The sequence below is a fragment of the Mobula birostris genome, chromosome 2 (genome assembly GCF_030028105.1).
Source record: "Mobula birostris isolate sMobBir1 chromosome 2, sMobBir1.hap1, whole genome shotgun sequence".
Lineage (NCBI taxonomy): Eukaryota > Metazoa > Chordata > Chondrichthyes > Myliobatiformes > Myliobatidae > Mobula > Mobula birostris.
Genome location: NC_092371.1, coordinates 106,763,024 through 106,907,202, shown reverse-complemented (window position 1 = coordinate 106,907,202; position 144,179 = coordinate 106,763,024). Strand labels below are relative to the sequence as shown.

Here is a 144,179-nt window from a genome sequence, read left to right as displayed (position 1 = left end):
AACAGAAAATATCAGATATTACTGGAGAAAATTATAAAGATTAGGTACAAGCTATTCAGATTGGTTGAAATGCATCCCAGGTAACTCTGGATGTGGTTAAATTTCTGAATCCCCTTCAAGATACAGCAAATATGATTATTGACCGCATAGACCTAATGTCTAAGAAAATGCATAAAGCTGAGATCTGTGCTACATATACTAGTTGGTTGCTACCATGATTGGCACTAATTTATTATAACTTGATGCACATGAAGTACCAAACTGGGTATCGGATGAGCAGCTAGAAGAATGGGTCTACATGGATATCCTTCTGTTCCCCACCAACATATGCTATTGTTATGAATGGTACTGGGAAAGGGATAGATTTATCAAGAGACCACTGGTCCTGTCGGGAAGAAATGACAAAGCAGAAACTTACAAATTGTGGTTTCAGTACTTAAGAAAACTGTTCATTGTCTACTTTGCCTGTGAATAATCCGTCTTTCTTACAATATGCATTGGTGAGACAGACATTATACAGCAACAGTGGACACAAGTGATACAAAGCTATATGCCCTTTGGAAAGTCACTATGTTGCCATCGGGAATGCGACATTAGATCTGGCCATTGGAAGATAAACTTTGCCTCAGCCAGCAGGAGACAGTAATGAAGGAGAACATCAAGATCCAATGCTCTAATGCAGATCAATATCTGTGGGACTAGGTTGTTACTGAGTTGCCACTAGTTCCTCACTTGACTGCAAACTAGACAAGTGTTGTGGAGGGGGCAAGGGAGATGATCCATCAATGGACTAATCACACTAAAATAATTAAAACATATGCTGGTAAGGCAAATGAAATATTGTGTGAGCTAGCCTTTTGGAGTAAGTTTTGGAATTGGGGAACAAATATTGAAATACATCCATGGGTGAGAATAGTATTGCATGCTGCTGTAATACAAATTGTATGTACACTGATATCAACTGAGAAGGTGAAGGCTGAAATAATGCAAAACCTAGGATAATATTTTCATGAAACAGTAGAGACTATGAAGTGTGTAAATTTAGGAAATAAGTGTTAGTATAATTTATAGAATGTAAATGTTGCACACCAACTGGGGTTCCTTGGAAGCCAACTGAATGAGAGGAGGAAAGGATCCTAAGGTAAATATCTTTTGATCAAGAGTAGGGAGATCTTGGCCAGAAGGAACAGCAGTTTACAAATCCGTGGATTCAGATGAATCAAGGACAGGGGACGCAGATGAACCAATTGTCTTTATTTCCCTCATTTTGTGAACTCCGAACTGATTCTTGCTGTGGGGTAATCTGATCACAGCAATTGGATGTGGAGACGAGGAGCTTCAGATAATGACCTACTAAACCTGAGACCATTCTCAGATGAGTAGTTATTTATTATGTAAAGTGCCAGACCTACCAAAAAAGCAATCTATAATCTCATTAGACTGAGTGTCTGAGCCGCCTAGTTTAACTGGTTTAGACCAGTCAGTGTTGAAAGACACATATACAGAAGGTGGGGCTGGGAGGAGGGAGAAAGCATGGAACAACATTGGTTGTAGCCCTGGACTAGAACCAGTAAGAAGTCGACCCAGGTAGGTTTCACGTCCTGATCGGCGATTCCCTTTAAATTTCCTGTGTCAGGATCAGGACTGTTGACTCCTTGTTCTCCTTTATTCATTGTTTCCCCGTGTTTCTCGGGTTCTGTAATTAAAGGTACTTGATTCTCAGCTGAACCAGCACTATATAGTGTTGGGCTCCCAGCTGCTTGGGGGCTGGTTACCGAAGCAAGTGCGGGTAAGCTATCTTGTCGGAACGAGCCAAGTTATATTGCCGGCGTGAGTTCCATTCGCCTCTCCTCACCTACGCAGGCCTCCTACCTTGCTGGAGCGGGTTCATCAAGTTAACTCGTCGGAGTGAGGCACGAGCCGTTGTTTTAATCCCGGTGCTGAGTTGTGAGCTCGTCGCTTCTTGGAGCCATTTCGTGTGAAGTTAATTAACTGTCTATTGTCGTGTGGTTTTTGTCTCCGTGTCCTTACCTCCCCTGAGTACGTCCAGCCGTTTATACTACTCTGAATTGGGGAATCCTGTCTCTTAGTGTTCTGCGTCTTGTGTCTAAAGGCTGATTTATGCTTCTGTGTAGTAACCTACGTTAAGCATTTATCCTTATGCGTTGGTGTATCTGCGTCGGTCTGTAATTCAGCGCCAAAACGTTAGTTAGTGGTGGGGTTTCTGTGCAACTGTGTTGTGTTTCTAAGTGTTGAAACTCCAACTATTTATTTTGTATCAGTGTACCCATAGTATACTGGCAATCACCATGTGAGTTTTGGCTTCAGGTGGAAGTCAACAGGCTGTAGCAACTAGCTACAAACTGGCGTCAAGCACAGGGTCCTCCATAATTTTTGGCGGTCTGTAAAGCATTGCAGCTAGAGTTCCTTCCCTGCCCTTCAGTCGCCCAATGGGAAGCTATTGCGGCGTAGGAGGAAATGTGATTCTACCAAGAGGTCCAATCACAGTTGTTGCGGTCTGCATTGCCGCAACGCGTAGATGTATTTTCGGGAAGGTGTGCGTCGGGCTACGGTGTAGAATACGCAGCTACGCCGTACCTTAGGTGTCGATTTAACGCCCAAGTATATATATAAATTGTCCTTAAGAGAAGAGTCCCAGCCCTATGTCCTGTACCCTAAGAGGGCTCTGTGTTCCGTGTGCAAGGCTCCGAGGGTCCAGTCTGCGTCCAACTTTAAGGTGAGTCATGTTTCATTGCTTGTGAATAAACAGTTGCTGTTGTGAATAATCAGCGTTTGCTCTTTCTCTTGCCCATAAAATTGTTTCTGTGCAACATTTGGTGCTGTAAACAGGGTTTAGTAAGTTTAATAGGAGTTCGCAATATTCAGGGTTAAGTGTAAGCATAAGAGTTCCACCTGCAGGGTGTCCTGAGTCCTGGGATAGAGTGATGATAGTGCTGGGTTCGGTAGTCTCTCCTATCTCCTGGCAGATCATGACAAGCCAGTGGATTGGTCATACAGCTTGGACTCTCACGGGGAGAAGATGGGACATCACATTGCTGACCATGTTTGCCTTCCCAGATGGTTTGGGGGGGGGGTTGCAAAGGGATGCTTTTCGGCTGCTGGTGGCCGCCTTACGGCACCAACACAAGATGATTGTACAGAGAGAGCAGGAGATAAGATTAAAGAATGAAGTGGAAGTGCTGCAACAGCAATGCGCAGACCCAGACTGGGGATCTAGAAACTAGGGGCACAGATAGCTTCCCAACTAATGAAGGTGCAGACATTAGAAGCAGCTGCCAACCAGATCCTGGTAAGTTCCAAGCCTTGACAATGCACAGAACCGACTCCAACACGTGGCTGTGGAATGGAGATATTTGTCCTGTTAGTGAGGATGTAGAAATGGAAGAAGAGCAGTGTTTCAATTAAGCACCCCCTCCCCATTACCACAAACCAGCATAGGCCACTCCAGTATCCCCATACCTGGCATGGGATCTGTCTCCTTCCCTTGAAGAGGAACAAGGACAACTGAGGAGATGTACTTGTCTCTCTAAGATGGCAGAGCCTGGAGAGTTTTTTACCAAGGAACTAAAAGGATTGGGGTATAGGTACTGGCAGAAGTTGTGTGAACCTCTGGCCACATGGTTGGTGAGGATATGGGATGAGGTGGGTATTGGAGTGAGCCTGTCTAACAGAGTTGGGAATCCTGGAAGGATGGTCATCCCCAAACACAGTTAATACCACCCAGAGGATGCCAGATGATTCCCTTGGAGGCAATGCCTCAATAGGGGTTCAGGTGGTAGTGGTGGTTAAGATATGGTATGGTTCTCTCCTTGAGTGGAATTTACAGTCCTGGGTTGAGTGGTGTACAGTAGAGAATGGGACTATGTCCTGACATGAGTGAACTTTAGTTATGGGCTTGTAAGATGGTACAGATAGTAATAACCTGCCAGAGGGTTCTAAACTAACCCCTACCACGGTAGGGCATTTGGTTGCGACAGTACATCCTAATGTGAAAGGAATAGTGTTTCTCTTAATTGGATTAGCAGTTGGCAAAACCATAGAGGATGCCATTCATGCTGGAAGGGTTGGTGTATGTGGGGAAGGGTACACAGCTGGCTCCAGAAACTGGATGAGAAGGTGAGGGTTGGGTGATTCCACACACCAGCAGCAGATTAAGATGCACCATATGCTAACACATCTTGGGAAACCGCAGTGGCTTTATATAATACTGCAGTAGATAAAGCAGCACCAGCCTGTATGGTCATGGTGCATTCAAAGGAAGGGGATTGTGGTTGCCTGGTGATCTGGGAGCACTACAACAGTAGGCATCCAGGAGTGGATGGAAGCTCAAAGGGTGGTGTTATGATGAGGCCAAAGCAGCAACTGTTAACTGCCCAACCTACCAGGGGTTGGCTAGCAGGTCCCTTGGGATACATTCGCAGGGCTATGGGAGCTGGTCAGATCTGTTCCATTGGGCCTCTGCCATGACAAAATAAAAAGCTGTATTCCCTGTCCTGGTGGCAGTGCTGTGTGACCATGCTGACTAGGAAAACACAAATGGTTATAGCATGTCATTCATGCATGGGGTTGCCTGGGAGATTCAGTTGGCCAAGCGTTCACGTTTTATGGGAGCTAGGGTCCACTGAATTGGGTGATTGTGACATGTGGACTAGGGAATGCATGGTGGCAACACCCATCAAAGTTGCTGGTGAATGCAGCAGGCCAGGCAGCATCTCTAGGAAGAGGTACAGTTGATGTGCATGGTGGGTAGATTTACCAGGGGAGGTAGGAATGCCATGGCTGAATACCCAATGACTAGCCATGATAGTGAGTTTGTGTCTCCCTACATTGACGGTGACCTGAGATGGGAGGTAAGTTAACATGTTCTTGTGGATGGCCGAAGAATATGCAAACAGAACAAACGTGTCAGATTGCTGAACCCTCCACCACCTCCACACCCCCCCCCCCCCCCACTGCATGCAATACTATTCTCACCTATGGATGTATTTCAACATTTGTTCCCCAATTCCAAAACTTACTTCAAAAGGCTAGGTCACACAATATTTCATTTGCCTTACCAGCATGTTTTAATTATTTTAGTGTGTCTAGACCATTGATGGATCATCTCCCTTGCCCCCTCAACAACACTTGTCCAGTCTGCAGTCAAGTGAGGAACTAGTGGCAACTCAGTTACAACCTAGTCCCACAGATATTGATCTGCATCAGAGCATTGGATCTTGACATTCTCCTTCATTACTGTCTCCTGGCTGAGGCAAAGTTTATCCTCCAATGGCCAGATCTAATGTTGCATTCCCAATAGCAACATAGTGACTTTCCAAAGGGCATATAGTTTCATATAACTTGTGTCCACTGTTGCTGTATGTCTGTCCCACCAATGCATATTGTAAGAAAGATTATTCACAGGCAAAGTAGACAATGAACAATTTAAGTACTGAAACCACAATTTGTAAGTTTCTGCTTTGTCATTTCTTCCTGACAGGACCAGTGGTCTCTTGATAAATCTATCCCTTTCCTAGTACCATTCCTAACAATAGCATGTGTTGGTGGGGAACTGAAGGATATCCATGTAGACCCATTCTTCTAGCTGCTCATCTGATACCCAGTTTGGTGGTACTCGTGCATCAAGTTGTAATAAATTAGTGCCAATCATGGCAGCAACCAACTAGTATATGTAGCACAGATCTCAGTTTTATGCATTTTCTTAGACATTAGGTCTATGTGGTCAATAATCATATGTTGTATCTTGAAGGAGTTTCAGAAATTTAGCCACGTCCAGAGTTACCTGGGATGCATTTCAACCAATCTGAATAGTTTGTACCTAATCTTTATAATTTTCTCCAGTAATATCTTGTATTTTCTGCTGGAGACAGTATCTGGCTTTCTAATTCTGCTACATCTAGGGTGATGACTCTTGCTACCCCTTCTACTTTTGACAGACTTAAATTCACTACTGCTTAGTTATCTTCCAAAAAGGTGAGTAAATAATTGCTTTGTTGTCAGTGAGCACCATTATTTCAGTGATATTAAAAATTACCTGCACATGCTGGTACCCTGGTGCTGAAGTGACAAATTCCACATACCTTCTAACACTAATCCTATCCCCTTTGTATTCTACTGGTTATCAGTACATTTAGGCTCTGGTGTAGTTTCCATCACTTGAGGGTGTGGGGTAAAGATTTTTCTAAGTTTTAAAAACCTGGAAAGGGCCTGGGCCCTGACAAACTCTTCCCTGTCTCCTTTAGGCCCTTGTTCATTCTTCCCAGTGTATTATATTCTCCTGTGGACAGTTTATAATGATAGAAGCAACCTTTGAGAAACACTTGGGAGTGGCTAGCCCAGTCAACATACCTCTTGTATAGATCACTACGCCACTCAAAATTCACGAGTGTGATCCCATGGAACTGTAATCTTACCATGGCCATCATTACCTGAAGGCTGCTCAGTAATCGGACCTAAAGACGGACTTATGATGATCCCCTCTAGGACACTGAATAATGCCACCACTAGAATTTTACTACGTAGAAATTGTAGCTTTGTACCTTCTGGAATACCTAAGGTTTTGTCAAGCCATCTACCCCAGTAAAATACAAATCTGAGTCATCAGTCTCTCCTTTGTTAGTCCACATTACCCTTATCTATTGAGATTTGTTTTTGTTCACTGAGCATTCTCCAAGCAATGACCTCCCCATTAATATGTTTGTGGAATAGCTCTGGAGCAAGACTGGTCATGGCCCCAGTCATGGTTGGTTAATTTGCAACAAAATACATCATTCTGTTCATGTTGAATTAATCCTCCTGGTAGGGGGAGAAGATGGTGGCGTGACAGCAGTGCACATGGCCACTTTGGTGATGGTGTCTGGTATCTGTCAAGTAGGGGACTGCAAAATTCTGATTTGATGGAGACAGACGTGAGAGCACAGGAACATCTGGAAAACTTCTGACATGCCCACTTCACTGCTGCTGCTACTGTGTGGTAACTGGAATCTACAGAGCTGAAGGCCCTGAAATCCTCAGATTTGTGTGTTTCAGCAGCCAGGGAGGGGTTGAAGGCAGAGGATGGTACGCAGGAGGCTGTATCGGAGAGGCTGGCGGAAGCTTGAAGTTTTTGGACGGATGGACTCGGTGTCGGCTGTGGTTGGCTGCTTCCAAGGTATCAGCAAGTTGATGGTGCCTGGAGGTTTCTGGCAGGGAGTTTCTCCCTTCTGCCTGCTATTGGGGACTCAGGAGTCGATTGACTTGGGACTTTGAGACTTTCTTACTGTGCCCATAGTCTGTTTTTCATCAAATTAAGGTATTGCTTTGCACTGCTGTAACTATGTTATAGTTAAATGGTTCTGTCAGTGTTAGTCTTTGGTTTCTCCTGTTTTCTGTGATATCACTCCAGAGAAACATTGTATCATTTCTTAATGCATGTATGCACTTCTAAATGACAATAAGAGGACTAAGTGTTTTCATAATCTAAACTCAAACCTGTAATACACATTGGTAATTTCTCTTATTTCAAGTTTAAATTTTGTTATTTTATGTCTATATTTTCAATTTGTTTTTCTGGACCATCCAATCTGGACTCTGAATTGTCTTTGGACTCAGTGTCCATTTTTCATCACCCAACTTAATTTCAGGATAAGAGAAGTTTTTTTTTTTGGACAAAACTCCCCCAGCCCTCAGGATGAGGGAACTGAAAATCACCCCTTGCTGGGACCTGCCCCCATCTTCTTGGAAAAGTTGTTCCATCCTCAAGTCTCTCAAATCAGGGCTGCAAAATCCAACTCCAATTCAGCAACCTTCCATTTTTGTCTTTTAGCTTACTCAAAAACACCAATGGATTATGATCTATATAAACCACAAGTGGTTTCTGAGCTGTACCAACATATACATCAAAATATTACAAAGCCAAAGTAAGTGATAATTCCTCCTGTGGTAGAATAATTTCTTTGATTATTGAATTTCTTTGAAAAGTAAGCTCCAGGATGGTCAATATTATCATCATCCATTTGTAGTAACACTGCTCCTGCAGTTTCATCAATATCTACAGCTATGGAAAATGGCATTACAAAGTCAGGTGACCTGAGCACAGATTGGTGACATAAGATGGCTTTCAATTTATCAAATGACTCCTGACAAGGCTCTGTCCAAACAAATTTTCACCCTCCAGGAGGTTAGGCAATGGGAGGGAAATATCAGCAAAGTTCTTGCAGAACTTGCGATAATAGCTGACCATTCCCAGAAATCTTCTAAGAGCCCTTTTGCCGGTTAGAATGGGAACCTCAGAAATTGCCTGAACAGGAGCCAACCTGCCTTGACCTACAACATAACCAAGACAGGTCACAGGAGCATGGCCAAATTCACTCTTAGCTGAGTTAACTGAAGGTTGGCTTTTGAGAGCCTTTCAAACAGCTTTTCTACTACAGAGATATGGGCTTCCCAGGTGTCATTCCCTGTAACCAAGTCATCAATATAGGTATCTGTATGTTCCAACCCTTGAATTACAGAATTAATAATTCTCTGGAATGTTCCTGGAGCATTTTTCATTCCAAATGGCAGAACATTATATTCATACAAATCAGAAGGCATTACAAATGCAGAACTTTTTCTGCCTCTATCTGTTAATGGAACACACCAATATTATTTTAACAGATCTTTTTTTTAAAAAAAGAAACTTAGCTTTACCAACCTTGTCTACACAATCATGCGCTCCAGGGATTGGATAAGCATATGTTTTTGTTATAGCATTCACCTTTCTGTAATCAGTGCAAAACTTGATACTACCATCTGGTTTAGGTACCATGACACAAGATGAACTCCAATCTGAAGAAGAATGTTTTACAATATCATTTTCTAACATATACTCAATTTCTTGTTCAAGTCTATATTTTTCAATATTCATGCAATACAGATGCTATTTTATAGGTCTGGCATCAACTTCTACATTAGGTGAGGCTACTGTTTTTCTTTTTGGAACATCAGGGAACAAATCCCTAAATTTCATGATCTACTGCATCATTTGCTGCGGCTGGGGTTGTAAATGAGCCAGTTTCTCATCAATATTTTCCAAAATAGTCACATTTGTCAATCTGGCTGAAATAATGTTTGGTTTAAAATAGGCCTCTGATGGATCAGCTAGTAAATTCCCAGAGAGGTCAGATGCATTGTTATTAACAACACTCACAGCTGCTGTCTGTTTCTCATGATACAGCTTAAGCATGTTTACATGACAAAGCTGCATTGGCTTTTGTCTATCTGGTATTTTGACTACATTGTCCACATTAACTTCAAACACAATTTCACAGGGACCATGAAACTCAGCTTGTGGAGGGTTTGTCTGCACCAGGAACAAAACAAGCACTTTATTTCACTGCTTTAATGACCTCATTCGGGCTTCCTTATCATATCAAGTTTTCATTTTTTCCTGGGCTGATTTAAAATTTTCCCTTGCTAAATTAGAAGCCCTTTGCAACCTGTCCTTAAATTTTAAAACCTAATGCAGCAAATTAATATGCAGGTCATTGTTAATCCACTGCTCTTTTAATAATGCCAAAGGTCCTCAGACCTGGTGCCCAAACACTAGTTCAAAGGGGCTAAAGCCTATAGACTCTTGCGCTGATTCCCTTACTGCAAATAGAAGCAAATGAACTCCCTCATCTCAATCCTTATCATTTTTGATACAGAATATCCTAATCATGGTCTGGGGGGTAGAATGGAATGCCCCTTGGGATTCTGGATGGTACACAGATGATGTAATTTGTTTTGCTCCCAGTTTGTAAACTACCTGCTGGAGTAATCCTGACATAAAATTACTTCCTTGAGCAGACTGGATTTCTTTCGGCAAACCAGATAGGGTGGAAAAATTTTGAGAGCCTTTGACACTGTTTGAGCTTTTATTTTCCTGAGGCATTGCTTTGGAAATCTAGATGCTGTACACATGATGGTTAGCAAATACTGATAGCCAGCTCTAGTCTTAAGCAATGGGCCAACACAATCCACAATAACTTTAGAAAAGGGTTCACCAAATGCAGGAATAGGCTGCAGTGGGGCCACTGGGGTGACCTGATTAGGTTTACCCACAACCTGACAAATGTGACAAGTTCAGCAAAATGTCACAACATCCTTCCTCAAACCAGGCCAGAAGAATTGTTTAAATACCTTACCCACAGTTTTATTCACACCAAGATGGCTCCCCAAGGGCATACTATGGGCCAAAGTTAAAATTTCATTCCTATAGACTTTAGCAACTACAACCTAGTGAACAACTGCCCATTCCTCACTTGCAGGAATATCAGGTGGTCTCCACTTCCTCATTAACACTCCATTCTTAATATAATATCCTACTACCACTTTCTCAATCTCCTCACCTGAGAGAGCTTTTACACTCAAGGCTGCAATCTCAGGGTCTCTGCTCTGTTCTGCTATAAACTCCTTCCTCAACAGAGATAAATCTTTATAATCAGACCTAATACAAGGATCTTGATCAAACAATGAAGGCAGGAAAGTCACTGACAAGTCATCAAAACCTGCGTCCCAATTTGGACTATCATGGGTAGAAGGACCATGCTGCACAGAACAATGCATTGGCAAGCTTGGCCATAGTGCAGAAGGGAGAAATGCTACAATCCATCTTTGGATCCTCAGTGATTGGCTTAGTCATCAGCTGCACTGCAGGGACAACTTTATCATCTGCTAGGTCATTCCCTAACAAAGAAACACCCTTCACTGGTAAACTAGGTTGTAATCCTATCTTAACAGGTCCTGAAACTAACTGTGACTTCAAAATTACCTTGTGCAGAGGTACAGAAACAATGTCATCCCCAATGCCTTGAATTAGATTTACCTCACCAGTGGCAGTCTCATCACGAAACCCTAGAACATTGTCTAAAAAGAGTGACTGTGAAGCCCCAGTATCTCGAAGAATTCTCACTGGTACTGGGGTTGACCCTTCATTTATTGAAACAAATCCCTCTGACACAAAAGGAATTAATTTTTTTCTAACTAGGCCATACATCTCAGCCCCTGACAGAGCTTCATCAGAATGTCCAGAACCCTGTGGGTTTATATGTGCTTCAAAGCATTGAACACAGGCATCTGGATCTGCCGCCTTTTTCTCCTCCTCTAGGAGGAAACAGTTAGCCATAACATAACCAGGTTTCCTACAATAGTGACAAGTAGGACCAGAATGTTTCTCTCATTTGCTTCCCTTCATCCTTACCTTTGTCACTAGACCCAGATTTGATTTTTTTTTTTTTTTTAAATACCCTGACTATCCATGCTATTCTTTTGGAAGGTCTTACTCGGGGTAAAAAAGACTTGTGGGTTACAGCAAACTCATCTGCTAACTTAGCAGATTCTTGCAAAGTGGCAGCATCCTTCTCATCTAAATACATCTTTATGTCATTATGGATGCACCTCTTAACTCTTCAATTAAAACCAAGTCTTTTAATTTGTTGAAATCACCATCCACATTTTTAGATGTGCACCATTGTTCAAAACACACAGACTTCTCATAAGCAAGTTCCACATGAGTCTGGTTCACAGATTTCCTCATTTCTAAACCTTTGTCTATAAGCTTCCGGAACCAGTTCATAGGCTTTAAGCACAGCCTGTTTTACTGTCTCATAATCAGCTGCATCTTCAACTGATAGGGCAGAATAAGCCTGCTGAGCCTTACCTTTAATTACACTCTGCAACAGGAGAGGCCAACCATCTTTTAGCCACCAAAGTCTCTGAGCAACTTTCTCAAAATGCTGAAAGCATTTATCAACCTCAGCCTCATCAAATGGAGGGACCAATTTAACTTCCTGTTGGGTAACAAACCTATCACCAGAGTCAAATGTTGGACCCACGAGATGTAGCCTCTCTTGCTCAAAACTCCTATTTTTTTTTTTTCTGCTTCTGCAGCTTTAAACTACCTTTGTCTCTGTCCTCAGCCTCCAATCTAAGTTTCTCCAGCTTGAACTTTAATTGTTCCAGCTGTAAATGGAGCTCAGGGTTATCTTATTTACTTTCAGGAAACAATTCTAACACCCTCTCCAAACACATTCATAGATACATAGTGCTCAGCTATTCTCCTCTGAATCTCTGCCTTTCACATAGCCAGTTTTACCGCAGCAAGTTCCAGCTTTTTAGCAATGACCAACACGTCTTTCTTTCTGGCTTCCTCTGATGCCTCAGAGGTTGGTGATGCCAGAAATCCATCAATATCCATTGCTGCTGGTTTCCACACACAAGTCAATCAAAAGGGAAATAACCAATCAGATTAATAATCAATCAATCAGCTCCAATTTTGTTCAAATTGTGGTCAAGCCCCCAATCTTATGTTACATACCAGCAGCAATAGATCATAAATTGAGTCTGGTTTTGATGTTAAACCACTGTGTATTAACATCAACTCAAACATAGAAAATTAAACAAACTACTATCTTAAACAGAAGTTAACAGTGTTATGTGCCTATACCTCCCAGAGGTATAGCTTATGAACACTTCTTAACAAATCATACTCAGTCTGATTCAAGCACAGTCTGAGAATGGCAATTTAGAAAGTTCCAGTAATCCACAAGGTAGGTGACAGGAGAAATTTGTAAATTCACAATGCAACGAAGAGGTGATCACAAAGTCTTCAAAAGGGTCCACACTGGGTAAACGAAGTAAGTCGCCAAAGATCTTATCCATCGAGTCATTCCGAAACCCACGTAGAGATATCACGGTGACAGTCACAGACTATCTCTTAGCATGAGTTGTTACCACATAACATACCTGAAACCATATAAGGGTTAACAAAAGTGGTTGCCACAAAATATTCCAACAAATCCACATATGGATCATATGAAGTGACAGTCTCCTCTCCAAAATGCAGAGTGTGCTGCTGATTAACCCAATCTTTTGGTCATGGGTAAGTATCAGACTTCACCCTTTTTGGTAGTGAGCTCTTCCCTGATTGTTTGCATTCCGCAGTCTTGACTCTCGCACTTTCCTTTGAAATGAAAGACTGCAGCAATCTGTCCACATCTCTTTTTCTACTGACATCATACATCATAAAGCAATGCTCACAGAAAATGACACTATGGACATGTCACACTGGAGAGTTATCACCAGTATGCATTTGGAGCTCCAGACTCTTACAATTTCCCTCATCAGTTGAAAGAATGGATTTCCATTCAATTAGGTCAAGGTCACCTTATTACTGGCTCTAGTCCAGGGCTACAACCAATGTTGTTCCATGGTTTCTGCACCCCATCTTTGTGCATTTGTGCCTTTCAACTCTGACTGGTCCAATGTAGTTCAACAAGGTGACCCAGACACATTATTACAGATCACTTCTTTGGTAGGTCTGGCACTTTATGTAATAAATAGCCACTTGTTTGAGAATGATCTCAGGTTCAGCAGGTCATCATTTGAAACTCCTTATGTCCACATTCAATTGCTGTGATTAGATTATCCCTGAGCAAGTTATCAGTTCAGAGTTCACAAAATGGGGGCGAAACAAAGACATGGATTGTCTGCTACTTCTGTTCTGATTCATCTGAATCCACTGATCTGTAGATTGTTGTTCATTTTTGTCTACTTCCACTGTCCTTGATTCATTCAAATCCAATAATTTGTAGACTGTTGTCCCTTCTGGCCAACAAGGATATTCTTCTCCAGACAAGAGATCTGAGAGAGAAACATAACTGCAGTCAGCTTTTCTTCCTCTTCAGTCTGTAGAAAGTCATGCAGGAAATTCAAGGGAAACCTCTTTACCCACAGTGGATACTGTCCGGAACCCATCACCAAAGAGAACTTCAGAGGTGAACAGCAGGATGGATTTAAAAGGATTCTCATGGAACAGAAATACTGGAAGGGTTGAGCTCAGTGGTCCCCAACCTCCGGGCCATGGACCAATATCGGGCTGCAAAGCATACAGGGGTACAGTGGTAGCCGGAACGCACCCAGCACACTAAGAAAAAAATGGAAATATACAAGCTAATTAATTAGGGGCTGCCTGGCATGTAAATGATGGCCCAGGTCAGAAGTGATTGCCGATTTCACTTGCTCTATGCAATTGCACCTAATTAATTAGCTTGTTTATTTTGGCTTTTTTCTTAAAGATGTGTTGGGTGCATTCTGGCTACCGCTGCACCCCTGCATGCTTCGTGACCCGGTATCGTTCCGTGGCCCAGAGGTTGGGGACCACTGGTCTAGCTAGACTGAGTTGACTCCCTACTGCACATGGGGTGAGTTGTAAATTCAGCAACTACCTGAGGCAAAGTTTAAAATAGAACTGATTTATTAATCACAGATCCAGAATATTAATTTGCAGTCCCATTGAAGGTGAACATCAGAAGAAACTCCTCTCATGTCCAGTGGCCAGGGTGTAGAACTGTGATGAGCATCAGCAATAATTACTGAGTTCAACACCAACAGTGTCTTTTGAATTTGCCTCTGGATTCAACAACTTTGATGGTTAAATTCCCAGCATGGGGCATATTTAAACTCTGTACTCACTGTGAACTTGGTAGTGTCTCTGAAGTTCGGATACCCAACTGAATTGCTTCCTACATTCAGAGCAGGAGAATGGCCTCTCGCCAGTGTGAACTCGCAAGTGTGTCTGCAGGCTGGATGACTGAGTGAATTGTTTACCACATTCTGAGCAGGTGAACAGCTTCTCCCCAGTGTGAACTCGCTGATGTACTTTCAGTTGAGATGATGAGATGAATCCTTTCCCACAATCTGAGCAGTTGAACAATCACTCCCCCTGTATGAACCGACTGGTGTCAGTAGGTCTGATGACTGACAAAATCCCTTTCCACAGTCTGAGCATGTGAATGGTTTGTTCAGAGTTAACTGGTGTCTCTGTAGGTGGGATGACTGAGCAAACCCTTTCCCTCACACGAACATGAATGGCCTCTCCCCAGAGTGAATTTGCTGGTGTCTGTACAGGTGAGATGACCAAGTGAATTGCTTCCCACAGTCTGAGCAGGTGAATGGCCTCTCCCCAGTGTGAACTCGCTGATGTAGTTTCAGATCATAGAACCGAATGAATCCTTTCCCACAATTTGAGCAGGTGCATGACTGCTCCCCAGTGTGAACTCACTGATGTGCTTGCAGGTGAGATGCACGACTGAATCGCTTCCCACAGTCTGAGCAGGTGAATGGTTTCTCCCCGGTGTGAACTCGCTGATGTCTATGTAAGTTGTCTATGTAAGTTGGATGAGAAAGTGAATCCCTTTCCACAGTCTGAGCAGGTAAACGGCCTCTCCCCAGTGTGAACTCGCTCATGTACCTTCAGCTGATAAGATGATTTGAATCCTTTCCCAGTCTGAGCAGGTGAATGGTTTCTTATTAGTGTGAACTTGTTGATGTAGCTTCAGTTGAGATGACTGTGGAAATCCCTTCCCACAGTCTGAGCAAGTAAATGGCATCTCCCCAGATGACTGAATGGATTCCTTCCCACCTTCTAAGGTGAAGAGCCTTTCCCCAAGGTTAACTGATCAGTGAGCCAGTTGGTCAGATAACTGAGTGAATCCCTTCCACATTACAATGAGAATGATATCTCCCTACTGTCAATTCATTAAGTCAGATGCCTGACATAGTGGCTCCCTTGTACAATTGATGTAGTTGAAGACCTAGTGTTCTCAGCATGTCCGTTCTTGTGGATTTCACTGAGTCACAACAGAAAACTTCATCTCAGTCAGAATGGAATGAGATAATTCTTCATCTCCAAGGATCAACAATAAATATATTGATGTTACAGAGGAAATATCTGGGCACTCCTTAACATCTCTGAAGCATTGGAGGCTGAGGGGAGAATTGATGCATGTTTATAAGATTACGAGAGGCATAGATCGACTGGACAGAGGGTATGTTTCCCAGGGTTGAAATGTCAAATACCTGAGAGCATGCATTGACGGTGAGAGTGGGTTGGCTAGGGGGGAGTGGGGTGGGAGGGGTAAGTTTTTTACTCAGAGTAATTCATGCCTGGAATGCACTGCCTAGAATGGTGGTAGACACAAATACATTAGAGACTTTTAGGAGAAGTTTGGATGCACATAGATACAAGGAGGATGGAGGGATATGTTGGAGGAATTTTGGGTGACTCTGATCTGCTTTCTAGCTGGTTCGGCACGATAATGTGGGCAGAATGGCCTGTTCCTGTGTAGTACACTTCTATGTGCTAAAGCTGATGGAAGGATTATGATCTATTTCTCCATACAGCACTAATTGGTAATTTCCGTGACTGGACGATAAGATTCCTCCTCGGAGATTAAACAAGAACGATATTTTTGTTGTTTTGTTTTGGAATTCGGTCGCTAGAGCTCGGCAGTGTTTGGGAGACCCATCCACTCATATTCCCTCCGCCTGCGCCTCCAAACACACCCTACGGACTGGTGCGGAAAGTGGTAAAATGTCACCCATGACAGCCTCTTTAACCAGAAATCCCCACGAATAAGATTCCCATCTATCCGTCCCGCTTACAGTAATGCGCATGCGCAGCCGTAATGGCGCCGACCCCATTGCAGCTCGGAAGAAATCTCAGTGGAGCCCGATTAGGGCGGTGGGGCTGACAGAGAGGGAAAGGACCGAGACTGTCCCGAATTTGCGAAGCCACCAAATTTCCGGAACTCAAAGGAGCTTTCCCTCAGCCGCAGTGCCGACACCAATACTGATGGATTCCGCCCCGCAGCCCTGCTTCTACCTACTGCCGATCGGGCAGAGCCGTTTGTCCGCTGAGCGCATGCGCACTTTTGAGAACTTGCTTCACCCTTCACGCCTGCGCATTTGATCGCTGGGTCGTTGACGGCGTCTTGTGTTGAGCGCTACGCTGTTTGGAGCAACAAACACGAAATGTTGGAGAAAGTCAGGCCTCGGCCCGAAATATCAACAGGCATCCCCTACCTTGAGAGAAAAAAACTGACCATCTGCCTTATTTACACACTTAATAATAATATATACTTCTGCATGATCACCCTGAGCGCCTTACGTTCTCAGGAAAACAATCTGTGACGGAGACGGAGAACACTTGTTCAACGCACTTTGTACACACACACACAGTTGTAGTTCTGCTGTCATTCTTATAAGGTATTGGCTTTATGGTACTTCCCTGCCATATACGGGGAAATGTTCTTTTTCTTTAGTGATGGGATGTGCAAATGTGTATATATTGTTTGTGTACTGTATGTAACATATATTTTGTATTATGATTGTAACTACATTGTGGTGTGCATCTAGTCTAAATCGTGTGTAGTCCTAATTTAACTTTGTGCATAATTGACAGGGTTTTTCGCTCTCAGAGATCGAGCTGTGATAAGTTCATACTGGACAAATATATGGAGCTACGTATTGTGTCATGATATCTTTTTGTAAATATTGGCAGTTTTTGCTCATTTTTGTAAGCTTGATTTTTGACACTCCAGCCGTTTTTTCCCTTTGGTCAGAACCCACTCCTTTAACACAGTCGCAGTATATCCAGCTTTCCTTTATAACTCAAGCTCTCCAGTCCTGGTATGAATCTTTTCTGCACCCTCTCCAACTTAATGACATCCTTTCTGTAGCTGGGAGAGCAGAACTGTGTGCAGTATTCCAAGTATGGAATTACCAAGCGTATTTATGAGAATGGTTCTGGGATTGAAAGGTTCATCATATGAAAAATGTTTGGTGGCTCTGCGCCTGTGCTCACTGGAATTCAGAAGGATGACGGCGAATCTCCTTGAAATCTATTGAATGGTGAAAAGCCCAGAAAAATTTGATGTGGAGAGTACGTTTCCTTCAGTGGGGGAGTCTCAGACCAGAGGGCACAGCTCCAGATTAAAGGGTCATCCCTTTCGAAAGGGGAGGAGGAGGAGGAAGAATTTCCTTATTCAGAGAGTAATGAATCTGTGGAATTAGTTGCCACAGGCGGCTGTCGAGACCAGGTCATTGACTATATTAGGCCGGCTGGTGACACAGTGGCATCAGTGACAGACTTCAGAGCAAAGGCTCCTGAGTTCAAATTGAAGTCGTGCCACCCTCCCGAGCACACTTTCCAACCATGGAGTGTTGAGCGTCAAGCTAGCCACTCGGCCTCGTTTAAAAAAAAAAAGGGTCGAGTCAGGAACGTTCATATTGTGACCCGTTTAATCCGAAAGGAGACCAATCCTGACACTACGTGCCAGACAAGAATGGCTGACTGTCTGGTGTGACAAGCTAGGAAGGTAGGAAATTTGGTATATTTAAAGTGGAAGTTGATAGATTCTTTATAAGTGAGGCCATGAAAGGTTATGGGGAGAAGGCAGGAGAATGGAGTTGAGAGAGCAATGAATCAGCCATAATGAAATGGCAGAGCAGACTCAATGGGCTGAGTGGTCTAATTCTGCTCCAGGTCTTATGGTCTTACAGCCTTAAGGCACACCATTATCCACCCTCCATTCATCTGGCCATAAGATTATATAAATTTCTCTTTTAGGATGCATACAAACAATTTCCTTGCTTCTCCACAGCATCCAAGGATAAATTTGATCAAACATTGGTGATTTATTCTCCTTAATGTGGCTTAAAGTTTCCAGTACTCCCTGTTTTGTAATGTCAATATGTGCAAAGACATGATGATTCATTCCCTTAAAGCATTAGCTTTCGTTATATTCACTGGAGTAAATACAAACAAGAAGTATTCATTTAAAATCTCTTCCATCCCCTGAGCCTCCACATGTGGATGACCACACTGATTTTTAAGGGACATGTCTCTCACTTATTAAAGATTAGCTTTCATTATTTGTCAGGTATACATCAAAACATTAAACCATACAGTTAAATGTGTTACTTGCATCAGAAATATGTTGGGTTAGCCCACAAATGTCGCACCACTTCCAGCACTAACATAGCATGCTCACAACTTCGAACCCTAACTCATGCATCTTCGGAAGTGTGAAGAAAGTTCAAAATGCCTTTATTAAAGTTTAGAGTATTTATTATCGGGATACATACACATCACCACATACGATCTTGAGATTCTTTTTTCCTGCAGGGATACTTAGGAAATCTATAGAACAGTCACTAATAACAAGCTAAAGGGTCCTTAAAGTGGTTGTGGGAACACCTGAAATTGAATGAGCGTAGATATCCCCTTTTGTTCAAGAGCCTAATGGTTGAAGGGCAGTAACTGTTCTTGAACCTGATTGTATGAGTCCTGGGGCACTTGTACCTCCTGCCTGATGGCAGCAGCGAGAAAGCTGCATGGCCTGGGTGGTGAGGGTCTTTTGATGATGAACACTGCTTTTCTATGGCAACATTTCATGTAGATGTGCTGAATGGTTGGGAGGATTTTGCCCGTGATATACTGGCTGAATCTGCTGAGATAGGGCAGGTGACAGAGGTATGTGTTGGGTAGCACTAAGGGTCCAGTGATCACAATACCATTAGTTTCAATATAATTATGGAGAAGGATAGGACTGGACTCAGGGTTGAGATTTTTGGTTGGAGAAAGGCTAACTTTTTGGAGATGCGAAAGGATTTAGAAGGAGTGGATTGAGACTATTTGTTTTATGGGAAGGATGTAATAGAGAAATGGAGGTCATTTAAAGGTGAAATTTTGAGTGTACAGGATCTTTATGTTCTTGTTAGGTTGAAAGGAAAGGTTGAAAGTTTGAGAGAGCCATGGTTTTCAAGGGATATCGGAAACGTGGTTCAGAAAAAGAGAGGGATCTACAATAAATATAGGCAGCTTGGAGTTAATGAGGTGCTCGAGGAATATAAATAATGTAAAAAGAATCTTAAGAAAGAAATTAGAAAAGCTAAAAGAAGATACGAGGCTGCTTTGGCAAGTAAGGTGAAAATAAATCCAAAGGGTTTCTACAGTTATATTAATAGCAAAAGGATAGTGAGGGATAAAATCGGTCCCTTAGAGAATCAGAGTGGACGGCTATGTGCGGAGCCAAAAGAGATGGGGGAGATTTTGAACAATTTCTTTTCTTCAGTATTCACTAAGGAGAAGGATATTGAATTGTGTAAGGTAAAGGAAACAAGAAGGGTAGTTATGGAAAGTATGACGATTAAAGAAGAGGAAGTACTGGCGCTTTTAAGGAATATAAAAGTGGATAAGTCTCCAGGTCCGGACAAGATATTCCCTAAGACCTTGAGGGAAGTTAGTGTGGAAATAACAGGGGCTCTGACAGAAATATTTCAAATGTCATTAGAAATGGGGTTGGTGCCGGAGGATTGGCGTATTGCTCATGTGGTTCCATTGTTTAAAAAGAGTTCTAAGAGTAAACCTAGCAATTATCGGCCTGTGAGTTTGACATCAGTGGTGGGTAAATTGATGGAAAGTATTCTTAGAGATGTTATATATAATTACCTGGATAGATAGGGTCTGATTAGGAACAGTAAACATGGATTTGTGCGTGGAAGGTCATGTTTGATAAATCTTATTGAATTTTTTGATGAGGTTACTAGGAAAGTTGATGAGGATAAAGCGGTGGATGTTGTCTATATGGACTTCAGTAAGGCCTTTGACAAGGTTCCACATGGAAGGTTAGTTAGGAAGGTGCAACCGTTAGTCATTAATATTGAAGTAGTAAAATGAATTCAGCAGTGTCTGGATGGGAGACGCCAGAGAGTAGCAGTGGATAACTGTGTGTCAGATTGGAGGACGGTGTGTAGCGGTGTGCCTCAGGGATCTGTACTGGGTCCAGTGTTGTTTGTCATATATATTAATGATCTGGATGATGGGGTGGTAAATTGGATTAGTAAGTATGCAGGTGATACTAAGATAGGTGGCGTTGTGGATAATGAAGTAGGTTTTCAAAGCTTGCAGAGAGATTTAGGCCATTTAGAAGAGTGGGCTGAAAGATGACAGATGGAGTTTAATGCTGAAAAATGTGAGGTGCTACATTTTGGTAGGACTAATCAAAATAGGACATACATTGTAAATGGTAGGGCATTGAAGAATGCAGTAGAAGAGAGGGATCTAGGAATAATGGTGCATAGTTCCCTGAAGGTGGAATCTCATGTGGATAGGGTGGTGAAGAAAGCTTTTGGTATACTGGCCTTTATTAATCAGAGCGTTGAGTATAGGAGTTGGGATGTAATGTTGAAATTGTATAAGGCAATTGGTAAGGCCAAATTTGGAGTATTGTGTACAGTTCTGGTCACCGAATTATAGGAAAGATGTCAATGAAATTGAGAGAGTACAGAGGAGATTTACTAAAACGTTGCCTGGGTTCATCTCCTAAGTTACAGACAAAGGTTGAACAAGTTGGGTCTTTATTCTTTGGAGTGTAGAAGGTTGAGGGGGGACTTGATGGAGGTGTTTAATATTATGAGGGGGATTGATAGAGTTGGCATGGATAAGCTTTTTCCATTGAGAATGGGGGAGATTCAAACAAGAGGACATCAGTTGAGAGTTAAAGGGCAAAAGTTTAAGGGTAACATGAGGGGGAACTTCTTTACTCAGAGAGTGGTAGCTGTGCGGAACGAGCTTCCAGCAGAAGTGGTTAAGGCAGATTCGATGTTGTTGTTTAAAGTTAAATTGGATAGATATATGGACAGGAAAGGAATGGAGGGTTATGGGCTGAGTGCAGGTTGGTGGGACTAGGTGAGAGTAGGAGTTCGGCACGGACTAGAAGGGCTGAGTTGGCCTGTTTCCGTGCTGTAATTGTTATATGGTTATATATTAAGTGAATACCCTGATGTGTTGGAAGCTGGCAGTAGCAATGCAAATAATGTAGAGTATTCTTTGTATGAATTTAATAAAACGATTAATGATACAAGCCAGACAGCTCTATTGGGATAACAAAATTTTTGAATCGTATTTTGAGTTTAGGCCATCTTCCCTCCTCATGGAAAATGGCAGTAGTGGTGCCTATTCTAAAACCAGGGAAACCCCTGCTGGATCCTTCTAGTTATAGACCAATATCATTAACATGCCATTTGTGTAGACTTGTGGAACGTATGGTAATAGAGCAATTGAATTATATTTTGGAAAAGAAGTGATAAAGCGTTTTATCAAAGCAAATTTCGGGAGGGTAGTATGGCATTTGTTACGTAACCCGTAACTGGGTTGCCAAACCAACAGAAATGGGACGCTTGTTGGAGTCTGGATTACTAGGAATTAATAAAGTTTTATTAAAGAAATATGTAATACAGTACACTAATCGTAAGGATATAAATGTAACAGGTTAGCAGTGATAATGCACACATATACACAGAACTAGGGTAATAGGAATCAACCAAGCTCTATCGCAGTCTAGGGGTAAAATGATCAGTGAAGCAAAGTTCAATTCAGTTTAGTGCAGTTCGCAGTAATCGCTGTTGTCGTACCGTTGGGGGGGGAGAGAGAGAGAGATGCAATTTGGTTTCAGGCAGACCTTTTGGATGTCTTCGCAGTTGGTTTCGGGCAGACCCTTTGATGTCTTCTATCCCGCTGTGGTCACCGACTGTGACCCCTCCGTTCTGGATACGATCGTTCTTCCGCGGTGAACCCGGCACCCAGGGAAGGGTGGACACACCCCCCAGGTTCCTACCGATCGTACCTTTACACCCTGTGAGCCTCTGGTCGGTTCCCACGAACAGGACCTCCAAACTCCCACCACTTGTGGGGTCACACTGCTCTTTCCAGGGTCTCGTGGTCCACGTGCCTTAGCAAACCTGCTCCTTTTATCCCCCTGCTGGGGTATCACCTGTCCATCAAACTTCAAACAGTTCAGGTTCAAAGCAACCGGTCTGTCAATAGCTGAATTGTGTTTCTTTCCCATTAATCCCTCTCTTCTCTCTTATTAGCATTTTGAATGTTTCTCCATTGTCTTTCTTATCTCTCTCATTAGCATCATCCGTCCGGTACCTCTGCTGGGCGTCACACATGATATCCCCACCCTTAAAAGGATTTTTACCGGGGTAAAAATTATGGGCATGAATGCACATTATTAGATACGCACTAATATACAGGTAGTCATCAGCTAGTCGGCTTATACAGAGAACTTTAAGTTTTAACACCTTTACAGACAGTCAGCAATCACATTGTCCATTCCTTTTATATGTTTTATTCTAATATCAAATTCCTGTAAGACCAGGCTCCAACTTAGTTTGTTTTTATCCTTCATAGTGGCTAAAAACACTAATGGATGGTGATCAGTGTATCAGTAGTTTCTGTGCTGGACAAATATAAACCTCAAAATGTTGTAATGCTAGTATAATTGCCAGTAATTCCTTCTCCACAGTGGAATAATTTCTCTGATGGACATTAAACTTCTTAGAAAAATAAGCCACTGAGTGGCCAATCTCCCCTTTGTCTGTCTGCAACAGCACCACCCGGCCGCTTCGTCGCTAGCATCTGTTGCTAGGGAGGAGGGTTTTTGAAAAGTCAGGGGTATTCAATACAGGGTGGTACACAGAATCACCTTCAGACTCTTGAAGGCTTGTTGACAAAGGTCGTTCTACACAAACTTCGCATTCTTCGGCAAGAGCTTAGTAAGAGGAAGGGTAATATCCGCAAAGTTTTTGCAAAACTTCTGATAGTACCCCACTATCCCCAAGAACCTTCTCAGGGCTCTCTTGTCCGTCGGGATGGGAACTTCAGAGATAGCCTGCACCTTAGCCTGCATTGGTGCCAGCTGCCCCTGTCCTATCACATATCCCAGATAAGTGACCTTGGCGTGGCCGAACTCACTTTTTGTGAGGTTCACTGTCAGGTTGGCTTCAGCAGCCGTTTAAACAGTTCCTCTACTGCCACAATGTGCTCCTCCCACGTGTCACTCCAGACCACTAAATCGTCAATATACGCTTCTGCGTTCTTTAACCCTTTTATCACTGAATTAATCATCCTCTGGAAGGTCCCTGGGGCGTTTTTCATGCCAAAAGGTAAAACATTATTCTTGTATAACCCGGATGGAGTGACAAATGCTGAGATTTCTCTAGCCTGGTCGGTTAAAGGAACGCACCAGTACCCTTTTAGCAAATTGATCTTTGTGATGTACTTAGCTCTCCCCACTTTATCAATGCAATCGGCTGCCCTTGGGATGGGGTAAGCATCAGTTTTTGTGATGGCGTTCACTTTTCTGTAATCTGTACAGAATCGTATGCTCCCATCGACTTTCGGGACAACCACACGGGGACGCCCGTTCTGATTTGGATGGCTTAATAATACCTGTGGCTAGCATTTGTTCGATTTCTTTCTCCACTAGCTTGCCCTTCTCCAAGTTCATCCTATAGGGGTGTTGCTTAATAGGCTGATCTGAGGTGACAACAACATCATGTACCATCCCCTTGCATTGCCTCGAGACGTCCGGACACACATCGGCATGCCAGTTAATTAGCTTTATCAGTGGCTCGCTCTGTTTCGGGGCTAAGTGAGAGACCTTATCAGCAAAGTTGGCCAAAAAAATAGATTTCTCCAATCTGGTCGGCACCATATTTATCTTTTCAAGATGGGTTTTCCCCTTATCATTTGGCACCCCAGCCTCATTAATTTTCATGATAACACCAACTAGATCTGCTTTGTGATCGTGGTAAGCTTTTAACTTGTTAATGTATACTAATTGGGTTGGCTTACGCTTGTCCGGCATTTCGATAACATAATTCAAAGAGTCTATCTTTTTAATCACTTTGTACGGACCGTGGAATCTCGCCTGGAGGGGGTTGGTTACCACTGGAAACAGAACTAAGACCTGATCGCCCATTTGAAACACTTGTTCGTGGGCACATCTTTCATACCACAGTTTCATTTTAGTTTGGGAGTGTTGTAGATTTTCTTTGGCAAGGTCACAGATCCTTTTAAGCCTCTCACGAAATTTTAAAACATAGTCAATCACATTGACTTGTACTGCCGGACTGGACCATTGCTCTTTCAGTAAGGTCAGGGGTCCTCTGGGCCGATGACCGAAGACAAGCTTGAATGGGCTGAACCCCAATGACTCCTGAACCGTGTCCCTTACGGCAAATACCAGAAGAGGCAAGGCATCATCCCAGTCCCTAGCGTTCTCTTGACAATAAATTTTAATCATGGTCTTTAATGCTGCGTGGAATCTTTCCAATGCCCCTTGGGACTCTGGGTGGTATGCAGAGGCCAAAATCTGCTTTTCTCCCATCTCATCCAACATCCGTTGGAATGTGTGAGATGTGAAGACACTCCCCTGATCTGACTGGATTTCCCTGGGCAGCCCCACTGTAGTGAAAAATTTCACAAGCGCCTTTACCACTGCGGGAGCCTTGACGCTTGCCGGGGCACAGCCTCCGGAAACCTGGTGGCGGCGCACATCATAGTCATCACATACTCTCGCCCACTCGCAGTTCTGGGCAGGGGACTGACAAAATCCACAATTATTCAGGAAAAAGGTTCCCTGAAAGCGGGTATCGTTCGAAGGGGTGCTTTAGGCAGGACCTGGTTCGGCTTTCCTACCACCTGACATAAATGACAGCGTCTACAAAATTAAATAATATCCTTCCGCATGTTCGGCCAGTAAAACTCTTTGATAATTCTATCGACTGTCTTCCTCACCCCAAAATGTCCACCGAGGGGTATCTTGCGGGCCAGGTTAAAAATCTCGCCCCTATAAATTTTCCGCACTACCACCTGGTGTACCACCCCCCCACTCCTCATCTGTGGGCACGGTACTTGGTCTCCACTTCCTTGTCAGTACTCTCTCCTTCACATAATAGCCCACTGGTTCCTTTTTTATTTCTGCTTCAGAGAGAGCTGTCTCCGTCAAAACCATCAGCTCCTCGTCTCGTTCCTGTGCCTGTATAAATTCCTTTCTCACTAATGATAAATCTGCCTCAACTCCCTCACTTCCGTCCGTTCCACTATGCTCCCTCTTCTCACTTTCTAACCCCTCCTGGTACAAGGCTCGCAAAACCATCTCAGCTAAATCTACATTCGCTTCGGCAGCCTTTCTGGACATGCGCCGAGTCACTGAGCAAACGGGATAAACCTGTGAGTCCATGGGCGGGTCCTCAGTCCTGGCAGGTTTGCTTGTCAGTTTTACTGCTGGGTACACATCTCCGCCTGCAAGGTCATTACCGAGTAAGACCTCCACGTCTTCCATTGGTAATTTGGGCCTCACCCCTATCGTGACCGGTCCGGAGAACAAGTCGCTTTTTAGGTGTATCTGTTGCAAAGGTACTGCTTCAGTCCCTTTCCCAATGCCTTTTATCACACTGACCTCCCCAGTCTCGGTCTCTGAACTGAAGTCTAACATCCTCCTTAAGATCAGTGACTGACAAGACCCAGTGTCTCTCCAGATCCGTACTGGAACTGGGTTTGACCCCTCCTTCACCAAGACCAATCCGGCTGAAATAAACTTCTCGTGCCCTTCCTGAACTCTAGCAGACCTCTTCTCCCCTAGCGGTTTGTTTGCCAGCTCAATACAGCCAGTCGGAGTCGTCGTTTTTCCTTTCTCCATCTCCTTCTTTGGGGCAAAACACCTGGACGCAATGTGACCGGCTTTCCCACAATTATAGTACACGAAACCAGGAGACTTCCTACTAAACTGCTTCCTGTCTTCCTTATCTTTCTCACTAGTCCCTGGCTTACTTTCTGGGTTTTCCGGCAGACTTTCTCTGCCCTCTCGACTACCCTTCTGGTAGCTTTTACTCGGGGTAAACTTTGCTTTGTGTGTTAACGCGTACTCCTCCGCTAACTTAGCAGTTGCGGCTAGGGTTTCTGCCTCTTTCTCATCTGGATAGGGCCTCATACCTTCAGGGACACAATCTTTAAATTGCTCAATCAGTATTAACTGTAGCAGTCTGTCATAATCCCCATTGACCCCTTTCGAGGTGCACCAACGCTCACAATACATCTGCATCTCATAGACAAACTCTAAATACGTGCAGCCCCACTGCTTCCTCACATTCCGGAAACTTTGCCAGTATGCCTCCGGGATCAACTCATAAATCCTGAGTATAGCCTCTTTCACCACATCATACCTCTGGGCATCTTCTGCGGACAATGCCGAGTAAGCTTGCTGAGCCTTCCCCTTAAGTATGCTCTGAAGCAAAACAGCCCACTTATCCCTCAGCCAGTCCTGACTTGCAGCCACTTTTTCAAAATGTAGAAAGTACCGATCAACATCGGCCTCATCAAATGGGGGAACCAACCTAACCTCCTGGGTCGCGATGAGCCCTCCACCTTGGTTCGGCATTTGGCCCCTCTCTAGCGTCATCCTTAACTTCTCCAGCTCAAACTCCCTTTCCTTCTGCTTCCCTCTCTCTTCCTGTTCTAACTGCTGTACTCTCTCTTCCCGTTCTAACTGCTTTATTCGGAACCCGTGCTCGAGTCTCAATCTTTCCATCTGCAGCTGCACTGCTTCTCCACCAGGTCTGCTCATAGACACCACCTCCAGCTCCCCGTGGGGAAACACACCTTGAGATACATAATGCTCAGTGATAGCTCTGTGCATCTCCACTCTCCTCATTGTCGGCTTCCCCTTAAAAAGATTCAACCATTTTGCAACAGTCGCCAATTCTGATTTCCTGGCATCCTCTAATGCCTCCAAGGTTGGCACTTTTAGAAATTCCTCAATCTCCATTTCTGCTGTTTGCCCTTTCTTTCTTTCAGGAATTTTAACCCAATCAATTTACCCAGTCCCAAATTTGGCGTTCAAAATCCCGGATGAGATCCCCACTTATGTTACGACTGGGTTGCCAAACCAACAGAAATGGAATGCTCATTGGAGTCTGGATTACTAGGAACTAATAAAGTTTTATTAAGGAAATAGGTAATACAGTACACTAATCATAAGGATATAAATGTACCAGGTTAGCAATGATAATGCACACATATACACAGAACTAGGGTAATAGGAATCAACCAAGCTCTATCGCAGTCTAGGGGTAAAATAATCAGTCTTAAGTGAAGCAGAGTTCAGTTCAGTTTAGTGCAGTTCCCAGTAATCGCTGTTGTCGTACCGTTGGGGGGAGAGAGAGAGAGAGATGCAATTTGGTTTCAGGCAGACCTTTTGGATGCCTTCTATCCCGCTGTGGTCATCGACTGTGACCCCTGCGTTCCAGATACGATCGTTCTTCCGCGGTGAACCCGGCACCCAGACAGACACACACACACCCCAGGTTCCCACCGATTGTACCTTTACACCCTGTGAGCCTCTGGTCAGTTCTTGCGAATGGGACCTCCAAACTCCCACCACTTGTGGGGTCACACTGCTCTTTCCAGGGTCTTGTGGTCCGCGTGCCTTAGCAAACCTGCTCCTTTTATCCCCCTGCTGGGGTATCACCTGTCCATCAAACTTCAAACAGTTCAGGTTCAAAGCAACCGGTCTGTCAATAGCTGAATTGTGTTTCTTTCCAGTTAATCCCTCTCTTCTCTCTTATTAGCATTTTGAATGTTTCTCCATTGTCTTTCTTATCTCTCTCATTAACATCATCCGTCCGGTACCTCTGCTGGGCGTCACACATGACACATTCGATTCAGTTTTGTGTTGGGAAGATGATATTTGGAAAGCACACGTAAATAAGTTGTAGTAGCAGTATTATTTAATATTGAAAAGCATATGATACCTTTATGGATTAATGATCTTTTGATTAAATTATGGAAATGGGGAGTGAGACGAAGGATGTACAATTGAGGTTTTTTAAAATTTGGACAGTCAGTGCAGGTAAGGGTAGGAAAGGTGTATTCGGGCTTCTATGAATAGAGAATAGGACCTCACAAGGCAGTAGTTGTAGCCCTCTGAAATGGGTACTCGGGTGGGTAGTCACTTTTTGCAGATGATGGAGCTTTAAATTTTTAATTAAAGAGGTAAAATTTTTAATTTGCAATCAAGGTCAAACAGTAGGCAACTATACGTGTGTTTAAGCATTCAGTAGCTAAAATACAAGTTGCGTGTTTTACAAAGAGGATCAATAGACCTGCACTTGATTTGAAATTGTATGGACAAACTCTTGAAGTGCCAGTGGGGTGCTATATGAAAATCTCTGATTATTTATTTGTTTAATTAGATCTCTGCTTGATTAAGACCGTGTGGCTTATGGATCAGCTTCATCTTCAAATTTAAAATGCTTGGACGTGATACAAGCACTGCTTTAAGACTGTTATGGTGCAGTAAGATCGTCTCCTGTTTTGGCTTTACAGGTTGAAATGGGACAATTACCCGTACAGTTGTGGAGGTTGAATTTGTTGTGAACATACTGGATTAATTTGAGGGGACAGAGAAATGATCACTGTTAAGTGTTTTGAAAACTGTTAGCAACGTCACATGAAGAGTTTTTAGTGCTGGGTGGCTGGATTCTTATCACGCTAGGAAAGTGCGTTTGCTGGATTATGCAATATGTCCCACTAGCTTTCCCGGTAACCCCACCTTGGTTTCTTTCCAAAGACTTTAGTTGATTTTTAGGTTGCATGATTTAATGAAGTCTAACATCCCGATATGTCTGACAGTCTAGGTTCATCAATATGAGAAAGAAAATTATATACTAATCATTTCTACTAATGGATCAAAGGATAATTTAACAGGGAATGTTGTTATGGCTGTTTCTGTGCCTGAATTACAGGTAACAATAAAGAAGCATCTTGACCATCTATCAGTGTACACAGCAGAAATGGTTGCCATAATTTTGGGCTTACAGTGGGTTGAGGAAATTTGTCCTTGCAAAGTTGTAATTTGTTCACATTCTTTTTTGGTTTTTCTAGTCATTCTATCAGTAGGTTAGATTTACTGCTGGAAGCTCTTCAAATTTTATTTCATATTCTAAATATTGGTTTACATGTCGCCTTGTGAGTCCCTGCATGTAGAGGGTGTTGAGGGGAACAAGCCGGTTGATTGTTCCAGGATCACCATTTTTTTTCCGTTCCTGGCGGAACCTTTCCCTTCTTTAACTTCTCGTGCTCTGGTATTCATTTTCAATAAGTAAAAGTCATAGTTCAATAATATAGATCGTTTAGTGTCGGTGTAGGTAAGGTAAGTAAGAGTGGTAACATGTAAAAAAGTAAAGGGTACGGAGCAACTCCCAAATGCAGCTCACTCCATGAGTCCCCTGCCGGAAAGAAGTAGCAGGGATATTTATTTCCCAACTCCCTGCACCACATTCCAGTCCACTTGGTGGCAGTAATGCACTTTAAGTTCGACTGCCGACCGCCATTAAAAGTCGTCGGAAGGTTCCATGAGGTCATTTGTATGTGTTCTCATGCGCAAAGAGAAGCAGCAGGGAGGAGCTTATAAAGGAAGCACTTGCCATGGACTTCACTTGGTGGTCCTCCTCACCTGCTCGTGCAGGTTTCTTCTTCATACAAAAGAAAGTCAGGAGCCTTTGGCTGTGCATTGATTACAGCGGATTAAACTGTATAGTGACCAAGAATCGCTACCCCTTCTTCTTATGGATACAGCTTTCAAGATGCTCCAAAGGGCGAGCGTATTCACAAAATTAGACCTCTGAGAGCCTGCCATCTGGTCCATATCAGGGAGGCCAATGAGTGGAAGTCAACATTCAATACACCAGCGAGGCACTACGAGTACCAGGTTATACCCTTCAACCTTGTGAACACCCCAGCCTTTTCCCAAGCCTTTATAAACCTTGTGCTCCAGGATACTCTCCAAAAGAATCCCTTCATCGACTTGGATGATATCCTAATCTTCTCCAAGTCCTCCATGGAGGAGCATGTTGCTCATGTCAGAGGCATTTTAAAGAGGCTACTGGATCACGGACTTTGTCAAGTTGGAGAATTCAGAGTTTCAGGTAATGATCATTTCATTTCTGGGTTTTATCTCTAATGGTAATCTTGAGATGCACCTTAACAAGACCCAGGCTGTCAGAGACTGGCCACCACCATCCAATAGTGAACAGGTGCAGTGATTCCTGAGGTTTGCTAACTTCCACCGGAAGTTCATCAAGAACTTCCGCACAAACTAAGAAATCCATGGGCCCTTTTGTCTGGACAACTGGCAACTGAATTGGAGGCTGCATTTGAAGAACTTAAGCAGTGATTTACTGCAGCTCCCATCTTAGTTTCTCCTAACCTAGACCTTCCCTACATTGTGGAGGTGGACACCTCAGATATTGGTGTAGGTTCCCTCTTGTCTCAACAATCACCTTCAAACAGTGAACTGCACTTAGGTTATCCCTGGCAGAGAGGAACTATGACATCAGAGATCAATAGATTCTTGTGGTTAAGTTGGCTTTGGAGGAATGGTGTCACTAGCAGAAAGTGGCCAAGAACCTTGCTATCATTTGGATTGGCCACAAGAACCTGGTCTCTATTCTGGAGGCCAAGAAGCTGAATTCCAGGCAGGCCACGGGTCTTCGTTTGTTTGTTTTTTTTTAACTGGTTTAATTTCATCCTGACCTATCGACCAGGCTCTAGGAATCGGAAGCCTGATGTCTTGTCCTGTTAGTTTGACGAAACAGAATGGGGGAGCAGCCTACACCATTTTGCCCCAAGCATCAATTCATTGAGGATTCTATGCTCTTGTTCACAAGGCCCAAGGATGTGTCTTCTTGGTCGGCTGTTTGTTACAAGTTCTCTCCAGTCCCAGGTACTGCAATGGGGACATTAATCAAGAATGACTACACACCCAGGGATTGCCAAGACCTTGGAGTTTGTCAAGGAGAGGTACTGGTGGCCCAGAGTGACAAGAGAAGTTTGGCAGTACATGCAGGCATGTGAGGTGTGCGAGGTGAACCCTGTACCTGACCTCAAGTGCTCTTCCACCCCCTACCCATTCCAAAAAGACCTTGGGAACACATCTCCATAGACTTTGTCATACTTCTCTTGCCATCCGAGGGGAAATCAGTCATGATGATTGTTGTCAATCGATTATCGAAAGCCTGCAAGTTCATTGCCTTGGAGAAGCTACCTTCTGTGACGGAGACAGCTGAGATTGTCCCAGATCTGCTGTTTGGGGTCCACAGTTTCCCACTTGGCATTGTCTCAGATTGTGGTCCACAATTTTCATCCCATTTCTAGAAGGTTTTCTGTAAACTGATAGGGGTAGCAACAAGCCTTCCCTCTGGGTTTCACCTGCAGTCCAACACCCACATGGAGCAGACCAGATGGAACGTACCCTGAGATGCTTGGCCTCGGACACACCTGATGAGTGGTGTGACCATTTGATGTGGGCAGAGATCTCCCATAACACCTTGCAGCACTCAGCAAATGGGATGTCACTGTTCAATTGCAAGTTTGGTTATCCTTCGCTTCTTTCTGGAAAAAGAAGCTAACATTGGGATACCTGTGGCAGAAAATCTTGGCCAATGCTGCATGGAGAAATGGTTGAAGGCAAGATAGATTTTGCTGGCTTCTACCTGGAGAGTGGAGACCAAGGCAAACTGAAGGAGAAGTCAGGGACCTGTGTTACAGCCTAGGAAACAGGTCTGGCTGTCCACTTGTGATTTGCCTCTGTGAGTGGAATCTAGAAAGTTGGTGCTCAAGTTCATTGGTCCATTTAAGATCCTGAGGAAAGTAAACCTGGTGGCTTACACCTTACAGATCCCCAAAATCCTAAAGATCAATCCCACCTTTCACATCTCTAAATTAAAACCTGTCAGTACCAGTCCCTTAGCCCCATCGCCATCAGCCCTGCCACCACCCAGGTTTATCAAGATGGAATAGGTCTTTGCAGTGAAGACTTTTGGATTTGCATACTGTGCGAAGTGCTCAGCAATACCTAGTACACTGGGAGAGACTCGGACTGGAGGGAAGGTGCTGGAAAGGGACATCCTGGATCTGACTCTCATTCAGTATTACCATCACTTCCTCTCCGAGCAACCAGGGCCGTCAGGAGCCAGCCGAAGGAGACTGTGTCCTTTTACAAGACGCTTCCAACCGTGCCAGCTTCTGAGAATTAAATACTAAATCAGAGTATGAATAGCTGTTGCAGCCTCTTTAAGGGCTTAGAACCTTCCTGTTAATTGATAATCGTGTTTTGGACACCCAGAATTGAGTACTTAAGGAACACCTAAACATGGGTTCAGTGCTCACTCATAAGCCTACCTGTGACTTTATTGAGCGTTTGTTTTGTGCTCAGTTTCTTGATCCTGTTTGAGACAATGTCTCGATCGCAGCCTCCGATACTTCAGCATTTGGTTCTAACCCGTCATTGTCAAGGACTCTCATGACAGCATTCCCATGTAGCTCATCTGGCCTCTTTATTTAAAATGTATTTTAGTCAACCTGGCCTTCTCTGTTCCCTCTCCTGTTTCTACCTCCACTACCTTCTACATTTGCTTCAACTTTCTCACCTGCTACACTACTGTGTTATGTCCCACTCCCCTGCCAGACTAGTTTAAACTTGCAGAGTAGATCTCACGAAGCTGTCTGCCGGTATTTAGGAGCTGTACAGTTCAGGTACAACGTGTCCCACTGGTATAGGTCACCTCTCTGCCCTAGAGAAGGTCTCAGTGGTCCAAGACTCTGAATCCCTCCCTCCTGCATCATTATCCTGAGTTGTGTGTTCACCTGCTCATCCTCCCATTCATAGTCTGTGGTATGGTGTCTCATCCAGAGATTACAGCCCATGAGATTGTGATTGTTTTACTTCTAACTCCTCGTGCTGACTGTGTAGGACCACATCCCTTTTCCTACTCGCGTTGTTGGTAGGAAACCTCCCTTCATTTTGAATGTTCTGGATCTGCTTAGAAACACCATTAGCCCTAGCACCTAAGAGGTAACACAGCATCCTGGAGTCTCATTTTCTTTTGACTGAGGGTTATTACACATACTGCCACCACACACTGGCCTTGTTCTGGGACTGATGGGGGCATATTGGGGGTTGAGAAGAGTGAAAGAAAGAAGAATAGATTGTGGGTGAGCAAGCAAGAGAGGGGCAGAGTGAGAGCAAGAGGTAGTGGAAGAGGGGAAGAGAGATTGTTGGGTGAGAATGAGGGAACAGGGAGATAGAGCTGTTTCTTTTTTAAAAAAAAATACATACTGTTTACCAGTAGTCTGACTCAGGGATCTGTTCTGGGACCCCTACTACTCTTAGTGATTTGTATAAATGACCTGGGTGAGGAAGTGGAGGGATGAGTTAGTAAATTTGCTGATGACACAAAGGTTGGGGGTGTTGTGGGTAGTGTGGAGGGCTTTCAGAGGTTACAAAGGGACACTGATAGGATGCAAAACTGGGCTGAGAAGTGGCAGATGGAGTTCAACCCAAATAAGTGTGAGGTGGTTCATTTTGGTGGGTCAAATATGATGCCAGAATATAGTATTAATGGTAAGACTCTTGGCAGTGTGGAGGATCAGAGGGATCTTGGGGTCAGAGTCCATCGGACACTCAAAGCTGCTACACAGGTTGCCTCTGTAGTTAAGAAGGCATACAGTTCATTGGCCTTCATCAATCGTGGGATTGAGTTTAAGAATCGAGAGGTAATGCTGCAGCTATATAGGACCCTGGTCAGACCCCACTTGTAGTGCTGTGTTCATTTCTGGTTGCCTCACTACAGGAAGGATGCATAGAAAGGGCGCAGAGGAGACTTAGAAGGATGTTGCTTGGATTAGGAAGCATGCCTTATGTGAATAGGTTGAGTGAACTCGGCCTTTTCTCCTTGGAGTGACGGAGGATGAGAGGTGACCTGACAGAATGTATAAGATGATGAGAGGCATTGATCATTTGGATAGTTGGAGGCTTTTTCCCAGGGCTGAAAAGCCTAGCACAAGAGGGTACATTTTTAGGGTGCTGGGAAGTAGTTACAGAGGAGATGTCGGGGTAAGTTTTTTTTTCAGACGGAAAGTGATGAGTGCATTGAATGGGCTGCCGGCGACGGTGGTGGAGGCGGATACGATAGGGTCTTTTAAGAGACTCCTGGATAGGTACATGGAGCTTAGAAAAATAGAGGCTGTGGAGAACTCTAGGTAATTTCTAAGGTAAGCACATGTTCGGCACAGCTTTATGGGCCAAAGGGCCTGTATTGTGCTGTAGGGTTTCTATGTTTCTACCAGGAGGCATGTATTGAAGGTGAGAGAGGGGTAGATTCAAGGGGAGATGCGAGGAGGAAGTTTTTTTACTCAGATTCGTGGATGTCTGATATGATGGTAGAGGAAAATACATTGGAGGCTTTTAAGAGTCATTTACAGGGATGTAAGGAAGACAGAAGGATATAGACATTGCATAGGTTGGAGGGATGAGTTTTTTGGGGAATTTTTATTTCCTTTTTAAGCTGGTTCAGCACTACATTGTGGGCATAAGAGCCTGTTCTTGTGCTGCGCTGTTCTGTGTTTCCCTAAATCCAAGCCATTGTGGACTATCCCATTCTGTTCCAGTGTTCCTTCGTGACACTCACCTTGCTCCTTCACTCAGCTGCCCGTGGGTGTTATAATTAACAGTCATCACCTTCACCGAATCTTTAAGTGCCAGTGCCCCACTCTGCAGATACTCCAGTGTCCGGCGTACCGGGAATCGTCCTTTCATCAGCATGGCTGCCTCTGTCATCCATCAGTCATCCTCGCTTCCACGCATGCGCTGATAGGCATCTTGCCTGCGCATATGCTTGTTGCTGTCTTGTTTGCACCTGTATACAATGCTAAAGCCGGCTTTGCTATTTCTGCGTTCTCAGATTTCGCAATTCCTCTCAACACACACAAGATGCTGGACAAACTCAGCAAGGCATTTGATGAGGTACCCCATGCAAGGCTTATTCAGAAAGTAAGGAGGCATAGGATCCAAGGGGACCTTGCTTTCTGGGACCAAAACTGGTTTGTACATAGAAGGCAAAGCGTGGTTGTAGATGGGTCATATTCTACATGGAGATCGGTGACCAGTGGTGTGCCTCAGGGATCTGTTCTGGGACCCTGACTCTTCGTGATTTTCATAAATGACCTGGATGAGGAAGTGGAGGGATGGGTTAGTAAATTTGCTCATGACACAAAGGTTCGGGGTGTTGTGGATACTGTGGAGGGCTGTCAGAGGTTACAGGGGACATTGATAGGATACAAAATTAGGCTGAGAAGTGGCAGATGGAATTCAACCCAGATAAGTGTGAGGTGGGTCATTTTGGTAGGTCAAATATGATGGAAGAATATAGCATTAATGGTAAGACTCCTGGCAGTGTGGAGGATCAGAGGGATCTTGATGTCTGAGTCCATAGGACACTCAAAGCTGCTATACAGGTTGATGAAGGCATTGGCCTTCATCAACTGTGGGATTGAGTTTAAGAGCCGAGAGGTAATGTTGCAGCTGTATGGGACCCTGGTCAGACCCCACTGGTGTCTGTTCTGGTCACTTCACTACAGGAAGGATGTGGAAACTATAGAAAGGGTGTAGATGAGATTTTTACAAGGATGTTTCCTGGATTGGGGAGCATGCCTCATGAGAATAGGTTGAGTGAACTCAGCCTTTTCTCCTTGGAGCAACGGGGAATGAGAGGTGACCTGATAGAGGTGTATAAGATGATGAGTGGAATTGATCTCGGAGATAGTCAGAGGCTTTTTCCTGAGGCTGAAATGGCTAATATGAGAGGGCAGTTTTAAGGTGCTTGAAAGTAGTTACAGAGGAGATGTCGGGGTAAGTTTTTTTAAGCAGGGAGTGGTGAGTGTGTGGAATGGGCTTTCAGCGATAGTGGTGAAGGCGGATATGATAGGGTCTTTTAAGAGACTCCTGAATAGGTACATGGAGCTTAAAAAAAAATCGGGGGCTATAGGTAGCCCTAGGTAATTTTTAAAGTAAGTACGTGTTTGGCACAGCATTGTGGGCCGAAGGGCCTGTATTGTGCTGTAGGTTTTCTATGTTTCTAAGTCGGGCAGCATCTATGGAAATGAGTAAACAGCAGAAATTTCGGGCCGAGGCTCTTCACCAAGACTGGAAAGGCAGAGAAGTCAGTCAAAGAAGATGAGGGAAGTGGAGGAAGAAGTACAAGATAGTAGGGGATATGTAAAATGGGGAGGTGGGGAGGGGTGAAGTAAAGAGTTGGAAAGTCCATTGGTGAAAGAGAAAAGGGCTGGCGGAGGGAAAATCTGATAGGAAAGGACAGAAGACCATGGAAGAAAGGGAAGGGGTGGAGCATCAGAAGGAGGTGATGGGCAGGTGAAGAGATAAGGTGAGAGAGGGACAAGAGATTGGGGAATGGTGAAGGGGGAGGGCATTACTGGAAGTTCAAGAAATCAATGTTCATATCATCAGATTGGAGGCTATCAAGATGGAATATAAGGTGATGTTTCTCCAACCTGAGGATGGCTTCATCGTGACAGTAGAGAATGCCATGGACAGAATGTCAGAATGGAAATGGGAAGTAGAATTGAAATGGGTGGCAACTGGGAGATGTGGCTTTCCGAGGCAGATGAAGTGAAGCTGCTCGCCGATGTGGCCTCACCGATATACAGGAGGCCACACCTGGAGCACAGGATATAGTAGATGATCCCAACAGACTCGCAGGTGAAGTGCCACCTGATTTGAAAGGACTGATTGGATCTCCATTCCTCTCATTGTCCTGCACCCACAATCTTGATTATATAATTGTGATTGACTTGTTAAGTACTTTAGTTACTGGTAATTCATTTCATGTTCTAGTTTGGAGTATAAATTCGGCAAAGTATAATGCAATTGAATCTGCTCTGATGCAGGGTTTCTTTCAATATTTTTATTAATATTATATAAATTGCATGAATACAAATACAAAATTCATAAGGATATAAGTAATATGAATTACATTACATTTAAATCGCAGTATCCCATATTCCAAATCAATCATGTAGAAAAAAAATTGAATTATGAAATGAAATGAAATAAGATAATTTTATTTTAAAAATTCTACTCCCACTACCGAAAAGAGCTGGTTGGTAAAAAAAAAGAGAAGAAAAAAACATACCTTACCATATAATATTATTATAATAATGGCTCAGATCCATACTTTAATAACAGTTCAAAGATTATGAAAATAACTCAGAAAGGGTTCCCATAACATTAGAAAATCATGTTTAGAATCAGAAATCGAACAACAAATCTTCTCTAGATCTAGGCATAACATATCAGACAGCCATTGAGCACGAGTGGGCAGGGCGGCCTCCTTCAACTTGAGCAAGATCGCTCTCCTGGCCAGAAGAGACATAAAGGCCAATACCCGCAAGTTGGATGGCTTCAGTATTGTAGCACTATCCTCAACAACACCAAACATGGCAGTCAAGAGATTGGGCTTAAAACTAACATTGAAAAGTACAGAAAAAGTTTGAAATACATCTTTCCAAAATTTCTCAAGGCTCAGACATGTCCAAAACATATGAATTAGTGTGGCCACTCCATTAGTACATCTATCACAGTAAGGGGAAAATACCTGTGTAGAAACGAGAGAGCTTGTCTTTATACATATAGGCTCTATGTACCACTTTAAATTGTAATAAAGAATGATGAGCACATAATGATGAAGAATTAGTCAATTTTAAAATAATCTTCCAGCTCTCCTCAGATATGAAAATCTGTAAGTCCTTTTCCCAGTCTCCTTTAATTTTATCTAGAGAAGCCTCTTTCAGTCCAAATAGCAGGCCGTAAATGTAAGATATTGAACTGTTGTCAAAGGGTTTCAGATTAAAAATTGTATCTTTTATATTCTTATCTGGACTTGCAGGAAATGTATGTAATTGAGAACTTAAAAAATCTCTAATCTGTAAGTAACAAAAAAAGTGGGCATTGGAAAGGTTAAATTTTGATGAAAGTTGCACAAGAGAAGAGAGATTCCCTCCATCAAACAAATCCTGAAATTGTTTAATACCCAATCTATCCCATTCTTTAAAAGATAAGTCAATTATAAATGGTTTAAAAAAAAATTAGAAAAGATGGGACTTGAGAGGGAGAATCTCAATGAACCAAAATGTTTTCTAAACTGTAACCAAATCCTCAAAGTATGTTTGACCACCACATTGTCAGTTAGTTTATTTAAAGATAAGGAAGCGAGGATCCAAGTAAGGAAATAATGGAACATTTCATAACAGAATTGACTTCCAAAGAGTCAAAAAAAGATTTAGGAATGAAAACAGGCACAGCTTGAAAAAGGTATAGAAATTTAGGTAAGATATTCATTTTAATAGAATTAATTTGGCCAATGAATGATAAAGAGAGAGGCAACCAATTAGAAAGTGTTTTTTAACATAATTCATTAAAGTTAAAAAATTTTCCTTAACTAAATCTTTATAATGCTTAGTAATTGTTTCTCCTAAATATGTAAATTGTTTTCTTAAAATTTTAAAAGGAAGATTAATATCAGTTGGTATTAAACTGTTTAAAGGAAACAGTTAACTCTTATGTAAGTTTAATTTATATCCTGAGAACTGACTAAAATTAGTCAGTAAACAGGATACAAATGGTAAAGAGGTTGTAACATTAGATATAAAAAGCAATTAGTCATCAGCATAAAGCGACACTTTATGACTAGTACCTCTCCTTAAAACACCAGTAATCTCTTTAGGCTCTTGAAAAGCAATTGCTAAGAGTTCTAATACCAAATATAAAGCAGAGGGCTCAAAGGACAACCTTGTCTAGTCCCATGTTGGAGTTTAAAGGGTTCAGAATTCTGAAGATTAGTAAAAACCTGAGTGAAGGGAAATAAATAAAGTAATTTAATCCAATGAATAAAATTCGGTCCAAAATTAATTTTTTCAAAGGATGTAAAAAGATAATTCCATTCAACTCTGTCAAAGGCCTTCCCTGCATCCAAAGACGTCACACGTTCCGATATTTCCTTAGATGGAGAATGCATAACATTAACAGATGCCGTATATTAAAATGGGAATATCGATTTTTAAATAAATCCTGTCTGATCATCCGAAGCTATAGAAGATATAATATTTTCCAGTCTGCAAGCCAACACTTTAGATATAATTTTGTATCAAAATTGAGTAAAGAGATAGGTCTGTACAAAGAACATTCAGTAGGATTCTTTTTAAGAATAGATGAACTGGAAGCTTCGTAAAAAGACTGCGGTGACCTTCCTACTTTGAAGGGCTCTGTAAGGTTACAACATAAATGTGGTATAAGCAAGGAGGAGAAAGCCTTATAAAACTCTCCAGAGAATCCATCGGTCCTGGGGATTTCCCAGAATGCAATTCTTGAATAGCCTGAGCAATTTCCTCCTGGGAAATAGGTTGATCCAATTGCCTACGATCATCTGTCGAAAGATTAGGAATATTTAATTGATCTAAAAATTTATTCATTACAATATTATCATTAACAGAGTCAGAACTATACAATTTAGAATAAAATTCCCTAAAGGTGTCATTAATTTCAAAGTGGTCAGTTGTCATGTCCCCATTAATTTTACGTATTTCTTTAATTTGCCGCTTGGCTATAAATGGCTTCAATTGATCAGCCAGTAGCTTACCAGTTTTATCTCCGTGAACATAAAATTGGCTTCTATCTTTTAAAATATGGCTTTCAATTGGATATGTTAAAAGAAAATCATATTTAGTTTTGGTATCAATACGTCTCTTATATGTGTTAGGATTGGGTACCGAAGCATATTCATAGTCCAGTTGTTTTAACTGATTGGCTAGTTCATTTCTCTCTTTGTTAACTTCTTTAACGATGTTTGCAGTATAAGAAATAATTTGACCCTGGATATATGGTTTAAAAATATCCCATATAATAAGACTAGATGTCTCTTCCAACGTATTTCCTTCAAAAAAAGTTACTTGATTCTCCATAAATTTTAAAAAGTCCTCATCAGATAACAGAGTTATATTAAATTGCCAAAATCTACTCATAGGGATAGGACCAGGAAGATTTAAAGATAAAAGTACAGGAGAGTGGTCAGAAATAGCGATCTCTTTATATTCAATCAGTCGAACCAATGGAATCAATTGACTGCCAATAAAAAAATAATCAAACCAATGACGGACATGAGAGTAAAAAGAATACTCCCTGTCCATTGGATGAAGAAAACGCTAAGCATCAACTATACCACATTTAGTTAGAAAGGATTGGATAAACAAAGCTGATTTATTAAGTGTGGCTGGTTTAACAGATGAGCAATCTAATACTGGATCTAACCAGCAGTTAAAATCTCCTCCCATCACAAGAGAGTAAGTACACAAATCTGGCAAAAATGAAAATAGACGTTCAAAAAAGTCCTGTATTATCTACGTTGGGGGTATATACATTAGCAAAAAAAATCAATTTACTGTCTAAACTCCCTGATTCAATAACAAATCGACCATTAGATCTGAAACAAATGTATGCTGAACAAAAGAAATTGTATTATCTACAAAAATTGTAACTCCATGAGATTTTGCACTAAACGAAGAATGGAATTGCGTATCCTTCCACCAAGTAAAAAAACATAAGCTATCACAGCTGAGTATGTGCTTTTCTTGTAAGAAAATAATGAGTGCTTTTAATTTTTTAATAAAAGCAAACACTTTGTTCTGTTTAATGGGGTGATTCAGCCCTTTCACATTCAAACTAAATAAAAGTTAATATTTTGAACCATTTTAAATACCAAACATCATGTAATTAAAATATCTGGCCATAAGTTGTTAAAACTAGAAAGCAAACCGGAGAGTAAGGTAATGAAACAGACAATCATATATTCAACCCAACACAGCTCCCAGAGAGAAATAGGTCCTATCCCCTCCCCACCCAAAGCCAGAAGGCTGACCAATAGACAGTCAGCGAGCTAACACCTAAAGCATTCCCTCCCCAATAATTCCTGTTGACAGAAACTCCGGTCCTTCAAGGTCAATTGTATCCCTTCCAAGACACAACATAAAAAGAAAAATAATTCAGTATTCCAAAATATAAAAGGATCAATTTAAACAAATTCAAAGATATATTAAAATAAATCCTCAAAAAGGATATAATAAAAAAGTATCAAAAAAATAACAAAAAACAATATATGAACAGCCAAAACATAAACTTATTGAAACAATTTTTCAAATTTATATTAACAGAAGAAAAAATTGATCAAATAAGAAATACAACAGTTTTAGACTTCAGCCTTCAGAAACTCTTTTGTGTCTTCAACCGACTTTATTCTTTTTTGCAATCCGTTCTTCAAAACAATACTCAGACGGGTGGGAAAACAAAGCGATGGTTTAAATCCTTTATTGTAAAGTTCCAACATAACTTCTTTATATTTCATGCGATCAGCTATAACTTCAGGCAAATAGTCCTCCACAAATTTTACCTTGTAACCATGGAAATCAATCATTCCTTGTTGATGGGTATGGTGAATTAAAAGGCCATTAATAAGAAATTTAAGAAAACTTAGAATGACCGACCTAGGTCTCGCTGCCGATGACAATGGCTTCAAAGTCGGTGAGCAATATGCATGATCAAGCTTAGGCTCAGAAGTGAATAAAACAGAAAGTTTGCAAGGAACTTAGTAGGGTCAGTGCGTTCAATTGATTCTTCAAGACCCAGAATTCGCAAATTATTTCTCCTGTTTCCACTTTCTAGATTGATAATCCTTTTTATCAGTTTTTCATTGGATAAAGATAACTCTTGGCAGAGTTTAATTGTATCTTCAACATCCTCTTCATGTGTCAACAGCTTTGCAGTATTTTCCTGAATTCAGTTCTCATGCTTAGTTAAGGTTTGTTGGATTGTATCCAATTTGCCATTGAGTCGTTGAAACTCCTCAAAAAATTCCGATTTTTGCCGTTTAAGGAAGTCACTGATTGAATCCAAAGTGACTGGGATTGATTTTCTGTTTCCATTTCTTTTCCAGGAGCTTTTGTTTTTTTCCCAGCCATAGTAGAGCAGTATTAAAGGTATTATAATAAGGTTTAAAAAAAAACTAGTAGGAGACAATAAAGTAAATAGGGTAGGAGCAATCTAAAATGCTGTTACTCCATCAGCTGCCAACAGGGCTCTCCCTGATGAAGGGTCTCGGCATGAAGCGTTAATTATTTACTTCCTCCAGCATTTTGTATATGTTGGCAATGAATGTCCGTCTTCCCCTAATATATCTCCATTGCAGCCCTTTCCCCTTCACCACCACCACCCCACCATGTAGTGGTCACAGTGGGTCACTTTAGTCCCATTTGATTTTTGGATTCAAACACTGGTTGAAAAAAAAAAAGAAAAATGCAGCTGTTGGAAAACTTAAAAACAGAACATAATCAACATACTGAACATATGAAGCCACATTTCTGGGGTGAGAAACAGAGTTAAATGGTTTCAGTTAGGTTTTTTAACCATGGCTTTATTTTTCTTCCTACAGATGGAGCCTGAGGTGCTGAATATTTGCAGCATTTTCTGTTTTTGTTGAAAAAGCAATGGGTCTTTGCCATGGTTTGGAGTCTCTTTGCTAAGAACAGTGGCTGCTGTGTATTTGATTCCAAGTGGCAAGTCTCCACCTTCTAATCCAGCATTAATATGTGTACATGCAACTCTTCCTAAATGGCAGCACTGCAAGGTATTTTAACATCCTGGGTGGTAAACATCAGCCAGTGGGCAGTGCAGGTGTTGTCTGTCTTTTACCAGACTGTGAGCGGCTTAGTGCTATTACATGGGTCTTGTCTCCAAGGCCTCTTGCCACCCTCTATTGAGAGGGCTCATGAATGTTGGGTGATCCTGACTAGCTAACCTCCCACTTGTCCAGAATTGCTCATAGGACCCAGACTTTACAGCCCTCACCACAGACAGTCATGCATACCTGAAAAGTCTCCCATAAATTCCTATCATTGTGATGGATATTCACTTGCTAGGCTGGGGGTGCTTTGTTTTTGCCAAGCTTTGCTTTTCTAAATACAGCAGCTGCCACTTGTAAAGATCCAACAATTATAAGTTAAGGTTCCAACTATTATTAAGTGTTTAGTTTCTGGTTGCAAATGGGATCTAGTCTTCAGCTGGTAATATCAATGATTCGGATGATAAAGTGGATAACTGGATCAGAATATTTGGGGATGACAAGATTAGGGAGTAGTGGACAGCGAGGAAGCTATCTGGCTTGCAGCGAGGTCTGGACCAGCTAGAAAAATGGCAGATGTAATACAATACAGACAAGTACAAGACGTTGAACTTTGGTAGGGCAAACCAGGCAAACACAGTGAACGGCAGGGCACTGAGGAGTGCAGTGGAACAAAGGGATCTGGGAATACAAGTTTATAATTTGTTGGAAGTGATGTCACAGGTAGATAGGGTTGTAGAAAAAGCTTTTGGAACAATTGAATTGAATTTATTTGAATTGTACATCCACCCCATAATGCGAGGGAGTAACAATCTTTGTGTTATGACTCTATCACAATGTACAGACATGGGGATTTATAAGTCCAATGGCCTGCAGAAAGAAGCCGTCCCATAGCTTGCTGGTCCTGGCTTTAATGCTACAGTACAGTACCATTTGCAGCTGAATCAGTTTATGGTTGGGGTGACTGGTGTCCCTGATAATCAGCCAGGCCTTCTTTACGCACCTGCTGTTGTAAATGTCCTCAATGGAGGCAAGCTCACATCTACATATACGCTGAGCTGTCCGTACCACTCTCTGCAGTGCCCAGCGATCAGGGTTGGTGCAGTTCCTGTACCAGCTGGTGACAATAGCCATTCAGGATGCTCTCAATAGTGCCCCTGAAGAAGGTCTTGAGGATTTGAGGGCTCATGCCGAACTTCTTCAGTCGCTGTAGAGACGCTGTTGTGCTGTTTTTGCCACACAGCCGGTGTGTACAGTCCAGGCAAGACCTTTGGTGATGTGTATACCGAAGAACTTGAAACTACTCACCCTCTCAATGGCAGTCCCATTGAAGTTGATCAGGGTGAGCCTGTCTCTGTTCCTCCTGTAATCCACAATCAGCTCTTTTGTTTTTTTTCAGACATTGAGGGAGATTGGACTACACAAATCAAAGTACTGAGTACAGGAGATGTTATGTTATGTTGAAGCTGTATAAGATATTGGTGAGACCTAATTTAGAGAATTGTGTGCACTTTTGGTCACCTACCTACAGGAAAGGTTGAAAGAGTACAGAGAAAATTTACAAGAATGGTGATGGGTCTGGAGGAGCTGATTTATAAGGAAAGATTGAATACCTTAGGACTTTACTCCTTGGAATACAGAAGAAAGAGAGGAGATTCAACAGGGATATGAAAAAACTATGAAGGGTATAGATAGGGTAAATGGAAGCAGGCTTTTCACACAGAGTTTGGGTAGGGCTAGAACTAGAGATATCAAAGGATCTTACAATCAACCCAAGAAATATTGAATTGCGCTCGAGCTTTCATACCAGACTATGCTCAATTGTCAAAACCATTATAGGACAAGTGGACACTGAAAAATGAAAAGCCTTTTGTTTTGAGCCTCAGAAGATTATGAAGCATCAGAGAAACTGATAAATGCAGTTCAGCAAGTAAAGAGACCCAACAAAATCTCTTGTTCTGCAAGTTCATATGTTGGCTAGAAAAAACTCGGAGAACTTCGAGAAGTGGAAGTTCTGCTAATGATCTGCTAAACTTAAGACCATTCTCTGATAGGAAGCTGTTTATTATATAAAACAGCTGGTTTGAAGGAGCAGCCTGTGATTTGGTCATCTGGGCCCAGTGTTTGGCTGACCTGGTTAGATTGTTTTGAACAGTGTAAACAATTCAATTTTTTCCCCTCTCATTTAGACCTATGCTATCTACTTTTCAGGGTGATGGGTGAGTCGTGGGTTATATTTGGAGTAGTTTTGCACAGTTCTGATTATCTACTTACAGGAAAGGTATCAATAAGTTTAAAAGAGTAAATTGTTTAATAATATTTGCAAGAATGTTGCTGGGACTTGAGCACCTGAGTTACTGTACAGGGAAAATCTGAACAAGTTAGGTCTTTATTCCCTGGAGCATCAGAGAAGGAGGGGAGATTTGTTAGAAATATACAAAATCATGAAGGGTATACATAGGATAAATGCAAACAGAATTTTTCCGCTGATGTTGGGTGAGACTAGAATTAAGGTCATGGGGTAAGGGTGAAAAGTGAAATGGTCATGGGAAACCTGATGGGAACTCCTTCACTCGAGGGGTGGTGTGTGTGTACGTACACTGAGCTTCCAGTGGAATTGCTGGACACTGGATTGCAACATTTAAGAGAAGTTTGGATAAGTACATGGCTGAGAATTCAGATGTACCTGTATTACATGGTGTCAAGGGAAGCTTGTGAGAGCTGCTGGCCAAAATAGATTGGAAGAGCACACTTCCGGTATGACAGCACAGCAGCAATGGCTGGAGTTTCTAGGAATAACTCAGAAGGCACAAGATCAATTCATGCCAAAGTAGAGGATGTATTCTAAAGAGAGAATGAGGCAACCATGACTGACAGGGAAGCAAAAGAGACGGAATGCAGTAAAAAGCAAAAACTTAGTGCAAAGCTAGAGACTTGGAAAATTTTTAAAAACACACAGCAGCAAAAAAGCATTAAGGAGAGAAAAGAAATATGAGGGTAAGCTAGCCAATAATAGAAAAGAGGACACCAATTTAGTTTTAAAAAAAAAAGAGTACAAGAGCAGCCAGACTGGACAGTGGACTGCTGGAAAATGACACTGGAGAGGTTGTAATGGAGGACAATGAAATGTCAGATGAACTGAATTAGTGTTTTGCTTCCTTGTGGAAGTAAGCCAGAAATTCGAGAGCATCAGGGGCAGCAGTGAGTCACTACTACTAAGTGGAAGATGCTGGGAAGCCAAAATGTTTCAAGGTAGACAAGCCACCCAGAAGAGCTGGACTACACCCCAGGGTTGAGAAGGAGATAGCTGCAGGGATCATGCAGGCATTAGTAGTGATCTTTGAAGAATTACTAAGTTCTGGATTTGTTGTAGAGGAGTAGAAAATTGCAAATGCCACTCAATTCTTTATGAAGGAAGAGAGCCAAAAACAGGAAATTTATAAGTTAGCCGGCCTGACTTCAGTCTGTATCTGAAGCAAGGTGTGCAAAATCCTGAGAGGTCTGAAGATCCACCAGAGAAAGGTGGCATGCTTGAGGAGGGAACAAGTGAAGCCGCACACAGGAGCAGTCACTAGAACTACAGGTTCTGCAGTGCTGACTACTGAACCTGGTCAGACAGAGGAGGAGCCAGGCACCGAGTCACCCCACAGTGCCCGGAACCTCCAAGCAACACAAAGCAGGAAGTCGGAACAGCGTCAGGTGAAGTGGCCTGCCGCTAACAAGAAGGAGTTGCTCCAGTTGGATGAGGATGTAGACAAGATTCAGGAGGCAATATCAAAGGACAATGCTGACCAGAAGCTTCAAACTATGTGCATCCTCACGATGAGCATAGGCTCAGCACGGTTTGGCATCAAGGAAAAGCATGGAACAAGTAATTCAGCAAGACCAAACTGGCAGGAACTTAAGAGCAATGGCTGGAGAGCTCGCTGTGAGCCAGTTGAAGTTGGGTGTTGGGGCTTTGCTGGCCATTCATTACAGTGGACTCTTAGACTCCATGGAGTTAAAGGACTGCAGTGCAGAAGAGCCACCAAGAGCATTCTGGAGGCTGCTGAAAAGGTCTCGTGGTGCCTGTGGATCCGGAGGGGGGATCCGTGGAGTAGTGCACCACTTGGACACAAGTCAGGGGCTGATCACCCCTGGCTGGGTGGCCCAGGCGAGGGTGTCTGATGATTAAAGACCCGAAACGCCTTACGACCCTGGGTTCATCACTGAAGACGTGTCTAAGTAGCACCAGAAGGTGTATTCTACAACTGTTGTCAAGATGTTAAGGATGAGATTTCAAGGTGCTTGGAGGCACATGATAAAATAGGCCAAAGTCAACATGGTTTCCTTAAGGAGAAAACTCCCCTAACACATCTGCTGGAATTATTTGAAAACATACCAGGCAGGATAGAGACGGCAAAATCAGTGGCTTAACAAGATAAGACCCCATGGTATTACAGGAAAGATACCAGCATGGGCAGAAGATTGACTGACTGGCAGGAAGCCAAGACTGGGAATAAGGAGGGCCTTTACTTGTTGGCTGCCTGTGACTCATGGTGTTCTGCAGGAGCCTGTGATGGGACCGTGATATTTTATTTAATTTAGAGATACAGTGTGGAACAGGCCCTTCCAACCCAAAAAGATGCACTACCCAACATCCCAGGCCTCAGGATTTTGTATACGTACTGCTTTCAACCACCCGCCCCCCCCCCCCCACACCACCAAGTCTCCTACACTGAAGGAATAAAGTCCTAACCAATTTAACTTTCTCCTATAGCTTTGGTCCTCGGCGCCTGCCAACATGCTTGTAAATTTTGCAGATTGCTCCAAATTAGACCCAACCATCATCTTATACAACTTCAGCATAGCATGCCAATTCCTCTGCACAATGCTTTGATTTATAAAGGTCAATGTGCCAAAAGCTCTCTTTCTGACCCTATCTACATATGACTCCACTTTCAAGTAATTATGGATCTGTATTCCCAGGTCCCTCTGTTCTACAGCACTCCTCAGTGCCCAAACATTCATTGTCTTAGTCCACTTTGATTTGTCCTCCCGAAGTCCAACAGCTCATTCTTGACTACACTGAATTCCATCTGCCATCTTTCTTCCCATTTTTACATCTGGATCAGATTCCGCTGCAAGCTTTGATAACCTTGCTCACTGTCCACTACACCCCCAATCTTGGTGTCACCCGCAAATTTGGCAAATATGATATACATGACAAACCACAGCGTACCCAGCACCAATCCCTGTGGCACACCACGAGTCACACACGTTCAGTCAGAGAGGCAACCATCTGCTCTCTGCCTTCTGCCGCAAAGTCAATGTGGAATCCAATTTAGGACCTCTTCCTGATTGCCATGCGACTGAACTTTCCAGACCAGCCTCCCATGTGGGACCTTGCCTGGCTAAAGTCCATGTAGACAACATCCACTGCCTTTCCGACATGACTTTCCTAGTTAGGCACGACCTACCATGCCCAAAGCCATGTTGACTGTCACTAACTAGTCCCTGTCTATACAAGTACTTCTGAGGGGTGATTGATAAGTTTGTGGCCTAAGGTAGGAGTCAATTTTAGAAAACCTAGCACATTTATTTTTCAACATAGTGCATGTAACAAGAGCTGTGTAATTCATTTGCTTCTATTAGGCCATGAACTTATCAATCATCCCTGCTGTGGGCACTTTCTGGAAGTCCAAGATCTGTATGCTCCATGACCGCTGGACTAATTATGTAAATATAGGAGGGTACAAAGCTGAAAAATAAATGTGCTAGGTTTTCTAAAATTGACTCCTACCTTAGGCCACAAAGTTATCAATCACCCCTCCCAAGTTCTATCCCTATCCCTTACCCACCACTGACATCAGGCTCACAGGTTTCTAATTTCCCACCTTATTCTAAGAGTGACCCGGCTGGTGGCATAATGGCATCAGTGCCAGACTTCGGGACAAAAGGTCCAGAGCTCAAATCCAGCCGGCTCCCCTGCACGCTTTCTATCCGCGCTGGGTTATGAGCTGGTGATCTCTTTGGAAACTCACCTGGCAGAAGGCAATGGTAATCCACTGCTGTAACTTGCTTTGTACGCAGTTGCCCATTACGTCAGAGAGACATGGAGGGAAATCGTTCGCAACCTGGAGAAACTCCGGATGCAACGTACCTTTTAATTCTAAGAATCTTTCTTAAATAATAGAAGGATAATGGTTATCCTCCAATCAAGTGGCACCCTAGCCGAGGCACAGGACATTTTAAATACCTACATGGGAAACCTTGCAATTTTGGCACAGCCAAACCACAAGATAGAGTAAAGTGGGATGAAGGGGAAAGACAGGGACAGATAGATATGTCAAGTGTGACGGGGCGGTGGCAAGGTAAATGCGCAGCAGCCAGCTGCAGTTATAAACAACAGCAAGAAGGGTATAGAACGTGGAAGAGTAGAGCACAGGAACAGGCCCTATGGCCCACAATGTTGTACTGAACCAGCTAAAAAACAAATCAAACATTAATCCTGCCCACCTATACAACGTCCATATCCCTTCATCTTCTTCATATTCATGTGCCTATCTAAACCTCTCTTAAAAGCTTTTAACTTATTTTCCTCTACCACCATACCAGGCACTGCATTCCAGGTATCCACCACTATGAGTAAAAAAATTTACCCCTCCCATCTCCTCTGAACGTACTTCCTCTCACCTTCAAAGCATGCTCTGTCTATGCCACACATAATCATACAAACCTCTATCAGATCTCCCCTAAGCTTCCAGTGCTCCAGAGAAAACACCCATTTATTCAGCCTCCCAAGATAGCACATGCCCTTTCAACCAGGCAGCACCCTGTGCCCTCTCCAAAGCCTCAACATCCTTCCAATAGTGGGACGACCAGAACTATATGCAATACTCCAGATATGACCTAACCAGAGTTTCATAAAGTTGCAACATAACCTCTTGACTTTTGAACTCAATGCCTCGACTAATAAAAGCAAACCTTCCATCAGCCTTCTTAACCACCCCATCAACCTGTGTAACTACTTTCACGGAGCTGTGAATGTGGATCCCAAGATCTCTTTGCTCAACAACGCTGTTAACGACATCGGCCTTAATAGCGTTCTGTCCCTTTGCATTTGCCCCATCAAGGTGCAACACCTCACATTTATCTGGGTTAAACACCACAGGCCATCTCTTTGCCCATATCTGCAACTGATCTATGTTGTGCTGTATTCTTTACTAGTCTTCTACGCTCTCTGTAACTCCACTAATCTTGGTATTGTCCACAAACCTTAATAACCCATCCATCTACATTTTCATTTATATGTATCACAAACAGCAGAGTTCCCAGCACAGATTCCTGTGGAGCACCACTGATTACAGATCCCCAGCTCAAATAAATCCTTTCAAGCACTACCTTCTGTCTTCTAAGCACAAGCCAGTTCTGAATCCAAACAGCCAAATCACCATGGACCCTATGTATCTTAATCTTCTGGATTAGCCTCCCATGAGGGACTTTGTCAAATGCCTTCGTAAACTCCATGCAGACAATCTTCATCAATCTTCCTCATTGTCTATTCAGAAACTCAAATTGGTAAGACATGACCTGCCCTGCACAAAGCTGTGCTGGCTCTCCCTAAGAATTTTCTCCAGCAATTTCCTAACATCTAACGTGAGACTCACCAGTCAGAAGCTCCCACAATATTCCCTTGTTCCTTCTTTCACCACTTGCTAGTCCTCTGGGACTTCAACCGTGCCAAGAGAGGACACAAAGATACTGGTCAAAGCCCCGGCAATCTCGTCTTTTGCCTCCTTCAATAATGTTGGGTAAATCCAATCAGGTCCTGAGGACTTATCCACGTTAATATACATATACATTAGGAGGCCTAACACTTCCTCCTCCTTGACCGCTAAATACCCTAAAATATTTATACACCAGACATTGATCTCCTGGTCCTGTGTATCCTTTTCCTTAGCAAATATTGAAGCAAACTACTCATTCAGTACCACTCTCACAGTCTACACATCCAAGCAAATGTTTCCCCCTTTATCCTTGAGTGGTCCCACCATCTCAGGAGTTATACTCTTGCTCTTGACATATGTATAAAATGCCTTGGGAGTCACCTTAATCCTACTTGTCATGGCCCCTCCTGGTTTTCCTAATTAGTTCTTTTGTGTCTTGTTTATAATCCTCATACACTTTGTTTGATCCTAACTTCCGAAGCTTTACATAGTTTTCCTTTTTCTTCTTGACTAAATTCATCGCCTCGGCAGATATCCAAGATTCTCTTATCTTTCCATCTCTGTCCTTTTTTCTAACAAGAAATGATTTTTCCTGTATTCTGTGCAATTGATCTTTAAATAACCTTCACATGTCCCATGTGAATTTGCCAAAAAAAAGGTGTTCCCAATTAACTCTTTCTAGTTCCTGCCTAATGCCCTCGTAATTTGCCCTACTCCAATATTCCCTTTCTTATTCTCCCACTTCACCTGTCTCTTAGTGTCTGCTCACACTCCCAGACAAGCAAACAAGCAGGCAGTAAGATACAAATGCACAAACTCCCACATACAAAGCAACTTCCTTGCGTCTCTGGCCTGCTGTCTTATTTGTCCAACCACTGCATTGACCTTCATCTGTCTTTTCCTTCCAACCAGGACACTCCAAAAGTGGCAGCTGCTTCTTGCGGCCAAACAGGCCCTTTACCGTTCAAGAGCTTGGCAAGGTGCACTCAGACCAGTTTGTTCATTGGCAGGCCAACAGCAGATACACTGCATCATTTATAGGATAGTTAGCTCAGCTGTTCACAGTGTGGTACTAATAACGCAAAGGTCATGGGTTCGATCCCCATACTGTCCAGACATTTGCTTTAGCCATCCTCTCAACAGTGGTTCTCATGCAAGTACAACTCCATGCTCAACCGCTGCAAGGAGTTTCTGACCAGTGGGCAATGCCTTTAAAGTGTGTCCGTCCAGTTTCTTTCTTTCCACGCAACCAAGGCTGTTGGGGTGCAGAGCTGAGCACAGCAAGGGTAAGGGCTTGAGATCGCGGGTGCGGTGGCGGTGAAATCAGGGCTTGGCACAGTTGCTGTAATGTGGCAGGAGTATCGGGGTTAAGTCTGGATAGGGCTGGCTGGCAGCATGTTGAGTCATAGAGTGCTACAGCACAAAAACACTCCCTTTGGCCCATCAAATCCATGCTGATTCATTATTCTGTGTGGTCTGTAGAACCATAAGACAAAGGAACTGAATGAGGCCATTCAGACCAACAAAGCAGCTTCTAACTTCCATCATGGCTGATTAACACCACGCTCCCTCTACCCTTTGATGCCCAGACTAATCAAGAACCTATCAACTTTGGCTTTAATATTCCCAATGACTTGGCCTCTACAGCCGCCTGTAGCAATAAATTCCACAGATTCACCACCATCTGGCTGAAGAATTCCTCCTCATCTCTTTTCTAAAGGGACATCCTTCTGAAGCTGCACCCTCTGGTCCTAGATGGCCCCACAATGGGAAACATCCTCACCACATCCATTCTGTCTAAGCCTTTTAATATTTGATACGTTTCAACGATCTCTTACCCCCCCCCCCAACCACCACCACCCCCCTTTCTTCTAAACTCCATCGAGTACAGGCCAAGAGTCATTTGATGGTAGTCCTAGGCTAATCATTTAATTCCTGGACTCATTCCCAAGAGTCTCCTCTAGAACCTCTCTAATACCAGAATCCCTTTCCTAATGCAGACTCAATAAGAATCAGGTTAAATATCACTGGCATATGTCGTGAAATTTATCATGTCTGTGGCAGCAGTACAGTGTAATACAAAATAATAGAGAAAGAACTGTAAATTGCTGTAGTAGAGACATAGAAACATAGAAAACTGACAGCAGAATAGAGACCCTTTGGCCCATAAATCTGTGCTGAGCATGACCCTACCTTACAACTACCTAGGCCCTCTATGTTTCTAAGCTCCATGTAGCCATCCAGGAGTCTCTTAAAAGACACTATTGTTTCCGTCTCCACCACCGCCGCTGGCAGCCCGTTCCATGCACTCACCACTCTCTGCATAAAAAACTTAGCCGACATCTCCTCTGTACCTACTTCCAAGTATCCTAAAACTATGCCCTCTTGTGCTAGCCATCTCAGCCCTGACTATCCACACGATCAATGCCTCTCAATATCTTGTACACCTCTATCAGGTCACCTCTGATCCTCCGTCACTCGAAGGAGAAAAGGCTGAATTCACTCAACCTATTCTCATAAGGCATACTCCCCAATCCAGGCAACATCCTTTTAAGTCTCCTCTGCACCCTTTCTATGGTTTTCATGTCCTTCCTGTAGTGAGGCGACCAGAATTGAGCACAGTACTCCAAGTGGGGTCTGACCAGGGTCCTATATAGCTGCAACATTACCTCTCGGCTCCAAAACTCAATCCCACGATTGATGAAAGCCTTCTTAACCAGAGTCGACCTGCATAAGAGCTTTGGGTATCCTATGGACTCGGACCCCAAGATCCCTCCGATCCTCCACACTGCCAAGAGTTTTACCGTTAATGCTATATTCTGGCATCGTATTTGACCCACTAAAATGAACCACCTCACACTTATCTGGGTTGAACTCCATCTGCCACTTGTCAGCCCAGTTTTGCATCCTATCAATGTCCCATTGTAACCTTTGACAGTATGTATATTAATTCCTTAAATTAAATAAGTAATGCAAAAACAGAAATAAAAAAAGTAGTGAGGTAATGGTCATGGGGTTCAATGTCTATTCAGAAATCGGATGGGAGAGGGGAAGAAACTGTTCTTGAATCATCGAGTGTATGTTTTCAGGCTTCTGTACCTCCTTCCTGATGGTAACAATGAGAAGAGGTCATGTCCTGGGTGATGGGGTCCTTAATGATGGATGCTGCATTTTTGAGGCAATGCCTCCTTGAAGATGTCGTGGATAGTCCCCATGATGGAGCTGACTAACTTTACAACTCTCTCAAGCTTACTTCAGTCCTGTGCGGTAGCCCTCTCATAGCAGATGGTAATGCAGCCAGTTAGAATGCACTCCATGGTACATCTGTAGAAATTTCCAAGTGTTTTAGGTGACATACCAAATCTCTGCAAAATCATAATGAAATATAGCCACTGTCTTGTCTTCTTTACAGCTGCATCAATATATTGGGACCAGGTTAGATCCTTAGAGATATTGACACCCAGGAACATGAAATTGCTCACTCTCCCCACTTCAGATTCCTCTATAAGGACTGGTTTGTGTTCCCTCGTCTTACCCTTCCTGAAGTCCACAATCAGCTCTTTGGTCTTCCTGACATTAAGTGCAAGGTTGTCAACTAGCTGGTATATCTTGCACCTGTACACCCTCTCGTCACCCCCTGAGATTCTGCTAATAGTGGCTGTATCATCAGCAAATTTATAGGTGGCATTTGAGCTCTGCCTAGCCGCACAATCATGGCTGTAGAGGGAGCAGAGCAGTGGGCTGAGAACACATCCCTAGGGTGCACCAGTGTTGAATGTCAGTGAGGTGGAGATGTTATTTCCAATCTGCACAGATAGTGGTTTTCTAGTTAAGAAGTTGAGGATCCAGTTGCAGAGGGAGGTACAGAGGCCCAGGTTCTGGAGCTTATTGATCAGGACTGTGGGAATGTTGGTGTTAAACACTGAGCTACAGTCAAAGAATGGCACCCTGACATGGGTATTTGTATTGTCCATTGAACAGCCAACTAATGGTTCTCCATTCTGCTTTCAGACTTTAGTGGACAGTGGCGTGTTCTAACAACTCAGCAGTGGTGAAAATTACCCATAACGTTGAAAAGAGCAGGGAATGAAGAGGTTAATTACCAATGTTGTTCATCCTTGTCCCAGAGATCTGAGGGACAAAGAACATGTCAAACATAACTGCAGTCGGCTCGTCATCTTCATCAGTCTGCAGAAAGTCATGCAGGATGTTCAAAGGAAACCTCTTCACCCACAGAGTGGTGACTGTTTGGAACCCATCAGCATAGGGAAAGTGAGAGGTGAACAGCAGGAAAGGATTAAAGGGATTGTTGTGGAACAAAAACAGGCTGATTTGTCTCCCTACTGTACACTAGAATCTACAGTTGTAGATTCACTAGGTACCTGTGAGAGAGTTTAAAATAAAACTGATTTATTTGTCGCAGATCCAGAATTTAAAATCCAGTTCCATTAAAGGTGAATAGCAGCAGGTGAAAATCCTCCTTTTCCCAGTGACGCGATGTGGCCAATAGGTGGGATGACTGAGGAAATCCCTTCCCACAATCTGAACAGGTGAACAGCTTCCCCCCAGTGAGAATTAATCTGTGTGACAGTAGGTGAGGTGACTGAGGAAATCCCTTCCCACAATCTGAACAGGTGAACAGCTTCCCCCCAGTGAGAATTAATCTGTGTGACAGTAGGTGAGGTGACTGAGGAAATCCCTTCCCACAATCTGAACAGGTGAACGACATCTCCCCAGTGGGAACTCACTGATGTCCAAGTAATTGAAATGACTAAAGCAGCGTAAATCCCTTCCCACAATCTGAACAGGCGAACAGACTCCCCCCAGTGAGAATTAACTTGTGTGACAGTAGGTGAGATGACCCAGTGAATCCCTTCCCACAATCTGAGCAGATGAATAGCATCTCCCCAGTGTGAACTGACTGGTGTGTTTGTAGGTGGGATGACAGAGAGAATCACTTCCCAGGCACTGAACAGGTGAACAACCTGATGTACCTTCAGTTGAGATGACTGAGTGAATCTCTTCCCACACGAGCAACAGGTGAACTGCTTCTTTCCTGTGTGCATTTGCTGGGATGCCAGTAGTTCAGATAAACAAGTAAATCCATTCCCACAGTCTGTGCAGGTGAATGGCCTCTCCCCAGTGTCAACTAACTGGTGTGCAAGCAGGTCATATGACCAAGTGAATCCCTTCCCACAGGCTGAGAAGGTGGGATGAGTGAGTGAATCCTTTCCCACAGTTTCTCAATCAATTCATCAAGTCAGATGTCAGACGTAGTGAATCCCTTGCACCATCAATGCAGTTGAAAACCTAATCTCAAGTGAACAAATGCCGGTGTGCACACCGGTTCCAGTGAATTTCACTGAGTTACAACGGAAAACTTCATTTCAGACACAAGGCACGCTTCCAGCTGAGATTAAAATACGTCTTCATCTCCAAGGATCAACAACAGATCAAAGGAAATATCTGGTCACTACTTAAATCTCAGTACACCAATCTTTTGCCATTTCTAAACTGTAAAAAGATTTACAAAAGGCATCAGTGGGTGAAGGATACGATTTCAGATTAGATAACTTTAGTATCTATGCTGTTCTGAGAACACTGTTACAGTGAAGTTCAACCAAAGTTAGAGGATCAACTCATTATCTAACTGGGCACAGAGCGGGCATCAAGACAGACCATCCAATGCTCTGGCTGTTTTTCTGTCTGTATCAGAATGGGCCATTTCTCCCTGAATTCAACCTGTGGCTTGACTCAGCTTCTCTCTCTCTCCATTAGTATTGTTTCAAGTTCTGGTCATGTCCCACAGCACTAAAAAGAACACATGATATTACAAGGCTGACGTGGACACTTTCTAATTAGTCTGACCCCCCCCCTCAGGTGATTGACAGTGGTGAACTCGTCATCTTCTACAGTCTGCAGAAAGTTATACAGGAAATTCAAATGACACCTCTTCGCATGCAGAGTGGTGACTGGATCCCAATGCCACGGGGAGAGCAAGGGGTGAAGAGCAGGGATAGATTTAAAAGGACTTTTGTGGAACAGAAACACTAGCAGGTCCAGCTGGTCTCCATACTGAACACTGGCTGTGTTGCAAGTTCACTGGGAATCTGAGACAGATTTAAAATAAGCTAATTTATTAGTCAAGATCCAGAATTTAAAATCTAGTCCCAGTGAAGGTGAATATTATCAGAAGAAACTCCTCCCATGCCCAGTGACCAGTTGGTAGGATGTGGCCAGTAGGTGGGGTAACTGGGGTAACTGAGGAAATCTCTTCTCACAATCTGAGCAGGTGAACAACCTCTTCCCTGTGTGAACTGACTGGTGTGTTTGTAGCTGGGATGACAGAGTGAATCACTTCCCTGACACTGAACAGGTGAATAGACTTTCCCCAGTGTGAACTTGCCAATGTTGCTTCAGATCAGACAATCGAGTGAATCCCTTCCCACAGTCAGAACAGGTGAATGGCCGCTCCCCAGTATAAACTGACTGGTGTGCCAGTAGGTCAGATGACTGAATGAATCCCTTCCCACAGTCTGAGCAGATGTATGGCCTCTTTTCTGTGTGAACTCACTGATTTACCTTCAGATGGGATGACCGAATGAATGCCTTCCCACAGTCAGAGCAGGTGAGTGGCCTCTGTCCCATGTGAATTCACTGCTATAGGTTCAGTTTAGATGACCGAGTGAATACCGTCCCACAGTCTGAGCAGGTGAATGGCCTCTCCCTAGTGTGAACTTGCTGATGAACCTTCAGTTGAGGTGATCAAGTGAATCCCTTTCCGCGGTCTGAGTGACTGAATTCTTTCCCGCAGATCTCCATCAATTCAGAAAGTCACGAGTCAGACTAAGTAAATGTCTCATGCAATCAAAACAGTTGAGGAATTTATCTCGCGTGAACAAATACTGGTGTCCTCAGCACCCTGGTTTCCAGCTGATTTCACTGAGTTACAACAGAAACTTCATTTCAGACACAAGGCATGTTTCCAGCTGGGATGAGATCATTCTTCATCTCCAAGGATCAACAGCTGATCTCTTGATGGAAATATCTGGTTACTGCTTAAATATCTGGACAGAGAGAACAAAACTGACGTGTTGTTGTGTTTGAGATTCCTGTACACAAACTCTGAGCTAGTTCTAACCTGTAAAAAGATTTACAAAACACAAAGGGTGAAGGTCAGCATTTTAGATGAGATCATTTCCGTCTCCATGCTGAGCTCTGACATCACAGCGTTACGGTGAAGTACAACCCAAGTTGGAGGAACACCTCCTTATCTTTGAACTGGGCACGGATCAGGCATCCGGACTGACCATCAAATTCTCTGACTGTTTTTCTCTTTGTATCAGAATGGGCCATCTCTGCCTGTCTGCAGTCTGTGACTTGGCTCAGTTTGTCTCTCTCCATTAGTATTATTTTAAGTTCTGGTCATGTCCCACAGCACTACAAAGAGCATATAGCTGCTCCTAGAGACTTACTAATTACTCTGACCCCTCTGCATCAGGTGAATGACGGTGGTAAATTCAACAAGGGCATTGCCAATCAATATGAAGGGGAGGGCAGTGTGGCACCTTTGTGATTGGAAAGCTACCAGTCACCTGTTACCCAGGTAAAGGGAGTTTGATATCAAACCAACACACACCAAATGCTGGAAGAACTCAGCAGGCCAGGCAACATCTGTGGAAAAGAGTAAACAGTCAACATTTCAGGCAGAGATCCTTCTTCAGAACTGAGAGACAGTGCGGGAGATGCGTCAATTAAATGGTGGAGGGAGGGGAAAGTGGCTGGCAGGAAGGTGGCAGGTGAAGCCAAGTGGGTGGGAAAGGAGAGCTGAGAATCTGGTAGGAGAGGAGAGTGGTCAATAGGAGAAAGGGAAGGGGGAGAGCACCCAATCAGAGGTAATAGGCAGGTGAGAAGAAGTAAAATATCAGAGTGGGAATAGAGAAGGGGGGGGGTGGGAGGGAAATTCTGTTCACCAGAATAAATAAATATTCATACCACCACATTGGAGGATATCCAGACGAAATATAAGATGTTGCTCCTCCAGCCTAAGGGTGGCCTCATTTTAGCACAAGAAGAGGCCATCGATTGACACATCGGAATGGGAATTCAAATGTTTGGCCACCAGAATGTCCTGCTTGTGGCAGACGGTGTAGTGGTGCTTGACGAGTGGTTTCCCAGTTTACGACGGGTCTCATCAACGTAGAGGAGCCTCCGGCGAGATTTTGTTGCTTTTGCCTTCTCATCAATAGGCGATGCCGGCAGCACACTTACTTGAGCACCCGTGACACACGTATAGCAGGAAGCACGCCCTGCAAAGGTGTCTGTGATGAACACTAGACGACCCCAGGCAGTGGTGAGGATGCTGTGATTTGGGGAAGTTATCTACATCTGTCATAGTTATAAACCCTCCACTCACTGGTTCTCACACAAACCATTTACGTTCATGGGTGAGACACGATACTCACACCCAAACCTTTCAAGGTTACTCTCTTGGTGGGGTGCTATAAATAAAGCCCACACTATAGATAATGTAAGTTTTAAATTAGAACATCGTGCTAATGAAACTGTAGAAGAATTCTCTATTATGAATCAGGAAATGCTAAATCTCGGAATAGTCGCTTTGCAAAACAGGATGGCCCTGAACTATGCTTAGCAAAAGAAAGTGAGGTTTGTACACTATTTGGGAAAGAATGTTGCACTTATATACTAGATGTTTCAAAAATATGACTTGTGTATTGGGACATATGACAAATATGTGATGAAATGCAGAGGCTAAATTCTCAGATTTCTCCTAAGGGTTGGGATTTCTTTAGCTGGATTAAATCAGAACAGAGAAACATTGTTTGCCCGGTTACAGCCCTTCTTTAATGGACTTGTTGCCCTGAGTTGCTTGGCATTAGTTATTCACTGCATCTTCCAACTCTTTATTCATCTGACATGTACCCCTTCCCAGTCAAAGGCAAAAGAAACTGTTGCTTTACTTTATGCGAGGTCCCAAATGTGGAGAAAAGTGAGGAAGATGATAGTTACGAGGAACAAGAATGTTTAAAAATTCAACCACTACCCCCAGGGATCAGACCCCTTTTGGAGTCAACAATCTATAGAGCAAAGCTATAGAGCTGATCTTACGATCAAAAACCGAGAAACTTTGAATATAGGGTTAAAAGATCTGTGTGTTGCTAAAATGGCCTTGTGTAAGTCCTGTATTTTCTTTTAATTAAGTTTCAAATCTACATGACTAAGATTATGGTGCTAAGCTCTAATACAGCTGTGTAGATAAGCAGGGCAGGGATGCCACAAATCATGAATTGTCAAATCTTTGTCATCTAAGGGGGGGGGCGGGTGCTGGTTTTTCTCAAATGTCTGTTACTAAGATGAACGCAAGCTGATTCGTTGTACATCAAAGTTCCAGACATGTGGACTCTCCATGATCTCATGCTAAAATAGAAGATTTGCCACTTGAAATGTGGTATTGAGCTTTATTTTAAATTTCTCTGAAAGGAGGCTTAAAAATCTGTGTGTGTCTTTTAAGACTGCAGGTTGGTGTGTTTCTGGCAGGGATGATTTGACAATAGAGAAAAACAAGACACAGCTTCTAAAGACAAATCAAAGAAAATCAGGAACTAGAGATTATGCAGATAATGGAGGTATGTTATGGAATGAAACAATTGTTCTTTGTTGAAAAGAAATGCTTTGTTTGAACTGTAAGTTTGAAGCTATTTCCAGACGATAACGTGTGGAATAGCTTCCATTGCAAATGAATACAATGCACCTATAATTTGATCCACTCTGAATTTGTTGTAGTTTGTTTCTGTCTTCCCAACCACTGAAGTCAGGCTAACTGGCCTATAATTTCCTCGCCTCTCTCCATTCTTAAAGAGTTGAGTGACATTTGCAATTTGCTAGACCTCTGGAAAACTTCCAGATTTTAGTGATTTTTGAAAGATCACTACTAATGCCTCCACAATCTCTTCAGCTACTTCTTTCAGAACCTTAAGATGTAGTCCATCTGGTACAGGTGACTTATCTACTTGCTGCCTTTTCAGTTTCCAAAGCCCTTTCTCCTTAGTAATAGCAACTGTGCTCACTTTTGCCCCAACAGTCTTGAATTTCTAGTATATGGCTGGTGTCTTCCACAGCGAAGACTAACACGAGATACTTAAGTTTACCTGTTATTTCTTTGTCCCCTATTACTACCTCTCCAGCATCACTTTCCAGCAATCCAATATCCACTCTCGCTTCACTTTTACATTATTGGCTAGCTTAGCTTCATAGTTCATCTCTTCTCTCCGTAATGCTTTTCTACTTGTCTTCTGTTTATTTTTAAAAGCTTTCCAATCCCACTACATTTTGTTCTATTATATGCCCTTTCATTTGCATTAATGCTGTCTTTGACTCCCTTGTCAGCCACAGTTGCGTCATCCTACCTTAAGAATACTTCTTCATCTTTGGAATTTATCTATCCTGCATCTTCTGAATTGCTCCTTGACACTTTGAGATTCCCATTCACACATTCTTTGCCTCTTCTAACCTGTAAGGTTTACAAAACACATCAATGGGTGAAGTACAGCATTTCAGATGAGATAATTTTAGGCTCTGTGCTGAGCTTTGAGAACACACTGTTACAGCGACGTTCAACTGAAGTTGGTGGAATTACTCCACATCTTTTAACTGGACATGGATCAGGCATCTGGACTGTCCATCAAATTCTCTGACTCTTTTCTTTTCTGTATCAGAATGGGCCATTTCTGTCTGTCTTCAACCTGTGACTTGGCACAGTCTGTCTCTCTCTATTAGTATTATTTCATGTTCTGGTCATGTCCCACAGCACAACAAGGTGCACATGATATTCAAAGGTTCATTTATTATCAAAGTATACTGTTCTGAAATTCTTCTTCTCTGAGTAGCCATGAAACCAAGAATGAAAAGAAAGGCATCACATGACTGATCTTGAACACTTTCTAATTATTCTGACACCCACCCCCATTTGATTGATGGTGGTGAACACAGAACAGTACAATACAGCACAGCACATCAACAAGACACTTGGCTCACAATGTTGTGCCGAACCAGCTAAAAAGCAAATCCATTACTCTGAGCAAAAAAAAACTTGCACCTCAAATCTCCTTTGAGCCTATCCCCTCTCACCTTCAATGCAGGCATGTCTAAATGTATTAGACATTTCAACCCTAGGAAACAGATATTCAGATTGTGCCTCGCATAATCTTGTAAACCTCTATGAGATCTCCCCTCAGCCACAGAAAACAACCTGAGTTTATCCAGCCTCTCAAGATAGCACATGCCCTCTAAACCAGGCAGCATCTTGGTGAACCTCTTCTTCGCCCTCTCCAAAGCCTCAACATCCTTCCTATGAAGGGGAGGGAAATGTCGCACTTTTGTGATTGGAAAGCTACCTGTCACTTGTTACCCAGGTAAAGGGAGTTTGATATCAAAGCAATGCACACAGAATGCTGGAAGAACTCAGCAGGCTAAGCAACATCTGTGGAAAGGAGTAAACAGTCAACGTTTCAGGCAGAGATCCTTCTTCAGAACTGAGAGAGAATCTGGCAGATGCGTCAATTAAATGGTGGAGGGAGGGGAAAGTGGCTGGCAGGAAGGTGGTGGGTGAAGCCAAGTGGGTGGGAAAGGAGAGCTGAGAATCTGGTAGGAGAGCAGAGTGGTCAATAGGAGAAAGGGAAGGGGGAGAGCACCCAATCAGAGGTAATAGGCTGGGGAGAAAAAGTAAAAGATCAGAGTGGGAATAGAGAAGGAGGGGGGTGGGAGGGAAATTCTGTTTACCAGAAGAAATCAATATTCATACCACCACATTGGAGGATACCCAAACGAAATATAAGATGTTGCTCCTCCACCCTAAGGTGGCCTCATTTTGGCACAAGAGGAGGCCAAGGATCGACATATCGGAATGGGAGTGGGGAAAGGGAATTCAAATGTTTGGTCACCAGGATGTCCCGCTTGTGGCAGATGGTGCGGTGGTGCTTGACAAGTGGTCTCCCAGTTTACGACGGGTCTCATCGACGTAGAGGAGCCTCCGGCGAGATTTTGTTGCTTTTGCCTTCTCATCAATAGGTGATGCCGGCAGCACACTTACTTGAGCACCCGTGACACACGTATAGCAGGAAGCATGCCCTGCAAAGGTGTCTGTGATGAACACTAGACGACCCCAGGCAGTGGTGAGGATGCTGTGATTTGGGGAAGTTATCTACATCTGTCATAGTTATAAACCCTCCGCTCACTGGTTCTCACACAGACCATTTAGATTATGAAGACACATAGTCCCCTTTTATTGTCATTTAGTAATGCTTGCATTAAGAAATGATACATTATTTCCTCCGGTGTGATATCACAAAAACACAGGACAAATCAAGGCTGAAAAAACTGACAAAACCACATAATTATACATATAGTTACAACAGTGCACAGTACCATAACTTGATGAAGAAGTCCGTGAGCACAGTAAAGTTCAAAGTTTCTTAAATGTCCCACATCTCACGCAGACGGGAGAGGGAAGAAAAACTCTCCCTGCCATGCCGACCACAATCTGACTCTGAGTCATCCGAAAACTTCGAGCTCTGATCATCTCTCTGAAACTGAGTACTGAGCGCCATCTCTGTCCGAGCGATTCGACCTCTTTCTCGGTCGCCAAAAGCAGGCAAGGCCGGGGATTTTGAGGCCTACCCTCCGAAAGATTGCCGACCACACAGTAACGACAGCAGGTGATTGGCGTTTCAGAAATATCTCCAGATGTTCCTCTGTGCTTTCACGTCTATCTCCATCAAATCAGAAATTGTCCACGGCCCCTATTTAACAGATACAACATCATTTTTCACTGGAGAGCTGTGCACGCGCAGTGCGCTGCCATCTTCTCCTCCCGCTATTTACATTCACGGGTGAGACGTGATCAGACATTTCAACCCGGGGAAACAGATATTCTCTGTCTACCCAATCTGTGCCTCTCATAATCTTGTAAACCTCTATCAGATCTCCCTTAGCCTTCACCATTCCAGAGAAAACAAGCCTTCACCATTCCAGAGAAAACAACCCAAGTTTATCCAGCCTCTCAAGACAGCACTGCCCTCTAAACTGGCAGCATCCTGGTAAACCTCTTCTGCACCCTCTCCAAAGCCTCAACATCCTTCCTATAATGGGGCGACCAGAACTGTATGCAATACAGTACTCCAGATGTGGCCTAACCAGTTTTATAAAGTTGCAACATAACCTTTTGACTTTTGAACTCAAATGCCTCGACTAATAAAAGCAAGCATTCCATAAGCCTTCTTAACCACTTTATCAACCTGTGCAGCCACTTTCAAGGAGCTATGAACTTGGATCCCAACATCTCTCTGCTCAACAACACTGTTGAGGATCTTCTCCTTAACAGCGTACTGTCTCCATGCATTTGCCCTACCAAGGTGCAACACCTCACCATTATCTGGGTTAAACTCCATCTGTCATTTCTCTGCCCATATCTGCAAATGATCTACATTTTTCTGTATTCTTTGCAAGTCTTCTACACTATGCACAACCCCACCAATCTTGGTAGCATCCACAAATTTACTAACCCACCCATCTACATTTTCATCCAGGTCACTTATATATATCACAAACAACAAAGGCTCCAGCACAGATCCCTGTGGAACTCCAGTAATCATAGACCTCCAGGTTGAATAAGTCCCTTCAATCACTACCCTCTGTCTTCTACGTGCAAGCCAATGCACCACAGATCTCATGCATCTTAATATTCTGGATTAGCCTTCCATGAGGGGCTCTGTCAAGCACTTTACTAAAATCCATCCACTGCCCTGCCCTCATCAGTCTTTCTCATCACCTTGTCAAAAAACTCAATCAATTTGTCAAGGCATGACCAGACGCGCACAAACCCATGCCAGCTCTCCTTAATCAAGCCATGGATTTCCAAATGCTCATATATCCTATCCCCAAGAATTTTCTCCAGCAATTTCCCTATAACTGACATGAGAGAGACTTATAGCTCCCAGGATTTTCGCTTGTTACCTTCTTAAATAGAGATACAACATTAACCACTCACCAGTCCTCCAGGACCTCACCTGCAGTTACAGAGGGCATGAAGACACTGATTAAGGGTCCAGCAAACTTGTCTCTTGCCAACTTCAATAATCTGGTTCAAATCCCATCAGTCCCTGGGAATTTACCCACCTTACTACACATTAGGAGGCCCAACACTTCCTCCTCATCCTTGACTTCCAAATGTCCTAATGTATTTATACACTAAGACTGATCTCCTGGTCCTCTATATCCTTTTCCTTGGTAAATATTAAGCAAAGTACTCATCAAGTACCTCAGTCACATTCTTCACATCCAGATAAATGTTCTCCCCTTTATCCTTGAGTGGTCCTACCCTTTCCCTAGTTAACTTCTTGCTCGATGTATGCATAGAATGCCTTGGGATTCACCTTAATCCTACTTGCCAAGGACTTTTCATGGACCCCCCTGGGCTTTCCTAATTCCCTTCTTTAGCTTTTTTTTCCTGTGTTTAATGTGCTGGAGCTTTTGGAAAGCATCAAGTTGGATAAGTCACTGGGACCGGATGGGATGTACCCCAGGCTACTGTGGGAAGCGAGGGAGGAGATTGCTGAGCCTCTGGCGATGATCTTTGCATCATCAAAGAGGACGGGAAAGGTTCCAGCGGATTGGAGAGTTGTGGATGTTGTTCCCTTATTCAAGAAAGTGAGTAGACATATCTGAGGAAATTATAGGCCAGAGAGTCTTACTTCAGTGGTTGGTAAGTTGATGGAGAAGATTCTGAGAGGCAGGATTTAGGAACATTTGGAGAGGCATAATATGATTAGGAATAGTCAGCATGGCTTTGTTAAAGGCAGGTTGTGCCTTCCGAGCCTGATTGAATTTTTTGAGGAGGTGACTGAACACATTGATGAAGGCACAGCAGTAGATGTAGTAAATATAGATTTCAGCAAGACATTTGATAAGGTACCCCATGCAAGACTTATTGAGAAAGTAAGGGGGCATGGGATCCAAGGGGACATTGTTTTGTGGATTCAGAACTGGCTTGCCCACAGAAGGCAAAGAGTGTTGTAGATGGTCATATTCTGCTTGGAGGCCGGTGACCAGTGGTGTGCCTCAGGGATCTGTTCCTGGACCCCTACTCTTTGTGATTTTTATAAATGACCTGGATGAGGAAGTGGAGGGTTGGGTTAGTAAATTTGCAGATGACACAAAGGTTGGGTGTGTTGTGGATAGTGTGGAGGACCGTCAGAAGTTATAACAGGACATTGATAGGATGCAAAACTGGGCTGAGAACTGGTAGATGGAGTTCAACCCAGATAAATGTGAGGTGGTTCATTTTGGTGGGTCAAATATGATGCCAGAATATGGCAACAACGGTAAAACTCTTGGCAGTGTGGAGGATCAGAGGGATCTTGGGGTCTGAGTCCATAGGACATTCAAATCTGCTGTGCAGGTTGATTCTGTGGTTAAGAAGGCATATGGTGCATTTGCCTTTATCAATCGTGGGGTTGAGATTAAGAGCCGAGAGGTAATGTTGCAGCTACATAGGACCCTGGTCAGCCCCCACGTGGAGTACTGTGCTCAATTCTGGTCGCCTCACCACAGCAAGGCCATGGAAACCATATAAAGGGTGCAGAGAAGATTTACAAGGCTGTTGCCTGATATAGGGAGCATGCCTTATGAGAATAGGTTGAGGCTTTTCCCCAGGGCTGAATTGGCTAGCACGAGAGGGCATAGTTTTAAGGTGCCTGGAAGTAGGTACAGAGATTTCAGGGGTAAGTTTTTTTTTATGCAGAGTGGAGGAGGTGTTCTAAGAGACTCCTGGATGGCTACATGGAGCTTAGAGAAATAGAGGGCTTTGGGTAAAGTCCTGGTAGTTCTAAGGTAGAGACATATTCAGCACAGCTTTGTGGGTCGAAGAGCCTGTATTGTGCTGTATGTTTTGTGTGTTTCTGGGTTCTTTATACACTTTATGTGCTTTGCTTGCTCCTAACTTTCATGGAGCTAACCAGCGTCTGGGAAATCGATTCGCTCCCATTCCCCCTGCCCGCACTTCCAAACACGTCCCGCGGACTGGTAGGGAAGGCTGTAGAACGAGAGACCCGTCATGGTCCAGTGCTGCGCATGCGCCGCGGAAACGGCCCTGCACCCTCGCTCTTCAGCAGAAAGTTCTCCGGAGCCCGGGTACGGACCAAGCGGCCGTGATTATTCCGGTTAAGCGGGACCATGTTGTGCCTAGAGCTCACGACGCAGAAGCCGGTACTGATGAAATCCCACCCGCAGCCCCACCCCTACCGGCTGCCGGTCTTCCAGAGTTTTCTGTCCACTGAACGCATGCGCCGTTTGGAATTTGCTACCACTCTTGCGCCTGCGCATTTGTTCGGCGCGTCACGGGCGGCAAATTTTTGGGTAATTGAAATTTGTATTATTATTTATTCTTATTTTACAAAGCAGCACAGCATATCATAGAGCAGATACCGTACAGAATATTTACACAGCCATCCCATGACAGGAAAACAAATAAAACTTTGAAACAGTAAGAAGTTTAAATTAACAGACGACCAAAATTGATCCCACGCGTCTTGCACTTTTCCCTCACTGTTAATTCTTCCCACCCTGTGTTCATATGATGAAATCTTAATCAGTTCCTCAGTCCATTCCTTCAAAGTAGGACATCAGGGTTTTTTTTTTATTTACAGTTTTGCAATATAACTCTTGCAACTAGTGATGAAGCCCACCTTTAAAATAGTAAATTTGTCATTGTTTACATTCGGCATCATTGTGCTGTCACCTAAGAGACAAAGCCGTGGCACATGGTTTCTGCACCCCATCTTTGTGCATTTATGCCTTTCAACTCTGACTGATCCAAACCAGTTAAACGAGGTGACCCAGACACGTTATTACAGATTGCTTCTTTATTAGGACTGGCAGTTTACGTAATAAATAGCTACTTGTCTGAGATGATCTCAGGTTCAGCAAGTCATCACTTGAAACTCCTTCTGTCCACATTCAATTGCTCTGATTAGATTAGCACTGAGCAATTGTCAGTACAGAGTTCACAAAATAGGGAGAAACAAAAACATTTGGATTGTCTGCTACTTCTGTCCTGATTCATCTGAATCCACTGATTTGTAAACTGTTGTTCTTTTTGTCTACTTCCACTGTCCTTGATTCATTCAAATCCAATAATTTGTAGACTGTAGTCCCTTCTGGCCAACAAGGATATTCTTCCCCAGGCAAGAGATCTGAGAGAGAAACATAACTGCAGTCAGCTTGTCTTCTTCTTCAGTCTGTAGAAACTCATGCAGGAAATTCAGGGGAAACCTCTTCACCCACAGTGGAGACTGTCTGGAACCCATCACCAAAAGGAACATGAGAGGTGAACAGCAGGATGGAATTAAAAGGATTCTCATGAAACAGAAATACTGGAAAGGTCGAGCTCAGTGGTCCCCAACCTCCGGGCCGCGAAGCATGAAGGGGTTCAGCAGTAGCCAGAACGCACCCAGCACATCTTTAAGAAAAAAGCCGAAATAAACAAGCTAATTGATTATGTGCCATCCAGCACGTAAATGGCGGCCCAGATCAGAGACGACGCAATCGGCAAACGTCTCTGATCTGGGCTGCCATTTACGTGCCAGGTGGCACCTAATCAATTAGCTTATTTCAGCTTTTTTCTTAAAGATGTGCTGGGTGCATTCTGTCCACCGCTGCACTCTTCGCGGCCCAGAGAATGGGAACCACTGAATTATAAGTCACTTATAAGTCAATAGCATAACATCTCAAGTAATGTTTGGATATTAAACACAGCGCATACTTTCCTCATATGAACATATAAAGTCATTGCAACACACCAATATTGCTGAATCAGTGGGAGCCCTGTGCTTGTTTTCCTGCAACAACACGGTCCTATTGAGGGCTGATGGGAGACAGCGATACTCGAAGGGGGTTCCTTATGTCCAGTCTATTCCGCAATTTAGTTTTCATTGCATTCATTGCAGAAAACTCCACTTCGCAGAAAAATATTGGAAATGGAGGCAACGTTTTCAGTGCTTTCGTGGTTATCTCAGGATATTCAGCCTTGACTTTGATCCAGAATGCCGGCAGAGATGTTACGTCAAATATACTTTTCAGCCCACCATCATTTGCAAGCTCGAGGAGTTGATCTTTTTCCCGTGCTGACATGGATGATTTACCAGGGACATTCGCAAATGGGTCACAAACCCATTCCTTTGCACGTCTTGGGTCATCTGATTCTTGGGTCACTGATGACCTCGTGTGCATTAAAATTCAACAGTTTGCATGACAGGGAATGAGGAAAGGTGCAGCTGACTCATATTGTTTCATAATCGCCAAATCATATCGTTTCCTCACGGCCCGGTGGTTGGGGACCACTCTTAGCACGAAGAGAGACCAATCAGGATGCTCGCTCTCCCACTCAAAAAAAAAATCTATTTCTGGGATATTGTATATAATTTCCAGGCGTCAGGGAGCCACTATCGATATGCAGGAGACTCCCAGAACTTCCGGGAGAGGTGGGATGTCTGATATAAACCACAAGAGCTTCTGCATTTGGTTGCAGTTAACAAGCAACACACACACAAAGTGTCGACGAACTCTGCAGAAGAATAAACAGAGTATGCATAGTGAAGAGTCTGCTAATTCCTCTCCATAGGTGCTGCCTGACCACTTTCTCCAGCATTTTGCTAAAATAAACAACTTGGTTTTCAATCAGTTTTCAAATGTTTCTGATCTTTCATTTGTAGGCACATCCTCCTGATTTGATTCGCTCCCCCCCCCCCCAATACACTCTAGCCTCCACCACGTTTCAGAGCTCCCAAAGCTTGGCCTGTCCTGGCTTCTTTTTGGATTCTCAACTTCCTGCAGCAAACATTTACCTACTGTTCTGCTCAGCCTTTAGAGAGCAGTGTATTGCAACAACCCAGCTGCATGAGGCACAGCCCTTCAAAATCTGTGAAAACAACCCAAAACTTTCAAAAGAGCAGGAAAGAAAGTTTAACCAGTCGTGACATTCTCTGTTTGCCCAGAGCCCTGAGGAATGAGGAATATATGAGACAAATTCGCAGTGAACCCGCCTTCTATTGCGGTCTGCAGAAAGTCATAGAGGAGATTCAGTGGAAACCTCTTCACCCACAGAGTGCTGACCTGTTACAACACAGCAGCAGGGATACATTTAAAAGCACTGATGTGGAATAGGGGCACAGGCAAAGACCAGCTGGGCTGAATGGCCTCCCTACACTACACTGGCCATGTGGCAAAGACTCTAAGCAGCTGAGACACAGGATCTGAAATAGAACTGATGTATTTATCACAGATCCACAACATTAAACACCAGTCCAACACAAAACTAACATCAACAGAACAAATCCCTCCAGTGTACAGTGACCACGGGTCAGTCCTGGCTGTGATGGGCCGCCACAACCGCAGCATCTCACAATAACAACCAGTTGAGAACTTACAATCTGATTCAGTTACCATGCTGGTTAAAAATTTAACATACAGCTTTGTTGAACTTACTTCCTGATGTGAAGTTGCTGTTGTTTCTGCAAGTGGGTGACTGACTCACTCACTCAGGACAGAAGAGTGCCCTCTACTTATTGTGAACTTGCCAGATCCTCACAAGGAGAGTTAACTGAATTAAAATCTTTCTCACACTCACAACAGCCATATCTGCTCTCCTGCGTGAACTGGCTGGTGTTTCAGTAGCTTAGGTAATTGCAATGTGAAGGGTTAGTTTACTTATCAGTCAAAAGCTGCTTCTACCGTGTCGGGAATCGATTAGCCCATTTGAAGACTACAGCAGCTCTTTCCCTTCGGTTGTTTTGTATGCCACGGCACTGATGTCCACTTTCAAGGGCGTCTGGGGCTTTCTTTGTCTCTGGGCATTCATTGCACACTGAGATTGTAACCATCTCCGAAGAACCATTGGGAAAGTATGCTGCAGTTATAGCAGGGCCAAAGCTTACTCTTAGCTAAGTATCTGTTGACTGTTTCCTTTAGTAGTTCTGTCACTTGGGGAGGTCAAATGAAGCACCTGTTGAGTTTGAGTGTACTAAATGTTTAGTGTCATGGTTTCTGTAACATAGGGTAACTTTGTTGCAGTTCGGTTGAATGTTTTACTGTTTGTCTGTAAATAAATGGTTAATGTGCTCTTTCATAATCATTGTCAATGAGACATCAACCGTCTCAACCTCACCACTCCTTTCTCCTGTTCCCACCTCACTCCCTCTGAAAGCACTGCCCTCCACTCTCTCCACACTAATCCCAACCTCACCATCAAACCTGCTGACAAAGGTGGTGCAGTAGTAGTCTGGTGGACGGACCTCTACTTCACTGAGGCCAAACGGCAGCATTCTGACACCTCCTCTTACTTACCCCTGGAACAGGACCCCACCAAAAAACATCAAACCATTCTCTCTCGTACCATGACTGCCCTTATCAACTCCGGAGACCTTCCATCCTCAGCCGCTAAACTCATTATTCCCACACCCCGTACCGCTTGGTTTTACCTGCTGCCCAAGATCCACAGGTCTGACTGTCCCGGTAGACCCATAGTTTCTGCCTGCTTCTGTCCCACTGAACTTGTATCTGCCTACCTGGACTCCATTTTGTCATCCATAGTGCAGTCCCTCCCCACCTACATCCGGGATACATTCCGTGCCCTTCACCTCTTCAATAACTTCCAGTTCCCCAGTCCCAACCGTCTCATTTTCACTATGATGTCCAATCCTTATACACCTCCATTCCCCGTCAAGGCGGCCTCAAAGCCCTCCGCTACTTTCTGGATAATAGACCTCACCAGTTCCCCACCACCACTACTCCCCTCTGGTTGGCGGAACTGGTACTCACACTTAATAACTTCTCTTTTGGCTCTTCCCACTTTCTTCAGACTAAGGGTGTCGCTATGGGAACTTACATGGGCCCCAGCTATGCCTGCCTCTTCGTTGGTTATGTGGAACAGTCTGTGCTCTAAACCCATTCTGGTACTGCTCCCTAACTCTTCCTTCGGTACATTGACGACTACATTGGTGCTGCTTCCTGCACCCATGCTGAGCTCGTCAATTTCATCGACTTTACTTCAAACTTCCACTCAGCCCACAAAATCACTTGGTCCATCTCGGACACTTCTCTCCCCTTTCTTGATCTCTTGGTCTCCATCTCTGGAGACAGATTGTCCACTGACATCTTCTGTAAGCCCACTGACTCTCATAACTACCTCAACTATACCTCATCCCATCCTGCCACATGCAAAAATGCCATTCCCTATTCCCAGTTCCTCCATCTCCACCGCATCTTCTCCCAGGATCAGGCTTTCTGTTCCGGGACATCTCAAATGTCCTCTTTAAGGATCGTGGTTTCCCTTCTGCAGTCATCAATGATGCCCTCACCCACATCTCCTCCATTTCCCACACTTCAGCCTCACCCCATCCTCCTGCTACCACAACAAGGACATTGTCCTCACCTACCACCAGACCAGCCTCCAGATCCAGCACATTATCCTCTGCAACTTCCGCCACCTTCAACAGGATCCCACAACTAAGCACATCTTTCCCTCTCCACCTCACTCCGCTTTCCGCAGGGATCATTCGCTCCATGACTCCCTGGTCCACACATCCCTCCCCACGGATCTCCCACCTGACACTTATTCCTGTAAGCGCAAGTGCCTTACACCTGTCCTTACACATCCTTTCTTGCCACCATTCAGGGCCCCAAACAGTCCTTCCAGGTGAGGCAACACTTCACTTGTGAGTCTGTTGGGGTCATCTATTGCATCCGGTGCTCCTGATGCAGCCTCCTCTACATCGGTGAAACCCGACGCAGATTGGGGGACCGCTCCATCAAGCACCTCTGCTCTGTCCACCACAACAGACAGGATCTCCCAGTAGCCACCCACTTCAACTCTGCTTCCCATTCGGATATGTCCATACATGGCCTCCTCTACTGCCATGATGAGGCTAAACTCAGGCTGGAGGAGCAACACCTCATATACTGTCTAGGTAGTCTCCAGCCCCTTGGTATGAACATAGAATTCTCCAACTTCCAGTAATTCCCTCCCCCTCCCTGCCCCTATCCCTATTTCACTCTCACTCCCCCAGCTGCCTATCAGCTCCCTCATGGTTCCGCCTCCTTCTACTACCCATTGTGTTTTCCCCTATTCTTTTTCACCTTTCCTGCCTATCACCTTCCTGCTTCCCCTCCCCCACCCCTTTATCTTTCCCCTTACTGGTTTTTCACCTGGAACCTACCAGCCTTCTCCTTCCCACCCTCCCCCCACCTTCTTTATAGGGCCTCTGCCCCTTCCCCCTACAGTCCTGACGAAGGGTTCTGGCCCGAAACATTGACTGATCATTTCCACAGATGCTGCCCGACCTGCTGAGTTCCTCCAGTGTGTTGTGAGTGTTGCTTTGACCCCAGCATCTGCAGAGTATTTTGTGTTCATAATCATTGTCTTCTGTCTCACTTACCAGACCCCCGAAGCTTTTTCCTTGCAACATTTGGTGCTTTGAATAAGGTTTAGTGATTGAATGGAAGATGAATATCTTTAAAAGTTCATTTAAGAGAGGGGACCCCTGGCTGCCCCCCACCCCTGTATAAGCAATGCCGAGTCCCGGGGAGGATTGACAACAGTATGGGACTTGGGAGTGTCGCCTCTGTTTGCAGGCAAGTACAACCATTTATTCACAAGCAAGCAATGAAACACTTTACTCACATGCAAGTCCAACAACATTCATCGAAGTCACCCAGACTAGAGAATCTACAACACTAAGCATTTAGTACACTTGTTAAATCTATCCAAGTTGCACAACAAGATTAAACATGGGATGAACAACTACTTAACTAGGTACACAAGCCCTTCCTCCTATTAACTGCAAGACACCTCAAAGATTCAAAGGTTCATTTTATTATCAAAGTATGTATGCAGAATACAACTCTAAGATTTGTCTTTTCCAGATAGCTATAGGATACAGACAACCATAGAGGTAGTTGAAAGAAAGACAGCAATCAAACACCCCCCCACATGAAAAGAAAAACAAAAACTTGCAAATCCAAACCAGCCACTCAACCCCCCTCTTGTCATCCACATGGAGAAACAATGGCAAGAACGTCAAACCCCAATCCCCAGCCCACCAATTGGCAACAAGAAAAAATGGGTGAGGTCCAAATGGTTTCTCCAGCACTGCCCACACTTACAGCCTGGCAAGGTTTTGAGAGAGAGAGAGAGCGCGCACAAGAGAGCATGTAGGTTCCCCTTTATACACCTAAAGACTGGAAACCGGTTGCAGGTATGGCAGCATGTTACCTGGGACCAGAAATTGGTGCCACGAGCACAGGAGCTAAGCAATGGGAAGGTGTCTACATAACTCGAGCTGGCCCATTATTAATAGCATGGTGGAAGGGACTTCTGAAACAATGTTCCATCAACAAATAATCTTCCATCTTACAATTCACCTCTTGGAAGATGTGACTGTACAGTACATATTCTCCATGTGCTTGTGAGCTAAGGCTGTCTCATTAGCCAGCGCCTTCATCACAGGGGTCTTAAGTATCAGTTCCCAGGACAAGCAGGCCACACCATACTTGGGAAAGGCTATTATGCTAAGCCTTTCTGCCTCCATGATAGCTCTCCTACAATGCTGACAACTGTAAGCAGGGTGCTGAGCTGTAGGTACAACACCGCGTATCCTGGAAAACAGCAGCCATACCATCCCATGGGCAGCTCAGCGCAGGCCCAGCAGCCACATAGTAAATAAGTGCCAGTCAGCAGCCAGGTAGCACCCACCTTCACAGCAACATTCAGTCTAGACACCGTTGTCCCAAGATACAGGTCCTGCTCACTCGCCACGTCCCACTGACTGGTTGGACCTGTGCCTGTCATATCATCTGCACCAGTATTCTGTACCCTTCCTTGTCGGAAACAGTTGGGACCCTGTGTTCAACAAATTGTCTGCAGGGTGTGACGAGAATACACATAAATTAAGATGTTTGCTGGCCTGGGCTAGCATCAGTGGCATCAGCAGTTGGTCTGCCACCTGTCCTCAGGGGAAGGTGAGATAAGGAACAATGAAGCAGCATTAATAAAGGAGCCATCAGTCTGGGTATTGTCTAGAGCGGCTCCCTCTTTGAACCCCGAACTGTTTGAAGTGATGGACAGGCGATACCCCAGCAGGGGGATAAAAAGGGACAGGTTCGCTAAGGTGGACACACGACACCCGAGGTAACGAGACCCTGGAAGCGGTGCGCCTCTCACAAGTCGGTGGGAAGTACCGGGCCATAAACTCACAGGGTGGAAAGGTACAATCAGCGGGAACCCGGTGTGTGTCCACCCTCGCTTGGGTGCCGGGTTCACTGCAGAGGATCGACCACATCTGGAGGAGGGGTCACAGTCAGTGACCTCAGGTGACATCACAAAGGACCCGCCCAAAAGCTGCTTGTGAGCAATATCGCCGGTCTGTGAGTGGAAGCCATTCTGAATGATCAGTCGTTCTCATTCTCTCTCTCCCTCCCCCCACGTTGTCCATCACCATGGCAACGATTACAGCGAACTGAACTAAATTGAACTGGACTTTTGTGTCACTTTGAAATTGGTCATTTACCCCTAGACAATGATAGAGCTTGATTGATCCTGTTATCCTAATTCTGTGCACATGTGTGTATCATTGCTGAACTGGTGCATCTATTATCCTTTCGATTACTGTGTTGCTTGTTTCTTTAATAAAACTTTCTTAGATCTAGTAATCCAGACTCCAACTGAGTGATCCATTTCTGCTGGTTTGGCAACCCAGTTACGGGGTACGTAATAAGGGAAATACCAGCCCTTAAAGCACTCAGTCTACAAGGGTCACTAAAGATAAGACTCTTTAAAGTAGCTACCTTGCTCTGGGGTGAGGTTGGTTGGAATAGATTACACTCTCCCGGTTCCCCCCACCCCAAACAGAATGCTAAAACCCAAGCAACCGGACAAAATCCCCCAGCAGTCTGTTTCTTTGTCATCAAAGTGAATTGGTGTCAATGGCAGTCCTTCTGCAGTGGGGGAGGGGTGGGAAGGTGGTGGAAGGTTCAACAATCTGACACGTTTGTTCTGTTTGCATATTCTTAGGCCATCCACAAGAACGTGTTACCGTACCTCTCACCTCAGGTCAACTTTGCTGTAGGGAGACACAAACTCACTCTATCGTGCTTAGTCATTGGGTATTCAGCCATGGCATTCCTGCCTCCCCTGGCAAATCTACCCACCATGCATATCGACTGAACCTCTTCCTAGAGATGCTGCCTGGCCTGCTGCATTCACCAGCAACTTTGATGTGTGTTGCCACCATGCATTCCCTAGTCCACATGCCACAATCACCTACCTTAGTGGACCATAGCTCCCATAAAATGTGAACGCTTGGCCCACTGACTCTCCCACGCAACCACATGCATGAATGGCAAATGCTATAAACATTTAATTGTGTTTTCCTGGTCAGCATGGTCACACAGCACTGCCACTAGGACAGGGAATACAGCTTTTTATTTTGTCACGGCAGAGGTCCAATGGGACAGATCTAACCGGCTCCCATAGCCCTGCGAATATATCCCAAGGGCCCTGCTGGCCAACCCCTGGCAGGTTGGGCAGTTAACAGTCACTGCTTTGGCCTCATCATAACGCCACCCTTTGAGCTTCCATCCACTCCTGGATGCCTACTGTTGTAGTGCTCCCAGATCACCAGGCAACCACAATCCTCCTCCTCGGAACACACCATGACCATACAGGCTGGTGATGCTCTATCTACTGCAGTATTACATAAAGCCGCTGCAGTTTCCTGAGATGTGTTGGCTTCAATATGGTGCATCTTAATCTGCTGCTGGTGTGTGGAATCACCCAACCCGCACCTTCTCATCCAGCTTCTGGACCCAGCTGCATGTACCCTTTTCCACATACTCCAACCCTTCCAGCATGAATGGGGTCCGCTACAGTTCTGCCAACTGCTGATCCCATTAAGAGAAACACTATTCCTTTCACATCAGGATGTACCAAATGCCCTACCAGGGTAGGGGTTAGTTTAGAACCCTCTGGCAGGTTATTACTATCTTTACCATTGTATAAGCCTATAACTAAAGTTCACTCTTGTTGGGACATAGTCCCATTCTCTACTGTACACCACTCAACCCAGGCCTGTAAATTCCACTCAAGGAGAGAACCATACCATATCTTAACCACCACTACCACCTGAACCCCTATTGAGGCATTGCCTCCAAGGAAATCGTGTGGCATCCTCTGGGTGGTATTAACTGTGTTTAGGGATGGCAGTCCTTCCAGGATTCCCAACTCTGTTAGACAGGCTCACTCCAATACCCACCTCATCCCATATCCTCACCAACCACATGGCCAGAGGTTCACACAACTTCTGCCAGTACCTATACCCCAATCCTTTTAGTTCCTTGGTAAAAAACTCTCCAGGCTCTGCCATCTTAGAGAGATGAGTACAGCTCCTCACTTGTCCTGGTTCCTCTTCCTCGAGGGAAGGAGACAGAGGCCCCATGCTAGGTATGGGATACTGGAGTGGCCTGTGGTAATGGGGAGGGGGTGCTTAATTGAAACACTGCTCTTCTTCCATTTCTACATCCTCACTAACAGGACAGAAATCTCCATTCCACAGCCACGTGTTGGAGTCAGTTCTGTGCATTGTCAAGGCTTGGACCTTAGCAGGATCTGGTTGGCAGCTGCTTCTAATGTCTACACCTTCATTAGTTGGGAAGCTACCTCTGTGCCCTTAGTTTCTAGATCCCTGGCCTGGGTCTGTGCAGTACTGTTGCAGCACTTCCACTTCATTCTTTAATCTTGTTATCTCCGACTCTCTCTGTACAATCATCTTGTGTTGGTGCCGTAAGAAGGCCACCAGCAGCTGAAAAGCATCCCTTTGCACCCTAACCCCCCAACCATCTGGGAAGGCAAACATGGTCAGCAATGTGATGTCTTATCTTCTCCCCGTGAGAGTCCAAGCTGCATGACCAATCCACTGGCTTGTCATGATCTGCCAGGAGATAGGAGAGACTACCAAACCCAGCACTATTATCACTCTATCCCAGGACTCAGGACACCCTGCAGGTGGAACTCTTATGCTTACACTTAACCTTGAACATTGTGAACTCCTGTTATACTTACTGAACCCTGCTCACAGCACCAAATGTTGCACAGAAGCAATTTTGTGGGTAAGAGAAAGAGCAGACGCTGATCATTCACAACAGCAACTGTTTATTCACAAGCAAGCAATGAAAGATGCCTCACCTTAAAGTTGGCCACAGACTGGACTCTCGGAGCCTTGGACACAGACCACAGAGCCAGGACCCCTCCTAGAGTACAGGACATAGGGCTGGGACTCTCAAGGCCAATTTATATACACTTGTGCGTCAAATCGACAAGTAGGTACGGCGTAGCTGAGTACCCTACACCGCAGCCTGACGCACACCTCCCCAAAAATGGAACTACGCCAGACATCCCACCTCTCCCGGAAGATCCAGGAGTCTCCCGCATATCGATAGTGACTCCCTGCCGCTCGGAAATTATATACAATATCTCGGAAATAGATTTTTTTTTTTTTTTTTTTTTTTTTTTTTTTTTTGAGAGCGAGAGCGAGCATCCTGATTGGTCTCTCTTCGTACTAAGAGTGGTCCCCAACCACCAGGCCGTGAGGAAACAATATGATTTGGCGATATGAAACGATACGAGGCATTTGCACCTTTCCTCATTCCCTGTCACGGACTGTTGAACTCGAACGCACACAAGGTCATTACCGCGCGTCATCCATGTCAGCGCGGGAAAAAGATCAACTCCTCAAGCTTGTAAATGACGACGGGCTGAAAAGTATGTTTGACATAACATCTCTGGGGGCATTCTTGATCAAAGTCAAGGCTAAATATCCTGAGATAGCCACGAAAGCACTGAAAACGTTGCTTCCATTTCATCATATGAGACTTTTCTGCAATGAATGCAACGAAAACTAAATTGCGGAACAGACTGGAACCCGCTTCGAGTATCGCTGTCTCCAATCACCCCTTGCTGGGACTGTCTTGTTACAGGAAAACAAGCCCAGGGTTCCCATTGATTCAGCGATATTGGTGCGTTGCAATGATTTTGTACGTTCATACGGGGAAAATATGCGCTGTGTGTTTAATATCCAAACGTTATGACTTATCACCTATATTCCGGTCGTGATTAACCCACCCCACCCCCGCCCCAGGCGGCCGGTCCACAAGAATATTGTCGATATTAAACCGGTCTGCGGTGCAAAAAATGTTGGGGACCCCTGCTAAGTAGACCTATCAGTTTTCGCTGTGGGCGGGCTTTATAGTAGACCTCAAAAATAATGACAGTGTTGCTCGCTGGCTTTTCTATTGCCTATGGCAGGTTAAAATGTAAAAGACATGTTGAGGTGAGTTTAACAGGTGTCATTACAGCATAGCTAACGTTATTTAAACTAGCTGCTAAGGAGCTACGCTATTGCTGTCCTACGTAATGAGGCTAAACTCCCCGTACACGTGCTTAGAGTTGTAATAGAATACACATGACAATATAAGTACATTTTAATCTCACAGTTGCTGCATATACCCAACGGTTTACAGATTAGACAAAAATCACTAAGCAAAGTATTACATACACCCTTGGAGGTCGACGGGGGGGGGAAAGAATATGGTGTTGCGCGGGAGGGGTGCTACCTCCCTGAAATAAGTTTCTGCAGGGTGGGATGTCTGAACTACGCGTTGCGGCAATACAGACCGCAACAACTGTGATTGGACCTCTTGGTAGAATCACATTTCCTCCTACGCCGCAATAGCTTCCCATTGGGCGACTGAAGGGCAGGGAAGGAACTCTGGCTGCAATGCTTTACAGACCGCCAAAATTATGGAGGACCCTGTGCTTGACGCCAGTTTGTAGCTAGCTGCTACAGCCTGGTGACTTCCACCTGAAGCCAAAACTCGCATGGTGATTGCCAGTATACTGTGTGTACACTGATACGAAATAAATGGTTGGAGTTTCAACACTTAGAAACACAACAGTTGCACAGAAAGCCCAACACCAACTAACGTTTTGGCGCTGAATTGCAGACCAACGCAGATATACCAACGCATAAGGATAAATGCTCAACGTAGGCTACTACACAGAGGCATAAATCAGCCTTTAGACACAAGATGCAGAACACTAAGAGACAGGATTCCCCAATTCAGAGTAGTATAAACGGCTGGACGTACTCAGGGGAGGCAAGGACACGAAGAGACAAAAACCACACAACGATAGACAGTTATTTAACTTCACACGAAATGGCTCCAAGAAGCGACGAGCTCACGACTCAGCACCAGGACTAAAACAACAGCTAGTGCCTCACTCCGACGAGTTAACTTGATGAACCCGCTCCAGCGAGGTAGGAGGCCTGCATAGGTGAGGAGAGGCAAATAGAACTCACGCCGACGATGTAACTTGGCTCGTTCTGACAAGATAGGTTGCCCACACTTGCTTCAGCAAGCAGCTGGGAGCCCAACACTATATAGTGCTGGTTCAGCTGAGAATCAAGTACCTTTAATTACAGAACCCGAGAAACACGGGGAAACAATGAATAAAGGAGAACAAGGAGTCAACAGTCCTGATCGTGACACAGGAAATTTAAAGGGAATCGCCGATCAGGACCGTGAAACCTACCTGGGTCAACTTCTTACTGGTTCTAGTCCAGGGCTACAACCAATGTTGTTCCATGCTTTCTCCCTCCTCCCAGCCCCACCTTCTGTATATGTGTCTTTCAACACTGACTGGTCTAGACCAGTTAAACTAGGCGGCTCAGACACTCAGTCTAATGAGATTATAGATTGCTTTTTTGGTAGGTCTGGCACTTTACATAATAAATAACTACTCATCTGAGAATAGTCTCAGGTTTAGTAGGTCATTATCTGAAGCTCCTCGTCTCCACATCCAATTGCTGTGATTAGATTACCCCACAGCAAGAATCAGTTCGGAGTTCACAAAATGAGGGAAACAAAGACAATTGGTTCATCTGCATCCCCTGTCCTTGATTCACCTGAATCCACGGATTTGTAAACTGCTGTTCCTTCTGGCCAAGATCTCCCTACTCTTGATCAAAAGATATTTACCTTAGGATCCTTTCCTCCTCTCATTCAGTTGGCTTCCAAGGAACCCCAGTTGGTGTGTAACATTTACATTCTATAAATTATACTAACACTTATTTCCTAAATTTACACACTTCATAGTCTCTACTGTTTCATGAAAATATTATCCTAGGTTTTGCATTATTTCAGCCTTCACCTTCTCAGTTGATATCAGTGTACATACAATTTGTATTACAGCAGCATGCAATACTATTCTCACCCATGGATGTATTTCAACATTTGTTCCCCAATTCCAAAACTTACTCAAAAGGCTAGCTCACACAATACTTCATTTGCCTTACCAGCATGTGTTTTAATTATTTTAATGTGATTAGTCCATTGATGGATCATCTCCCGTGCCTCCTCCACAACACTTGTCTAGTTTGCAGTCAAGTGAGGAACTAGTGGCAACTCAGTAACAATCTAGTCCCACAGATATTGATCTGCATCAGAGCATTGGATCTTGCCGTTCTCCTTCATTACTGTCTCCTGCTGGCTGAGGCAAAGTTTATCCTCCAATGGCCAGATCTAATGTCGCATTCCCAATGGCAACATAGTGATTTTCCAAAGGGCATATAGCTTTGTATCACTTGTGTCCACTGTTGCTGTATAATGTCTGTCCCACCAATGCATATTGTAAGAAAGACAGATTATTCACAGGCAAAGTAGACAATGAACAGTTTTCTTAAGTACTGAAACCACAATTTGTAAGTTTCTGCTTTGTCATTTCTTCCCGACAGGACTAATGGTCTCTTGATAAATCTATCCCTTTCCCAGTACCATTCATAACAATAGCATATGTTGGTGGGGAACAGAAGGATATCCATGTAGACCCATTCTTCTAGCTGCTCATCCGATACCCAGTTTGGTACTTCATGTGCATCAAGTTATAATAAATTAGTGCCAATCATGGTAGCAACCAACTAGTATATCTAGCACAGATCTCAGCTTTATGCATTTTCTTAGACATTAAGTCTATGCAGTCAATAATCATATTTGTTGTATCTTGAAGGGGCTTCAGAAATTTAACCACATCCAGAGTTACCTGGGATGCATTTCAACCAATCTGAATAGCTTGTACCTAATCTTTATAATTTTCTCCAGTAATATCTGATATTTTCTGTTGGAGAGACTATCTGGCTTTTTATTTCGGCTATATCTCAGGTGATGACTCTTGCTACCCCTTCTACTTTTGACAGACTTAATTTCACTACTGCTTAGTTATCCTCCAAAAAGGTGAGTAAATAATTGCTTCATTGTAGGTGAGCACCATTATTTCAGTGATATTAAAAATTACCTGCACATGCTGGTACCCTGGTCCCGAAGTAACAAATTCCACATATCTTCTGACACTAATCCTATCCCCTTTGTATTACACTGGTTATCACTACATTTAGGGACTGGTGTAGTTTCCATCAGTTGAGGGTGTGGGGTAAAGATTTTTCTAAGTTTTAAAAACCTAGAAAGGGCCCGGCCTGGGCCCTGACAGAAACTCTTCCCCGTCTCCTTTAGGCCCTTTTCCATTCTACTCTCCCAGTGTATTATATTCTCCTGTGGACAGTTTATAATGATAGATGCAACCTTTGAGAAACACTTGGAGTGGCTAGCCCAGTCAACATACCTCTTGTATAGATCACTACGCCACTCAAAATTCACTTGAGTGTGATCCCATGGAACTGTAATCTTACCATGGCCATCATTACCTGAAGGCTGCTCAGTAATCGGACCTAAAGACGGACATGATTGTCCCCCCTAGGAAACTGAATAATGCCACCTCTTGAATTTTATTGCATAGGAATTGTAGCTTTGTACCTTCTGGAATACCTAAGGTTTTGTCAAGCCATCTATCCCAGTACAATGCAAATCTGAGTCCTCCATTTCTCCTTTGTTAGTCCACATTACCCATATCCATTGAGAAGATTTGCTTTTGTTCACTGAGTGTTCTCCAAGCAATGACCTCACCGTTGATATGTTTGTGTAATAGCTCTGGAGCAAGACTGGCCATGGCTCCAGTCATGGTTAATTCCATTGCAACAAAATACATTATTCTCTTCAAGTTGTATTAAACCTGTAATACACAATGGCAATTTCTCTTCTTATTTCAAGTTTAAATTTTAAGTTATTTTGTGTCTATATTTTCGATTTGTTTTTCTAGACCATCCAATCTGGACTCCCAATTGTGTTTAGACACAAGGCATCCACTTTTCTTCACACAACTTAATTTCAGGATAGGAGAGACAAGCACTGGCATATTTTCCTTTTCCTCTTTTTTTTGACAAAACTCCCCCAGTTCTCAGGATGAGGGAACTGAAAATCACCCCTTGCTGGGACCTGTCCCCATCTTTTTGGAAGTCTCCCAAATCAGGGCTACATCAATTGTTCTGTGCCAATGGTCATAATATTCCTGTTTCTTGTCCACCCATTTCAGCTGGTTGACATGATACCACCCACTTTTACATGGAGAAGTCAGTACTTTGTACACTGAAGGACTTACTTTGTCCAAAATTTCAAAGACCCCTGCAAACCTTGGATTTAAAAATGAGGTGGTTTGGTGTATTTGAATCATCACTCTTTGCTCTGGGCTTAATACTATAAGACTGACTTTTGAGTCACAGTAAGCTTTACTTCTTTTTTTCCTATTTGGTGGGCTGCCACATAATTGGCCTCTTTCACTGTCTCTGCCTATTGTTGTACCCACTTTTCCAACACAATCCCATCAATTTCACATTCTGACAAATCTAATCCTAACAACTCCTCCAAACCTTTCATATCCCTTCCAGTCATGAGCTTATAACAGGTGTACCTGTTGATGCCACTGTATTCCTTATTATCATCAGGGCATAAGGCAAAACTACCTGCCATGTGGCTTCACCATTTTTTGCAATTATATTTTTTAGTGTTCGATTCATCCTTTCCACAATTCCACTATTCCACTAGACTGTGGTCTGCAGGGTACATGAAATCTCTGCTTGATCCCTTAAACTGCCATGACATCTTGCATTATCTGGGCTGCGAAATATATGCCTTGATCCCCAGCGAGTGAATATCCTTTCCAATAAGACTTTTACAGAGCCTTTGCTGTGTTTCTCTTAGCTGGGAAAACATCCCGCACTTCACAGAGGTCTCTATTATGACCAGAATATAATTGTACCCTCTTGGGGTGGACAGTAAGGAACCAACATAATCTATCTAGAAATTAGTCCAAGGCCCTTCCACTGGTCTGGTGTGTTGGAGGGCTCCTTTCTTTACATTTCTGTCAGGATTATCTGTTGCACAGAAAAGCATTTCTTGACATACTGCTCCACGTCATCCTTCATCTTAGGCTACCAGCACACTTCCGATATCTTTTCCAGAGTGCTTTCGCACCCCTGATGTCCCCATAGATGACATAGGACTACTTCATCTTTAACAAACACTCCCTTGTTGTCTTTCTATATTTTAGACCCTGCTCCTTCTATTAATTGGTTGAATTCTTTATCTTTCTTCTGGTCCTTGGTTAAATCCATAATCTGTTGTTCCTTCTGCCTCCCAATCTCATGAATGTAAAGTGCTCCCATTGGTAGGATGTTGGTGGGAGTTCCTTGGCAAAATTAAAACATTCGTAATTATCAAAACCATTATCTAGTAGCTTCATCTGTGAAATCATACCAATCAATATCTCCAAATTCACCTTCCTCCCCTTTCAGATCCGAAAGCACATATCATTCTTCACTGTGCAGCAAGTTGGTCCTGCAGCTTTTGTATCTGCTTTAAACACTTCACATGATCGCCAGCGTTACTCTTCCTTTCCTGTGCTGATTCCTGAATCACATTCATTGTCATCTTTAAATCACTGCACTGTTTCCTTAATTGTTCCACATCACTTTTTGCTAGTTCGGGGTTTCCTCTTGTTTACATTTTTCTTTAAGTAATTTCTCACACTTCAACTGAATCTGGTTCATATGCATCGTCCACACTCCTTTGACCCTGTAAATAGTAACCCTTTCTCTCAAGCTCTTTCTCACCTCTTTTTGTGTTCTCTGTTTAGCCTATCTCAGTCAGCTTCTGCTTAATGCCGATTTTCTAATATTTCCTGTTGTAACCTATCTCACTTGGCTTCTGCTTTATGCCGACATTCGTTTTCCGTTTTTAATCTGTGCCGTTCTGCCTTAGCATTCTGTGGAAATTGTATCAAATCCTCAATTCAACAGCCAACTGTGACTGGTTTTAGTAATTGTTTAAACTTCCTGCCCCACAGCTTCCCTTGGGCGATTTTCCAAAGGGTATCCCCAGCAGTTTTCCCTCTGCAGCCAGGGTGACTAACCATCCCCTCATATTCTGACCAGTTCCTCAACACAAATTTCTTAGAGGAATCCCTTCCATTCAAATCAATCCAAGTCCTTCGAACTTGCAGATTTTCCTGAATTCTTCATATGGGTTAGTATCTGCTATCTACCTATCTCCATGGCCCAACTTGAATGATAAGAAAGATTTATCTTCGAGCCGCCAACAGGGATGTCAGTTTTGTTACACAGATCTTGTAATAATGATAATTATTACATGATCAGAGAGGCAGAGAATCTGTAATTACCAACAAGTAACCTTTATTGTCTCAGCTAAAGAACACGTGGATTCACAAACTAGCTAACTGTGGATATCCACTAGAATTCCCTGACCCTCCATGAAGAGTCAATGAAGAGAAAAGGTATTACCCAGTAAAGAGTCTACATTGGGCAGGTGTTCCTTGCGGTCCCCATCTCCACGTGTCTGTGGGGTCCTCCTCATCTGTGATGGTTGGTCTCTGGTTGCTGGTATTACATAACAGCAGCAATAGATCACAAACTGAGTCCGGTTTTAATATTAAACCACTATATTTATTAACATCTACTCAAAAATATAGAAAATTAAACAAACTATTATCTTAAACAGAACTTAACAGTGTTCTGCATCTGTAGCTCCCAAACGGTCAAGCTTATTAACAGTTAACAAATCTTACTCAAGCACAGTCTGAGAATGGCAATTTAGAAAGTTCCAGTAATCCACAAGGTAGGTGAGAGGAGAAACTTGTAAATTCACAATGCAACGAAGAGGCGATCACAAACTCTTCAAAAGGGTCCACGCTGGGTAAACGAAGTAACAGTCGCCCAAGATCTTATCAGTCGAGTCATTCCGAAATCCATGTAGAGATATCACAAGGTGACAGTCACAGACTATCTCTTAGCACGAGTGGTTACAACATAAAATATCCGAAACCATGTAAGGGTTAACAAAAGTGGTTGCCACAAACTATTCCAACAAATCCACGTATGGATCATAGGAAGTGACAGTCACGTCTCCAAAATGCACAGTGTGCTGTTGATTAACCCAATCCTTTGGGCATGGGTAAGTATCAGACTTTACCCTTTTCAGTAGCGAGCCATTCCCGGATAGCTCGCATTCCGCAGTCTTAACTCTCTTGCTCTTTCCTTCGAAATGAAAGACTCTAGCAGTCTGTCCACGTCTTTTTATACCGACATCATACGTCATAAAGTGACGCTTACAGAAAACGAAACTGTAGACTCCCAATAAACAAAACTATGGCCATGTCACACCTCCCCCCCAAGAGGAGAAAATTTTGGCTTGTAAGAACAAAATTTTAACTACAAACTATAATATGTGAAACATTACATATACGGTTATCATTAGCACACTACAATCTAATATAAAATATTTCAAGAGCATATATAAATATCAAATTCCACTCCATTATTAAAATACTTTGCAAGTTTAACATCTAGAAAGACAATCAGCATTTATATTATCCTTGCCTCTGATGTGAGTTATCAGATCATAATCCTGCAAAATCAAACTCCAATTCAGCAACCTTCTATTTTTATTTTTCAGCTTACTTAAGAACACCAATGGATTATGATCTGTATAAATCACAAGTGGTTTCTGAGCTGTACAAACATATACATCAAAATGCTGCAAAGCCAAAATAAGTGATAATAATTCCTTCTCTATGGTGGAATAATTTCTTTGATGTTCATTGAATTTCTTTGAAAAGTAAGCTACAGGATGGTCAATATTATCATAATCATCCATTTGTAGTAACACTGCTCCTGCAGCTTTGTCACTGGTATCTACAGCTATGGAAAATGGCATTGCAAAGTCAGGTGACCTGAGCACAGGTTGGTGACATAAGATGGCTTTCAATTTATCAAACACCACCTGACAAGGCTCTGTCCAAACAAAATTTTCATCCTTCTTCAGGAGGTTAGTCAATGGGAGGGAAATATCAGCAAAGTTCTTGCAGAACTTGCGATAATATCTGACCGTTCCCAGAAATCTTCTAAGAACCCTTTTACCAGTTGGTATGGGAACCTCAGAAATTGCCTGAACAGGAGCCAACCTGCCTTGACCCACAACATAACCAAGACAGGTCACAGGAGCATGGCCAAATTCACTCTTAGCTGAGTTAACTGTAAGGTTGGCTTTCGAGAGCCTTTCAAACAGCTTTTCCACTGCAGAGATATGGGCTTCCCAAGTCTCATTCCCTGTGACCAAATCTACAATACAGATGTCTGTGTGTTCCAACCCTTGAATTACAGAATTAATAATTCTCTGGAATGTTCCAGGAGCATTTTTCATTCCCCAAATGGCAGAACATTGTATTCATACAACCCAGGTGTTACCAATGCGGAAATTTTTCTGCCTCTATCCGTTAATAGAACACACTATTATCCTTTTAACAGATTGATCTTTGTAAGAAACTTAGCTTTTCCAACCTTATCTACACAATCATCCACTCCAGGGATTGGATAAGCATCTGTTTTCGTTATAGCATTCACCTTTGTGTAATCAGTGCAAAACCTGATACTACCATCTGGTTTAGGTACCATGACACAAGATGAACTCCAATCCGAAGTAGAATGTCTTACAATATCAATTATAACATATACTCAATTTCTTGTTCAGCAAGAAAACATTTTTCAATATTCATGCGATACGGATGCTGTTCTATAGGTTTGGCATCACCAACATCTACATGATGTGAGGCTACTGTTGTTCTTTTTGGAACATCAGGGATCAAATCCCTAAATTTCATGATCAACTGCCTCATTTGCTGCTGCTGCTAGGGTTGTAAATGAGCCAATTTATCATCAATATTTTCCAAAATAGTCGAATTTGTCAATCTGGCTGAAATAATGTTTGGTTTAAAATAGGCCTTGGATGGATCATCTAGTAAATTCCCAGAGAGGTCAGATTCGTTATTATTGACAACAACAGTCACAGCTGCTGTCTGTTTTTCATGATACAGCTTAAGCATGTTACATGACAAAGCTGCGTTGGCTTTCGTCTATCTGGTGTTTTAACTACATAGTCTACATCATTAACTTTAGACACAATTTCATAGGGACCATGAAACTTAGCTTGTTTGCACAGGGAACAAAACAAGCACTTATCTCCCGGCTTGAATAACCTGATAGCTCACATTCCATAGTCTTAACTCTCTTGCTCTTGCCTTCAAAATGAAAGACTCCAGCAATCTGTCTGCATGTCTGTTTATACCGACATCATATGTCATAAAGTGACGCTCACAGAAAACGAAACTATGGACTCACAGAAAACGAAACTATGGACACGTCACACTGGAGTTATGACCATTATACATTTTAACCTCCAGACCCTTACAGTTTCCCTCATCAGTTGAACTAATGGATTTCCATCCGATTGGCTCAAGGTCAGCTGACCGACTTTGGTCACCTTCTTACTGGCTCTAGTCCAGGGCTACAACCAATGTTGTTCCATGGTTTCTGCACCCCATCTTTGTGCATTTGTGCCTTTCAACTCTGACTGATCCAAACTACTTTAACCAGGTGACCCAGACACATTATTACAGATTGCTTCTTTGGTAGGACTGGCACTTTACGTAATGAATAGCTACTTGTCTGAGAATGATCTGAGGTTCAGCAGGTCATCATTTAAAACTCCTAAGGTCCACATTCAATTGCTCTGATTAGATTATCCCCGAGCAAGTATCAGTTCAGAGTTCACAAAATGGGGGGAAACAAAGACATTTGGATTGTCTGTTACTTTTGTCCTGATTCATCTGAATCCACTGATTTGTAGACTGTTGTTCTTTTTGTCTACTTCCACTGTCCCTGATTCATTCAAATCCAATAATTTGTAGACTGTAGTCCCTTCTGGCCAACAAGGATATTCTTCCCCAGGCAGGATGGATTTAAAAGTATTATCATGGAGCAGAAACACTGGAAGAGTCAAGCACAGTGGTCCCCAGCGTCCAGGCCGCAGGCCGATACCGGGCCGCGAAGCATGCAGGGGTGCAGCGGTAGCCGGAACACACCCAGCACATCTTCAAGAAAAAAGCCGAAATAAACAAGCTAATTAATTAGGTGCCACCCGACACGTAAATGTCGGCCCAGATCAGAGGCTATTGCCAATTTCACTTGCTCTACGCAATCGTACCTAATGAATTAGCTTGTTTACTTTGGCTTTTTTCTTAAAGATATGTTGGGTGCGTTCCGGCTACCGCTGCCCCCCTGCATACTTCGTGACCTGGTATCGGTCCGTGGCCCAGAGGTTGGGGACCCTGGTCTAGCTGGATTGAGTTCACTCCCTATTGCACATGGGGTGAGTTGTAAATTCAGCAACTACCTGAGGCAAAGTTTAAAGTAGAACTGATTTATTAATCACAGATCCAGAATATTAACTTGCAGTCCCATTGAAGGTGAACATCAGCAGAAGAAACTCTGCTCATGTCTAGTGGCCAGGGTGTCGAACTGTGTGTGATAGGCAGCAGCCATAATTACTGAGTTCAACACCAACAGTGTCTTTTGAATTTGCCTCTGGATTCAGCAACTTTGATGGTTAAATATTCAGCATGAGGCATATTTAAACTCTGTACTCACTGTGAACTCGGTAGTGTCTCTTAAGTTCGGATAACCGACTAAATCGCTTCCTACATTCAGAGCAGGAGAACGGCCTCTCGCCAGTGTGAACTCGCAAGTGTACTTGCAGGTGGGATGTTTGAGCGAATCGCTTACCACATTCTGAGCAGATGAATGGTTTTTCTCCAGTGTGAGCTCGCTGGTGTATCTGTAGGTTGGATAACTGAGTGAATCGTTTCCCACAGTCTGAGCAGGTGAACGGCTTCTCCCCAGTGTGAACTCGCTGATGTACTTTCAGTTGAGATGATGAGATGCATCCTTTCCCACAATCTGAGCAGGTGAACAACCACTCTCCCGTGTGAACTGACTGGTGTGTCAATAGGTCTGATGACTGATAAAATCCCTTTCCACAATCTGAGCAGGTGAATGGTTTGTTCACACTGTGAATTGACTGGTGTCTCTGTAGGTGGGATGACCGAGCAAACCCTTTCCCACACACGGAACACGTGAATGGCCTCTCTCCAGAGTGAACTCGCTGGTGTCTGGACAGGTGAGATGACCAAATGAATCGCTTCCCACAGTCTGAGCAGGAGAACGGCCTCTCGCCAGTGTGAACTCGCAAGTGTACCTGCAGGTGGGATCTTTGAATGAATCCCTTACCACAGTCTGAGCAGGTGAATGGCTTCTCCGTAGTGTGAACTTGCTGATGTATTTTCAGTGCAGATAAGCGGCTGAATCCTTTCCCACAATTTGAGCAGGTGAACAACCACTCCCCAGTGTGAACTGACTGGTGTCTGAGAAGATCAGATGACTGAGTGAATCCCTTCCCACAGTCTGAGCAGGTGAATGGTTTCTCCCCAGTGTGAACTAACTGATGTGTCTGCAGGTGAGATGCACGAGTGAATCGCTTCCCACAGTCTGAGCAGGTGAATGGTTTCTCCCCAGTGTGAACTCGCTGATGTCTATATAAGTTGGATGAGAAAGTGAATCCCTTTCCACAGTCTGAGCAGGTAAACGGCCTCTCCCCAGTGTGAACTCGCTCATGTACCTTCAGCTGATATGATGATTTGAATCCTTTCCCACAGTCTGAGCAGGTGAATGGTTTCTTACTAGTGTGAACTCGTTGATGTAGCTTCAGTTGAGATGACCGTGGAAATCCCTTCCCACAGTCTGAGCAAGTAAACGGCATCTTCCCAGTGTGAACTGATTAGTGTGTCAATAGGTCAGATGACTGAATGGATTCCTTCCCACATTCCGAGGTGAATAGCCTCTTCCCAAGGTGAACTGAACAGTGAGCCAGTTGGTCAGATAACTGAGTGAATCCCTTCCACATGACAGAACAAGAATGATATCTCCCTACTGTCAATTCTCTAGCAATTCATTGTCAGATGCCTGACGTAGTGACTCCCTTGTGCAATCAATGCAGTTGAAGACCGAGTGTTCTCTGCACGTCAGTTCTAGTGGATTCACTGAGTCACAACAGAAAACTTCACCTCAGTCACAAAGCAAATTCCCAGCTGGAATGAGATAATTCCTCATCTCCAAGGATCAACAATAAATATATTGGTGTTACAGAGGAAATATCTGGTCACTCCTAAAAATGTGCACAGAGACAGCAAACCTGAGGTGCTCGAGTTTGCGATTCCCATTCACAAATTCTTCGCCATTTCTAACCCTGTAAGATTTATAAAAGACATCAATGTGTGAGGGACAGCATTTTAGATGTGATAATCTGAGTCTTTATGGTGAGCTCTGACATCACACTGTAACAGCGAAATTCAACCAACGTTGAAGGAACACCTCTTCCTCCTCTAACTGGGCACAGATCACTCATCTGGACTGACCATCAAATTCTGCTTGTTTTTCTGTCAGTATCAGAATGGGCCATTTCTGCCCATCTTCAACCTGTATTTGGAGTTTTAGAGGTTAAGGAAGAGGAAGATTTGGGCCTTCTGAGGGGTATTAAGGTGGATTAATCCCCAGGGCCTGATGGGATTTACCCCAGTTTACTAATGGTGGCCCTTGACCAGTATTTTTGTGTTCTCTCTAACAACAGGTGAGGTCCTGGAGACTGGAGAGTGGATAATGTTGTACCTGTACTTAAGAAGGGAACAAGGGAAAATTCTGGGAACTATAGACCAGTGAGTCTCATGTCAGTTGTAGGGAAATTGCTGCAGAAAATTCTTAAGGATAAGATATATAAGCATTTGGAAATACATGGCCTAATTAGGGAGAACCAGAATGGCTTTGAGCACGGCAAACCAAGGATTACCAGTTTGATTGCATTTTTTGACAAGGTGACGAGAGCGATTAATGATTGTAGAAGGACAGTGGATTAATGAGGGTAGTAGGGCAGTGGATGTTGTCTACATGGATTTTAGTAAGGCGTTTGACAAAGCCCCTCATCGGAGGCTAATCCAGAAGATTAAAGTGCATGGGATGTGTAGCAAGTTGGCTGTTTAGATTCAGAACAGGTTTGCACATAGAAGACAAGAGGGTAATGGTGGAAGTGATTTATTTGAGTTGGAGGTCTGTAATTAGTGGTGTTCCACAGGGATCTGTGCTGGGATTTCTGCTGTTCGTAATGTTTATGAATGACCCGGATGAAACGAGAGATGAGTGGGTTAGTAAATTTGCAGATGACACCAAGATTAATGGAGTTGTGGATAGTGTAGAAGACTGGCAAACAACACCGTACAATGTAAATCAGTTGCAGATATGGGCTGAGAAATGGCAGATGGCGTTTCACCTCGATAGGCAAGTATAAGGATACAGTGCACTGTTAGGGACAAGACCCTTGATAGTCTTCCCGAGCACAGAGATCTTGAGTTCGAAGTAAATAGCTCCTTGAAAGTGGCTTCACAGGTTGACAAGGTGGTTAAGAAGGCTTATGGAATGCTTGTTTTTATTAGCTGAGGCATTGAGTTCTAGAGTCAGAACGTTATGTTGCAACTTTATAAAACTTTGGTTTGGCCACATCTGAAGTACAGTTCTGATCACCCAACTTTAGGAAGGATGTTGAGGCTTTGGAGAGGGTGCAGAAGTAGTTCACCAGGACGCTGCCTGATTGAGAACACACGTGCTATCACAAGAGGCTGCATAAACTTGGGTTGGTTTCTCTGGAGCGTTGGAGGCTGAGGGGAGATTTGATACATGTTTATAAGATTATGAGAGGCATAGATAGACTGGACAGAGGGTATGTGTTTCCCAGGGTTGAATTGTCAAATACCAGAGGGCATGCATTGATGGTGAGAAGGGATATGTTAAGGGGGGGTGGTGGGAGGTTAAGTTTTTTTCGCTCAGAGACATGGATGCCTGGAATGCACTGCCTAGAATGATGGTAGAAACAGAGGCATTGGGTGACTCTGATCTGCTTTCTAGCTGGTTCGGCATGATAATGTGGGCAGAGTGGCCTGTTCCTGTGCAGTGCACTTCTTTGTTCTAAAGCTGATGGAAGGATTTTGTTCTATTTCTCCATACAGCACTAAATGATATTTTCAGTGACTGGAAGGCAAGATTCTTCATTGGAGATTAAATCAGAACGATATTTTTGTTGCGAGTCCCTAATCCATGGAATTCGGTCGCTGGAGCTCGGCAGTGTTTGGGAGACCCATCCACTCATATTCCCTCCGCCTGCGCCTCCAAACACACCCTACGGACTGGTGCAGAAAGTGGTAAAATGTCACCCATGACAGCCTCTTTACCCAGAAATCCCCACGAATAAGATACCCATCTATCCGTCCCGCTTCTAGTAATACGCATGCGCAGCAGTAATGGCGCCAACCCTATTGCAGATCAGCAGAAATCTCAGTGGAGCCCGAATAGGGAGGTGGGGCTGACAGAGAGGGAAAGGACCCAGACCGTCCCGAACTTGTGAGGCCACTATATTTCCGGAACTCACTAAAGTTTTCCTTTAGCCGCGGTGCCGACACCAGTACTGATAGATCCCCAACCCGCAGCCCTGCTTCTACCTGCTGTCGTTCCGGCGAGCCGTTTGTCCGCTGAGCGCATGCGCAAATTCGGGAACTTTCTTCATTTACGCCTGCGCCGTTTTCTCCCCTTGGTCGGAGCGCACTCGTTTAACGCAGTCGCAGCGTATCCGGCTTTCCGTTATCACTCAAGCTCTCCAGTCCTGGTCGTCCTCTCTCGTCTTTTCTGTAGCTGGGAGAATAGAACTGTGTGCAGTATTCCAAGTGTGGAATCACCAAGGGTATTTACGAGAATGGTTCTGTAATATTGATGTGACTCGGACACCTTGTAGATTGAACAACCAACGTTTATTCACCAGACTTCCATTTTTTTAAACCCTTATTCCACGTCCTGACTTCATACGCACTCTGATGCTACGAATACTCACACAATACATTACATCCCCCTTCTCAAGATTTTTTTTACAACACTGTGAATTACCAAAACAATGCCTCTAGGTATGCCCTTCTTACAGTGCAACAACTATGACATAAACTAAAAAAGATCTTACCTTGTACTGTATTCTGCATTGTATTTTACAATACCAAAAGCAGTGTATTTTCTTTTACTAACATAGACTAATAAACCTTTTATTTCACACCTTGGAACTTATGACATGTGTGACTTTGGCTCAAACTGTATGTCTAGTCTCCGTATCTAGCTGGAAGTTTGACTTGTCTCCCAGACCGTGTGTGATACAACTGTGACTGTGCTTGACCTTCATCTGTGTCAGTCTCTCGAGTGACCTCTGTGTTTTTGGGGTCTGCATCATTCTTGGTGTCGTTTGTTTCCATGTCTGTATCTGTGGAAATGTCCTGTGCACCTGTACGTGGAAACTTGCTCTCGCCTGTCTTCAGTAGATGCTTCCTGTTCCTCCTGTAGACTCTTCCATCCGGAATGCGAACTATGAAGGATCTTGGTTGCTGATGTATGTTCACAACCACAGCTGGTTGCCAAGTGTCTCCTCTCTGTATTATAACATTTTCACCTGTATGTAGATCTGGCAACTGTATTGTATGTCTGTCATAGTAGCTCTTTTGCTTTATTTGCTTGTACTTTTGCTTGTCATGTACTTGAGCATTACCTTCAGGAGTCAGTAGAGTTGTGGATGTTGGCAGTTTGGACTTCAGACAACATCCCATCAACAGCTGCACAGGAGAGAACCCCACACCCTCAATCGGTGTGTTGCGGTATTCAAGCAGAGGGTCACCGTTGCTGCTATGTGCCTTCTTGACCATGTTCTTGACAGTTTGTACAGTTCTCTCTGCTTGTCCATGAGACTGAGCGTGCCCTGGACTAGAAGTAATATGCTGAAATTCCCAGCTTTCTGAGAACCCACTGAACTCACCACTGGCATATTGTGGACCATTGTCACTAACAACAATATCTGGAATCCCGTGTCTTGCGAATGTCGACTTCATTGCGGTAATGACACCTCGACTGGACGTGTCACTTAACTTGGTGATCTCCGGGTATTTTGAATAGCAGTCCACACAAAGCAGATATTCTGTACCATTGTAGTGAAAGAGATCTGTGCCAATCTTCTCCCATGGTCTTCCTGGTAGTGGGTGGGGAAGCAGAGGCTCTCTTGGATTGCTGTTTTTGTTTTCATTACAGACAGCACACTGAGACACAATGTCTTCTATCTGAGTTGACATGCCTGGCCAATAGAGAATGTCTCTTGCTCTTTCTTTACATTTCACTATCCCCAGGTGTGACTCATGAATTCTGTTGAGCATTTCCTGTCTCATTTGGTTTGGTACGATGAGTTTTGCCGTTTTGAACATTAGTCCTGATGCATAGCTGATTTCCTCTTTAAATGTCCAGTATTTCTGCATTTCCTTTGGAACATCTTTTCTTTTCTGTTGGCCATCCATTCATTGTAATTTCTCTTAGCATTTGCATTTCAGGATCATCTGCAGTTGCTTTCCTGAACATGTTCAACTTCTTCTCAGAGATGGGTAGCTGAGGTGTAACCCAGTTGACCTCCAGCTCTCTTCCTAGCAACTCTTCCTTTTACTCTTTGAGGTAAGCACAGCTCAAAGCATCAGCGATGTACAGTTCTTTTCCTGGCTTATGGGCAACTGTGAGAGTGTACCTCTGTAGCCTGAGAAGCATCCTTTGCAGCCTCATAGGAGCTTGGTGGAGCGGTTTTTGAAGATGCTCTCAAGTGGTTTGTGATCACTTTCAACCTGGATTTCTTTGCCATATACATATTGGTGGAACTTCTCACACCCATAAACTATGGCGAGTAATTCCTTCTCGATTTGAGCATATCGGCGTTGGCAGTCCGTAAGTGCTCGTGATCCATACGCCACAGGCCTCCCATCCTGCAGTATAACAGCTCCTATTCCTTCTGAACTGGCATCCACAGACATCGTCACTGGTTTATTGACATCATAGAACTTGAGTACTGGTGCATTGGTAACCAACTGCTTCAATGTGTCAAAACTTTTCTTTTGTTTGTCTTCCCAATGCCATTCAGTGTTGCTCTCTAGTAGCTTTCGGAGTGGAGCACTGACCTCTGATAAGTTGGGAATGAATTTGGCAAGATACTGTATCATGTCCATGAACCTCAATAGTTCTTGCTTGTCTTTGGGTGGTGGTAGCTGTACCACAGCTCTGACCTTTTCATCATCTGGTTTTAGCCCATCAGCACTAAGCACATGACCTATGTATTTGATCTCTGTAGTTCTGATCTTACATTTACTTTTGTTCAGTTTTAGGTTGTACTTACATGCTCTCTCCAGGAGCTTCCTCAGTTCCTCAATTGTATCACCCCATATCAGCAAATCATCAATGATGCTGACCACCCCGTCCAGGCCTTCAATCATTTGTGCCATGGATCTCTGGAATACCTCTGATGTAGAAGAAATCCCAAAGGGTAGACGCAGGAAACGATATCTCCCTATGGGCGTGTTAAAAATGCACAATTTAGAACTTTCTTCATCCAGCTTGATCTGCCAGAAGCCTTGATTTGCGTCTAATACTGAAAAGTATTTTGCATTAGGCATGCGGGAGACAACCTCTTCAACCGTGAGCAGCGGATAGTGCCCTCTTTTGATGGCTTGGTTGAGATCTCGTGGATCCATGCAAATTCTCATCTTTTTTTCTGTGACTACTGTCACCATACTATTCACCCAGTCGGTTGGTTCTATTTGTCTTGTTATGACTCCCATCTGTTCCATTCTGTGTAGTTCCTCCACTACTTGATCCCTGAGAGCTACTGGAATCTTTCTCGGTGCATGCACGACTGGTGCAATAGTTGGATCAATCTTGATATGGTGTTTCCCTGGTAAACATCCTAATCCAGAAAACAAGTCATCAAAGTCTTTGAGAATGTCATTTTCTTTTTCAACACCATAGATTCGCTTCACCAGGCCTAGCTTTGTGCATGTTGCTTTGCCCAGTATTGCTGGAACATGTTGCTGTACTATTTCAAACTCGATCTTGTATTTTTGACCTTTGTATACACAGGTGAGTGCTTTTTTGCCCAGTGACACTGTCTTGTGGCCGAAATATGCAACAAGCTTACAGGTGGATTTTTCCAGTCTTCCTCTGATGTCCAGTGAGTTGAATTGACATTACATTGCACTTTGCCCCAGTGTCAAGCTTAAATGTCACTTTCCTCCTGTTTATTATCAGATCTTGGGTCCAATCATCTTCATCCTCCATCTCTGCATTGTCAATATTCTTGATGCATACCTCCTGTTCCACTTCAACTGTGCCAATGAACGTCACTGTTGCCCTCACTCTGTTCCACAGCATGCATTTTCCTTGCTTGCTCCTTCGATTTGCACATCTTTGCAAAGTGATTTCTTTTCTGGCATAACTTGCATGTCTGACCAAAGACTGGACATTTTCTGTATCCATGTTTATAACCACATCTGTTGCAATTAACTTCCCTTTGATCATCCTGTGGAGCTGGCTTTGTCCTACTCTTGTTAGTTTTCACAGTTTTTATTTTGTGCACTTCAGTCTCTTCATTGAGCACTTTGACCTGACTTGACGTGATCTCACTGGCACGGCAAATATCAATCGCCTTTTCTAATGTAAGATCTGCCTCCCTCAATAGCCTGCCTCTCACTTGATCATCTCGTATGCCGCATACAATCCTGTCACGTATTAAAGAATCATGCAGTTGTCCGAACTCACAGTCTTTTGCCTTGCTCTTTAAACCTGTTACGTAGGCGTCTATGGTCTCTGTTGGTCCTTGAGCCCTCGTGAAAAACCGGTATCGGATGAACGGTAAGTTTTTTCTCGATTCGCAGTAATCTTGAAACTTTATTTTCAACACTTCAGTTTTTTCTTGCTCATCATCTTGGAAGACAAACGTGTTGCAAACCTTTATTGCCTCTTCTCCCGCTACGTGCAGAAACGTAGCACATTGCACTTTCTCTGTCTTTTCAGCTAGGCTGCTAGTGGTGCAAAACGGCTCAAACTTCTGCATCCATATTTTCCAGTTTTCAGCAAGATCACCTTGTAGGCTTAAACTTGACACTGGCTGTAACTGTGACATCTTCTCTTCTCTTCCTTTTTATTTTCCGCATTTTCTTCTGACACCAAGTAATATTGATGTGACTTGGACACCTTGTAGATTGAACAACCAAAGTTTATTCACCAGACTTCCATTTTTTTTTAACCCTTATTCCACGTCCTGACGCCATACGCACTCTGATGCTACGAATACTCACACAATACGTTACAGGTTCGAGGATTGAAAGGTTAACCATATGAAAAATGTTTGGTGGCTGTGCACCTGTACTCACTGGAATTCAGTAGAATGACAGGGAATCTCCTTGAAAGCTATTGAATGATGAAAAGCTCAGAAAAAAATTATGTGGAGAGTATGTTTCCTTTAGTGGGGGAGTCTTAAGACTAGATGGAACAGCTCCAGAATAAAGGGACATCCCTTTAGAAAGGGGAGGAGGAATTTCTTTATTCACAGAGTAATGAGTCTGTGGGATTGGTTGCCAGGTCATTGGGTATATTTGAAATGGAAGTTAATAGATTCTTTATAAGTGAGGCCATGAAAGGTTTTGGGGAGAATGGAGTTGAGAGAGCAATGAATCAGCTATAACAAAATGGCAGTGCAGACTCAATGAGCTGAGTGGCCTAATTCTGCTCCATGTTCTATGCTCTTACACCCTTAATTCACACCATTATCCACCCTCTATTCGTCTGGCCATAGAGAGAGAGAGAGAGAGAGAGAAAACGAACACACACACACACACACACACACACACACACACACACACACACTCCCTTAACTCCTGGTGAAGTCATCGGGACACCGTCATGACAAGCTTTTTGCACTCATAACTACCTCAACTATACCTCTTCCCACCCTGCCACATGCAAAAATGCCATTGCCTATTCCCAGTTCCTCCGTGTCTGCTGCATCTGCTCTGAGGATGAGGTTTTCCATTCCAGGACATCTCAAATGACCTCTTTCTTTAAGGATCGTGGTTTCCCTTCTGCTGTCATCAATGATGCCCTCACCCGCATCTCCTCCATTTCCCGCACTTCGGCTCTCACCCCATCCTCCCGCCACCACAACAGGGACAGAGTTCTCCTTGTCCTCACCTACCACCCCACCAGCCTCCGGATCCAGCACATTCCCTTCCGCAACTTCCGCCACCTTCAACAGGACCCCACCACTAAGCACATCTTTCCCTCTCCACCCCTCTCCACTTGCTGCAGAGATCGGTCCATCCGTGACTCCCTGGTCCACATGTCTCTCCCCACGGATCTCCCACCTGGCACTTATCCCTGTAAGCGCAAGTGCTACACCTGTCCCTACACCTCCTCTCTTGTCACCACTCAGGACCCCAAACAGTCCTTCCAGGTGAGGCAACACTTCACTTGTGAGTCTGTTGGGGTCATCTATTGCATCCGGTGCTCCTGATGCAGCCTCCTCTACATCGGTGAAACCCGACGCAGATTGGGGGACAGCTTCGTCGAGCACCTCCACTCCGTCCGCCAAAGCAAACAGGATCTCCCAGTAGCCACCCACTTCAATTCTGCTTCCCAGTCCCATTCAGATATGTCCATACATAGCCTCTTCTACTGCCATGATGAGGCTAAACTCAAGTTGGAGGAGCAGCACCTCATATACTGTCTAGGTAGTCTCCAGCCCCTTGGTATGAACATAGAATTCTCCAACTTCCAGTAATTCCCTCCTGCTCACTTACCCTACCCCTATGTCACCCTGCTCCCTCCCCCAGCTGCCTATCAGCTCCCTCATGGTTCCGCCTCCTTCTACTACCCATTGTGTTTTCCCCTATTCCTTCTTCACCTTTCCTGCCTATCACATCCCTGCCTCCCCTCCCCCACCCCTTTATCTTTCCCCCTTCTGGTTTTTCACCTGGAACCTACCAGCCTTCTCCTTCCCACCCTCCCCCCACTTTCTTTATAGGGCCTCTGCCCCCTCCCTCTTCAGTCCTGACGAAGGGTTCCAGCCCGAAACGTTGACTGATCGTTTCCACGGATGCAGCCTGAGCTGCTGAGTTCCTCCAGCGTGTTGTGAGTGAGGCTTTTTGCACCGATCTTTTTTGGTGATTGCATATCATACAGCGTGTCTTGAGCGTTTTTTAAAATGAGGTCAAGTTGCTTGCTCAACGCTCAACCCAGAACGGATGGAAAGCGTGCAGGGGGGCTGGCTGGACTTGAAATCGGGACCTCTCGCCTTGAAGTCCAGCGCTGATGCCACTACGCCACTAGCTGGCTCATCTGGCCATAAGATTATATAAATATCTTTTTTAGGACACATACGAACACTTTTCTTGCTTCTCCATAGCATCCAAGGATAAACTTGATCAGACATTGGTGATTTATTGTCCTTAATGTATCTTAAAGTTTCCAGTACTCCCTGTTTTGTAATGTCAATATGTGCAAAGACATGATGATTCATTCCCTTAAATCATTAGCTTTCATCATATTCGCCAGAGTAAATACAAACAAGTAGTATTAATTTAAAATCTCTTCCATCCCCTGAGCCTCCACATGTGGATGACCACACTGATCTTTAAGGGACATGTCTCTCACTTATTAAAGATTAGCTCTCATTATTTGTCTGGTATACATCAAAACACTAAACCATACAGTTAAATGTGTTACTTGCATCAGAGAACTGCTGGGGTAGCCCACAAATGTCGCCCCACTTCCGGCACTAACATAGCATGCTCACAACTTCGAACCCTAACTCATGCATCTTTGGAAGTGGGGAGAAAGTTCAAAATGCCTTTATTAAAGTTTAGAGTATTTATTATCGGGATACATACACATCACCACATACAATCTTGAGATTCTTTTTTCCTGCAGGGATACTTAGGAAATCTATAGAACAGTCACTAATAACAAGCTAAAGGGTCCTTAAGGTGGTTGTGGGAACACCTGAAATTGAATGAGTGTAGTTATCCCCTTTTGTTCAAGAGCCTAATGGTTGACGGGCAGTAACTGTTCTTGAACCTGATTGTATGAGTCCTGGGGCACTTGTACCTCCTGCCTGATGGCAGCAGCGAGAAAGCTGCATGGCCTGGGTGGTGAGGATCTTTTGATGATGAACACTGCTTTTCTATGGCCACATTTCATGTAGATGTGCTGAATGGTTGGGAGGATTTTGCCCGTGATATACTGGCTGAATCTGCTGCCTTTTGTAGGATTTTATGCTCAAAGGCATTGGTGTTCCCATACCAGGCTGTAATCAGCCAGTCAGTACACTTTCCACCACACATCTATAGAAGTTTGCCAAGGTTTTTGATGACATGCTAAATCTCTGCAGACTCCTCAGGAAGGTGAGGCGCTGTTGGGCTTTCTCTGCAAATATATTTACATGATGGGTCCAGGACAGGTCCTCTGAGATAGTGACTCCCAGGAATTTAAAGTTACTGACCCTCTCTAACTCAGACCTTCCAATGAGTATTAACTCATTGACCTCCAATTTCTCTCTCCTGAAGTCTACAACCAGTTCCTAGGTCTTATTGACATTGGGTGCGAGGTTGTTATTACACGTTCAATCTCAATGAATGTATGCTGATTTATCATCCCCAACAGTGGTGTCATCAGCAAACTTATATATGGTGTTGGAGCTGTACTTGGCCAGACAGTCATAGGTGTAAAGCAAGAAGACCAGGGACTGAGCACTCATCCCTCTGGTGCTCCTATGCCGATGGAGATCGTGTAGATGTTTTTAAAAATCTGAACTGACTGGGTTCTGCACGTGAGGACATCCAGGGTCCAGTTGCACAAGGGGGTATTGAGGCCCAGGTTTTGGAGTTTACTGATTAGTTTTGAGGGGATGATGGCATTAAATGCTCAACTGTATTTGATAAAGAGCATCTTGATGTATGATCTGTCAGAGCGCTGGAGCAGGGATCCAATTGCAGACCCAGTACAGTGCACACAGTGATATTAATTGAGTAACAAATCCCGAGGTGCAAACAACGTTGGTGTCAAAGTTCAGGCAGAGATCAAAACATCCAGAGAAATCCAAAAACCAGAATAAGGAAAACAGGCAGAGTCGATATTCAGGCAGACAGAGTTCAGATACAAATGCAGGAAAGGCTCAGGAAAGTTAATTGGCACAATCTAACACAAACAGGTGATTGTTGGCACAATCTAGCAACAAACAGCTGATTGCAGTTAATCCACATGGTAATAAGGAGAACATACAAAACTCCTCACAGACAACGTTGGGAATGGAAGCCCGATCGATCATCACACATGTAAAGTGATTGCATTAACTGCTACACTACCCTGCACTCTTTTGCTCTTACTTTACTTGCTGACTCTCTTCGGCTTCACCTTTCCCTTCATCTATCAGAACTATCCAATGTCATTTTGTCCTCCTGATTTCCCCAACGTGTACTCTTCTATCTGTTATACTCTTCATGGGATTCATAATCCCTGCTGTCTATACCTATCATGCCCTTTCCTGATCAGATTCTCAACAACCGAGGTTCCCTAATCCTACCATCCTGCCCCTCACTTCAGCAGTGCCATCTCATTTGTCGGATGTCCCTTTTCCTGCAAGCAGGTGTCAATCAAAAAGCCATCGACATTTGCTGTCTATCGAACAGTACAGCAGAGGAACACGGGTCCTTCAGCCCACGATGTCTGTGACAAACATGATGCCAAATTGAACTAACATTCTTCTGTCTGTACATGATCCATACCCCTCCACATGCACATATACTCTGTGTATTTAACATTCTCTTAAACACCACTTTCATTTCTGTTTCCACAACTATGGAAAGCTTGTTACAGGTACCTGCCATCTTCCTTGTTAAAAAAAAACTTCCATTACCTATCTCCCTGAAACTTATTCCCTTCACTTTAAGCACATGTCCTCTCAGATTATGGACTTTAATTTGTGGATCATTTCTAAATTTCTCCATAATTATATTAAAACTAATAGTCTTATGGTCACTGAACCCGATGTGATCCCTCACTGTCACTTCTGTCACTCGCCTACTTTCATTTCCCAATAGGAGATCCACTCTAGACCCCTCATCTGCAAACTGTTTCTGAAAACTTTCTGGCAACATTTAGCAATTTCTGTCCTGTCCAAATATTATGGCAGTCCCAGTCAATATGAGGAACACTGAAATCACCTACTATTGCAACCCTGTTGTTCCATCAGTTCTCTCATTCCCAACATATTTGTTCCTTTAATTCCTGCTGATTACTGGGAGATTACAACACAATCCCATCAAAATGATCATGCTCACATCCTTTATATTACTAATTTCTACCCATAGTCTCACCAGACCATCCTTCAGGAATATTCTATTTAAATACTGACTTCACCCTGATCCAAAACACAACTGCCCCTCTTCTTTCACCTCTACCTCCATAATGATGAACTCCAACAGGACGGTCTGCACCTGGGCTGGACGGGAACCAATGTCCTAGGGGGAGCGTTTGCTACTGTTGTTCAGGAGGATTTAAGCTAATGTGGCAAGGGGATGGGAACAAATGCAGAGAGACAGAGGGGTGTAAATTGAGGATAGAAGCAAAAAGTAGTAAGGTGAAAAGTAAAAGTGGCAGGCAGGCAAATCCAGGGCAAAAATCAAAAAGGGTCACTTTTCAACATAATTGTGTAAGGGCTAAGAGTGCTGTAAAAACAAGCCTGAAGGCTTTGTGTGTCAATGCAAGGAGCATTCGTAACAAGGTGGATGAATTGAATGTGCAGATAGTTATTAATGAATATGATATAGTTGGGATCACAGAGACATGGCTCCAGGGTGACCAAGGATGGGAGCTCAACATCCAGGGATATTCAATATTCAGGAGGGATAGACAGGAAAGAAAAGGAGTTGGGGTAGCATTGCTGGTTAGAGAGGAGATTAACGCAATAGAAAGGAAGGATATTAGCCTGGAGGATGTGGAGTCGATATGGGTAGAGCTGCATAACACTAAAGGGGCAGAAAACACTGGTGGGAGTTGTGTACAGGCCACCTAACAGTAGTAGTGAGGTTGGGGATGGTACTAAACAGGAAATTAGAAATGTGTGCAATAAAGGAATAGCAGTTATAATGGGTGACTTAAATCTACATGTAGATTGGGGTGAACCAAATTGGTAAGGGTGCTGAGGAAGAGGATTTCTTGAAATGTATGCGATATGGTTTTCTGAACCAACATGTCGAGGAACCAACTAGAGAGCAGTCCATTCTAGATTAGGTATTGAGCAATGAGGAAGGGTTAATTAGCAATCTTGTCGTGCAAGGCCCTTTGGGTGAGAGTGACCATAATATGTTGGAATTCTTCATTAAGATGGAGAGTGACATAGCTAATTCAGAAACAAAGGTTCTGAACTTAAAGAAGGGTAACTTTGAAGGTATGAGACGTGAATTAGCTAAGATAAACTGGCAAATGATACTTGAACAGTTGACGGTGGATATGCAATGGCAAGCATTTAAAGAACGCATGAATGAACTACAACAATTGTTCATCCCAGTTTGGCAAACGAATAAACCAAGGAAGGTAGTGCACCCGTGGCTGACAAGGGAAGTTAGGGATAGTATCAATTCCAAATGCAGGAAGATTGTTCCTGATGTTGGGGAAGTCCAGAACGAGGGGTCACAGTTTAAGGATAAAGGGGAGGTCTTTCAGGACCAAGATGAGGAAAAACGTCTTCACACAGAGAGTGGTGAATCTGTGGAATTCTCTGCCACAGAATACAGTTGAGGCCAGTTCATTGGCTATATTTAAGAGAGAGTTAGATATGGCCCTTGTGACTAAAGGGATCGGGGGTACGGAGTGAAAGCAGGTACAGGCTTCTGAGCTGGATGATCAGCTATGATCATTCTGAATGGCGGTGCAGGCTCGAAGGGCTGAATTGCCTACTCCTGCACCTGTTTTCTATGTTTCTATCATATCTGTTTTATCTGTACTCTGGAACAGTGAGTTTCTAGTTCTGTCCCTGCCTCACCATATTTCTATCATGACTCCAATATCGCAATTGCTGCGAGATGCTCCCAACCATGCCAGCTTCCAAGAATTAAATAATCTGACTGTCCAGAGTATAGATAGCTGGTGCAGCCTTTTTAAGGGCTTAGGACTTTCCTGTTAATTGATAATCATGTTTTGGGTGCTCAGAATTGAGTACTTAAGGAACACCTGAACATAAGTTTAGTGCAGGTATTGGCTGGTGGGGCTCTTTTGAGAAATCCCATGGATTTTGTGGCTCGGAGGAGTGGTGATTGGTGGCGCTGAATGTGAATGGTGTAAAGATGTTGGGAAATAGAGTAGGTTCAGGTGGGGGAGGGGAGTATGGAAAACAATCCGTAAATGGAGGGTTCGGGTGAGTGCAGGTTGGTGGGAGGTGGTTGGAATAAAGTTAAATCTAGATCTGTAAAACGGGAAAAGAAACATACTGTTGGAATGATTTCAAGTGATGGAGAGGAGGGGCAGGATATTGGAGGGGGAGAGAAGAAAAGAATACTTCAAGGTACTGTTTAAGCTTGATGCAGAACTGCCTTCTATCAATCCCGTTAAGTAATCAACAGAGTTAGAATTGGCCATAGGGAATATAGATCGTGCTCGTACTTTAACAGGAGGTAATGTGTTAACGTGGAGGGAAAGAAAGGAGAAGGAAGGCAAAGAATAACGTGGCTGGATCACATTAAGGATTGGACCAAGCTGCACAAGACTAGGGGTGTTGTGGACAAGTGTCAGGGCAGAGCAGCGTGGAGGGAAATCGTCCGCCAAATGGAAATTCCAGATGTGACCTACCAACGATGACGAAACGTGTTAATCGTTAGTAAGGTTAAGAAACAGTGTGAGAATACAATACCTTTGAAGACTTTACTTGGCAAAAGGATAGTATCTTTGTTGCCCAATGAAAACAGAGGTATCGAGGATGTCATAATGGGTGTTCCGGTGGAGATTTCGATACAAGAGGTTAAATCTCATTGATTAGGAGGCAAGGTTAAGGAGGCAAAGAGATTACATGGAGTCAGAAATGGGGAAAGGATGGATGGTTTATCTGTATTGATATATTTTTGAGGTGAAGCTCCTTGATAAAGTTTGGGGTATGTACTTGTAATGTACGAGCTTATATTCCACCTCCACTTAGATATTACAAATATCAGAGGTTTGGGCATGCTGCAGTGGTATGTCGTGGGAAACTTAAGATGTAGTACATATGGTGGGGAACATGAGTATGAAGATTGTGAAGGCATAAAGTTTAATTGTTGTTACTGTGGAAGAGAACATGGTGCAGCTTATAGTGGGTATGAAGTGCTTAAGAAGGCAGCTGAAGTTCAGTAGGTTTAGGTACAGTTAGGTGTGTCTTGTGTACAGTTTAGATACAGTTAGGTGCAGAGGCCTTGCAAAGAGTTAAACCAAACGTTGATAAAGTATTACCAGTCAGAGAACAGAATGTGAAGTCAGAGGTTATATGACTACATCATAGTTCTCTTACTAAAGATATTTTACAAGTTGATAAAATGAAGTTTGTGATGTTCAGAATGGATGTGGTGAATTGTACTGCTCAAATACGAAGTTGTACTGAGAAAATCAAAATTATGGCAAAAGCTGCTGAAGAGTATCTGGGTGTGACAGGTGTTATGTGGGAAGCTGTAAAGGAAGCTCTAATGGGTAGGGTATCTGTATTTCAATCTCCTTGTGAAGATGCATAATGGACATACGAATATTGCAAAGGAATGCGAGAAGCTTCATTTCTAATGGTCAAGACTTTAAGAAGAAGTTTGTTTCTGAGTTATCAAATCCATCAGATGTTATATGTATTCAAGAAACCTGGTTGTTACCACATTTCTTTAAATATTTTTATTAGTTTCTACATAGAAGAATACAGAGTTCAAGAAAGTATATATAAAAGGTCAAAAACGATAAGGAAAAAACTACCAATTACATTGTATCTATCCATAATAACAATCTCATTACCCTGTATTCATGTAGGTTAGTCAATAGTTATATTGAAATATACTCATTTATTACAAAAACAGGGTCTAATCCCTACCAAGACCGAAGCTGTTTATTAAGGAGAAAAAAAAGGCAAAATACCTTCTCGTATAATAAAAATTAATAATAACCAACATCTAGATTTAAACAACAAATTGAGGGTTTTGAAAATGGTGAAAATAATTCAGGAAAGGTCCCCATAATGTTTGAAAGTCTTGACGAGATTCAGAAATTGAACAACGAATCTTCTCTAATTCTAAGCATGACATAACGTCGCATAACCATTGAGCATGAGTAGGAGGAAAAATATCTTTCCATGTAAACAAAAGCTATAAGAGAGCTAAAGGCCAAAATATGTCAATCAGATTTCTTCAGTTTGATATCTTGTCCTGCAACAATACCGAATAGGGCCGTCAGAGGATTAGGCTTAAGATTGACTTTGAAAAGTAAAGAAAAAGTTTGAAAAACTTCCTTCCAATATTTTTCAAGACATGGACAAGTCCAAAACATATGAATTAACGAAGCTTCTCTATTATTACATCTGTCACAGTAGGGAGATATATCCGAATAAAAACGAGATAGCTTATCTTTAGTTATATGGGCTGTATGTACCACCTTAAATTGTATGAGGGAATGGCGAGCACGTAGCGATGAAGTATTAACCAGTTTAAAAATTTCATTCCAAAAGTTTCCTCAGATATTGACGTCTGTAAATCTTGTTCCCAGAGATTCTTAATTTTGTCTAAAGGAACATTCCTCGTCTCCAGTAACATGCCATAAATATTAGGTATTGAACCTTTATGAAAAGGTGTCAAATCAAAAATTACGTCTAGTAAGTTCTTATCTGAGCTTATAGAAAATGTGCATAATTGAGATTTTAGAAAGTCTCTGATTTGTAGACATCTAAAAAAGTGAGTTTTGAGTAAGCTATATTTAGCTGACAATTGCTCAAATGAAAAAAAATTTCATCCAACAAACAGATCCCAAACATATTTAATACCCAACCTGTCCTATTCTTTAAAAACTAAATCAGTCATGGAGGATTTAAAAAAATTAGAATAGGTTTGTTTCTGATTTATCCAATCCATCTGATGTTGTATGTATTCAAGAAACCTGTTTATTGCCACATTTAAGTTTTTCTTTGCAGGATTATGTTGTAATTAGGTGTGATAGAATAGAGGGTGGTGTTGCAAGTTTTATAAGGAAAGGGATAGGATATAGAGATGTGGATGTGAATGGCATGTATGAGGCACTGGTAGTAGAAATATTTGATTCAATGGGTAGGGGTGTTGAAGTGGTAAATTTTTACAACCCTTGTGGAAAGCTTTCAATTGATTTGTTGGAAAGTTTATGTAGTTCAAGCACACTAAGGTTTGTATGGTGTGGAGATATTAACACACATAGTTTACGGAATAATTGTAGAAGATTTTCTGGGTATCTCCCATCTTGTGTGTCTTAACGATGGGAGGGACACGTATTAATAATAGTTATGGAACTGCTATGGATTTAACTTTAGTTTAGAACATTCTGGCTGGAGTGAATGAGAGGGATGTCACGGGAGATGAAACATTGAGGAGTGATCATTTTCCTGTATTTATAAGCTTGGGTTTGGATTTGTATAGGGGACAAATATAGTCCACTTTCAGGAGGTGGAATTGTGATAAAGCAAATTGGGAGAAGTTTAAGATTTTATGTGATGAACATCTGTCAGGGCATTTAGGAAAGTTAATAAGGTCATTTGGAGAGTGATACTACTTAAGTATAAAAGGGCACAGGCTGTGGTGAGAAAAGTGGTGAAGGTTGTGAATAAGGTTTACTGGAGGTCATATTGTGATAGTATTGGAAGGGATATTAAAGTTGGAGCTGTTTGAGGAAATCATTAAGAAAATGGGCAGTGGAGTGTGGATTTATAGAGCTAATAACATTCAAGTATTAATTAAAGAAGGTAATATGATTGTTACTGACATAGAGAAGGTTGAGTTACTGGCTTGGTCATTTGCTGCAATTCATAATCAAGATCATTTAAGTGAAGAGGCTAAACAATGTAGGGATAAAGCTCTAAGTGAATACCCTGATGTGTTGGAAGCTGGCAGTAGCAATGCTAGTGATGTAGTTTTCTTTGTGTGAATGTAATAAAACAATTAATGATACAGCCAGACAGCTCCAGAAAAGAATGATATAAGTATATGCTATTGTGTGTTTAAACATGTGACTGACAGCTCTATTGGGATAACAAAATTTTTGAATTGTATTTAGAGTTTAGGCCATCTTCCCTCCTCATGGAAAATGGCAGTAGTTGTGCCTGTTCTAAAACCAGGGAAACCCCTGCTGGATCCTTCTAGTTATAGACCAATATCATTAACATGCAATTTGTGTAGACTTGTGGAACGTATGGTAATAGAGCAGTTGAATTATATTTTGGAAAAGAGGTGATACAGTGTTTTATCAAAGCAGATTTCGGAAGGGTAGTATGGCATTGGATTCAGTTTTGTGTTCAGAAGATGATATTCGGAAAGCACACGCAAATAAAGAAGTTGTAGCAGCAGTATTATTTAATATTGAAAAGCACATGATACCTTTATGGAGTGATAGTCTTTTGATTAAATTATGGAAATGAGGAGCGAGAGGAAGGCTGTACAATTGAGGTTTTTAAAATTTGGACAGTCAATGCAGGTAACGGTAGGAAAGGTGTATTTGGGCTTCTGTGAATAGAGAATAAGACCTCACATGGCAGTATTTGTAGCCCTCTGAAATGGGTACTGGGGTGGGTAATCACTTTTTGTGGGTGATGGAGATTTATGGATCAGAGGTAAATTTTTTAATTTGACTGCAATTAAGGTCAAACAGTAGGCAACTATATGTGTGTTTAAGCTTTCAGTAGCTGAAATACAAGTTGCGTGTTTTACAAAGAGAATCAATAGACCTGCACTTGATTTGAAATTGTATGGACAAACTCTTGAAGTGCCAGTGGTAAGATTTATCAGCTTGTGGCTGGATATAAACTGGCATGAAAGCACCAGATCAGTAAAATAATTGATAAATCCAAAAGGACATTAGATATCCTTGGGTGTCTATGTGAGTCTTCTTGGGGTGCTATATGAAAATCTCTGATCACTTATTTGTTTACTTAGATCTCTGCTTGATTAAGGCTGTGTGGCTTATGGATCAGCTTCATCTTCAAATTTAAAATGCTTGGATGTGATACAAGCACAGGTTTTAAGACTGTTATGGTGCAGTAAGGTCATCTCCTGTTTTAGCTTTCCGGGTTGAAATGGGACAGTTACCCGTACAGTTGTGGAGGTTGAATTTGTTGTGAACATACTGGATTAATTTGAGGGGGCAGAGAAATGATCACTGTTAAGTGTTTTGAAAACTGTTAGCAACATCACATGAAACATAGAAAATAGGTGCAGGAGTAGGAGTTTTTAGTGCTGGGTGGCTGGGTTCTTATCATGCTAGGAAAGTGGGTTTGCTGGATTATGCAATATGTCCCACTAGCTTTCTCGGTAACCCCACCCTGGTTTCTTTCCAAAGACTTTAGTTGATTTTTAGGTTGCATGATTTAATGAAGTCTAAGATCCTTATATGTCTGACAGCCTAGGTTCATCAATATGTGAAAGAAAATTATATATTAATCATCTCTTTTCTTTTTTCAAATCTTTTTATTATTATTATCCAAAATTTACAAGAGTACATCAAAGTAAACAATACTTACAATGTGTCGAGAAAAAAAAAACATTAATATAAAGATTGAAAAAATTTTTGGTGATGAAAAAAAGACTTTCCAAAGGGCATGCTTCCATCACTTCATATAACTTGTGTCCACTGTTGCTATATAATGTCTATGCCACCAATGCATATTATAAGAAAGACTGATTATTCACAGGTGAAGTAGACAATGAACAATTTTCTTGAGTACTGAAACCACAATTGTAAGTTTCTGCTTTGTCATTTCTTCCGGACAGGACTAGTGGTCTCTTGATAAACCTATCCCTTTCCTAGTACCATTCCTAACAATAGCATGTGTTGGTGGGTTACTTAAGGATATCCATGTATTCTCATATTTACTAACATTGTGAACCCTTTTCAATGGTAGGTTGAGTTATTTCCATGTTGAGGAATGTGGAATACTGCACTGACATAAAACCTTCCTTTACCATCATCACAGGTACCCAGTACTCTGCTGGGTATTGTAAGGCTTGTAGTATGACACAATGGTGCCCTTCTTCCCACCCATTCTCTAGCTGCTCATCCGATACCCAATTTGGTACTTCATGTGCATCAAGTTGTAATAAATTAGTCCCTATCATGTTAGCAACCAGCTAGTATATGTAGCACAGATCTCAGTTTTATGCATTTCCTTAGACATTAGGTCTATGCGGTCAATGATCAAATTTGTTGTAACTTGAAGGGGCTTCAGAAATTTAACCACATCCAGAGTTTCCTGGGATGCATCTCGACCAATCTGATTAGTTTGTACCTAATATTTATGATTTTCTCCAGTAATAGCTTGTATTTTCTGCTGGAGAGACTGTATCTGGCTTTTTAATCTGCTAAATCTAGGGTGATGACTCTTGCTACCCCTTCTATTTTTGATGGACTTAAATTCACTCCTGCTTAGTTATCTTCCAAAAAGGTGAGTAAAAATTGCTCGTTGTAGGTGAGCGCCATTATTTCAGTGAGATTAAAATTAGCTGCACACGCTTGTATCCTGGTACCGAAGTGACAAATTCCACATATCTTCTAACACTAATCCGATCTCCTTTGTATTACACTGGTTATCACTACATTTAGGCTCTGGTGTAGCTTCCATCACGAGAGTGTGGGGTAGAGATTTTTCTAAGTTTTAAAAACCTGGGAAGGGCCTGGGCCCTGACAGAAACTCTTCCACATCTCCTTTAGATCCTTCTCTATTCTACTCTCCCAGTGTATTATACCTCCTGTGGATGGTTTATAATGATAGAAGCAACCTTTGAGAAACGCATGGAGTGGCCAGCCCAGTCGATATACCTCTGGTATAGATCACTGCTCCACTCAATATTCACTTGAGTGTGATCCCACAGAACTGTAATCTTACCATGGCCATCATTACCTGAAGGCTAAATAATCGGACCTAAAGACCGACTTATGATTATCCCCTCTAGGATACTGAATAATGCCACCTCTAGAATTTTAGTGCATGAGAATTGAAGCTTTGTACCTTCTGGAATACCTAAGGTTTTGTCAAGCCATCTACCCCAGTACAATACAAATTTGAGTACTCCATTTCTCCTTTGTTAGTCCACATTACCCATATCCATTGAGTAGATTTGTTTTTGTTCACTGAGTGTTCTCCAAGCAATGACCTCACCGTTGATATGTTTGTGTAATAGCTCTGGAGCAAGACTGGCCATGGCTCCAGTCATGATTAATTTCTTTTTTTTATTTGGATAAGGTATTTGCAAGTATTAAACAAACTTTTTTTTACATGTATATCCTTTTCCATTTTTTATATATGTTTTGATATATAATTATTTATACATTCACAAGTACACATTGAGATGATATAAAAAGTAATTAGGCACTTAAATAGATAATTATGTGCAGTTGTAATTCCACTCTATTAGACTAAGTCATGATAATGGTTGTTAAAAAAAAGTAACAATAGTGGATTAATAATAATTTCCATGTATCTCTTCTGGACCATTTCTTTCTGGTCCAAAATATTGTATGTAACCCTATGTAACTTCCATCGTACGTGTTTATATCTTAACTCGTTCATGTTTGCTCCTACCCACAAACATAATTATCCAATCCCTATGTACTTATTTACATCATTTTATCATTTTTTTTCCTTTCCCAAATCTTTTCCTTTTCTTGTGTTAATTCCCCATTTTCCAAAAAAAAGAACAGTAAACATTCGAACCAAGGGTGCTTACATTAACACTATTGCTATGTTGATGAGGAAAGCAGTATAAACCATTAGGAGAGTCATCTAAAGTCTGCTTGCTTTGGGGTTATGAATTCAATCCATATATTCCAAATTTGATAATTTTTTTCTTTTTGAATTCTCAGAGAGCAAGTCATCGTTTCCATTTTAAATATTTCCAAAATAAATTCATGCCAATCTTCTAATGTAGGTGATATTGGATTAGCCACTTTCTGGTGATTGATTTCTTACTTGACGCTAAAAGGGCCTGCAGCAGCTTTATATCTTTCTTCTGTTCCAAAAACAATACATGCCCCAAATAGAGAGTCTCAAAGTTCAGAGGTATCTTGGTCTTAAATACCTTAATTAATGTTCTGTGAATACCTTTCCAATATAAAGTTAGTTTAGGGCAATCCCAAAAAATATGGAAATGATTTGCCTCCTTGGAGCCACACCTTCTCCAACACATTTGTGTCTTTATATTTTTCCTGGTATGGGGTCTAGAAATACCTTACAATATTTTTCCAACAATGTTCTCTTCAAATCAGAGTTAGTCAAAGACCACTGAAAGCTGCATATTCTCCCCCAAGCATCCTCTGGAAGTACCAACCCCACTTCTCTTTAATATAAAATGTGTTTTCATTTTTAGCATGAAAGAGGGCATTATATAATTGAGAAATTGATTTACTTGGTATTGAACTGTAAGTTGAATTCAGAATCTTGAAAAATTCTAATTCTATTGTCTGTATATCTACAATTCTGGTTAACATAGTGTCGTACTTGAAGGTACCTAAAAAAAATCATTGTGTTCTAGGCCATGTTTGTCCTGCAGGGATTGAAAACCTTGTAATACTCTTTTATGTGTGAATGAAAGATAGGTTGTAAGACCTTCCTTTATCCATAGTTCAAATCTTTTATCTCCTCTGCTGGGAAGGAGTTCGGTATCATATGCACACCATCTGAAAAGTTTCATTTTCATTTTAAAAATCCTTTTATTGATACATAATCTTCTACAGCTTTAAAATGGTACAAGATTACAGTAAATTGATATATATATATATATATATATATACATATATATATACAATTAATAAAGCTGAAAAAAAACTTACCAAAAAAGAATATGGTAATGAAAAAAAATATATTTTTTATAAAGAAGTTAAAAGAGAACCCAACTACTAAAAGAAAAAAAAACCAGTAACTGCAAGAGAAAGAAAAAGAAAAAAGAGAGAAAAAAAAAACATTAGGAACCAACTCCCGGAGCAATACGTCTTACAATCATCTATATATATATATATATATATATAAAGGAAAAAAAAATCATCAACCGCCGATTCACATTTATATAAAATAAGATTGGAAGGAAACCATATAAATTAATTCAAATTAAATGATAATATTTGGCAAAAGAGCCCCATCTTTTCTCAAAATTGAATTGAGGATCAAAAGTTCTACTTCTAATTTTTTCCAAGCTAAGACATAACATTACTTGAGAAAACCATTGAATTAATGTAGGGACAGAGGTATCTTTCCATTTCAACAAAACAGCCCTTTTTGCCAACAATGTGACAAATGCAATTACATGTTGGTCTGAAGATGAAATGCCCTGAATATGTTGCGGAACTATTCCAAATAAGACAGTCAATGTATTAGGTTGTAAATTAATTTTCAGTGTTTTAGAAATTGTAGAAAATAAAGATTTCCAAAAAGATTTTAATGAAGAACATGACCAGAACATATGTTACAAAGTGGCTACTTCAGTTTTACACCTATCACAATAGTTGTCTATGTTAGTAAATAGTTTGGATAGTCTCTCCTTTATTAAATAATAACGATGAGCAATTGTAAATTGAATTAAACAGTGATTGGCACATACGAAAGAAGAATTAATCATTTTCAAAACTCACAACCAATCTTCATTAACAAAGGTCATATTAAATTCTCTCTCCCAATCTTGTTTAATCTTTAGTGAGAGGTTATCTTTTTGTAGTAAAAATAAATTATAAATTCTACCAATGGAACCTCTCACTAAAGGATTCATATTTAAAATAGTATCCAACAAATCAGATTCTTGCATATGTGCAAACTTAGGTAAGTGTTTTTGTAAAAAATGTCTAACTTGAAACTATTGCAGGAAGTGTGTCTGAGAGAGAGAATATTTGCTAATTAACTCTTCAAAAGTCATCAATCGACCACCACATAATAAATCTGCAAAAGAACAGATCCCGTTATTTCTCCATAAGAGAAAAATGAGATTGGTTATTGATGGTTTAAATAGAAAATTTCCATATAAAGAACTAGACAATTTAAATTGTTTAAAGTTAAAAGAGTTGCGAAACTGAAACCAAATCCATAAGGACTGTTTATTAACAGGGTAAAGATTTAAATCTGGAATTTTAGCAAGTTGTAAAGGTAATGGAGCTCCTAATAATGAGGTTAAATGAAATTGTTTGATAGCTTTTAATTCCAAATCAATCTAAGCTGGTTTTTGGCTCTTATCAAACCAATATAGCCAAAAACGTAATTGTCAAATATTAACAGCCCAATAATACAATCTTAAATTAGGTAGTGCAAGTCCACCATCCTTTTTAGATTTTTGTAAATGATACCTATTAATTCTTGGTTTTTTATTATTCCAAATAAAGGACAAAATAATAGAATCAATTTGATCAAAAAATTTTTTAGTTAAAAAGATAGGTATATTTTGAAAAATATATAAAAATCTAGGTAAAATCATCATTTTCACGACATGAATATGACCTATTAAAGAAAGTGTATGGGTTCCACCTAGAAAATAATTGTTTCATACAGTCCATTAAAGGAACTACGTTAGCTTTATAAAGATCTTTATATTTTATAGTAATGATGATACCTAAATATTTAAAAGAATGCACAATTCTAAATGGAATATCGTTATATATAACAACAGGAGCATTTAATGGAAACAATTCACTTTTATTTAAGTTAAGTTCATATCCTGAAAATTTTCCAAAATCATTTAATGTTTCCAAAAGATTAGGAATAGATTCTTCAGGGTTCGAAATATAAACCAAAAGATCATCCGCATAAAGAGAAATCTTATGTGTGGTCCCATTTATAGAGATACCATGAATATTTTTAGCTTCACGGAGTATTATAGCCAAAGGCTCCAGTACAAGATTAAATAATAAAGGACTTAATGGACATCCCTGTCTAGTGCCTCGTGAGAGTGAAAAAAAAAGACCTGAAATTATTAGTAATAACAGTAGCAATAGGATTCTTATAGATCATTTGAATCCACTTATTAAAATTATTACCAAAGCCAAATTTTTCTAATACATTAAACAGATATGTCCATTCAACTCTATCAAATGCTTTTTCTGCGTCGAGAAATAACACATTGAGGTATCTTGGATGGTGATGAGTATATAATGTTCATCAATCTCTGAACATTGGAGAAAGAGTAACAGCCTTTAATAAAGCTTGTTTGATCCACAGAGATGATTTTAGTTAAAATAGTTTCCTAACGGTTAGTCATTACCTTAGAAAGAATTTTTGCGTCCACATTTAATAGCGAAATAGGTCTATATGATGAACATTCAGTAGGATCTTTATCTTTCTTATCTTTACAAATCTTTAAAATTTGTCTTTTAGCTCTAGCTGCCTTTAATTGGGGAGCTAAGAGCCTATTATTTTTATCCCCAAAAATATAAAACTGACTTTTCAATTTAAGCAAATATCTTTCAATAATAAATTATATTGTGATTGTAATTCCACTCTTCTTTTAAACAAATCAACATTTGGCGAGATTGCATTGATGTTATCTAAATCTTTAATTTGTTTAGAAATTTTATCTAATTCCATTCTTGTCTGTTTCTTCAGTTTAGCTAAATGCAAAATAATCTGACCACGTAAATAAGCTTTTAATGTATCCCAAAGTACTAACTTTGAGACGCCTTCTGTATTATTAAAGAGAAAAAACTCTTATCTGAGTTTCAATAAACTCAACAAATTCTGAGCTTTGTAACAAATGTTTTGGAAAATGCCAAGGTGGTCTTGTAGAAGCAACATCTTTCAAATCAAATATTAAGTTTAAGGGAGCGTGATCAGAAATAACAATTGCATCATATTCCCATTTCTGAACATTAAATATAAGTCGAGGGTCGACTATAAAATAGTCAATTCTCGAATATTTATTATGATTATGTCAGAAAAAGGAATATTCTCTGTCACTAGGATGCATATGTCGCCAAATTTCAATTAAGCCATAATCAATTAAAAAGGAATTAATAAGTGATGCAGAGTGATTAGGAAGTTGATATTTGGATGATGACTTATCTATTAAAGGATTTAAACAAGTATTAAAATCACCACCCATTAATAACATATATTCATTTAGATCAGGTAATAGAGCAAAAACATCTTTAAAGACTGAGGGATCATCAGCATTTGGTCCATATATATTAACCAGAACCATTTTCCTGTTGTAAATTGTTCCTTTAACAATCAAAAATCTACCATTGATATCAGATATAATATCCTCCTGATTGAAAGGAATACTGGAATCAATAAAAATGGAAACACCTCTAATTTTACTTTGAGGATTTGCATAAAACTGAAGATCCTTCCAAAATTTAAAAAATCACATAACCTGATATGCGTCTCTTGTGCAAAAATTACGTCAGGTTGGAATCGGTTAATATTTTTAAATGTTTTCTTATGCTTAATAGGATGATTCCAACCATGGACATTCCAACTTAAAACATTTAACTGTTTAAGTATCATCATGAGACTTTATATCTAAAGAAAGTAGTTAGACGCATGACAGGATAAGGTAATCGAGAATGGCGAAGATAAACAACAATAATAATAATTTGTGTACGCTCCGGAATTCCATAATGGGGATAGAAAATAAGAAAAGAAAAAGGGAGGAACCCACCCAACCTACAAAGCCTGGAAATAAGTCGATATCAATTGACGCAAGCCCCAAAGTATGCATAAGAAGCAATTATAAACTCCACCTGCCTGAATAAAAGGTAAAAATGGAAAGAGTAATCTCTGTCTCCCTCTTCCGGACATACAACTCATTACAGTCGACATACAGCTTATAACAATCGCGTTGAAAAGAACAGTTATTAGAAACGACCTTCAGTTTTGAAAGTAACCTTCATAATATTAGGTAAGGAAAAAAAAAACACATGCAAAAAAAAAGTTCTTGAAATATTGGCTCAGGAGAAAAACAATCGCCATCTTTAAATTATTAAATCTATCTTTAATATGTAAAGAAACCCGAATAATTACTCAAAAGTTCTTAGCAAAAGCATACAAAGCGAAAAAGCAATTAGATCATTTAAATCCTGCAAACAGAAAGAAATTCTAGATGGCTCAAAATTATCTACAGTCTTTCGACAGTTCCCGCGTTATATCTTCTGAAGTTAAAACCATCTAAACCAGTCTATTTCAGAGACGAAAGTACATTTTAAGGCAAGGACTTTCTATACCCATCAAATCTTCCCACCTCATCACTCCTTACATCATGAGACAATCAAACAATTGTAAATCATTTAAACTTCAGGCTTCAGACTGTTCAGGGAGAGAATTAATAAAACGCATTGCTTCAGCTGGGTCCTCAAAAATATGAACCCCAGAATTTTTGACGAAAAGCCTTAATTTAGCTGGGTGTTGAAGAGAAGGATGCAACTGTCTTTTATAAGCCGTATGCATTATGGCAGCGAATCCAAAACGTTTCTGAACAAATTCACGTGGATAATCTTCGAAGAAACGAATCTCAGAGCTTTGAAATTTGAACAACCTTTGTTTTCTTGCAAGTTTAGTAATACGGTCTTTGTCTCTAAAACGAAGAAAACGCACAACGACATGCCTGTTTTTACTTTGATCTGAGGATTTTAGAGCACCAACCCTATAAGCCATTTCAATCTCCGGAGGTTGCACACAAGCCTCCGGAAATAAAGATTGAAACATCTTAGTAAAATAGTCCAGTGTGACGGCAGATTCCGATTTCTCTTTTAATCCAACAATTTGAATATTGTTCCGATGAGAGCGAGCCTCCAAATCCACGATCCGTTGCTGAGCCTTTCCCAAACGAGAAGTATCAGCCGCATTTTGACTCACCTCTTTAAGATCAAAGAGTCAATTTTTTCCTCCAAAGGGAGAAATCTTTCTTTTAGTTCAGTTAATCCAGCAATGATATAGCTGATTTGAGACTAATCTATTTACCCAGGGTGGCTCCTCTGAAGTCTCAACAGCTTTTTTTAGGCTTACCGTTGCCTGCTTCAAGATTTCTTTTGGTGCTTCTTGTGTTAGACGTAATTATAACTGATGCTCTACAAAATCCGACTGAATAAAGTTAAAATTTCAAAATTTGAGTCGGAAAAGGGAGAAATTAAATGCAGACAGAAAAAAACTGTGTCTTACATGTCCACAGGCAGAAGGCAGAGTCTTCTGAAAAGTTTTAACATGTTATTGATTCCACCTTCTGCCATACTTTTAATGTGAGATTTATCCAGCAGTTTTTAAAATTTTCCAGTTGGGCCATCAAAACTTTGAGTCATGGTTAATTTCATTAAATTCATTGCAACAAAATACATTATTCTCTCCATGTTGAATTAAACCTGTAACACACCATGGTAATTTCTGTTCTTACTTCAAGTTTAAATCTTAAGTTAAGTCTATATTTTCGATTTGTTTTCCTAGACCATCCAATTTGGACTCCTAATTGTCTTTGGACTCAAGGGGTCCATTTTTCTTCACCCAACTTAATTTCAGGATAGGAGAGACAAGCACTAGCATATTTTCCTTTTCCTTTTTTTTGACAAAGCTCCCCCAGTTCTGAGGATGAGGGAACTGAAAATCACCTCTTGCTGGGACCTGTCCCCATCTTCTTGGAAAAGTTGTTCCATCCTCAAGTCTCCCAAATCAGGGCTACATCAATTGTTATGTGCCAATGGTCATAACATTCCTGTTCCATTTCAACTGGTTGACATGGTACCACCCACTTTTATATAGGGAAGTCAGTATTTTGTACACTGAAGGACTTGCTTTGTCTATAATTTCATAGACCCCTGCAAATCTTGGATTTAAAAATGAGGTGGGTTGGTGTATTTGAATCATCACTCTTTGTTCTGGGCTTAACACTATGAGACTGACTTTTGAGTCACAGTAGGCTTTACTTTATTGCTTTCTTTTTTTCCTATTTGGTGGGCTGCTACATAATTGGCCTCTTTCACTGTCTCTACCAATCGTTGTACCCACTTCTCCGACACAATCCCATCAATTTCACATTCTGACAAATCTAATCCTAACAACTCCTGCAATCCTTTCATATCCCTTCCAGTCATGAGCATATAAGGGGTGTAACCTGTTGAAGATGCCTCTGTATTCCTTACTATCATCAGGGCAGAAGGTAAAACTACCTGCCATATTGCTGCACCATTTTTGCAGTCATATTTTTTAGTGCTCTAAGTTTTCGGATGACTCAGAGTGGGACCGTGATCAGGTATGGCAGGGAGAGTTTTTCTTCCTTCTCCCATCTGCGTGAGATGTGGGACATTTGAGAGACTTTGAACTTTTACTGTACTCATGGACTTCAAGTTATGGTATTGTTGCACTGTTGTAACTATATGTTATAATTATGTGGTTTTGTTAGTTTTTTTCAGTCTTGGTCTGTCCTGTGTTTTGTGATATCACACCGGAGGAAATATTGTATCATTTCTTAATGCATGCATTACTAAATGACAATAAAAGAGGTCTGCGTGTCTTCATGATCTAATTCTTTCCATAATTCCACAAGACTGTGGCCTACAGGGTATATGAAATCTCTGCTTGATCCCTTAAACTGCCATGACATCTTGCATTATCTGGGCTGTGAAATGTATGTCTTGATCACCAGCAAGTGAATATCCTTCCAATAAGATTTTTACAGAGGCCTTTGCTGTGCTTGTCTTAGCTGGGAAAGCTTCCAGCCACTCTGTAAAGGTCTCTATTATTACCAGAATATATTTGTACCCTCCTGGAGTGGGCAGTAATGGACCAACATAATCTATCTGCAAATTAGTCCAAGGCCCTTCTACTGGTCTGGTGTGGTGGAGGGCTCCTTTCTTTACATTTCTGTCAGGATTGTATTGTGCACAGATCAAGCACTTCTTGACACAGTGCTCTATGTCATCCTTCATCTTAGGCTACCAGCACATTTCCTTTATCTTTTCCAGAGTGCTTTTGCACCCCTGGTGTCCCCATAGATGATATAGGACTACTTCATCTTTAACAAACACTCCCTTGTTGTCTTTGTATATTTTAGACCCTGCTCCTTCTATACATTTTTTGAATTCTTTATCTTTCTTCTGTTCCTTGGTTAAATCCATAACCTGTTATTCCTTCTGCCTCCCAATCTCACCAATGTAAAGTGCTCCCAATGGTAGGGTGTCGGTGGGAATTCCTCAGCAAAATTTAAAAATTCGTAATTATCAAAACCGTTATCCAGTAGCTTCAACTGTGAAATCATACCAATCAATATCTCCAAATTCACCTTCCTCCCCTCTTTCAGATCCGGAAGCACATATTATTCCTCACTGTGCAGCAAGTTGGTCCTGCAGCTTTTGTATCTGCTTTAAACACTTTGCATGATCGCCAGTGTTACTCTTCCTTCCCTGTGCTGATTTCCTCAATCACATTCATTGTCATCTTTAAATCACTGCACTGTTTCCTTAATCCTTCCACTTCACCTTTCACTAGTTCAGTTTCCTCTTCTCTACATTTTTCTTTAAGTAATTTCTTACACTTCAACTGAAACTAGTTCATATGCATCAAGTCCACACTCCTTTGACCCTGTAAATCAGTAACCCTTTCTCTCAAGCTTTCTACCTCCTTTTGTGTTCTCTGTTTAACCTATCTGTCAGTTTCTGCTTTATGCCGATTTTCTAATATTTCCTGTTGTAACCTATCTCACTTGGATTCTGCTTTATGCAGACATTCGTTTTCTGTTTCTAATCTGTGCCGTTCTGCCTTAGCATTCTGTGGTAATTTTATCAAATCCTCAATTCAACAGCCAACTGTGACTGGTTTTAGTAATTGTTTAAACTTCCTGCCCCACAGCTTCCCTTGGGCGATTTTCCAAAGGGTATCCCCAGCAGTTTTCCCTTCACAGCCAGGGTGACTGGCAAATACCTCATATTGTGGCCACTTACTCAACACAAATTTCTAGAGGAATCCCTTCCAATTAAAACAATCCAAGTCCTTTGAACTTGCAGATTTTCCTGAGTTCTTCATCCGGGTGAGTAACTGCTAACTACCTATCACCATGGCCCGACTTGAACGAAAAGAAACATTTATCCTCGAGCCGTCAACAGGGATGTCAATCTTGTTATACGGATCTTGTAATAATGATCAGAGAGGCAGAGAGAATCTGTATTTACCAACAAGTAACCTTTATTGTCTCAACTAAACAACACGTGGGCTCACAAACTGTGGATATCCACTAGAATTCCCTGACTCTCCATGAACAGTCAATGAAGAGAAAAGGTATTACCCAGTAAAGGAGTCTACGTTGGACAGGTGTTCCTTGCGGTCCCCATCTCCACGTGTCTGTGGGGTCCTCCTCATCCATGATGGTTGGTCTCTGGTTGCTGGAGAGTTATCACCATCATTCATTTGGAGCTCCAGACTCTTATAGTTTCCCTCATCAGTTGAACTAATGGATTTCCATCCCACTGGCTCAAAGTCACCTGACCTACTTTGGTCACGTTCTTACTGGCTCTAGTCCAAGGCTACGACCAACGTTGTTCCATGGTTCCTACCCCTATCTTTGTGTCTTTGTGCCTTTCAACTCTGACTGGTCCAAACCAGTTAAATGAGGTGACCCAGACACGTTATTACAGGTTGCTTCTTTGGTAGGTCTGGCACTTTACGTAATGAATAGCTACTTGTCTGAGAATGATCTCAGGTTCAGCAGGTCATCACTTGAAACTCCTTACGTCCATATTCAATTGCTCTGATTAGATTATCCTCGAGCAAGTATCAGTTCAGAGTTCACAAAATGGGCGGAAACAAAGACATTTGGATTGTCTGCTACGTCTGTCCTGATTCACCTGAATCCACTGATTTGTAAACTGTTGTTCTTTTTGTCTACTTCCACTGTCCTTGATTCATTCAAATCAAATAATTTGTAAACTGTAGTCCCTTCTGGCCAACAAGGGTAACTACCAATGTTATTCTTCCTCAGGCAAGACATCTGAGAGAGAAACATAACTTCAGTCAGCTTGTCCTCTTCTTCAGTTTGTAAAAAGTCATCCAGGAAATTCAAGGGAAACCTCTTCACCCACAGTGGAGACTGTCTGGAACCCATCACCAAAGGGAACGTGAGAGGTGAACAGCAGGATGGAATTAAAAGGATTATCATGGAACAGAAACACTGGAAGGGTCGAACTGGACTGAGTTGACTCCCTGCTGTACATGGGGCGAGTTGTAAATTCAGCAACTACCCGAAGCAAAGTTTAAAATAGAACTGATTTATTAATCACAGATCCAGAATATTAATTTCCAGTCTCATTAAAGGTGAACATCAGCGGAAGAAATTCCTCTCATGTCCAGTGGCCACGGTGTAGAACTGGGTGTGATAAGCAGCAGCAATAATTACAGAGTTTAACACCAGCAGTGTCCTTTGGATTTGCCTCTGGATTCAGCAACCTTGATGGTTAAATATCCAGAATGAGGCCTATTTAAACTTTGTACTCACTGTGAACTCGGTAGTGTGTCGTAAGTTTGGATAACCGACTGAATTGCTTCCCGCATACAGAGCAGGAGAACGGCCTCTCGCCAGTGTGAACTCGCAAGTGTGTCTGCAGGCTGGATGATTGAGTGAATTGCTTACCACAGTCTGAGCAGCTGAATGGTTTCTCCCCAGTGTGAGCTCGCTGGTGTGTCTGTAGGCTGGATAACTGAGTGAATCGCTTCCCACAGTCTGAGCAGCTGAATGGCTTCTCCCCAGTGTGAACTCGCTGATGTACTTTCAGTTGAGATGACGAGATACATCCTTTCCCACAATCTGAGCAGGTGAACAACCACTCTCCCGTGTGAACTGACTGGTGTGTCAGTAGGTCTGATGACTGAGAAAATCCCTTTCCACAGTCTGAGCAGGTGAATGGTTTCTTCACAGTGTGAACTGACTGGTGTCTCTGTAGGTGGGATGACCGAGCAAACCCTTTCCCACACACGGAACACGTGAATGGCCTCTCTCCAGAGTGAACTCGCTGGTGTCTGTACAGGTGAGATGACCAAGTGAATCGCTTCCCACAGTCTGAGCAGATGAATGGCCTCTCCCCAGTGTGAACTCGCTGATGTATTTTCAGTTGCGATAACCGACTGAATCCTTTCCCACAATTTGAGCAGGTGAAAAACCACTCCCCAGTGTGAACTGACTGGTGTCTGAGAAGGTCAGATGACTGAGTGAATCCCTTCCCACAGTCTGAGCAGGTGAATGGTTTCTCCCCAGTGTGAACTGACTGATGTGTCTGCAGGTGAGATGGGCGAGTGAATTGCTTCCCACAGTCTGAGCAGGTGAATGGTTTCTCCCCAGTGTGAACTCGCTGATGTCTATGTAAGTTGGATGAGAAAGTGAATCCCTTTCCACAGTCTGAGCAGGTAAATGGCCTCTCCCCAGTGTGAACTCGCTCATGTACCTTCAGCTGAGATGATGATTTGAATCCTTTCCCACAGTCTGAGCAGGTGAATGGTTTCTTACTAGTGTGAACTCGTTGATGTAGCTTCAGTTGAGATGACCGTGGAAATCCCTTCCCACAGTCTGAGCAAGTAAACGGCATTTTCCCAGTGTGAACTGATTAGTGTGTCAATAGGTCAGATTACCGAATGGAGTCCTTCCCACATTCCGAGGTGAACAGCCTCTCCCCAAGGTGAACTGAACAGTGAGCCAGTTGGTCAGATAACTGAGTGAATCCCTTCCACATGACAGAACGAGAATGATATCTCCCTACTGTCAATTCTCTAGCAATTCATTGTCAGATGCCTGACGTAGTGACTCCCTTGTGCAATCAATGCAGTTGAAGACCTAGTGTTCTCAGCACGTCAGTTCTAGTGGATTTCACTGAGTCACATCAGTCACAAAGCAAATTCCCAGCTGGAATGAGATAATTCTTCATCTCCAAGGATCAACAATAAATATATTGGTGTTACAGAGGAAATATCTGGTCACTCCTTAAAATCTGCATAGATACAGCAAACCTGAGGTGCTCGAGTCTGCGATTCCCGTTCACAAATTCTTCGCCATTTCTAACCCTGTAAGATTTATAAAAGACATCAATGTGTGAGGGACAGCATTTTAGATGTGATAAAATTTGAGTCTTTATGGGAGCTCTGACATCACACTGTAACAGCGAAATTCAACCCATGTTGAAGGAACACCGCCTCCTCTTCTAACTGGGCACAGATCAGTCATCTGGACTGACCATCAAATGCACTAATTGTTTTTCTGTCTGTATCAGAATGGGCCATTTCTGCCCATCTTCAACCTGTGACTTGGCTCAGTCTGTCTCCATTAGTATTATTTCAAGTTCTGGTCATGTCCCACAACACTACAAAGAACACATGATCTTACATGGCTGACCCGGACACTTTCTAATCATTCTGACCCCCTCCCCCTCAAGTGATTGACAGTGGTGAACTCATCGACAGCAATGCCAATGAATATTAGAGTGGTAGCACTTTTGTGATATGAAAGCTACAGGTCATTTGTTACCCACAACAAAAGTGTTTGATATCATTATGTACCCAGAGAGAATGGGGTAAAACATGTTCATAAGTAGAAAGGTCCAGAATAAGAGAAGGAGAGCAAAGAATAATTCCTCAAGAACTAAAGCTAAATCCACGAGAGGAGGGGCATAACAGGACCTGGTGCTGGGTAATGAGCCTGGCCAGGTGACTGACCTTTCAGTGGATGAACAGTTAGGGAAGAGAGACCACAACTTTTATTTCAGGATAGCTATAGATAAGGATAGGTATGGTCCTTGTCGGAGTTTTAAACTGCAGTAGGACAAATTACGAGGGCATTAGGCAGGAATTAAGAAGCATTAAAAAGGCAAGTCCACATCAGACATGTGGAGGGTGTTTAAAGATCAATTGCACAGAGTACAGGAAAAGTGGACGGAAATAGGATTAACTTTGAGGGCACAAAAGCCCCAAAAGAGGAAAAGCAGCCAGTGAGTGAGTGGCCCAGTGAAGGAGTGGAGCTTTGAGGCTTTGACGAGAAGAGGCGGAGGACGAGCTTGCTCCCAGTTCGGCTTTACAATGCTTCCTGAGATGGTTATGTGCCTCTCATGTGAGATGAGGCAGTCTTGGGGGAACTCCCCTCTCCCGCAGTCACATCTGCCAGAATTGCACACGGTTGGGCGATATGGAAGACCGTGTGAGGAATCTGGAGCAGCAGCTGGATGACCTTTGACTCATAAGGGAGAATGAGGCAGTCATAGATGAGAGCTACAGGGAGGTAGTCACACCTAGGCTGCCGGAATCAGGTTGTTGGGTGACAGTCAGAGGGGGGGGAAAGCAAAGGTGAGTAGACAGGTAGTGCAGAGCACCCCTTAGCCATTCCCCTGAATAATAAGTATACCGTCCTGGATACTGTTGGCGGGGACGACCGACCAGGTGTGAGCCACGGTGGCAGGGCCTCCGGCACTGAGTCTGAACCTGTTGTGCCAAAGGGTGGGACGGAGAAGAGAGGAGCTGTCGTCATTGGAGACTCTATAGTCAGGGGAGCAGACAGGAGATGTTGTGGACGTGAGAAGGACACCCGCATGGTTTGTTGCCTCCCGGCTGTCAGGGTCCGGGATGTCTCTGACCGGGTGCACGACATCCTGGTACGAGAGGGAAAGCAACCAGAAGTCGTGATGCATGTTGGTACCAACGACATAGGCCGGAAGAGGGATGAGGTCCTGAAGTGTGAGTTTCAGGAACTAGGCAGAAGGCTGAAGAACAGGACCTCAAGGGTGGCGTTCTCAGGATTGCTGCCAATGCTACGTGATAATGATGGTAAGAATTGGAAGAGATGGCAGTTGAATATGTGGCTGAGGAGTTGGTGCAGGGGGCAGGGTTTTAGATTTTTGGATCTCTAGGATCTCTTCTGGGGAAGGTGGGAGCTGTACAGATTGGATGGGTTGCACCTGAACTTGAGGGGGAGCAATATCCTTGCAGGTAGGTTTGCTAGCATAGTTTGGGAGGGTTTAAACTAATTTGCAAGGGGGAAGCGATAGAGCAGTGGAAGAAGTGCATGGAATAAAGCCAGATCTAATATATAAAGAGGCTTTGAGGAAAGAGAAGCAGAATAAAGGGTGTAAAGGTAGTAAGGCAGAAGGGCTAAAGTGCGTGTACTTCAATGCAAGAAGCATCAGGAACAAAGGTGATGAACTGAGAGCTTGGATACATACATAGAATTATGATGTAGTGGCCATTACAGAGACTTGGCTGGCACCAGGGCAGGAATGCATTCTCAATATTCCTGGATTTCAGTGCTTTTAGTGGGTTAGAGAGGCGGGGGAAGGGGAGGAGGGGTGGCATTACTGGTCAGGGATACTATTACAGCTACAGACAGGGTGGGTAATGTAGCAAGATCCGCTTTTGAGTCAGTATGGGTGGAAGTCAGGAACAGGAAGGGAGCAGTTACTCTATTGGGAGTATTCTATAGGCCCCCTGGTAGCAGCAGAGATACAGAAGAGCAGATTGGGAGGCAGATTTTGGAAGGTGCAAAAATAACAGGGTTGTTATCATGGGTGACTTTAACTTCCCTAATATTGATTGGCACCTGATTAGCTCCAATGGTTTAGACGGGGCAGAGTTTGTTAAGTGTGTCCAGGACTGATTCCTGTCACAGTATGTTGACAGGCCGACTAGGGGGAATGTCATACTAGATCGAGTATTAGGTAACGAACCGGGTCAGGTCACAGATCTCTCAGTGGGTGAGCATCTGGGGGACAGTGACCACCACTCCCTGGCCTTTAGCATTATCATGGAAAACGATAGAATCAGTGAGGACAGGCAAATTTTTAATTGCGGAAGGGCAAATTATGAGTTCATAAGGCTAGAACTTGCGGGTGTGAATTGGGATGATGTTTTTGCAGGGAAATGTACTATGGACATGTGGTCGATGTTTAGAGGTCTCTTGCGGGATGTAAGGGATAAATTTGTCCCGGTGAGGAAGATAAAGAATGGTAGGGTGAAGGAACCATTGGTGACATGTGAGGTGGAAAATCTAGTCAGGTGGAAGAAGGCAGCATACATGAGGTTTAGGAAGCAAGAATCAGATGGGTCTATTGAGGAATATAGGGTAGCAAGAAAGGAGCTTAAGAAGGGGCTGAGAAGAGCAAGAAGGGGGCATGAGAAGGCCTTGGCGAGTAGGGTAAAGGAAAACCCCAAGGTATTCTTCAATTATGTGAAGAATAAAAGGATGACAGGACCGAAGGTAGGACTGATTAGAGATAAAGGTGGGAAAAGGTGCTTGGAGGCTGTGGAAGTGAGCGAGGTCCTCAATGAATACTTCTCTTCGGTATTCACCAATGAGAGGGAACTTGATGACGGTGAGGACAATATGAATGGGGTTGATGTTCTGAAGCATGTTGATATTAAGGGGGAGGAGGTGTTGGAGTTGTTAAATTAGGACAGATAAGTCCTCGGGGCCCGACGGAATATTCCCCAGGCTGCTCCATGAGGCGAGGGAAGATATTGCTGAGCCTCTGGCTAGGATCTTTAGGACCTTTGTCCTCGTTGTCCACCGGAATGGTACCGGAGGATTGGAGGGAGGCCAATGTTGTCCCCTTGTTCAAAAAAGGTAGTAGGGATAGTCCGGGTAATTATAGACCAGTGAGCCTTACGTCTGTGGTGGGAAAGCTGTTGGAAAAGATTCTTAGAGATAGGATCTATGGGCATTTAGAGAATCATCGTCTGATCAGGGACAGTCAGCATGGCTTTGTGAAGGGCAGATCATGTCTAACAAGCCTGATAGAGCTCTTTGAGGAGGTGACCAGGCATACATATATAATTAGAAATGTGTGCAATAAAGGAACAGCAGTTATAATGGGTGACTTCAATCTACATGTAGATTGGGTGAACCAAATTGGTAAAGGTGCTGAGGAAGAGGATTTCTTGGAATGTATGCGGGATGGTTTTTTGAACGAACATGTCGAGGAACCGACTAGAGAGCAGGCTATTCTGGACTGGGTTTTGAGCAATGAGGAAGGGTTAATTAGCAATCTTGTCGTGAGAGGCCCCTTGGGTAAGAGTGACCATAATATGGTGGAATTCTTCATTAAGATGGAGAGTGACATAGTTAATTCAGAAACAAAGGTTCTGAACTTAAAGAGGGGTAACTTTGAAGGTATGAGACGTGAATTAGCTAAAATAGACTGGCAAATGACACTTAAAGGATTGACAGTGGATATGCAATGGCAAGCATTTAAAGGTTGCATGGATGAACTGCAACAAATGTTCATCCCAGTTTGGCAAAAGAATAAATCAAGGAAGGTAGTGCACCCGTGGCTGACAAGAGAAATTAGGGATAGTATCAATTCCAAAGAAGAAGCATACGAATTAGCCAGAGAAAGTGGCTCACCTGAGGACTGGGAGAAATTCAGAGTTCAGCAGAGGAGGACAAAGGGCTTAATTAGGAAGGGGAAAAAAGATTATGAGAGAAAACTGGCAGGCAACATAAAAATGGACTGTAAAAGCTTTTATAGATATGTAAAAAGGAAAAGACTGGTAAAGACAAATGTAGGTCTCCTACAGACAGAAACAGGTGAATTGATTATGGGGAGCAAGGACATGGCAGACCAATTGAATAATTACTTTGGTTCTGTCTTCACTAAGGAGGACATACATAATCTTCCAGAAATAGGGGACAGAGGGTCCAGTGAGATGGAGGAACTGAGTGAAATACATGATAGTAGGGAAGTGGTGTTAGGTAAATTGAAGGGATTGAAGGCAGATAAATCCCCAGGGCCAGATGGTCTGCATCCCAGGGTGCTTAAGGAAGTAGCCCAAGAAATAGTGGATGCATTAGTGATAATTTTTCAAAACTCGTTAGATTCTGGACTAGTTCCTGAGGATTGGAGGGTGGCTAATGTAACTCCACTTTTTAAAAAAGGAGGGAGAGAGAAACCGGGGAATTATAGACCGGTTAGCCTAACGTCGGTGGTGGGGAAACTGCTGGAGTCAGTTATCAACGATGTGATAACAGCACTTTTGAAAGCGGTGAAATGATCGGACAAAGTCAGCATGGATTTGTGAAAGGAAAATCATGTCTGACGAATCTCATAGAATTTTTTGAGGATGTAACTAGTAGAGTGGATAGGGGAGAACCAGTGGATGTGGTATATTTGGATTTTCAGAAGGCTTTTGACAAGGTCCCACACAGGAGATTACTGTGCAAACTTAAAGCACACGGTATTGGGGGTAAGGTATTGGTGTGGGTGGAGAGTTGGTTAGCAGACAGGAAGCAAAGAGTGGGAATAAACGGGACCTTTTCAGAATGGCAGGCGGTGACTAGTGGGATACCGCAAGGCTCAGTGCTGGGACCCCAGTTGTTTACAATATATATTAATGACTTGGATGAGGGAATTAAATGCAGCATCTCCAAGTTTGCGGATGACACGAAGCTGGGTGGCAGTGTTAGCTGTGAGGAGGATGCTAAGAGGATGCAGGGTGACTTGGATAGGTTGGGTGAGTGGGCAAATTCATGGCAGATGCAATTTAATGTGGATAAATGTGAAGTTATCCACTTTGGTGGCAAAAATAGGAAAACAGATTATTATCTGAATGGTGGCCGATTAGGAAAAGAGGAGGTGCAACGAGACCTGGGTGTCATTATACACCAGTCATTGTGAAGTGGGCATGCAGGTACAGCAGGCGGTGAAAAAGGCGAATGGTATGCTGGCATTTATAGCGCAAGGATTTGAGTACAGGAGCAGGGAGGTACTACTGCAGTTGTACAAGGCCTTGGTGAGACCACACCTGGAGTATTGTGTGCAGTTTTGGTCCCCTAATCTGAGGAAAGACATCCTTGCCATAGAGGGAGTACAGAGGAGGTTCACCAGATTGATTCCTGGGATGGCAGGACTTTCATATGAAGAAAGACTGGATGAACTGGGCTTGTACTCGTTGGAATTTAGAAGATTGAGGGGGGATCTGATTGAAACGTATAAGATCCTAAAGGGATTGGACAGGCTAGATGCAGGAAGATTGTTCCCGATGTTGGGGAAGTCCAGAACGAGGGGTCACAGTTTGAGGATAGAGGGGAAGCCTTTTAGGACCGAGATTAGGAAAAACTTCTTCACACAGAGAGTGGTGAATCTGTGGAATTCTCTGCCACAGGAAACAGTTGAGGCCAGTTCATTGGCTATATTTAAGAGGGAGTTAGATATGGCCCTTGTGGCTACGGGGGTCAGGGGGTATGGAGGGAAGGCTGGGGCGGTGTTCTGAGTTGGATGATCAGCCATGATCATAATAAATGGCAGTGCAGGCTCGAAGGGCCGAATGGCCTACTCTTGCACCTATTTTCTATGTTTCTATATGAGGGTAGTGCAGTGGGTGTGATCTACATGAATTTTAGTAAGGCATTTGACAAGGTTCTACACAGTAGGCTTATTCAGAAAGTCAGAAGACATGGGATCCAGGGAAGTTTGGCCAGGTGGATTCAGAATTGGCTTATCTGCAGAAAGCAGAGGGCTGTGGTGGAGGGAGTACATTCGGATTGGAGGGTTGTGACTAGTGATGTCCCACAAGGATCGGTTCTGGGACTTCTACTTTTCGTAATTTTTATTAACGACCTGGATGTGGGGTAGAAGGGTGGGTTGGCAAGTTTGCAGACGACACAAAGGTTGGTGGTGTTGTGGATAGAGTAGAGGATTGTCGAAGATTGCAGAGGGACATTGATAGGATGCAGCCGTATGCCGAGAAGTGGCAGATGGTGTTCAACCTGGAGAAGTGTGAGGTGGTACACTTTGGAAGGACAAACTCCAAGGCAGAGTACAAAGTAAATGGGAAGATACTTGGTAGTGTGGAGGAGCAGAGGGATCTCGGGGTACATGTCCACTGATCCCTGAAGTTGCCTCACAGATGGATAGGGTAGTTAAGAAAGCTTATGGGGTGTTCTCTTTCATAAGTCGAGGAATAGAGTTTAAGAGTTGCGAGGTAATGATGCAGCTCTATAAACTCTGGTTAGGCCACACTTGGAGTACTGTGTCCAGTTCTGGTTGCCTCACTATAGGAAGGATGTGGAAGCATTAGAAAGGGTACAGAGGAGATTTACCAGGATGCTGCCTGGTTTATGATCAGAAATTAAGGGATCTAGGACTTTACTCTTTGGAGAGAAGGAGGATGATAGAGGTGTACAAGATAATAAGAGGAATAGATAGAGAGGATAGCCAGCGCTTCTTCCCCAGGGCACCACTGCTCAATACAAGAGGACATGGCTTTAAGGTAAGGGATGGGAAGTTCAAGGGGGATATTAGAGGAAGGTCTTTTACTCAGAGAGTGGTTGGTGCGCGGAATGCGCTGCCTGAGTCAGTGGTGGAGGCAGACACAATAGCGAAATTTAAGAGACTACTAGATAGGTATATGGAGGAATTTAAGGTGAGGGGTTATATGGGAAGCAGGGTTTTAGAGTCCGCACAACATTGTGAGCTGAAGAGCATGTACTGTGCTGTACTATTCTATGTTAAGACTACTGTGTCGTCCCAATGGCTTTTGGGAGCACCTGGTGAAACAATCTATTGAAATAAAACTAGAGAAAAGGAATTTTAACAAAGATGAAGGTCTCACTCTTAACTAATAACTGGAATTCAATTGTAAATAAGGTGGGACAGCAGAAAGCTGATTGACTAACCAATCCGGAGGGACGGACAACGATGGTATATATACAGCTAGACTAAACATGCCTCAGCATCAACCCTGATGAAGATGGCAGAGTTTGTCATCAAAACGTCAGTTAAGATCGATACCTGGAAGCCCAGGAAGAATATATTCATCATATACGCCAGGAAAGTACTAGATCCTTTTTCATTCTCTGCAAACATCAAGAGTAAAAGGATAACCTGTGAGAGGGTGTGACCGCTCAAGGATAGAGGAGGGAACATTTGCTTGGCTGCAGAAAATGTGAGTGAGGTACTTAATGACTACTTCCAGTATTTACTAAGGAAAAGGATAGGAAGGACCAGAAGATCAATGTCAAGTGTATACATATGTTCGGAATTTTAAGAGGTCAAGGAAGAGGAAGTTTTGGGCCTCCTGAGGGATATTAAGGTGGATTAATCCCAGGGCTTGATGGGATTTACCCCAGATTACTAAAGGTGGCCCTTGACCAGTATTTTTGTGTCCTCTCCAGCAACAGGCGAGGTCCTGGAGACTGGAGAGTGGCTAACGTGTACCTCTACTTAAGAAGGGAACAAGGGAAAATCCTGGGAACTATAGACCAGTGAGTCTCATGTCAGTTGTAGGGAAATTGCTACAGAAAATTCTTAAGGATAAGATATATAAGCGTTTGGAAACCCATGGCCTAATTAGGGAGAACCAGAATGGCTTTGAGCAGGGCAAGCCATGGCTTACCAGCTTGACTGAGTTTTTTGACAAGGTGACGAGAGAGATTAATGAGGGTAGAAGGGCAGTGGATGTTGTCTACATGGATTTTAGTAAGGCTTTTCACAAAGTCCCTCATGGGAGGCTAATCCAGAAGATTAAAATGTATGGTATATGCAGCAAGTTGGCTGTTTAGATTCAGAACAGGTTTGCACATAGAAGGTGGTAGTGGTTGAAGTGACGTATTCGAGCTGGAAGTCTGTAATTAGTGGTGTTCCACAGGGATCTGTGCTGGGATCTCTGATGTTTGTAATGTATATGAATGACCTAGATGAAAATATAGATGGGTCAGTTAGTAAATTTGCAGATGACACAAGATTAATGGAGTTGTGGATAGTGTAGAAGACTGGCGAAGAACACAGTACAATGTAGATCAGTTGCAGATATGGGCTGAAAAATGGCAAACAGAGCTTCACCCAGATAAATGTGAGGCGTTTCACCTTGATCGGCGAATATAAGGATACAGTACACGATTAAGGGCAGGACCCTTAATAGTGTTGCTGAGCAGAGAGATCTTGGGACCCAAGTTCATAGCTCCTTGAAAGTGGCTTCACAGGTTGACAAGGTGGTTAAGAAGGATTATGGAATGCTTGTTTTTATTAGTTGAGGCACTGAGTTCCAAAGTTATGTTGCAATTTTATAAAACTTTGGTTTGGCCACATCTGGAGTACAGTTCTGGTCATCCAACTTTAGGAAGGATGCTGAGGCTTTGGAGAGGGTGCAGAAGTAGTTCACCAGGACGCTGCCTGGTTTAGAACACACGTGCTATCACAAGAGGCTGGATAAACTTGGGTTGGTTTCTCTGGAGCGATGGAGGCTGAGGGGAGATTTGATACATGTTTATAAGATTATCAGAGGCATAGATAGACTGGACAGAGGGTATGTGTTTCCCAGGGTTCAAATGTCAAATACCAGAGGGCACATATTGATGGTGAGAGGGGGTAGGTTAAGGGGGAGGGGGTGGGAGGGGTAAGTTTTTTATTCAAGAATCATGGATGCCTGGAATGCACTGCCCAGTATGGGGGTTGAGACAAATGCATTAGAGGCTTTTAAGAGAGGTTTGGATGCACACATAGATGCAAGGAGGGTGGTGGGATATGGACATGGTGTATGTAGGAGGGATTCAGGTGACTTTGATTTGCTTTCTAGCTGGTTCAGCACGATAATGTGGGCAGAATGGCCTGTTCCCGTGCTGGACACTTCTACGTTCTAAAGCTGATGGAAGGATTTTGTTCTATTTCTCCATACAGCACTAAATGGCATTTTCAGTGACTGGAAGACGAGATTCTTCATTGGAGATTAAATCAGAACGATATTTTTGTTGTGAGTCCCTAATCCTTGGAATTCGGTCGCTGGAGCTCGGCAGTGTTTGGGAGACCCATCCACTCATATTCCCTCCGCCGACGCTTCGAAACACACCCTACGGACTGGTTGGAAAGCGGTAAAATGTCACCCATGACAGCCTCTTTACCAAGAAATCCCCACGAATAAGATACCCATCTAGCCCTCACGGTTCCAGTAATACGCATGCGCAGCAGTAATGGCGCCGACCCCCCCCCCCCCCACACCCAAATTGCAAATCAGCAGAAATCTCAGTGGAGCCCGAATAAGGAGGTGGGGCTGATAGAGAGGGAAAGGACCGAGACTGCCCCGAATTTGCGAGGCCACCATATTTCGGGAACTCACAGGAGTTTTCCTTTAGCCGCGGTGCCAACACCGTACTGATCGATTCCCAACCCGCAGCCCTGCTTCTACCTGCTGCCGATCCGCCAGAGCCGTTTGTCCGCTGAGCGCATGCGCAATTTCGGGAACTTTCTTCACCCTTCACGCCTGCGCATTTGATCGCTGGGTCGTTGACGGCGTCTTGTGTTGAGCGCTACGCTGTTTGGAGCAACAAACACGAAATGTTGGAGAAAGTCAGGCCTCGGCCCGAAATATCAACAGGCATCCCCTACCTTGAGAGAAAAAAACTGACCATCTGCCTTATTTACACACTTAATAATAATATATACTTCTGCATGATCACCCTGAGCGCCTTACGTTCTCAGGAAAACAATCTGTGACGGAGACGGAGAACACTTGTTCAACGCACTTTGTACACACACACACAGTTGTAGTTCTGCTGTCATTCTTATAAGGTATTGGCTTTATGGTACTTCCCTGCCATATACGGGGAAATGTTCTTTTTCTTTAGTGATGGGATGTGCAAATGTGTATATATTGTTTGTGTACTGTATGTAGCGCAGATACTTTTGTTTATTTTGTAATATGATTGTAACTACATTGTGGCGTGCATCTAGTCTAAATCGTGTGTAGTCCTAATTTAACTTTGTGCTTAATTGACAGGGTTCTTCGCTCTGAGAGATCGAGCTGCGATGAGTTCAAACTGGACAAATAACATGGAGCTGTTTATTGTGTCGTGGTAGATATCTTTTTGTAAATATTGGCAGTTTTCTTTTCGCTAATTTTTGTAAGGTTGATTTTTGACACACGAAAGTGCAAAGTGACTCCAGTGGTTTTTTCGCTTTGGTCAGAACCCACTCCTTTAACACAGTCGCAGTGTAGCCAGCTTTCCTTTATCACTCAAGCTCTCCAGTCCTGCTATGAATCTTTTCTGCACCCTTTCCAACTTAATGACATCCTTTCTGTAGTTGGGAGATGAGAACTGTGTGCGGTATTCCAAGTGTGGAATCACCCTTGGATATTTGCGAGAATGGTTCTGGGATTGAAAGGTTTATCATATGAAAAATGTTTGGTGGCTCTGCGCCTGTACTCACTGGAATTCAGAAGGATGACGGGGAATCTCCTTGAAATTTATTGAGTGGTGAAAAGCCCAGAAAAATTTGACGTGGAGAGTATGTTTCCTTCAATGGGGGAGTCTCAGACCAGAGGGCACAGCTCCAGAATAAAGGGACATCCCTTTCAAAAGGGGAGGAGGAGGAAGAATTTCTTTATTCAGAGAGTAATGAATCTGTGGAATTGGTTGCCACAGGCGGCTGTGGAGACCAGGTCATTGGGTATATTTAAAGTGGAAGTTGATAGATTCTTTATAAGTGAGGCCATGAAAGGTTATGGGGAGAAGGCAGGAGAATGGAGTTGAGAGCAATAAATCAGCCATAATGAAATGGCAGAGCAGACTCAATGGGCTGAGTGGCCTAAGTCTGCTCCAGGTCTTATGGTCTTGCAGGCTCAAGCCACACCATTATCCACCCTCCATTCATCTGGCCATAAAATAACATAAATTTCTCTTTTAGGACACATACAAACACTTTCGTTGCTTCTCCACAGCATCCAAGGATAAACTTGATCAAACATTGGTGATTTATTCTCCTTAATGTGGCTTAAAGTTTCCAGTACTCCCTGTTTTGTAATGTCAATATGTGCAAAGACATGATGATTCATTCCCTTAAATCATTAGCTTTCATCATATTCGCTGGAGTAAATACAAACAAGAAGTATTCATTTAAAATCTCTTCCATCCCCTGAGCTTCCACATGTGGATGACCACACTGATTTTTAATGGACATGTCTCTCACTTATTAAAGATTAGCTCTCATTATTTGTCCGGTATACATCAAAACATTAAACCATACGGTTAAATGTGTTACTTGCATCAGAGATATGCTGGGGTAGCCCACAAATGTTGCACCACTTCCAGCACTAACATAGCATGCTCACAACCTCAAACGCTAACTCATGCATCTTCGCAAGTGGGAAGAAAGTTCAAAGTGCCTTTATTAAAGTTTAAAGTAACATTTATTATCACAATACATACACATCAATGCAAATAATCTTGAGATTCTTTTTTCGTTCAGGGATACTTAGGAAATCTATAGGACAGTTACTGTCAACAGGATCAATGAACAACAAACTGTGCAAATATAAATAAATAGCAATAAATAATGAGCACGAAATAACAAGATAAAGAGTCCTTAAAGGGAGACCATTGGTTGTGGTAACACCTGAAATCGAATGAGCGTAGATATCCCCTTTTGTTCAAAAGCCTAATGGTTGAAGGGGGGTAACTGTTCTTGAACCTGGTTGTATGAGTCCTGGGGCACTTGTACCTCCTGCCTGATGGCAGCAGCGAGAAAGCTGCATGGCCTGAGTGGTGAGGATCTTTTGATGATGAACACTGCTTTTCTATGGCAACATTTCATGTAGATGTGCTGAATGGTTGGGAGGATTTTGCCCGTGATATACTGGCTGAATCCGCTGCCTTTTGTAGGATGTTATGCTCAAAGGCATTGGTGTTCCCATACCAGGCTGTAATCGGCCATTCAGTACACTTTCCACCACACATTTATAGAAGTTTGCCAAGGTTTTTGATGACATGCTAAATCTCTGCAGACTCATCAGGAAGTTAAGGCGCTGTTGTGCTTTCTCTGCAAATACATTTATCGGATGGGTCCAGTACAGGTCCTCTGAGATAGTGACACTGGGAATCTAGTTACTGATCCTCTCTAGCTCTGATTTTCCAATGAGTATTAGCTTATGGACCTCCAGTTTCTCTCTCCTGAAGTCGACAATCAGTTCCTCGGTCTTATTGACATTGAGTGCGAGGTTGTTGTTATTACAAGTTCAATCTCCAAGTTTTCAATCTCAATGTATGTCTGTTGATTTATCACCCCCAACGGTGGTGTCATCAGCAAACTTATATATGGTGTTGGAGCTGTACTTAGCCACACGGTCATAGGTGTAAAGCAAGAAGAGCAGGGGACTGAGCACTCATCCCTCTCGTGCTCCTATGCTGATGGAGATCATGGAGATTTTTTTACAAATCTGAACTGACTGTGTTCTGCAAGTGAGGACATGCAGGATCCAGTTGCACAAGGGGGTACTGAGGCTCAGGTCTTGAAGTTTATTGATTAGTTTTGAGGGGATGATGGCATTAAATGCTCGACTATTCAATAAATAGCATCTTGATGCCTGTATCTTTGCTGTCCAAATGTTCCATGGTTGTGTGAAGAGCCAATAAGATGGCATCTGCTGTAGACCTGTTGCTCTAGAAGGCAAAATGGAGCAGATCCAAGTGGGCATTCAGACAGGATCTGATATGCTTCAACACCAGCCTCTCAAAGCACCATCACTGTGGATTTATTATCAAAGTATGTATAAATTATACAACACACATAAAAGTTGCTGGTGAACGCATCATGCCTTGAGATTTAATAAATTATACAACCTTGAGATTTGTCTACTTACAGGCAGCCACAAAAACAAGAAACCCTAAAGAACCCAATTTAAAAAAAAGACCAACACCCAATGTGCAGAGAGAAGTGGGGGGTGGGGGAAGAAACAAAAATGATTCATGCAAACCATAAAGCAAGTATCAGTATTCAGAATAAATTGAGTCCATAAACCCAAAGTCTGGAGTAGGCCCATAGTCTCAGTCCATCATACAGGTCGGTAAATCGCCGCGAAGCTCACGGACATGCAGCCAGAGCAGAGCTTCCAGTCCATGCTTGACCTTTCCAAATTGGCAAGGCACTTAGATGGATCAATCCTTGCTTCCAGTTTACATTCATGAGCTCCAAAACTCCGCTTCAAGTTTCTCCACTCCACTCACTCCAACTTCAACTCTAAAGTTCCAACTTAACCATTTCTTTCCAACTTCTCCCAGAACATGCCTTGGTCTCTCCTCAGCTCCATCTCATACCCACACGCCTCGACCCTTGGAACCTAAAGATCAATCCCACCTTTCACATCTCTAAATTAAATCCTGTCAGTACCCGTCCCTTAGCCCCATCGCCATCAGCCCTGCCACCACCCAGGTTTATCAAGATGGAATAGGTCTTCGTGGTGAAGACTTTTGGATTTTCATACTGTGTGAAGTGTTCAGCAATACCTAATACACTGGGAGGGACTCCGACTGAAGGGAAGGTGCTGGAAAGGGACATCTTGGATCTGACTCTCATTCAGTATTACCATCACTTCCTCTCCGAGCAACCAGGGCCATCAGGAGTCGGCCGAAGGGGGGGTGTGTCCTGTTACAAGACTCTCCCAACCATGCCAGCTTCCGAGATTTAGATAGTCTTTGGAGTATGGATAGCTGTTTCAGCCTCTTTAAGGGCTTAGAATGTTCCCATCAATTGACAATGGTGTTTTGGGCACCCAGAATTGAGTATTTAAGGAACACCTAAACATGGGTTCAGTGCTCAATCGTAAGCCTACTTGTGATTTCGTCGAGTATTTGTTTTGTGCTCAGTTTCTTGATCCTGTTTGAGACAATGTCTCGATCACAGCCTCAGATACTCCAGCATTTGGTTCTAACCCATCATTGTCAAGGACTCTCATCACAGTGTTCCCATGTAGCTCATCTGGCCTCTTTATTTAAAGTGTATTTTAGTCAATCTGGCCTTCTCTGTTCCCTCTCCTGTTTCTACCTCCACTACCTTCTACATTTGCTTCAGCTTTCTCACCTGCTACACTACTGTGTTATGTCCCACTCCCCTGCTAGACTAGTTTAAACTTGCAGAGTAGATCTCACAAAGCTGTCTGCCGGTATTTAGGAGCTGTACAGTTCAGGTACAACGTGTCCCACTGGTATAGGTCACCTCTCTGCCCTAGAGAAGGTCTCAATGGTCCAAGACTCTGAATCCCTCCCTCCTGCATCATTATCCTGAGTTGTGTGTTCACCTGCTCATCCTCCCATTCATAGTCTGTGGTATGGTGTCTCATCCAGAGATTACAGCCCATGAGATTGTGATTGTTATACTTATAACTCCTCATGCTCGCTGTGCAGGACCACATCCCTTTTCCTACTCGCGTTGTTGGTAGGAAACCTCTCTTCAGCTTGAATGTTCTGGATCCACTTAGAAACATCCTTGACCCTGGCACATAGGAGGCAACACACCATCCTGGAGTCTCATTTTTTTTGCCTGAGGGTTAATTTCACATTCTGCCAGCACACACTGGCCTTGTTCTGGGACTGATGGGGGCATGTTGGAGGTGGGGGTTGAGAAGAGTGAGAAAGAAGGATAGATTGTGGGGTGAGAATGAGGTAGAGCTGTTTTTTTAAGGAAAAAAGGCTGTGGGAAAGATATAGTGTCAGTACAGACTGAGAGCACTCACAGTTCAACCCCACATTCCCGGTCCCAGCCTTTTCCCTTTAGGAAAATACTGGCGAGTGTAACCTGAAACCCCATCCCACTTTCTCTGACAAACTTGGAGCCTTCAGACTGCCAAAATGCCCTCATATGACTTTCATATGGGGATGTCATATCTGAAGAGGGAGTAAAGCCTGACCCAAGAAAGACATCAGCTATTGATAACATAGAAAGGGCACAAAACAAAAAGGAGGTGAGATGTTTCTTGTTGGGGGGGGGGCGGAAGGAGAGGTCTGTGAAGAGAAGGACTCCTCCCTGCTCTGTGCAAGTTATTTGTGGTGTCTGTGTGGGTAGGGTCAGATTGTGGGTGGGGAACATAAAGACCTGTAGGTGCAGCACAAAAAGGTGCACACGGTTGATGAGGAAATAAAGTCTTTGTGAAAGCCTGCTGGTGAAACAGAATGGATTGTTCAGTGACTGCGAATGAGACAGTAATTCCAGTCAAGCTTGACACCAGTGCTCAAATGAATCTGTTGTCCGAGGATGATAACAATACTATCACAGTGAAGAACAAGATTTACCCAGTGAAGTTACAAGTGACAAGCTGTACTGGAGAGAACATTCTGGTAAAACAGGGCTGCAGAGTAGCCCTCAAGCAAGGACAGCACCTAAGGGCACAGCTACTGATTGTAGAAAAGAGAATACAGCCAATATTAGGTCCGAGTGCATGTGAAACACACAGCCTGGTGGGAAGTTTTTGTAATGGCTTCAGAGACTAAAGAGGACCATACTTCCCTCATGGAAGAATACACAGGTGTCTTTGAGGGGCTCGGGTGCTTACCTAGTGTACACAAAATTCATATGGACGAGACAGTGACTCCTGTTCTCCACACTTGCAAGACAGTTCCATGTACACTTGGAGACAAACTTAAACAGAACTAGCATGCGTGGAACAGCTACATGTTATACAGAAAATTGAAGAACCAACAGATTGGATGAGCTCATTGGTCACTGTGGAGGAAAATATTGTGAGTTAAAAATTTTGATAGGCAAAGGATTATTGTTGGCTTTTGAATGTGGAAACCAGTTTGCAAGAGGTATGGCCTTGGTGTTTGGCCTATAGTTACTATAGTTTGACTATAGTTACCTGCATTTTGTCTCCCACTCTTCAACAATGGAGTCACGTTTGAGGTTTTCCATCTACTGGGACCTTCCTGGAAAATAGTGAGTTTTGCCAAGCTTCTTCACTTTCTCTCCAGCCACTTCCTTTAAAAACTTCAAGTTCAGGTCCATATACAGCTCCACAGGTTGATAGGAATGTAAAGAAAGTGTATTGTGTGCTTGCCTTTATTACTTGAAAAACTGAGTTCAAGAGCGAAGAAGTTATATTGCAGCTTTATAAATTTCTAGTGAGTCTGCACCTGAATTATTAATATAAATCTGGTCACACTATCGCAGCAAGCGTATGAAATCTTTGGAGAGGATGCAGAAAGGTTTACCAGAATGTTCTCTGGATCGGAGGACATGTGCTTTAAGGAGAGATTAGAGAAACCTGGGTATTTTCTCTGGAGAGGTGGAGACTGAGAGGTGTCCGGTTAAGATGAGAGACATGGGCAGAGTAGACAGCCAATATCTTTTCTTAGGTCAGAATATTTAATATGACAGGGTACGCATTTAAGATGAGAGTGGGTAAGTTCAAATGAGATGTGCAGGACAATTTTTTTTTACACAGGGAGTGGTAGGTGCCTCGAATGTGCTGCCAGGATCGGTGCTGGAGGTAAATATGATACAGGCATTGAAGATGAGCAGAGAAAGGAGGGCTAAGGACATTTGTGTTGGCAGAAGAGATTGGTTTAGTTTAGCATTTAATTGCAATTTGTGGGTGGAGGACCTGTTCCTGTGGTATTCCATGTTCAATGGACACAAATGATGTAGAGACAGATTGAAGGATCGAGACTTCATATTCATTGTGAAATAGGTTCATTCCAGAGTCTTGTAACAGCAGGTTAGAAGCTGTCCTTGAGCCTGGTGGTGTGTGTTCTGAATCCATTTATCTTCTGCCCAACTGAAGAGGGGAGAAGAGCGAATAACAGAATGGAAAGGAAGTCCTTGTCTGATATAACTTCACAAATTACCACACCTCTGACTCATCTGTATTGAACCTCATTTACCTCAGCCTACTTACCTCACTGATCAAGATCGTCTTGTCATAGTTGAGACTTTATTTTCTTATATTAGTTTTAAAATTTGATGGAAGAGGCTAGGATGACCTCAAGGTTAGGATTCTAATTAGAGCAGGGATAAACTGGGAGGGAATTAGACAGGATCTAGCAGAGGTTGACTATGTGAGCCTGTTTGAAAGGAAAGGAATAATTGGCAAATGGGAGGAGTTTATGAGTGGGACAGCAATTGTCCAGGACAGCATATTCCTGTTAGGGTGAAGAGTAACCTGGCAAATTTCTAGAGCCTTGACTAATGAGAGATATTGAGGTTCTGGTCAAGAAAAAAATGTGTATTAAATTTAGGAAAGTTCGATCAAACGAATTGCTTGCTGAACATAAAATGATAAAGGATACTCCCCTAGTTTCTCTCTTAAGAGAGCATATGTGATGGAACTGACAGGCATTAAGGAAAACCCAAAGAGGTTCTATAGCCTTAACACAAGTAAAAGAGTGGCAGAGTCAGAGTGGGTCTTCTTAGAGATCAGTAGGACTGCTGATGCCTTAAGCTTCAGAAGATGGGTGAGATGTTGAACCAATATATCTCTTTGGTGTTTACTGAGGAGAAATAATGTAAGGAAAACAATTGGAGATGTTTTGGAGGCACTTCACACAATCATGGAGGAGATAGATGCAGCCTTCAGCACATTAAGGTGGATGAATCCCCAGAGCCTAATTGAGGTATTTCCCCGGTCTTTGTGGAAGTCTAGAGAGGAAATAATTGAGGATCTTGCAGAAGTATCTGCTTCATATTTAGTCACTGGTGAAATTCCTGAAGACTGGAATGTGGATATTGTTATTTTGTTGTTTAAAAAGTGTAGCAAGGACAAGCCGGGAAAGTACAGCCTGACATCAGTATTGGGGAAGTTACCTGAGGGAATTTTGAGGAATAGGACTGAGCACTGTTTGGGTAGATAGTCTGCTTAGGAGAAGTCAGTATGGCTTAGTACATGGGAAATTGTGGCTGAATCAAAACAGAGTGAGAGTAGGTC

The 144,179-nt window shown here is 42.8% G+C and overlaps 2 pseudogenes; both read right to left on the bottom strand.

Moving 5' to 3' along the window:
• Positions 1–14,479: 14,479 nt before the first annotated feature.
• Positions 14,480–16,479, bottom strand: LOC140210823 (uncharacterized; annotated as a pseudogene).
• Positions 16,480–55,377: 38,898 nt separating this feature from the next.
• Positions 55,378–135,694, bottom strand: LOC140210813 (uncharacterized; annotated as a pseudogene).
• Positions 135,695–144,179: the final 8,485 nt, after the last annotated feature.